This window comes from Lytechinus pictus, chromosome 17 (genome assembly GCF_037042905.1).
Source record: "Lytechinus pictus isolate F3 Inbred chromosome 17, Lp3.0, whole genome shotgun sequence".
Lineage (NCBI taxonomy): Eukaryota > Metazoa > Echinodermata > Echinoidea > Temnopleuroida > Toxopneustidae > Lytechinus > Lytechinus pictus.
The window spans coordinates 7,328,602-7,441,150 of record NC_087261.1 but is presented as its reverse complement, the minus strand read 5'-3'; the positions used below and the strand labels follow the sequence as shown (position 1 = coordinate 7,441,150).

The following is a 112,549-nucleotide window of genomic DNA, read 5'->3' as shown; positions in this document are numbered from 1 at the left end:
GTTCCGCGTCATGGTTGCGAAAACTTTGTATGATGGGACGCTATATAAACCGGTCTCCGCTCTTTATGCACATTAGGTGGAATAGATGGTTTTCATAGTTGGTTTTCATACTAGTCCAATGTGGACTGTCAAAATAGAAGACAACAAACGTAATTACCAATCTCGTTGGATTGGCTATCAAAATAATTCAAGTGAAATATTTATCTTGGCATCCATAATTGAGATAAATGGCATAAATGGGGGATTATCAGAAATCGATCAACCGATAATAAGGAAGCATGAACACATTTAATGAATCATATTTATCTTGATTATCTTTGACTACAACAAATATATAGTTATTAGATTAAGGACATACTTAGGAAATAATAATACCAACAATCAATCACCAGTGTCTTATTGAAAAGAAGAATAACGAGAATATAATCAAAAGGCAGATAACGTAGTATTAACAACAAGATGCCCTTGATATTCTATGCAGGGTTTCAAAACCGATACCAACAGACATGGTAGACGTGACAGAAATGGAATACATATTAATGAAAAACTCAAGTTGGTACATCATACCACTATGCTATACCAACTTCTCTTATTCCCATAAAATAAATTGATATGCCTTAGGAATATCTGGGTAATGTGGTAATGCAAATAGTAATCATTTATTGATAGGGTTTCGATTATCTATAACTAAAAAAAGAGCAGTAATTGTTAAGGCTTCCTTCTTCCCTTATCAAGGCAATTACATTTTATACTTCATTCTCTTAACTTGAATTCGGATAGATTTTGACATTATGATCCAACGTATGTAAAATTTTATTTTTACCGTACCCTTAATATGGAAGATAAATGTAATTAAATGCAATCAAATAAATAAAAAATGTTATTAAAATACTGTTTTTGTGTAATGCTATATAGTCATGATAGTCGTACCTACCGTACCTGCCCAAGTGCGATCAAAGCTTATTTCGAATTGCATATCAGCAACAACAAAAAATTGGGGGCAAAATAATAATGAAACGTAACAATTTTTTTTTGCAATGACCGTAAATACGCTCTGTTTTATCAAATGATCCAAAGATTCCATTTATTATAATAAATACGGATTGAAAAAATGTTTCAATGCTAAAAAAAAGGAGTATTAAAACAAAACGATATATTTGCTTGGTAAACATGTATGTTCTTGTCATCAAATGATGACTGTGTTCAAGAGGACTTGAGAGTATTGTTTGCCACCTTTTATAGGGATGTTAATCAAGTAAATATGAAAGCGAAACTATTGTGAGCCGCATACATGGTCGTAGAAGAATGGCAGTTGCAAATGATTTGTGTCACACTGTAAGAAAATGAAAACATTAGAGAGTCATTTCTTCTTGACAAATGACTTTTGGATTATCCGACTTAAGTCAATGAAAAGATTGGAAGTGGGCATTATATGTGTGATATATCACGAACCTATGTGTGTATCAAGGTGAGGGTAATTATGTTTCTTTTTCTTTTAACGTATCATTTTCTTTGTTGCAATGTAAGTCAATTGAAAGCTTTGAAATGGTGACAAATGACAATCAATTTTTTTTTTACTTTCAGTCATAATGCTATTAAATGTATGTTTTGATTAAAATTCGTGACAACTTGTATGTATGATATTTGGAGGAATATGTTCTGGCAGCAAGCAACACCGCTTAGACGAACCCCCCCCTTCCCTCCCCACGCAAACAAAGCATCTCTCGAAATAAATTTATCGGCTTATTCAGTCATGTAGGGCAACGAGAAACCAATTATGATTATTATGGAAATGGAAAGAAGTAAATGTGCACATATCTACTGTGAAAATATTCCAATTGCATTTTCATATTTTCTCCACCTTTTGCAGCTTGTTTTCTTCCTATTATGGTGTATTTGTTTCGTATATATCAACTGATTTACAATTTACTGTTGGCGAGGGGCCGCGTAATTTTTCTTCAAGTTTTGCTTCCTTGCTGGCGAGTATCGCGGTATTTCTTGTATTTTATTCAAGGCATTCCATTTATTGTTTGTATCACTGTTGAATAATAATATCTTGCTCGTATCTAAACTCTCATTCAATTGAACATTGATTTGTAAGTGACTGATTCTTGATTTGTTGGGTGACAAATTGCAAAACGAAATTAAATATATATATTCAAATTTAGTCTTTATCCATAATTTCCAAATGTTGTCAACCTTTGTCTCAAATTGAACGAAAAAAATCTGCTTTTGTACTGTGTGCTAATTTTAGCTTTGAGAACAACGAATTTAGGTGGCCTACCTTTCTTTTTCATTTCATTTATTTCACATTAAAACTTCAATTTTTTCATATTTATTTTTAAATACTTCACATTATCCTTACATTCCGAAGAAATTGACACAAATGTCTTATTTTTAACCAGAAATTTACAAAATCTGACTTCAACAGAGCATTGATGGTAGGCAATACTATCATAAATTTCGGTAAAAATACGGATCCTAGATGTAAATTGATATCATTTCTGTCACCATGTATACTAACAACTCCCTTTTGTTTCAAAATGCCTATTTTGCACTGAATGGAAATTGATGATACTTCCTCGTTATCTTGTCAAAATTAGAAAGAAATGCATACTGTACCTGGATTTATTTATATTGATAAAAACATATTTGTTGACTTTTCCTGTTTTAGTAGTAAGAAAGACGCACTTGACGGAGAAGATCCGTGAGAAAATTACTTTGTATGCATTTAAAATTTTCGGTTGTAACAATTATGTTTAACTCAAGGGGGAATCCCAGATAATACGTTGATATGAATTCATGAATGAATGGATGAATGTATGGATGGATTGATGGATGGATGGATGGGTGGATGGATGGACGCAGATGTTTGGATGAATTATGATTGAAAAAACAAATGAATGGATTAATGAATTATTGGATGGATAAATGGGTAGCATAATTAATGGATGTATGTATGAATGAATGGATGTGGATGGAGTGATGAATGGATGGAAATTGGATAAATAAATGGATAGATGAATGAAGTGATGAATAAATAAATTGAGGATGGAAGAAATTATATAAATGGCAATGAGTATAACAAGTAAACAAATGCAATAAACATATCCTCATATCAAATCGATTGTAAACTAACTCCATGCAAGTCACAAACCTTCGTGCACTCTCAAAAAAAGTTTTTATCAACATGAAAAGCTGTCGATTCCTTATACCTTATTCATTGTAAGTGCAAGTTTGTTTTAACCATCAGTAGAGGCACATACTCCAATTTGAGGGCATATTAGAGTGCTATACAGGTCGAGAAGCGTTAGAATTTGACCGCTGCTTCTTTGCATTAATAATTATGCAAATGAAAAAAAAACATTGATATGAACAATATTAAAATTAGGAGTGTGGCATTGTAATACTCTTACTATTTGCAAAACAATAAAATTGAAGATATTGATAGCATAAAGCTACCAAATCAAACTAATAAGCAAGTAGAACATGATTTTTAAAAGGTGTGTCGTGGGTGGACATTCTTGTTACGATAAGTTTTTTTTTTTTACAGTGCCTTGGTAAAAATTTCCCGGTCCAAATATATCCAACGTGTTTCAAAAACAGTTTAGGTATATCCATATTATTAAAAAAAAACATAAGAAAATACAACAAAGGATTTTTTTAGTTTTTAGTTTTCCTAAACAAGGATCCAACCATTGCCACAGACGGAACTCTCAACCATATTAAGGGGGGATTTAAAAATATTCACAATGACAATCGAAACCCACTCCCCCCCCCCCTCCCCCCCCCCCTCCCCCCCCCTCTCTCTCTCCCTTATTTCTGGGACGCATGATGTCAGGATGTCCAGATTCCCACGTGCATCCAAACCTGGTTAGATGTTGATGACATTCGAGTGTTTTATTTTAAAAATGTGGAATTCGAAAGTAACCAATGTTAGAATGGGTAAAAGATGAGCAATCCCACAACTAAAATGCAGTTATGGTGGTGGATATCTATCATCTTTACAATTATGATATTTTAAATTGGTCACGGCCTTTTTTTTATTTGATCTGTAGCCTTTCGAGCCAAATGCACATATTTTTGTCAGATTCCAACTGAACAGCGACATTAGCAAACTTCCACAGTGCAATCAAATTCGATATGACCATTGTAAATTTCAATGTTTAACCTTACATTGTATGACTTTTGCTCCCATTTATTTTATTATCGCTATTGATAATTTGTTTCAATTCCCTCAGTGGGCCCCCTAAGGGAGAAAAATAGGAATCACAAGGCATGAGAAGTCGAACTTAAATCCACGGTTCAACTGGTTCCTGATATCTGACTATGGCACTCACTGATTGTCGGTTGGAAAAACATAATAAAATCTTTTTGGGGAAAATAACCGTTATACAGCGCGTCCCCAAAAAAATGTCCCTCTGACATCGGACTGAATTAATTCTAAAATGTGGTAGTATTCTCAAATAAATGTTCATGAGTAGAAAGCTCATTTCATGATTTAAAGTGATAATTTCACTTTGTTCTGATTTAAAAAATTCTCATTTTGGTTCTTAAAAATGGGCTAAACATTAGGCTTATAGTGTAAAAATGCCATCCCAAAAGTTTCAAAGTATTATATCCACAGGATCAATTTTAAAACCTTAAAGATGTAAACCAAAGTTTGAAAATAATTGGGAGTTGGTTTCAATGACTATGTGTATACAGTGAACATGTGCACCACAACACACAAACTCTAGATTAACACAGCATGGCCTACATACAGTGTGTACAACAAGGTATACACTGAATGTACAGTGCAGCTGATAGCGTGTGTGTGTAAATAGGAGATACACACAACAGAAGGCAGTCAAAATAGCCAACTGACTTTTTGAATTGGAGTAAACTGGTCATAAGCTTAACCTGTCTACTAGACGGTTCTCAAAATCAAGCTAATAAATTGCTACTTGTATTTAAATTAGAGTTTTTCATTCTATATTGTGGTCTGTTTCAGGGTTTTTGAGGACAAATACATGCACTCATACACATGTTTCGTCTCAGTTTGAGAATTTTTTAAATCAGCTGCTCACAAAGTTAAACGATCCCTTTAACTTCTATGAAAATTTCATTGGTCTCGCTTCAGCGGTTTTGAATACACACTCTGTTACGTAACAGTGGTACATTTTAGCCCATTCCAAGTTTGCAGCATTGATGCATATCTGCATTGTCTATGGCATGTTAACCCCCATTTTACATCCAGGATCTGAGCAGGGACATTTCCCAAATCATATCCAGGCTCATCAAATTATAAACTTGGGCATGTTCAGAAGGGCAAGAAATAAAAAAAAATCAATCTTTTTTATGATTGATAAGGGGAATCAGTGCACCAACTTGAAAGAAAATGTGAATGATGGATGAGTAAAATAAGCTCAAAAATAAAGGGGAATCTGCAAGTTAAACACCCTTTTCGAATAAGGAACTTTACTAGAGAAAAAAATTGACTTTTTTTCTTTTAAAAAGTTACATTGAATTAACTTGACCACAGTAGCTTATTAACTAAAAAAACATTAATAAAAACAAAAATGCAGTATTAGGCATGAATTAGGAATTAAACAGACATGACCCGTTGTCTTAATCATTGTGCATCTCCCATTTTCAAACATGAAATGAGCTGTCAAATATTGTTTTTGCCCTTCTAAACATGCTCAAGGTTGTGATTTGATGAGCCTGGTTAGATCATGGAGATTTCCCTGGTCAGATCAGGGAATTCCTTGGTCAGAATGGTCAAAAGGGGGTTTAGTCCAGGATAGGCCCCATAGACAAGGGGTCGAACCTTGTTTTTTTAGATATACAATGTTTTTTTATGGTTTCTTGTCAATTCGAGGGTGCTGATTCCGAATCTGAATGATGCCACTCTTGTAACCTTGAGCATTTTCCGCAAATTGGCAAAATACAATATGGCCGCCAAAATATGCAAATTTCCCATGAAAATCATAAAATTGCCAACACATTAGCTATAAAATGCATGTAGTTGTTGTGCAGAAGTGAAATACCAATTGGAAAAGCGATATTTGACAAAATATTTATTTTATTGATATTCAAAATGGCCGCCATAACCCCTGTATACTTTATTATGTAGAATATGAATGGGGAAAATATTTTTTAAACAAGAGCACTATTATTGCATGTGATTGTGACCTGCGAGTGGACTACTGTCTGAAAACATGACTATTAACAAAACTATGTCATTTGTATACTATCTAATGTGATAAATGCTGTATTATGATATTCAAAATGGCTCTCATAGACCCCTTATACTGTGTACAATATATAAAAGGGGACAAATAATTTTCACAACCTATGAATTTGTTTGACTTTAAAATGCCAATAACTGCGAAATATTGGTGTAACACTGTCTGACAACAAGGATTTCTTACGAAACATATCATTTCCCTTGCAATTTCGGTAATTATGCTGCATGTTGACATTCAAAATGGCTGCCATAGGCCCTATCTGTATAATGAACAAAGCCAATGAAGAAACTAATTTTCACAAAAAATGAATGTAATTGTAATCTATACGGGTGAAATATTGTCTGAACACATGATTTCTGGCGAAACATATCATTTCATTTTTCATGCATGAGATAAATGCTGTATTGTAAAATTCAAAATGGCCCCTATGGGCCCTAACAGTATTATCTACAATGTAAATGGGGACAAATACTTTTGAAAGAATTAGGATTTGCCTGACTATGAAATCCATATAATTCTGTTGTATAAGGAAAATATTGTTTGAAAACGTGATTTTTTTAATGAAATATAACATTTCCTCTCCCATAGGTGATAAATACTGTATTTTCACTTTCAAAACGGCTGCACAAGCCCCTACAAATTCTGTAACATGCGTATAGGGAAACTAATCATCACCAGAATGAGAACCAAAAACGCACGTAACTATGTGATGTATAGGTAAAATTTGGTCTTGAACATGATTTCTGACTAAATACATCACATAATGGTTGAGAAGGTAATAAAGGCCTTACTTTGAAATTCAAAATTGCTGCCATATCCCAAAGTAGTATGTACATTGTAACTGGGGACAGATAATTTTGACAAAATTTTTACTATGAAAATGGCTTAATTTTGATGTAAGTGTTAAGTATTGTCTAAACCCAATGATTTCTAACGAAATATATCATAGCTTGTGTCATAAAGGTGATGAATGCAGCCTTTTAAAAATGAAAAATGGCCGCCATAGTCCCTTATCTTAATATGTAAAATTTGAATGGGGAAAGATAATTTCCACAAAGAAACATATTGCAGCCATTTTGAAATTTAAATATAGCATTTATCACCTAAATAACATAAGAAATGATCTATTTGGTTACAAAATCATATTTTCAGACGATATTTCACTCATACATGCAACACCATTTAGTCAAGCAAAGCCAAATTCTGTTAAAATTATATGTTCCATTCACAAAGTACATAATAGGCCTACCGTTAGGGCTTGTAGCGGCCATTTTGACTTTCAAAATACATTATTTATCACCTACCTGGCAGAATGAATGATACATCTTGTTAGGAATCATGTTTTCAGACAATATTTTACTCTTAAATCACAATTATATGCATGTTATGGTGCTGACTCATGTGAAAATTGGTTTCCCAGATCGATTGTACATAATACAGTCAATGTCTTTTGGCGGCCATTTTGAAAGTCAAAATACAATATTTAACACAAATATGAAACCCGAATAATATATTTCGTTGCAAATTATATTTGAAGACAGTATTCCACTAATTTACCACAAAAAAATACGTTTTAGTGCTCACCTTGTGATTGTTTTTGTCCTCTCTCACATCGTAGATCATAATTTTAGGGCCTTTGGCGGTCATATTAAATATCAAAATACAGGGTTTATCACATACATGGCATGTTAAATAATAAATTTCGTTAACAATAATGTTTTTAGTCAGTATTCCACTCGTTTATCTCAACAAAATGCATTTTAGTGCTCACTCTTGTGATTTTTTCGTGTCACCATTCACACTGTACATGATAGTGTTAAGGCGTTTGAAGGCCATTTTGAATATCAAAATACAGGATTTATCACATAACTGACATAACAAATGATATATATCGTTAGCAATCATGTTTACAGACATTGCTTCACTCATAGATCATAATTACTTGCATTTCAGTGCTCAATTTTGTAAAAATTAATTTTCCCCATTCATATTGTACAGGGGTCTATGATGGCGGCCATTTTGATATCAAGAAAACAAATATTTTGACAAAAATCATTTTTTCAGCTATTATTTCACTCCGGCAGCACAATTGCATGTACTTTAAAGCCAATGTGTGGACAATTTTATGATTTTCATGGGTAATTTGAATATTTTGGCGGCCATATTGGATTTTGCCAATTTGCAGAAAATGCTCAAGGTTACACGAGTGGCATCATTCAGATTCGGAATCAGCACCCTCGAATTGACAAGAAACCATAAAAAAACATTGTATATATAAAAAAACAAGGTTCGACCCCTTCTATCCTGGACTAGTTGATATGCTAGAAAGTGCAGAACACACAGTAGTGCTGCATGCATGCAAACTTGGAATGGGCTGAAAAGCACCACTTTTACATAATAGACTGTGTATTCAAAACCACTAAAGCGAGACCAATGAAATTTTTATAGAAGTTAGAACATGAGATGAGCTTCCTACTTAAATACATTTCATTGAGAATATTGTTTATTTTTTGAAGTAATTTAGCCCCATATAAGAGGGACATTTTTTTGGGACGTGCTGTATCTCTATGGCGGCTGTACGGCGAGTCGAAAACAGGTATTTTATTCATTTTTATTCCAACCAACGGCTGTTTTTGACTCGCCGTACAGCCGCCGTAGAGCAAATGTGACTGAGGTATTACTTATAACACTCTCATCTGTTTCTTTCTCTCTTTCAAATGTTGTGTATCTGCCCCCCCCCCTCTCCATCCTCTCTGTTTCTCTTTCTCCTTCTACCACTTTCCCAAAGTTGTATAATAATAATACATGAGATTTGTACAGCGCACTTTCCATTTTGATTAGATGCTCAAGGCGCTTCAGAGCAGAACAACAAAACTATTTACATATAATACATGTCTGAACAATAATTCAATATCTCATTTTATCAAAAAGCACTCTTAAACAGGTATGTTTTCAGGTTGCCCTTGGAAGTGGCCGCTGAAGTCTGGGTTTCCAAACTCTGTAGAAGAGAATTCCACATGTTAGGCCCTGCGTGGGCAAAAATCAGTTTCCCCGCATGATTTCTTAGCAACTGGAATTTGTAAGATATTATGAGGACCGTAAGGTTATGGAGGGTTGGTAATTATGCATCAAAGACTTATTCTAACTATTGTATAGTCGCCCCTATCTCTTTACTCCCCCCCCCCCCTTCCCCCGCTTGGTTCTCTGCTCAACGCTCATAAAACTGTTTAATTATGGCGATTCGATATCAGTTGAGCATTTGTTTAACACTGACAATATCAAAACAGATTTCCATGACGCACAGGGTGGGGGTATTGTGAAAACGAGAGCAATTGTTTTTTGGAATAATCTTTTATTAGAACATGTAGGTATACAAAATAATTTCATTACTACATTTGACAATGTGATATTTCCTACAATCAAATAATCATCTGGGCGCCGAAACACAAAGGTTAGCGATTAATCGCCAAATGAAATGACCAATCAAGACGATCGTTGCATGCGCATTTGTTTAGTAGACTGAATATGAACCAATCAGAATTGTTCTTTAAAATTAACGATCAATCGCTGACATTTGTGTTATGGGACCCTGGATAAAAAAGGGTGGCAACAAGCTTGTTGTTTTCTTTTAATACCTAAGAAGTGACGTCATTTGCTTCAATTGCATAAAATTGGTAATTATATAAAGTCTCTGACCCATACCCGAGACCTCTCTCTTTTTTTAAACACTTTTCTTTCTCCTTTGGTAACTTTCTTCCCTTTCACATTATTTCACTTCTACCTCACTATTGAAAATTATAGAGGGCGCCACTGCCCATACCTCCATGTAGCACCGTCCCTAAAACAATATTTATGAGATAAAAAAATAAAGTTTGTAAAAAAACGACGCTAGAGGAGCGTTTCATCAACATTTGTCATCCGTCAGATCTGACACCTTTCCTTGGTTATGATTGGCCGAGAGGCATCATATATCTGAGCGTAATACTATGATAACTATTGAATAAAATGTCCGACAAATCCTATAAAACGATTCCTAAGCTGGTGTAGTTACACAGTCATGACAGTGCATACGCTGGCAATGCTGTTTTAGATGAACTTTACAGTAATTTGTTAACAGTCTAAACAACCACGCATAATTTATTGAGAATGAAATATTAACATCAAACTTTGTGCTTAAAGATATTAAACTCTCATTTAAACTGTTTAAACAACTAATGTAAGATTCATAAACAGCATTGTGTAAAATATCGCTTTACTGTTTAGATGGGGGGGGGGGGGTAAACGCCTTCATAAAGGCCACATGCCAGCGTTTGTGCGCAAGAACATGGAGAAACGAAAATAAGTCGCGATACAGATCACAACTTAAATACTCCTTTTTATGGACAATGTCTATTCTAACTGCAATTGAACTGGATTTTAAGAATTTGCTGTTTAGATTGATAATATGCAGATTATCTGTATTAAAATCTATAACACATTCAGATTGCGTAAAATTCCAATGTAAAACTGCTGTCATGACATGAACAGAAGATGGCGCTACAAATGAATTCAATTATGACGATTTACATGACAATTACCAAGGCGTACTTGTCAACGACTGATGCGAGTCATCCAGCACCATGCACGAACTGGTTACTGGAACCCAATGGAAATTTGAGCAAAAGGTTAAACAGTCAAACAAGCATTATGGTGACGATTTCATTGACATTGGATGTGAAATAGTAAAGTTATAACATTTTTATTTTTTCACAAACCAGTTGTATGCAAGTGAGAGAGAGACAATAGCGTAACTCACTAACCATTTCTTTTGTATTTTATTGTATAGAGTATATAATATTTTTATTTCAAATTTGACTATAAGGAAATATCTTCATGAATTATAATATCTTGCGACCATTGCATTCCTACATATTCAAGGAGGAATCCAACCCTATTTGACATCATAATGGGGGTTAAACAAGATATGTCCAACATTCCAAATGATATAAAATACTAAAGAAACAGTGAATGGGTGTCGTCACCGGTTTCCCCATTAGCACATCGGCCTGAACAACATACTCGTGTGAAATCGAGCGAAACTTTCAAGTATTATTGTTTGTTTTACTTACGATTTTGATGAACTTTTAAGCGTTATGCTAAATGGGTTTATCACCATCAATTCAAATCATTTTTTGCAAGGGCCTGGACAGTGTCAATATATTTCAAATTTCATGTCTGGTCATTTTTGTTGACTGTTCTATTCACCCAAGACTCTAACTCGTCATTAATCATTGCTTTCTTCATGAAACAAATAGCCTTATGCCCTTGTCGTCATGACTGTCATGATTGTTGGCTATGGGCTATATCAAAATAATTATGCAATATTGTTGATTTGATTTACAGTATATTATGTCATTTTATATTTCCTGGAAGCTGGTGTCATGTTACATTTAGTAAACATGCTCACCTGTCACATGATATTGAATAAAACAATGCGAAGGGTTAACACTTAATATCGTTATACAACACTTATGCTTTGACCGTATTGATTAGATGGTAGACACAAGTGGCACTGAGGTATATTGATAATGGACAGGGCCACAGGGGTGTAGACATGATGACCTAAGTATAAGGTGGCATCATTACACTTTTACGACCCAACCGTGTCTTTCAAATACTGCATTTCATTGTTGTTTTATTTCGAGCGTTTTTCTTCTTTTTCGTTTCCCCTTTTCTCATCTCCTTCATTCATTTTTTTGTGTTCAACCATTTGAAGAAAAAAATAAATCATGGGGAGTGGGAGACCGCCCCCTTCCCTTCCCCTCCCCCAGATGCCCCTGGGGTCCGTTTCATACTGAGTACAATTAAAACATTGCAATAAACAGTTTAAAGCTACTGAAAACATTCGATTTGACTGGCTGATAGTAAACTTGTAAAACAATTGTGCATTAAGAAGTCCTTATGAAACGGGACTCAGATCCGAGACTGCTGATTATAATGGCAAAAGTTACATTTTTCTTTCTAAACCTAGTAGCATTCAATACCATGTTATTTCGATTCTCGAATCATCAAGTACATGATCGCATAAAGTCTTCCAAATTGAAATAAATACTTAAAAAATGAAATCAAATTGTCTCTCCTTTGTTAATGTTGTCAAAAGCTTATACAAGGTTGACTCATTCGCGTGCATCTTGTATATCGGCCAAACCTTGTACAACAGTTTCACTACACATCCTGAAGTGATTTAGTCGAAACTTCGAATGAAAAGTCAATCCTCCATCTCCAGACTTCAGCAAGGACCTCATCCTCTTGATGATATTTCGGCACATTCTTCTTTCAAGATATACTTGGTCCTTCCCTACAAAATTATGTCCGAAAAGCATTTCAAATAAGACACTCCAATCTCTCGTAATATTAAGCTGGAACCTTAATTCGTATAAGCCACTGAAGATCAAGTAGAGACCTCGTTTGTGGAAGACAAACAATTTTAATAAAAATATAAAGTTTCTTTGTTCTTTTATAAAAAGTACTTCACCCTGCTTTTTCGCACCATTCATTCTCAAGTTCGTTCCAATGAAACTTGTTCAAGCTGGATAAGAATGCATTCAATATAAATGAAAAATATAATAATTATATAAAATATATGATTGCAGGTTCAAAGTTCAAAGTTCAACAGCTTCCTCATTGGCCGCTCTATTGGCACCAAATGAATTAAAAAGAACATCTCGGATCGGAGCATCATCAACAGGTTCATTGCCTTCGCTTATGGTGTCCGAATCGCCTCCGATATAGCTGTGATCCCTGACCTCACTTCCGGTGCCAATCGATGTCCCAGCATGACCCAGGGCTTTGTAAAGGGGACTCAACTCGAGCTCTATATCTTCCTCGAGGCTGGGCGAGAGCCCGAGCGCCGAATCCTCCGCCGTGATGGACCCGCCATGGCCGGAGTCGGGAATCCCATTTTGGTCCTCAACTGGGGAAACTTTGAGAAGTGGTGTAGCGACCGCTAGCGGTGAGATGGAGCGCAATGCGACGTTTTGGGCGGTCTCGTCTTCGTATTCACCATGGTAACCACTCAAATTGAAAACCCAGCCTCCGCCTATGGGTGTGTTACCGTCTGCATGATCTCGGCGGGCTAGCGAGTTCCTCTGCTCCACTTTTTCATATTTCGAGCTGAAGTCTCTGCGCACAATACATGAAGAAATGAGAAACGAAATTGAAAGATCGAAATTAATAGTCCTATTTCATTTTTATTATTTTTTACATAATAGATCATGAATATCTCTCACAAATTCAGAGTAAATGTGGAATAAATAGACCATGAGAGATCGTATGTATTTGTATTCAACATCAGAAATTTTCCCTCCAAAATGATGTCATGAATAATATCCCCTACGAAAAACTAAAAGAGCTGATATGGCGTTCCACCCCACGAGTGGTATATACTAAAATAAATAAATAGAAAATATTCATGCCTAAAATACAGTGCGAAAATGCCAAGAATTAGGAGCCTACACAGCGTAAGAAGGGGTGGATAATGAACAGAAGAAGTGAAATGTTATAAATACACATTACGTACTTCTTTTTGAATTCGTAGTATCTTGAATTCTTTTTCCGTTGTCGTCGTCTATGGCAACAGGCGACAATGATGAAGACTACGATGAGGAGAACGAGACACGAACCCGCTGTTGCACCAGCGATGATTAGAAGGCGAAGGAAAGATTCTGAAAAAAGACAAAGAATACATTTAATTACCATCATGTAATTCATGTAATTTAATTACATAACCAATCACGCAGCTATGACTGCAATCTCCTTTAAAATAGAGCACAGAAAATTGGGTGTAGGCCTATTTCTTTTTGTGAATTAATCAATATTGAAATTACAGATAAAGAAACGAATAATTACCAAACTATATCCCTCGGCATTCTGATATTTTACATTCATGACAAGCAAGGACTTACTTGGAAGTGGACCATATACTTTTAAGCAATTAATCAAAATTTATTCTCCAACCTAAATAAAAAAATTATTTTTATAAGAAAAAGAAAAATCAGACAAGTTGATAGGTGAAAGTTTGAACAATATTGGACAAATAACAAGAAAGTTATGAATTTTTAAAAGTTGTAAATATTGGTAATCACTATACCCATGGAGACTTCAAATTGGCCGCATATGGGATGTCATATGATGTAAGGCAAGGACTACTCTTCCATGTACTCCAATACATATTATGGCTAAAACGTCATTTTTCCCAAAAGTTTTATTTCAAATTATATTTTTCTTTCATGAGGACATAAAACAATATATTACCTGGGTTATATTTAAATTACTGCCCCAGGGGAACTTAAGAGAAAACCACAAATCCCTGATAATAAAGTACATTGGCCTATGGGAAAGTTGTCCTTGCCCCTTGTCATAATTTACTTACCATGCAATACCCAGTTGCAAATTTTGAAATCTACATAGTATGAGTGATCTCAATTTTAAGGCAGCTATAACTTTCTTATTGCTTGTCCGATTTCTTTCAAACTTTCACCATTCTGTTTAATTTATTTTTCTCCTTCCCAACACAACATTTAATGGCCAAGGCTGGATTCCCCTTTAACTTAAAAATTACGAAGAATATCGAGGTGTGAATGTTAGAGCCTTTAGAAATTTTTGCTCATGGGCAATTTCATAAAACGATAAAATCTTTTTGTACGTCCGACCCTCATTTTTCTAAAGTTTTACTTCACTTCATAAACTGACCAAGTCATGGTCCTTTGAGAACATTACAAAAGAACAGGAAATCAGAGACAGAAAAATTCATGAAGGTCCCACATATAGGGGGTCCGACGTAATATGTATATTTGCTTTAAAGTACATGTTTTCCTTCATCTATTTTAATCCTTCAAAAAGGATCCTGGAATTTTTCATTCCCCTTGTAATCGTTATTACCAACAAAATATGCAACAACTCCCGACTAATAAGTTAAAAGAACGGCCACGTTGTAATTTCCATACGTTCGAATGAACGCAATGGTAATTCTATCAGTTACAAATAGCTAGAAAATAATCCCCCAAATTAAAAGAGTGAAAATATCGTTAGTTCTTGGTTATAGGGTCCTAAATTATATTCATTCATATTTTTTATGGCATGGACCGCGATGGACGTCCATGGTAACTTAAAGTGATCAGAACGTCTGATACTCGAGAGTCACAAACTCGTCATCCCTTTAAAATGAAAGCGATCTATTTTTCCACGCGACCTTACTGCACTTGACAGTATTTATATGACCCCTGACCCCGCTTGTCAAGTTCACCTTCCAAATTAACGTACCAAGGTTAGTCTTGATATCACCCACATGAACATAAAAAAATTACTTACACCTATATAGGCCTAATACTACATCATTATCAAACGATGTCGTGCGATAATAACGTCAGCGTTTAGTTACATTTATAGTGACAAACCCCTTGAAATTATACGAAGTTGAAACCTTCTGTTTCATTATAATAATCGATTATAACAGACTGAACTATATATAAAGAAAATCTTTTAGAGAGTGGGGCACCTGTAAGGCTACGTTTTGGAACAGATCCCAATTTATAATTAGCGAGGTACATGTACTTTGACATTTAAAGACACCTGCTTGTTCTGACTTTCTTGTTTCTTGCAACAACGATAACAATAAAAATAAAAGTAACAAACATTTGGGCATAATAATTTATTTTCGCCTTGTAAAACGGCGGGATTGGCTTTTTATCAAATTACAATTCACACTGAAGTAATATCCTTTGAAGAGGCTCTAAATTGCTAACGAAATGCTGATTTACCACCCCCCCCCCTCCCTCGAAAAAGGAGAAACACTTGGGTATATTAAGGTAGGAAAAGATTTAGCGAAGGGACCCACACAGCAAGATTTACTTCTTGAATGAAAAATGAATTTTCTGCTGAGGATTACTCCATTTCGATTTCTTACTTTGCTTTTTCTCAATGAAAACAGATAACTCAACAAGTACCCCCATCCCATAAAAAACAACAACCAACGAAAATGAGAAACGGATTCATTAATGTGTAACTTGTGTATAAAGAATACTGTACTTGAATTAAAAAGGCATGTTGATATCTCAGTAGTCCACAAGAAAAGTAAAGCAATGGTCTAATTAACGGATCAAAATGCTATCACATAATAATGACAATCATAGTCCAAACGCATTTTATGTGTTAAAGGACAAGTCCACCCCAACAAAAGTTGGTAAAAAAAGAGAAAATCAAACAAGCATAACACTCGAAATTTCATCAAAATCGGAGGTAAAATAAGAAAGTTATATTTTACAGTTTTGCTTAATTTCACGAATTAGTTATATTCACATCCTGTTCGGTATGCAAATGAGGAAACTAATGACATCACCCACTCACTATTTCTTTTGTATTTCATCACATGGAATATGAAATATTCTAATTTTCTCCTCCTATCATGTGAAGCGAAGTTTGATTCGGCCCTGATTTCCCTGAACACCTGCAATTGTCATTGTTTTAACATTATTTATTGTGGTTGAAACAAGTTAGAGGGTCCTTATCGTCAAATCTGTCAAAATTGAAATATTGTACAATTCAAACAATAACAAACAAAAGAAATAGTGAATGAGGGATATCATCAATTCTCTCATTTGCATATCACCGAGTTGTGCATATAACTGTTTTGTGAAAAATTAGCGAAACTTTAAAATGTCATAACTTTCCTATTTTACATCCGATTTTGATGAAATTTTCAGTGTTATGCTTTTTCATTTTTTCTTTTTATTTCAATCAACTTTTATATGGGGGTAGACTTGACCTTTAAGGACCCTTGTGCAGTGAGATGGAAGTTAACTTTGCTTTTCTATTCTCTTGTCTGGTTCAAAGACTGACCTTTTGGCATTCCATACGCAAACTATTTCCTTACCATCCCTATAAAGATGATATTTTGACGACTGAAATCAAAGATGACTGTTATTGAAAATGATCTGATGGTGTTATTACAACAGTCCCGTCAGTTTGGTGTAACAGTGTAATGCATTGCCCGAATTACAATCAATGCATTAGAGCGGACTTGATTTTGGTGAGCATGGTGAGAGCATTTAACTGACAAAATAATAGTGAATTATTTATCAATAGGTAATGGAAATAACGGTTAATTAAATATTGTGTCGATAGGTGTAATGGGGCATTTTGTTTTTAAAATATGACATAGGCCTATATTTTAGATACCCGGTTAAAAATATATCACTGAGTAAAATAATACCAAACGTTGATGGCCATTTAAATGATTTAGATCATTTCGGCAAGTGACATGATTGCCACGACGACTATCATTATTATGGAGTATAACATGTTTCAAAGTTATCTCATATTTTCCACCAATCTACCTGTTAAATATTACATTACACTTGCAAAATAGATATCGAGTCAAGAAAATTCAAGAATAAAATCCCCTTCAAATATTCAGGATTTAGTTAAGACTATAATTTTGAGAGCTTGGTAAAATTGGTTGTTCTAAATTGATGTGAGCTCGATGGGTGTAGAAGATAAAATATTTCAAAGGCAATTAAGAAAGATGGGTAAAATGAAGAAGATGGTACATGTAGCATCGCACTAGGATTCATTTGCAAGCATTCACTTCGTATTCAATCTTCGAACCAATTTGCCGTGTTTCCCTGTAAAACAACACCGTGTAAGCTAATATATGGAAAGCCAAGATGGACAATAATCGTTACTCAGCGACTGATTGGACAACGTGCAGACGGGTGGAATGTGCGCGTTGAATGCGTACGTCTTCACAAACGATTGACCAGCTTGGCTTTCTATAAAGATGGTGTCGAGTGACGCTGCCATGAAATATACCCCCGACTCTCACACAATATCCACCGACCCACCCCACCCCCATTTCACATTGCTCAGCTTGGGCAATTCATCATCGCTGCAAAATATTGGTTTGTGACAGTCGGCTTTAATAGCAAGCACCCTCAAGACGCCCTTCCCGCGTAAAATGCGCAATAAATCATACATGGAATGGTAGATAGACTTGTGTTGCTTGGGTTTGGGTGTTATCGAAATTATGGAGTCAGTGAAGGAGAACATGAACATGATAAAGGGTCCACTGTTTGTCACTGCAATGAGCTCTCTCCTCAAGTCAAAGTCGAGTTTTTCATAGAGTTATGATTCACATTTCCAAAGAATTTACCGTATGTTGACATTTGATTAATTAATGTCCATTTTATACCATAGGTATCGATGCATTCTTATTTTACTCACTGATTCATTTATTTTGGCTATTTATCATTTATTCATTATAAATACATGTATAAACTTAATAACTAAATTTTGTTCATCAGTTTTGTAGTTATTATTCATCACATATTACATCAATTCGCAATCCTTTTTCTGGCGATTACCAAGTTCATTGGTAGGTCGGGATAATATGGAATCTAAAGCAAGTTGAGTTGCAGTCAAGGACAAACTTTATAGGTCGGGAACTAGAACTGTCAGTAGTACTTCACTGGATGCCTACCCAAACGGAGGTGTTGGGTTATAAATGAAGGTGTTGCAGAGGCGGTCCCAAGGTAGGATCATGGTCCATAGTAGAATTAGGGTCAGACAAGGTTTCGGACCAGGGATACATCATTAATGCATGGGATTAGGAGTGGTAAGCGTATGATTGGGTATGGGTACGGTTGTCGTTGGTGTCCATATACGTTTTTAAGTGGAATGATTAACAATATTTATTAAGGTTTGAGGAAAATCCATCAAAGAATGAGAAAGTTATTAGAATATGTTAAGTTTTTTATTTGTGACGTCGTATATAGCATGAATACTTTCCAATTTTTTATGGGTTTTTCTCAAAACCTTCACAGATATTTGATTATTTTTTCTACCATTTTCCTATGATCTTTTGCCAGGGTGAACTTCCCCTTTAATCGCTTATTACACAGGATGTAATTGAGAGCGACCTTTCCACTACGAGAAGCCTATCCACTTCAAGAGGAAATGCAGTCTTTCCGATTAGTAGCCGATTACGGTGTTCTTTTTAATTTTCAGAAATTTTTAGGGGCAGTTATCTGTCAAGATAACTGCCCCGTTGACCAGCCCGGGTTGACCAGTCGCCACCCTAGCTGCTTAACACACACATTTGCGTTAAGTCTGCTACGGCCATTATCATACTCATACATTGATGTATTTTTGGCGTCCCGATCAGCTGTCACATTGGGCATAGCGTAGATTCCATACGTCATAATTCCCGGAGCATACCCCCTTCACCAACATAGCCAACGGTACATCCGCCGATTTGAATTTCACCTTGACAGGCGAGGGAATGGGAGCGGGGAAGTTGAATTGATTGCCCAATGAAAAGTGATGGTGCTTCGAGGGTGGATGGAGTTCTGAGAAGGTGTCCTGTTAGAATCATATTGATCGTAAAAAAATAGATGAGTGGAAGTGGTCAAGATCGATTTTGAAATAGTAGAATTAAGTAGAAGAGGGAAATAAGGAAGGAAAGTGGAAATTAAAATAAAATTCGAGGATGGGTTGGGATGGGAAGTGAGCTGACAATATAGTAAATAAAGAGGGGATAAAGAAGTCGGTATAAGTAAAAGGCGAGCAATACAGTGTGTGTAAAGATGGAATATGAGAATTAAAGTTAGAAAGTGCGACGAGATTAAAGAAGGAATTGAAAACAAAAAATAAAAAGAAGTAGTAAATGAAGAATAAGAAGAAGGAGAAGAAGAAAAAGAGGAAGAAGAAAAATAAGAAGAAGGAGAAGAAAAAGAAGGAGGAGGAGAAGAAGAAGAAGAAGAACAGGAGGAGGAGGAAGAAGAAGAAGAAAAAGAAGAAAAAGAAGAAGAAGGAGAGAGTCAGAGAGGATGGAGGGAGTCCCCAGATGAAAACAAAAAAAGTGAGGTGCTACAAATATGAAGATGGCCAGATAGCGCTCATGCTATAGCATGCTAGTAGATAAACTTCGATGGCAGATGTTGACGGGTAGGTATTTCATTGATTATATATTTGCTTTCATCTTGGCAATCCTCAATCTTTGTTATGACATCGTTGGCACCCGAAGCTAATTTGGAGAACAGATCCCCTCCCCATTACCCTGGCAAACGGGAAGGGTGTTTATAACATTGGTATTTTATTTGAATCATTATTTATTTCATTGAGTTCAATAATGAACAATTTGAGTGTGAACGTTAACATAGCCCTATGAAATCGAATATTAATATTGATAACTTTTGGTCTACAATTTGATAAATCAATTGCCATTCTTTGGCAATTTTGAATACGAATACATGGTGGGATGGTGTGTTGACTTTAATTAATATCATGGTCAATACCAATTTTCCGTAATTTGTTAAATCAATACTACAAACGATATCGTTATGACACTCCCTCTATTGTTCCAGCTATATCCATTTCCTTTCTAATGACATTCTTTCAAATATTTCATAATTTATCTAATGTAGTCAATAATCAAATCATGTAGGGATAAAGAGTGACCATGATGACAGACTGATGTAAATAAGTTTGAAAATATCAACGAATTGGCGGGACGTATTCTTTACACATTACAAGAACAGAGAGTAGAAAAAAGCACCCAAAAAATCGGAAAAGATGTAATTTCAGTTTGTTTTAGGGTTTAAGGGGGGTTGAAAAAAAGACAATAAAAATGTGATAGTACCCCCACCACTGTGCTGAAATTAACATAATGTCACGTCTGAAGGAAGGTTGTTGGTGTAGTTTTGTAACTTAACTCTGGAAATATAACTTCAAATTGAGTAAACTAGGACATGAATACGGTATAATAATCTGATATTTTCATAGGAAAACAGGGACGGAAGGAATATTATAGGAAGATATTTCTAAAGTGCATAGAAAACTAATCGTTAGAACATGCTCACCTGTGAATATGCCCTCGTCACCACTCGCTGCCGTGGTCATGTCTTCGTAGATTGGGTTCGTGCGCTCAGTGACGAGTTCGTACGTAACTAAATCATCCGCAGTCGTCGTCGTCATCGACATCGTATCATTGTCTGTTACACCAATACTATTCAATAAAGTCGGTTGAGTAGTCGTCATCCCATCTGACGAGTTTGAAAACGATGGCAGAGATGACGACGTCGTTGAATCTTGTCCTAACAGCGACGTGGAGAGTGTCGTCGTTGAGTTGGATTCGTCGATCATGAGCTCGGTCGTTGGGATATCAGTACTAAATTTCTGCTCAGTGATGGATTCGTTTCCCGGTTGATTCGTTGATAAATCCGCGACAGACACTTCCGTTGAAATGTTCAAGTTATTGATGACATCGGGTATCGAGGACGTTGCACCAGATGACGATGTCGAAGGCGTAGACGTGTTTGAAAATGGGGGAGATTCCTGTGGTGGGGGTGGTGTTACTGTGGACAACTCGGTAACGAGGACGGTTGATATCGATGTGAACGACACTGGTGGCTGCGTTCCACTGTCTGCTGTGGTGATGGCATCTGTGTTAAGGTCCACTCCTCCCCCGTCTGCGAATGGGACTGACTGCTGTGCGTGACTCGGTGATGAAAGCACTGCAGATATGAAATAAAAAAATCATAAATATTAAGTTACGAAGGCTGCTCGAAAATGATTAAATAAATCTAGACAATACAGCCACTGGCGGATCCACGGGCCCGCTGTGCCCCCCCCCTGAGAGAAGCAAAATAAAAATTTGTATTGTAATAATGCCGCTAAAACAGAAGTGTGCCCCCTCTTTTGAAAGTGGAGACCTTTTTTGTGCTTTTTTTTTGTTTGTCAATTTTTTTCGAGGACGAAATATCCTTAATTCTTGGTTAAGAACCATTTTTGTTTTCTTTTCAAAATTTTCCTCAGAAAAACGTGCCCCCCCCCCTTGGAAAATCCTGGATCCGCCCCTGAATACAGCAAAGTGACAAATTGAACAAAACTCTACATGCGAGAGAATCGTCTTGTTACAGAACTAGAAATTAACCTATGTAGCAATATCCGTTAAGAATCCTAAGAATTAATCCTACGCCTAATTAATTATGAATCTTCTTCTTCTAAACAATCGATCAATTCTTAAACTTTCCTCAACGAACTGAATTAAATTCTGCAAACAAACAAGATGAACATAAGTCATACAGTGATATTGCCCCCAAATCCTTTCAAATACCATGATAGACCCACACTTTTTTTCTGTCTTCATTGAGCATCACCTGTAAGGCAACAAATCTTTCCAGTTGTTTCTGTCAACATCCAATTTTTCCCAATCCTGAAAGTTCGGCTAAAGTTTCAGATGATCGGATCTCCGCAAATAACTTCTTCCATACCACCCGCAAATAAACTAAACTTGACCGATGACCGCTAATACGTGTAAATATCCCTTTAGGCTTTGATCTATCATCACCCTGTTACCATAGCAACAGGCAACAAAAAATGGGCTAAGGTCGTCTGTCAAATAGTTTGTGAATTTCGTGTTGAGGAAACGTGTCCTCAAATCCCACAGATCCACGCTTTACATCGCTATTGGGATATTCTGTGTGATTTAATATATCGATTATAGGCATTATGCCCCCCCCCAAAAAAAAAAAATTATACGAATATACAAATAGATAAATAAATAAACAAATAAATAAAATGATGAATAAATAAAACAAATAAAATAAAAATTCACCCCAAATCAACTAAATGTCAGGGTACGTCCCTACAAATAAAATCTCTGGCAACAATGGCAAATTCGAACAAAGATTAATAATTGGTCAAATTTTGACTAGATCGCATCCAAAACTTCCCCAATACCGTCTCTATTAAATCTACAAGGATTCTATACGACAAGAGTACAAATATAATATAAATGTGTATGAGTACAGCCAAATATCCAACAGTCACTGAGTGTAATCACAAGTGACATATCCATTTTTACCCGACGGATAAAAAAAACTTTTCTTTTTCATTTTTGATTTTTTTTTTCTTCAGCACGTATCTTCTCTTCTTTTCTGTATACCCATATTATTCTGTCTGTTGTTTTTCTCTTGGGAAATAATATTGTCTGATTGGGAATGAAAAAGGGAGAGTGGAAGTTTGAGAAAGGAATTTCCCATTAAGTGTATATGAAGAATTGGTAAGGCAGCATAAAAAATGGGACCCTAAATCGCGATAAAAGATAGTAGACATGGTAGAAGGGAGACGAAAGTTAAAATACGTTTTATTTCATATCATGTAAGAATGTCATGGAAACGATTTGATTGGGAGAGCAGAGTTGTCTGTCATGCCTGTGTGACTTCTTTTTTCTTTTTAAAACACAAGCGAAGTGCAGAATCTGAGCATTTTGTGAAATCTGAAGTCGGTTGGAATATGCCAAATCATCGTTGGCTATCCGTTGCGAATTTGCTTTCGCAATGTTGTGCAAACGTTGTGCAGACTTGTCAGAAAAGGGTTCAAAGAGGTGTATAGTGTATTTAGGGCAAATAGTGGATGAATTGAAAAACGTATACAATCAATGTTTAAACATTAATGATAAAAATCCAAATTTGCCTCCGACACATGTTATTTCTACCATTACGAATACAACGTACAACGAACGTGCCACAAACGATTGCCATCTTTTACGAACGTAATGAAAACGGTATGTACAAGTTTATTGGTTTAGAAGATAGTTACGGAACGTTTGTGCGCGTACGGCGCGGAGGCCAATTAGTTATGGAATATCCATGACTATGTAAGACTCTTTAATTTGGCACTGTACGGACTATACAGGCCTAAATATTTCGAGCATCAAATAACTCTTTGAAAAATGGTAGATGTCGTGTAATATATAATGTCGATGATGTAGGCCTATAAAAAAAGAACTATAAAATGATATTGTATGATCAAACTGCTTCCTTGTAAATATTAAAAACTGATTCTGGCTTAGTATGAACTATTTTTAGTGTATGAAAATAGGGAAACAGGAGAAGGGGTTTTCCAGAATGTTCACATATTTTTATTTCCCTCATTTTGCCTCTATAATTGAAGGATTTAATCATATCCCATCTTCAGTCTCTCGAAGGTGCTAGAAAAGTGGCATGTCATATATAGTTTCCCTCATATGAAATAGCGTCACTTAACAACGTAATGATGCAAGAGTTGAAACTTCATGAATATATAAATATATTGACAAGAGTCCTTAATTCGAAGGCCCTCAGATGAACACTTCACATGGATACAAGACGATACTTCCTTCCGCGGCTAATATTTCTTAATTAGTAATATGTCTTGGCATTGTAAGGTCAACCATTTCCTTAAAAAAAACATATATATGAATATTGTCGACGGTATATAAGCTCGTGGTTTGTGTAAGGTGAGGGGATGGGATGGAGGGGGGGGGGGGGCTTTTATTGGGCAAGGCACTTCAAATTGAAATAAAAACAATAAAGGTGATGCTTGCAAGTGATACTGCTAATGAGTGGACTGTCGCTATCATGTTACCCCATCAGCCATCACGACTCTTTGAGAATGGTACTGTGACAGCAGGAGAGGAGTATGCTTACGGGACAACGCCCTCAGAACACCACAGGATGAAAAGAGACAATCGGATGATGTTACAACCAAAGGGATTTCACTGTATTACAACCAATGATAAACCTATCCACAGCAGGCCGTTTGGGAATTTTATCACGTACAGCTAAATGGGTCATCATCTGCAGTGATATGGGCAATTATTTCTTGAGTTAAACGTGATTCCTCATTTTCGAGAAATCGAATCGAAAGAAATAACGACAAACTTAAGTATTACCATTATATCATGAATATAATTATTACAACAATCATTATCTTCATTAGTAGTAGTGGTAGAAGTAGCAGCAGCAGGCATAAAATAATTTTATTTTCAGTGTGTATTTTCACAACTTACTGCCTAAATCTACAACATTGCAATGAATGGGGATTTCCAGTGCTCTTTTTTACAAAGTTTCTAGAGCCCTCTTATGTGAGCGATTCGGGCGCTAGATCACGCCAGCCCCCATGTATCCCCCCCCCCGAGTAGTACAAGAAATAGTAGTAGGAGTAGTACTAGTTTAGTAGTATAGAGTATAGAAAAATTGTTTATTCGGAAAATGAAGGCGTTTATGTCACCCATATTACACGATACCGAAACGAAATTTAAAAAGCGAATATGTGATATCAACGTTTTCCTCATTTTACATACCCCGCCTGACTTTTTATTTCACATCGAATCATAACGAATTTTCAGTGAGGGTTGACTTGCACTGCAAAAACTCTGGTGCCGATTTAACATCAGCCCGGAATCTATATATGTCCACACCAGAGAAGTGTTAAACAACACCAGTTTCGTTTTGGTCAAACACCAGATAGGTGTTTAAAGAAAATGATTGATCATATTAACAATACCAACGCCAATTAGTATTAAAACAGCATCGGTTTTAATTCCAAACTGGTGTTGTTTCAATGCTTCTCTGGTGTGGACATATATAGATTCCGGGTTGGTGTTAAATCAACACCGGAGTTTTTGCAGTGTGGCCTTTAAACAGCAATGTCAATGACTGCCAGGACAACGCCGATATGATCAAGATTCTACACCAAATCAAAAGGGGGCAACGGACCCTAGCATATAATGAATAACCGCCCATTGTGTCAGTCTATCTCGCTTTACCTGTTCATCAAACCTTGAAATCGCAGGAATGCATGGTATTTCACCCAAATATTTCGTCATAATATTTCGCATTATGAAAAATAAATATTTCATCGAAAAGCGGAAAACGAAATTGTGGCTTTTCTGTGGCTGCTCGATGAAAGGATGCATGTATTGGAGATTCATATTTTCTTTCCTTCCGGGAGGAAGGCATACATTTGTAACAAAAAACAACTAAAATACAATTATAAAAAAAAAAAAAAAATCGAAAGTAGTAGAGAAAACTCAAGGTCATTTTCTTTATAAAAATTAATAGTCCTGATGCACTGCAAAATCTACACTAGCCATGCCAGTTGGTGTTGGAGAAGACCACGTCAATCATTTGACACTAGTGGTAGTTCATGCCATGGTGTCAGCTAAACACCCATTGGTTTTTGGTTAACACATACACTTTAGTGTTAGTGCAACACATTTTGATCGTTAGATTTAATCTCCTTTGTGCATTTTGACACCTTATGGTATGGTGCTCTTATAACACCGATCGGTGTTATATTTAACACCATATTGTTTTTATACTGTGCCGTGCATACCATGGTTGTAAATCAACTCTGGTATTCAAGGGAAAATGTACGACTGTCGAGCTTATTTTAAAATCGTGATATCAGGTTACAATGTATATCGTTTTAAAAACTACAATATTTTGTATATTGTTTTTTTTTTACTTATGTTATTCGCAAGTATATTCAAATAAAACAATAACATCATGAAGTCTTCATCTCCGTGATTGAGTTATCTTAATCACACACTTGCCGCATGTACTTGGACTAATAAAATATACTTGAACTCAGGAAAGGATATAATGTACTACAAGTGAAATTTTAACTTAAGTCGAATCTTTGAAAAGTGATTGGTTAATGTAGTTTATTATTTTTACCTCCAAAGAGCTTTAATTTAGTTTCGATGAAAACAGAAATCCGATTCAAGGATCTCGAGTATTGTGTGGAGTCACATTGCCCTTTTTTTCTTAAGTTTAAAATAAGATATGTACTGAATGGGCAGTAAACCACACCCGAATTAGCACATTGCTCGTTATGTGACATTCGGAGAAGGCTATGAGAAAGTATAATTAACAAATCAAGGATCGATTGAGGCCTCATGTAAAACGCAAGTGAGGAGAATAAGGGGGATCGTTGAGAGGGGGGGGGGTGGGGAGGGAGAGAGGAGTAGAGGGAAGGTGGGGGGCGTGAGACAGAGAAGAGGAACGGAAACTTCGCAAACTGTCTAAAGTGTTTACAACAAGTTGTTAAAATGAATAGAAAAAAATGAAATGAACGCAGAAACTTTCATCAAAATCCGATTAAAAATAAGAAAGCAACAGCATTTTAAAAATTTCACTGATTTTCACAACAGTGAAGAGTTTATGCTCCACCTGTAATATAAATTAGAAAGTCGATGATGTCACCCACCCACGTTTTTTATTACGATCATAAGTTTGAAAGATAAATAAGTTATTTCTTGGTTCACAATAAATTATAATAGTGATGATGTTGATAAAGATAAAAGGGTTTGATATTTATGCAGATTCATAGCTATATATGCTCACAGAGTAGTTGAGAACAAAATGTGACGACCCACCCCCCCCCCCCAAAAAAAAGAGGAAAATCTGATTTTATTTTTTGGCTCGCCATCACTTATTGCGAAGGGGCATAGTAACTGTACAAGAAAACCTCGATGTTTGTTTTATATTTCACTGAGTAGAAGGGGTAGTGATGTATTCTATCACACAAACTTCTTTTTTTATTTCGGCTGTCAACACGGAATGTGGACATAGCCCCCTTAGATAGCGCAAGTGACAGCTCATACCTAAAATAATAACTCTGTTAAGCCTATGATGGTTAACCAAAATTAGTAACTAACAAATATATCCGGACTTCTGCTTCTAGACTGCATATAATCAAATTATCGGCTAGAGAAACAGCCGGAAACAGTCTTATAAAAAAGTTTGCATGTAATAAGGAAACCATATTATTTCCTTCTAAGACATCAATATCTTAGCCTTTTTGGGTGAATAGAATAATCTCAACTTTGGCAATGAGTTTTCGGGATCGGATCGGTGTCAAAACCATTGCACTCAAATTTGTACCCTTCAGCATGTTGCCATGGTAACTATTGTTGCTAGATTTATGGCGTACGAAAGTTTAGGGGACACGGAGTGAGCAGAACAATCGGACACTGGTTCAGTTCTCACGGCTGTCTAGTCTCATTCGAATGTGATTTCTTTAAATATTTTGGGCTGAAACAGTGGCGAATCCAGGGAAGGGGGGGGGGGTATTTCTGGCCCTTGCCCCCCTTGAGTGTCCTAGTCAATATTTCTAATATGAATATGTCGTTCATACACAAATATGACCCCCCCCCCCTTTTGAGAGTCACACCAAACATTTTCATTAGGAATATGTCTTTTTTATTGAAAACTTGTTTTGTCTGTCAAATTTTCCTTAGGCAATAATTAAATATGCCCCTCTATAGGAAAATCCTGGATCCGCCCTAGCTGGGCTGAAAATACGAGGTTCATGCAGGTGGCTATTTCCGACATACCTGTGATAACACAAAATATCAAATCAATTATCACGATGGCAAATATAACAAAGGATAACCCGACTAAACTAATTCATTATGGGGCTAATAAATGTGTGTGCGTGTGAGTTTGTGTGTAAGAGAAGAAGAAGAAGACAGAGTGGGGGAGAGCTAAATGTTTCAAAGACGCGTTTCAATTCTTGATCATAATTATAAAAATTGCGTCTCGAACCGACATTTGACATTAACCCAAACACCCAACCTCGAACCCCCGACATCAACTAATTTTAAGTCATGCAATAAGCTTGAAATTCCCTCTTATATCTTACTGCACTCCAAGAGAAGAACAAGAAAATTATAAAGATTTTAAGCAAGACTAACGTCTGAGTCTGTTTCTCCAGCTGCAACCGATTCGGATCAGAATACATACACTCTTTGTGAAGAAATGGCGCTAAAATTATTTCTATTTCTAACGATTCAAAACCTTTCTACCGGTCTATGTAAATATTGAAAATTGATCTATCAGGCATGCTCATGCTTAATACGCGACCTTTGAATGAAATATAAACCTTGGAAACGTAATAAAATGTTACCTTGGCTTAATTTAATAGCTAGATGAAATAACATAATAATATGAATCGAAGGAAGATCGTTCCTCATTGGGAAAATTACCCCAACGGAAGACGAATTTTCTGATATATTAGTAAGCAAGGGGTGGGTTAAGCAGTATCTGCAGTAATACTTGAAATAAAAGTTTTCATTGATTGGCGCATAAAAGAAATAGTGTTTATTACATAGTTGCTCATTTTAAACGGACTGCTCTGTAATACCTGCAGGGAAGTAAATGTGGATGAAGTTTATGTAACTTCATGAACTTGTAGGTTTATAAACGATTTATCAATAATTTTAAGGCACGATTAAAAATATTTTCTTGGTATTCTCCTCGTTTGAGATATAAAATAAAGGCCTATGCATGCATGACATTTGTATAAAATGACCTTTTAGACACGAGGGAAAAAGGAATGATAATATCATGGAAGCCTTTTTACCTCCATGATCTATGCCAGTGCCTTTCTTGTTACATTTTAATAGGTAGGGCCTCTTAATCGAATTATGTAGCCGTTCAATAATTAAAAAAAAAACTTTTCCCGTCTGTCGAGGTTTCGAAATTCGAAAAGATATATGGACCGTTATTGACGACTGAAGATTAAAAGACATTTCCATCATATTATCTCAACAAATCGGATTATTCCAGAAACGACAAAATGACAATAAAAAAGGGTTGTTTAACAGCTTATAAAATCTCAAGGTTTGATCCATTCATTTGTACTCAGAACGATGAATATCCTGTGATAGTGCATCAATAATATCTTGTGGACCGTGTCAAAAGATAAAAATGTATAGGGGTTGTAGAAATAATTTCAATTAAATAGGGCTATTTAACTGCTTATACTTCGACCCGAAGTAAGGACAAAACTTATTTGAAACTCCAGACCCAATTACTTGCATTTTCCAAAGGATGTTTGTACAAAGGTAGCGGGGTTCTGAAGGTGGCATTTATTATCATGTTGACTTGATGCTCACTTTTCAGACCAGAATCAGCCTTGTTCGTACGCGTTTATAGTTCAAAACACGCTTGCATCCTTTCAGAAAAACACTTCAAATAACTTTAGATAAATTGATATTACATATATATACTCAAATGATGGAAGAAATGCAGAAATTCATGAACATGATAAATATAAGAATATTGGCACATTGACCACATTCACCAGCATTGACATTCATCCACTTTCTTCTTTTGTTATTTGCCACAACAAATTTGTTGCTAGGCAAACTGAATTAGGTGCTTTGAAACTCAAGCCTGGACCGTGGGTTGTCGAGTAAGATTTTTTTTTCTTGTCTGGTTCCAGCATACAGAGCTATGCAGTTGATACTCGGTCTAGTTTACCCTAATGACTTTGAAATTACACTAAACAAAACGTATAACGAGGGGAAAGTGGGTGGAAGTTATCTGTTGATTCACCTGGATGTGTAACAAAGTACCCTGGTTACCCGAGAGCTGGATCAAAATAAATATAAATTTACACGACCCAGAGAGTTTTGTAAAAGTAATTATTTTAAACTGAACTTCCAAAACAAACGATATTCCATTTGTCAACAACCATGGCAACCAGACGACGTCATAGAATCAACCGTGATAATTATCACACCCCTTTCCCTTCCTTCCTTCCCTAGCTGGCATTGTAACTGGTATTGCTAACGTACCATCAACACTCCTACTTTGGTCATGTTGATCCAATGCAAAAAGGGCACCCTTCCCCCCCCCCCCCCCATGCAGTTAGTCCCAAATGACCCGGAAAAATTGGCAGACAAAATCAACACCAACAATGACCAAAAAAATCTCTAATAATGGTATGGATTAAAACAAGTAGTATTCATATCATTTCGCCCCGGCATTTCGCTGACTGATTTTTTCGTGACATCACTACAGATTCACTCCCGATATTCCGTGCAAGAAGGGCGTCGCCTCATACATCGAACTCTCAACGAATATGCTAACTCCATGAGTCCATGACAATTCCTTATCCATGTTATACCTTCGAGTGTTGCAAACGTGGGCCAAAAGCTCGGCAAACTTGAAAACGTATACAAATAAAGGGAAAAGAGAGTATAGGGGTATGGGGGAGACTATATACCTATTCAAAAAAAATTATCGAATATGACTACTTACGATGGCGTCAAGTGCTACATCCGATGACCATATAACATCGTATTGGATGATAGTGACTACGAAACACAATCATAGAGACAGAAGTTATCCTCGAGGATGTTGCGTTGGTGTTGGATCAAGATGAAGCAAGGAGATGGAGTTGGGAAGGAGAAGAATGTTCACCGTGCCTGGAATAACCGCACGTCTCTTCTTCCCGATACGATACAAACAAATGAAAAGACGACGTGCCACCGGCTCCCGTAGGAGTCGGGTCTGTGAGGTCAGAAAGGTCCTCGGCGGGTGGATTAAATCACCCCTATTTGGGCAGAATATTGGTTTATTCACCTTGGGAATCCCTTGACCTAATATCTCTCTATGATGGAATGTATATTGTATGTGGTATGTGTAAATATGATGGCGATATTTCAGCAAATACAATAACATTGATAAAAGAAAAAAGTCTCGTTCTCATTCCCACTTCAATGATGATAGCCTTGACGCACAGAATAGAAATAAACAGAAAAGAATGTGCAGTATGGGATTATTTCCCAAATATAATATCAATAACACAAAGTTAGATTTATCATAAGTAGATTCACGCTGGCTCGCTTAGTTAACTCGCGATTTTCCCCATATTTTCCCCACACGTTCTGACCCCTTGCTTTATTGGGGCGGGGGCTGATTACACCAATATTGAAAGTCAAGTTTCATTGTTTTATCAACTTCCACGATTTACTGAAGACGTGTCGTTTTGAAAATCCAATGGAAACACAACGATAAAAAACCGACTGAAGGTCGAGAGATACGGACATGGGAGAAGTTGTGAATTTGACGATATTTCTAGGTCAAAATGTGAATTGGGGTCCCGGGATCACAAAAAGACATGAATAGACTACATGGGTTTTGTTAAAACAGAGTACGAAATCACACCTGAACAATGCACAGCAAACGATATACTCGACATGTCATAACACTATGGATATTGTTCCAATTGAATATGTGTTTTCATTCAGCCATTCATTGATTTAGGTGGGCCTTGAGCCTTTAATAGTTTCCTTTTTTTAAGCCGGAATATTGGGGGTTACCAGGCATGCTGGGTAGACGGCGAAAATAGACAATAACAATAAGGAGAGGCAAGATAGGGACGAGTGATAATCAGAGGGGGCAGCAAGTAAAACCAAAGACCAAAAACTGATTTGTTATTGTTTTGTTTTCCATAGTGTATCTATCTAAAGAATTAGAATATGTCTGGGCGGTCTGGCATGTCTGATTACAAGTATGTCTATTACCCTGGTAATTGATTATTTGCATCCTTCAATGCCAATCATAAAAAATATATTCATATTTGAGGGGCTCTCACAGAAGATAGTAAGATTCTTATCAAAAGTGAAGAATTCCACAAATTTCATAATATTTGATTAGAATAATTTATATATATATATATATATATGAATATATGAATTTTGATAAATGCCCTTCTGATGTGTTATCTAGTTTAAGAGTAGTAACTTTTTTATTCATTTTGAGCGAATTCACTATCGGATCTTATACCGCATAGAATATGCATCTGAATGATAGAATAATGATTGACCCATTATTTTCTCCAGTCACAGATCACGGTCGCAGATCAGTGAATATGGATCCCTGCTAAGATAGGTCATACAAATACCCATTCCGTTTAAAAATATAGCATGAGAAAATTGAGAAAATATTTTTCGTTGAGATTCAACCCGATTGCCATGGTAATACACGGTTTCACCATAGAGCTATAGCTCCATGGTTTCACTGATATATAGGAAAAGGTCTGTCACTTATTGTAAGGTGGAATTACCATGTGACATCTATGAAGCCCGTGTAAAACGAATAGAAGAGGTACGGGCGCCACAGAAGGGGGGCTGCCGCACTGGGTGGACGCCCCTATTATCTTTCAAGTAGTAGGGGAACACGAATACAAACAAGATGGGGAGCGGGAGAAAAGTAAAGATAAAATAAATGTGTACAAAGTAATAAAGTAGAGGTACCCGTGGGACACTATACTATTCCTGTATTTCATTTAGATCTAAAAAATAAAACTGACGTAATATCATCTTCTACTTTCAGTCGTCTTGCCCGCCCCATATAGACAATGTTACAATCGATTTTATTTTCAGTTACAAGTCAACAAAATCTATATATTAACTTGTACCTTTTATGTTATAGGGAGAATGATAATATTAACAATAATAACAATAATAATGATGATAATAATAATAATAAAAATAATAATATAATAATAATAATAAAATAATGATAAGTATTTCTAATGCACACTTTAAGTAAGGCGCTACATCTAAATTAACAAAAAACATGGGACATAATCATAACATAAATAAAAAAAAAAGAATATTGAGGACTTGTATGCTTGTCAGAATAGGTGACGGATGTATGACACTTGATTGGAATGAAGTGATAGACAAGGTAAAAGGATATAATAAACACATTTATCATTCGGGTTATGATATCCGAACCCCATTCATGCACACCTATCGGGTGCAACAGGTGTCATGGTCATCACCCTCCTGGCATCATGGCTATATTCTGGTAAGTTTTTTTCACCGACTGACTGCAAATCAATCCCTGTTAACGGATATCAGCATTGATAGCTTGCTATATTTAGATGATCACATTTTTAAAGAGGGCTTAAAGAATATCGGAAATTATGACCGAAAAGGTATGAATGAGAAGGAGTTGCGTTTGTTGATATTGGGGACGGTGGTGGGTGGGGGATGATAGGTGTAAACCAGGCCCGAGGTTCCGGCGAGAGGGATCGGTCAACCCCCTTTAATCATGGACTGAAAGGGATTGACGGTAACAGTTGGGAAAGTTATTTTTGAAAAGTGGTTGGCTAATTATGAGTGCAAGAAATGCGAATGTCCAAGTACACTTTACCGTATACGATGAGGCGTTTATAACTATTGCGATTTCCACATATTTTCGTTATGAACAAGCAACAGCGTATTGGACCAAAATTCAGGGTGGGGGGGGGGGGGGGTAGGGGCACAATACGAAGTCTCACTGTGTAATACATTTATCATATTAAATTTCATCAATTTTTTTCTAAAAGCCATTTTTGCTTGGTCCGTCATTAGGCATGGCGCGCACAGGTAGGGACTTGCGTTGACAGGACGAGAACGTTCCCACAGAACACATGCTAAATATTTTTAATTCAGTCGAGTGTGATAATGTTACGAAGCCTTTAAAATGCCATCGACTTAAAGACATGGGGAGTTATTTTCATTTTGCCATGACGACTTCATAACCCAATTCCGTACTTTTTACATTTACTACGGGGAAACTCTTTACAACGCACCAATTCCTTTGAAAAATGCAAGCCAAATCACAATAGAGAGCTGACGAGAGGCTATTATCGAAAGTTGGTGGACAGGGACAGCATCGGAATCTCTTGACTCTGGATAACGGAGCAAATCTTCGAATGGCCTGCTGTCCTAGTCCACCAACTTTCGACAAAGCCTCTTAGCTCTCCATTGTCGTGAGTGTGATTTTAATTGCATTTCCAAAGGAATCAATGCGTTGTAGAGAGTTTCCCCGTAGTAAATGCGAAAACTCGACACGGTGAAATACGTTATCTTGCCTAGTCGGCAGCTCCCCCCCCCCCCTACAGAAAAAAAATTAATACTGAAAATGTTCACAAATTCAACAAAGGTGTGTGGAAAAGTGCAAACCAGACAAGCTTTGTTTCCTCGCTTTTGTGTTTATTCTTATAACATGTACATGATGTATGAAGCCATTAATACGCAGAAGACGGAGAAACGTATATTTGCCGTCTTGAAACGTCAAGTCCCCATGACGTTTTTTACTTCGGTCAGTCAAAATCATTTATTTAGTCCAGAACTAGACTAGCCTCTGCACTGCCCTTGATACTTCTGCTATTAACTCATCTCGGCCTGGAACTAGACTAGGAACATTTTATTAACCATTAATCAATATAATTGGCATGCCAAACTATTTTGTCTAACAACTTAGCGACAAAAGTGTGAGGCCGCTGTTGTGTTTTGCCTTTGAATACCGATCGATATTAATCGATACTGATACTCACTTTTCCTCCCTGTTAGTACTAATTAACGCTGTTAAATACAGTCCATGCATGATTGTAGTGTACTGTGATTACTTTCTTTAAAATTTAATTTACCGAAAGTAATTTACTTATAAACTGCATGCATTTTTTTGTTCTAGTTATGATTCATAAATAAAAGGAAATGAAACGAGAAATTTATTAGAAAAGAAGAGTGAGGCTTAGAGTTTAGCATTAGTCTCGACACTGTTAATCAGTATCAGTTAATCAGTTCATGAGAAAATAGGGTTAACAAAGTTAAAGACGTGACTCTCCCGTGAATTACGAAAATTATTTTGAAAAGCAAAACAGTCTCAAAAGTCCTCCAAATGCGAGGGAGGGGGAAGCGTCTCCTACGTTTTGATTAACATGATTAAACCTTGCAAGAACACTTATAAAAATATACAAAGTTGGTCAAAACACATCTGATATTACATGGACTAGAGTAAATATATCTAATATATATTTTCTTACGAAAAATGAATTTTAAGAACCCCCCCCCGAAAAAAATAAATTATTCTAATAGAACCAAATGAAAATGATCGCTTAGTGTTAAAATTTTGTTAAAAAAGCAAATATTTGAAAATGTTTAGCTCGTAATAAAAAAAATATTCAATCGACCATGTAGTTTTAAAAAAACATTTTAATTTGGTTAGCACTTCATCTGCGTGTGGTCCTTACCGTTTAAATTGTTTAATTATCATGGAACGTATTAGGCTGAACGTGCTAATTAATGGCAATCATGGCAATAGCCGCTTGCACGTCAATCAGTTAAGAAGAAGCAGATGAAAACGATGATGAAGACGGAGTAGACGAAGAAGAAGAAGAAGAAAAAGAAGATTGAAAAAGAAGAAGAACAACAAGAACAATAACTTGGCGTTAGAAGACTACTAGAAGATACAAAATTCCAAAACAATATTTTCTTTAAGTTTTGCCCCCCCCCCCTCCGATCCGCAACATGGGTCGACGTCTTTGACAACATGACTTACAGTATAACTAGGAAACCAAAAACCAGAGACACCGGTGGTTATCAGTGGCGTAATGATTTCAACAATTTTGCAGGGGCTAGATATGACGTATCGGGTTATTCAAAAAAGATTTGCGAGCAAGCGAAGCGAACGAGCAAAAAATCTATATTTCAATTACAAATATCCAATTTTGTGATAGATTTTGACATAATATATAGAAAATAATGTCGTATCTCACCCTCCTCTCTTTCCTTTTAAGTTAGTCGTGATTTTTTTTTTTTTTTTTTTTTTTTTTTTTTTGGGGGGGGGGGTGGGGGCAAACGCCCCTAAGCCCCCCCCCCCTCTGTACGCCACTGCAGTGGTAATCTTGCCGTAAGTTGTAGCCACATCCTCTTTTCTGACGATTCGCAATTTCAAATTATATAGCAAAATATACGATTATAAAATATTAGACACTTCCAAGTACGTCTGTATAACGAACATAATTATCATGATTATCAGCGCGGTGCAGATATCACTAATTTTGTCAACTAATGAAAACTAATAGATGTATATCCATGGAGCGTGATAATCCTTTCGCTTTAAATGGGACACGGATATTTTCTCGCTGTATTTCCAACATGTCCAATTGGTCTAATGCAAATTCGTCAAATTACCAACTCATCTACTACCATTTGGTCTACCATCAGTTCGTTCACTATCCACATTGTCCAATTGCCATTTCGTTCACTCACCATTTTGTCTAATAACCAGTTGGTCCAATAGCCATTTAGTCCACATACCAGTTGTTCTAACTGGACTAAGTGTTAAATGGGAGAAATAAATGAAAATAAAATGGGTAGGCCAATTAGTTATGAGACGAAATGGTCACAGACGATACCGGTGATTAGACGAAGTGATTATTGAACCAAATGATTATTGGACCAAATGGCTGTTAGACGAAGTATTAAAGGACAGAACGTCATTAGACTAAATGAAGGTAAACCGTGTGATGAGTACACAAGTTGGCAATGGAAGGATTGGCGGTTTACCTTCTCGCTTTCCCCTGGACAGTTGCCATTCCCGTGTCTTCCTTTTGGATACAGGGGGAAAAAGGACAGAGCATAATTCGATGATTCCGGTGTTAATAGTGTGATATGTGAATCTCATTATGCCATTACTGACACATCGGACAGCCAGAAGGACTGTTGAAAGCAATCAACTGGCTAGGTGCCTGACCACAACATTCACTGACAGTGACAAACTACAAACTGGTTCAGCAAGCGAGAGGCATGGGAGGTGAATATATCAAGATTCTCAAAAAGTTCTTGAAAAGGCGGCCAAGGCGGGCAAAGCGTAGTCTGCAGGCACAGACCCTGATTGAAACTTTGATCAACAAGTGTGTCTCCACGCAAAGACTAGCACATACAAAAGTTGCTATGAGGGCATTCAGTACACAAGGCATGAGTAGGCTGCAATTCAGACCCTTTACTCGAGTGAAGGATTTGCCAAGCAGACTAGACATAGCTACACCAAAATACGGCTGAAGCTAAAATTACTGATGGAACTCAAATATTGCTTATACCAGACATAGCAACATGTAATATTAGGCATTAACCCTTTGGGTTTTATGCAACTAAGGCCTATACTTTACACCTTGAAAATAACTCCAGTTCATTACTGCAATAAAATTGTATTTTGAGGGAACGGAGAAGGTGCTTTCAAAGTAAACAGGGTGCATCAGGCCTGATCAGAAATTGTTCGTCTGTGAAATGAAGCTTATTATCATTTAAATTTCATCTGTAAACCGTATACTGTTATCCAAATCCAGGCTTTCTCTTTGAACATCATGTTGAACGTGGTACATTCGTTTTACGTAGCCAGCAAACTCCCATTTATGGCCATGTTGGTGATAAGACAGCGATAGCGTGTAAGCTTGGGAAACCCCCAAACTGTTTCTTATTTGATGGATCAGGGGGTCGCGACAATATTCCCGATCATGGTAAAGAAGTTTGCATCATAATATGGCCAAATAATGCTATGCACACTAAGAATTATTTGCACCAAAAATGAAACACGGGTAGCACCTTTGTGGTATAATCTTGCACTGAGAGTGGAAAAAAAGTGTAAAAACGCATTTTTATTATTATTTGCACCAAGAAAGGCTCGTTTGCACCCTAAAAGATGCAACTTTTCACCTTTCATGGTGCACAATACTCGACGTTAAAAAGGTTCAAATGTGCACCTTTATTACATGGTTAAACTTTGTACTGTGTTAGGGTGCATAGCAGCCTCACGTCGCTAACTAGGAAAATTGCCAATTCGTCTCCTGCCAACTCGTCCACTCACCACATGGTCTACTTTCATTCAGTCTAATGCCATTCCGTCCATCAACATTTCGTCTAACAACCATTTGGTCCATTGACCATTTGGCTCAATCATCACTTCGTCTAATCACCATTTCATCTATGACCATTTCGTCTCATAACCAGTTTGTCTAATATCCATTTCATTTTCATTGATTTTGCACAATTTAACACTTAGTCCAATTAGACCGAAATGGTATGTGAACTAAATAGCTATTGGACCAACTGGTTATTAGACGGAATGGCATTAGACTAAATGATAATAGACGAGTTGGCAATTGGACGAATTGGCATTAGACGGACTGGCACTCTTAAAGGTTCACAAATGAGTATTATTACACTCGTTAAGCACCCCTTTGGCAGTTGTGGTGCTGCTACTGTACCAACCCCTATGGTTCAAATGCGAACCCCTATTTCTTAGTGGGCATAGGGTGATAGGCAGACCAGGGCCGTAACACAAAGGTTAGCGATTAATCGTAAGCTTGATTTTTACGATAAATTGAATATTGTAGCCATTGCAATCAATCGTAAGAAATGTACGAAGATTGCTAAGCTTTGTGTAAAGGGCCCCCAGGAAAGTATTGGTTAGTTTAACATCAGCATGTGCAGGATAGTCTTCTTCTCTGACACATGATATTGTTGTTCATGCAGAAGGGTTAGACCAAGTTCATGTGTGATGATTAATTAGGGTAATAACAATCAGAGTCTCATTTCTGAAGTGAAAACAGTACGAGTTATGATACACGTGAACAGGTGACCAAGTTGACATCTAAAAATAGTTGAGCGACCTTCGTTAGAGGAAGAATATGAACATTGTTGGTTGTATACATATACAGATTAAACATGAACTGCATTGGCATACAGTTGGGGGGGGGGCTTGTAGGCCATGGTGCCCCCCCCCCCTGATTCAAGACCAGCAGAAAAGGGAGAAGAAATGAAAGGAAAGGAAAACATAAGGTAAGAGTGGAATATTATATAATTTTCTGAATATTACACCAAAATCCATTTAGAATTCAGATTTATATATATTGCTCCATCCGTCATGTCAGGCCCTTCAAAATGTTTGGCTCATATTTCCTTCCATTATAATACTTTAATATAAGATTTGCTACATAAGAGTGGACCAAGGCCTACGTATAACAGTCTTATAAGATCATAGATGACCATGTTGATTTGTCACTGGTCAAGCATGGTCCAGGACGATAAAACTTCGGAAACTTCACTTCTAGTTGAATATTTCACCCAAAATGAAGTCACATGCTGAACAAGTCTAACTTTTTAATGCGCATAGTAGAAACAAATACGAATACAAATTACATGAATTAATGATTTCAAGGTTTTTCAGAGACCAGCTAGTTCTTTGCCAAAAGTCATCATCTGAACGACCTGTCTCTCTGCCAAAAAAGGATAAAATTATAAACAATAGAAATATCATGAATGCGATCCAAATTTAGCACCATTGTAAGAGTAGATCCTGGATATCCGACGAAATAAGGGAAAATCTAGAAGCAGTTGGAAGAATCCCAACGGTGTCGCCAAAATGAACCTTGCTGCTAAATATATATCTATATGGTTTCTGAAAGAAGTTCGTCCCTGGAATTTCATGAAAAGGTTAGAGACAACGGTTATTTCAAGATTACCATGTATCAGTACCCCTCAATTGGCAAGTTTGTCAAATAAATTGGAGTTCATGTTCCAGCTTAATCTTGGTGATATTAAAAACTGAGATCTTATTTCAAAACATCTTTATCAAATATGAATACTGCTAAATATAGGATGAATCGGAGAAAGAAAATGAAAAGACAAGGGCAGTAAAATACAGAGAGGGAATGCAAGAGGGGAGAGAGGGGGAGGGGAGGGGTAAGCACGCGTCAAAGAAAGAACAGCCTGGGTGAGTGAGCTGGGTCAAAGACAACTAAAAAAAATAATAACAAATAACGAGTTTCCAAAAAGTCTTAAGCCAAACTGCCGGTCCAATCTCCATCTTTCAATATTCAATTAGATCACGGACACAATCTAACACGTATTAATGAGACTGGGTCAATCTTTTAATCTTATCTTCGTCCTCCTTTGAGAGTTTCTCAAGAAAAAAATAAGAAAAAAGTAGATATACGTCATTAAATTGAACAGGAACGAACAAGGATATTGCATTGTAATTACGTAACGACTGCCATGACAGACCACAGATCGTGCTGATGAAATAACTGGCAAGCAACAGGGACTTCTGCGTGATTACGGAGATATGTGACCAAGAATCTGGTTTAAGATTGAGAGGATCAGTATGGTGTTTATTAATCAATAAACGGGAAACTTTGTTTTGTGAATCTCTTGTCTGTTTAAAATATCAAGCTCGCGATGTTTAACATCTGCACTCAAACGACTATTGTTTAAAGCTTTAAACAAGTTGTTCAAGGATTTAAACGGGTTGTTTAAAAACGTTTAAACAATTTCAAAAAAAGTTCAAACGGCTTGTGATTAGAGTGTAAGGCTTAAACAACGAGCTAACTTTTTACGGCGTAGCCTCGCTCTACTCACGCCAGGAGAGTTGTTAATAATTATCTTGAATTTTATCCACCCTATACGATGTCTGACAGTTCTTTCCGTTCTTCATTTATCTACAAAGCGCAAGGTTTTTTTGCATTAATCATAGACCAGGGAACACAACAAACAACCCATTGGATATAATTGTTATAATCTGTGCGAAAAAAGTGGCTTTATTGTTTCGCATTCCCCGCCGTATTTAGAGCAAGCCTATGTTCAACATGATATGTATAATTATGTTGCGCGGGAGGCATTGATGTCCCACCATTTGAGTTAATGCCTAAACTAGTATTAGACGTTATGAACTTGCATAACGACCATAGAATTACATTCAGATGATTCAGTTGTTTTATTTGAAATTTTGGGGTCTTTATTTCTAAATATCTACCATCGCGAAACCAGATTCTAGAAATTCCCAAAATACCCGGCCCCGAGGTTAAAATAAAAAAAAATTGGATTAGCTTTTATATATCGTTTCGTTTGGTGTTAACTACTAACCGGAATTAACTGAACTTACACTTTATTGGACACGTTCACCTTCCAATTAACTATACATATTTGTGGTCATTTCTATAGTTATGATTCATATTTGACGATGGTTTGCCAATGAGTTCATTTCATTTCCTTAGAACTGGGTACAATTTCATAACCAGGGAGGTTCATATTAAATTTGCATAAACACTCGTCCGATAAATAATCCATTTATCGTTATTTTATCAGTTGCAGTTGCCATGTTATCATTGTAAAAGCATTTTTAGTTAATTCATGATTTGCCTCTGACAGATACCTTAATAATTAGGATATTTCTGCAAACTACCTGTGTGATGTTGTTTGTAGCATATTTAATTCAATTCAATATTGAACCAGGGACCCTGATTGAGACATACTATATATATGTGAAATTATTTTTTTTGGAGGGGGGTGCGTTTTGACCCTAGTCTCACAAGGGATGGTGATTCCATTCTATCATCGTCAGTGAAACGGACTCCGAAAAGCTAGAGCAAGCATTTAACATCAATAAAACATTCATTGTGAACATAATCGACCGCAATGATGAGTACCAAAGCCATTAGGACACTAATTAGTTGTCTAATTACAGTGAGTAATCTGTGTACTGTTTTCACACACGCGAGAGATGCAAGACATGGCACACACGGTCAGGCGCAGTCTACTGCTGCAAGCAGGGTGGTTTATTTCTGCCTCTCGCTGTCATCAACTGACTATTATGTCATTAAAAATAAGAAATAGTTTTTTTTTCGGACTGGAGTCTGTTTCGTTTGTGTGTCTGTGGCCTGACACATATCAATAAAGGCAAAAACAAATAAATAAAAACAAACAACAGAATCAACAACAAAAATACTACCAAAACCCTAATTAGGTTAAATATGTCTGTTCATCAGATATGCAAGATAAGATTAAGTCAAACATAGTATCCGCCTTTCTCTGTATGGTATCGGATAAATGGATATAGTGGATCTCGACAATGAATTGTTATCCATGGTTACAGCTATCATGTAGGCATATGTATTTATTTGTTTTCATTAAAATGAGATGTCTGTAGACAAACACAATGTAATGTCAATATCTTTAACCCTATGTGACCCGATCAAAACCGTTTCGACATCGTGATATTAGACTTCGTGTGAACGGTCAATTTAAGATTTCTAGATTTTTTTTCTTCCAAAATACCAGGTCATATAAAAGACTATAGACCTAGTATATATTCTGAAATGACATGATGCTATGGAATTCTGCTATTTAGTACATGATCCGGTATGATGTGTTTCTTCTACTCCGTGCTTGTAAACATCTAACCAAGGACGAGCACAAAGCAGAAATTATACAAACATTGGTCATTGGAATGTCATTCCTATTGTCAATTTTGGGTTTATTTGGGTATTAACTGATCGTATTACATAACATTGAATTTTGCACATCGGCATGTAGTAGATCCATGGTTAGATGACCAACAAGGTTAAACCCATTACAAGTGTCATCTTGAAGACGAAATCTTTTCATTTTTTTAAAGAAATTATACTTATCAATTATTGTATTAGGAAAATATTCGTAATTGTTCGTAATTGTTCAATTATCTGCATAATCATGATGATAAATGATGTAAGTGTATTATCAATAAAACATATCCTCATGCAGGACCCTTGGAACGATTTATGACTGGGGGTGCTGATGTCAATTTGAAAAGCAAAAAAAAGGGGGTTTTCACTACAAAAATTAGGTCAAGTTGGTTCCAAGAAATTTGAAAAGCAAAAAAGGGGGATTTCACTACAAAATGAAGGTAATTTTTATTACATTTATTTTTCATTTTTACACATCTTCCAAAATACCTGGGGTGCTGCCTATGGAAAATGATCCACGCAGCACTCCCAAATAAAATTTGTGGGTGCTTCAGCATCCCCGCAGCACCCCTCTTACCAGGGCCATGTCCCCGTGGTTCAAATATGAAATTGAATGCCCATGCATACACTTCTGATAAATTGCCTGCACATGTCACTTGAATTCAATTTGTTTATCATTTGAAATATACAATTGCATGCACAAGGATGAGACGATACAACCTCCCCCCCCCCAAAAAAAAAAAAAAAAAAAAAAAAAATTATAATGATAATAATGAAATAATTAAATAAACAAACAATAAACAAATAAATAAATAAATGAATAATAATTAATGAACAATATGAACAGCAAAGAAAAGAGTGAAAATGTAAAAGAAACAAAAAGAAAACTTAGCGGATGTAGGGAGTCAGAAAGGCAATTTTCCTAGCTGCTGCATAATCGTACAATTAAAAAATAAATCAGTAAACAAACGACAGGCAGGAATACATGTAGCATAGGAAAAAAAACACCCCCTTCATGGTAAAACAGTCAGTTATAATTATATTTCAAGTGTCAGTTGGTTTTGTTAGTTTGTTTGTTATTTGTTTTTAGTGGTGATAATGTTTTGATGAGCTGGTGATGAACATGCGCATTATGTCCCTACACCAGAGTACACACACACTATTACAAGTTCCTTTTGAAGGTATGGATAATCCTCTTTTATCTGACGTTCTTTTTTTTTACAATGTTTGAGTTGGAGGTGATGGGCCGACGTGGTCCATGCGGGCGCAGACAGGGAAATTCCCCTTCGTCTTGCATGTCTTGTAAGTCCTTGTATTGATGTAAACTATTTTATGAAACCAGCATTGCAAAATACACAAAATGCCTAATGAAATACAGATATTCTTGAAATTCTGTTCGTATTTTCGGTTAAATCATTATCGATAATAATAATTACAAATCATTCATCAATGTTCGAATTTTTGTCAATTATTATTTTTTGAGTTTGTTTCATTTATTATCAATGAGCGCCTATATTATAAACGGATAATTATCACAATGACACAATCGGGAAATAAGTACGAAATAATTTTATATCAAAACCAAACAAACATAACGTGCCAGAACGGGTTGATGACGTTCAATGGCATTTTTACTCATTTAACAGTCGAGCGATAATTTGAATTTCATCACGAACAACTGAATATATGATATTTACTCTGACTCATATTTGTATGATGATTACGATTATAGATATGTTGTAATCATCATGGTCTGTCATTGGTATATGAAGCATACAGGGATGGGTTAATTTGTAATTACTGTACATACATGAATTACATATAAATGAAATTTTAAAAAAGTCGACGTTTTGAAAAGAAAAATGTGCGAACCGTGTCAATAGGCCTCTATTAAATGTACAAATATGATATTTTAAATTACATTAATCACAGTAAATTACTTTACCATGCATTAAGCTATAAAATCTCTAGCAGGTGTCCAACTTGGTTGTCTTGTGCATCCAGAGGTAACCTTTTTTTTTTTGTATTTAGAAGTAGCTTTACTGCGCGATGATTGATAAGCATAAGGCGCCGATATCCCAGATTTTAATTATCAATCAATGGCAACGAAGGTGACTGTCTTCATGGTCTTTACGCAAACATTGTACGAGGGCGATATTACATCTTACAGGTCCTATATCTATCATCAATTCATCACGAAAATCAGGAGATGAATATTTACAGTAGTTGCCAACATTTTATCGATAAATGTTTTCGTTGACCTGAAATTGATACTAGTGCACGTCTCCCATTGCAACATAGCACATGAAGAAATAGATCTTTCTTTCATCGTTAATGCCCCCGGGAGGAGATGAGTCCAAAAAACAGAAGTCGAGATGATGCTACCGTTCAATGCCCCGTTCATAGTGCATTGGGTAAAAAGGAATCAATGATCACTCCCGAACAAACATTTAAAAAACAAATCATGAAAATTGTTGAAAAAAAGGTGTATTTGTATAATGTGCATAACTCTATATAATTCAAAATATATTTCATGCATGTTGGAAAGCGACGATAAGCATGGTTCATATGTGAAAATTTTTGTTTTTAAACAACATTGACGAAGATTAATTTAAAGGCATAAGCCTGAGAACATTGATTTGACGAGTAAAAATCTGAGCTGCAAGCTCCCACTTTTATGATCATGATGATGTCTATGACTAGTTACAATAATGAAGCCCAGAAAAAATCGCGTCCGAAAATCATTATTCAGTGATTCAAAAATGTGTATTACTATTTTCAAGTGACCGGAAACAACATCTTAATTTCATGACATACACTACATGTGTTTTATAAACGACTCGAAGACGCGAAATAATAAAATCATGGTCTGCATCGTACTTACAACTTTTCATCTCAATAATGGTTGTTTTCATGGATGTTTTAAGTTCTAATACGTGACACTCATACACATGTTTCGTCTTCATGAACCTAATTTGAGAATTTATTGTAAATCGGCTAGTCGCAAAGCTATATAGCAAATGCCTTCAGGGGATACAACAGAAGTCAAATCGCCCTCGGGATGTAATAATATTTATTGTTTTTCTTTAGGAGCCACGGCCGGGGAATAAATATTTCGGCAGTACACCCATTATGACTCAAAACGGAGACACAACCATGACAAAGGAAGAAATTCATTTGGTTATTCAGTTCATTTCCATAGCTGTCATCGCGTAATTGTTGGGGACCACGTGAGTGACTCTTCTCAAATCCTAATAAATGAACTGGAACAATCGTTGATGTTGCATTTTAAAACATTCGTTTTTTCTGCAAGGCGTTATTATCATGTAGACATCAGGATATATACCCATCATGTCCATGATGGTCCAAGCCTCCTGCCATTTAGTTTTGACCAGGGACATGTGAGTCATGTCAGTAGTTGTTGTTTTTGTTTGTTTTTTGTAGCCATGTTCTTGTTGTTTATGATTTAGTTATATAAAGTTTTTATACATGTTATAAGGATATTGCGAAGTCCATATTTGAGTAAGAACTTTTTCTGCGCGTAAAAAAAAACTACAAAACACCTCCCGTCCCAAATCTAACAACTTTCCGGCGTGCGCCCCCCCCCCCCCCCCCCCGTTCAAGAATACTTACACGTAAACTGCTCATCTCTGAAACCCCCTGTAAAAACTCTTACATTTATTTTTCTACGTTTGCAACGATATTACGCGGTGTCATGGAAAGTATATGGCCCGTATTCTGAAGTCAGGTTTAACTTAGACCATGGTCTAACTCTGTGCTAAAATTATGTGAGGCCAAAAGTTTCAAAAAATTTTAGTTGTATGTTTTTTATATTTGCTGTGCTCTTTCCTGATTCATCGATGGTGAAGAAAATCATCTGTTTATATTTCCCAGACAATTATGAATGATTTGAGAGCCAAATGAGCTGAAATATGGTATCTTTACTGTAAGTGATTTATGTAACAATTGGCTGTCCATACTTAAACCACAACCTTAAACCTGAGTTTAAGCTAAACCCGACTTCAGAATACGGGCCTGTGTGTCTAATATGTGCGTTTTTTATTCACTGACTGTAAATAAAATCATCCGAATAAACAAACTTTTTATCTTATTTGTTTGCTTTTCTGTAATTACAATGTATACAGTATCTGCTACCTCATGACTGAGTATATTTATTCAATATCAACAATGCTGTGCATTATTAGTCATCTGAATAATGCAATAAATTGAAAATTGTTGGAAAGAAAGGCATCAAATGCAGTAATAACCATTCTCAGTTATTTTGTCTAATTATTTATACAACATAATAGGAAAATGAATAAACAACGTTTTAATAGTTAAAATAGTTCGTGGTTCACTATTTGATTTTACGTTTATGATTGCTCAACAATGACCTTGCATATTTAATGAAAATTGTAAAGGCCTTCATAACAAATGTGGATTTATGAGATACAAAGAAGCAAGATGAATCTTCACTTTCGTTTCAGAAAATGAGCAATATTATTTTTTTTTCTAAATTAATGATTGTTGATGAGTCTTGGGGAATCGTAAGGACATGAAGGAGAGGGCATGGGGGAGGAGGGGTGAAGAGAAAAAAAATGGAGGTGAAGAAAAAGACGAAGAAGAAGAAGAAGAAAAAGAAATCGAAGGAGGAGGAAAAGGAGGAGGAAAAGAAGAAGAAGAAGAAGAAAGCAGAAAGAAAAGAAGAAGGAGAAGAAAGAGAACAAGTAGAAGAAGGAGAAGAAGAAGACGAAGAAGAAGAGGAGGAGGAGAAGAAGGAGGAGGAGAAGAAGAAGAAGAATGAGTAGGAGGAGGAGAATTAGAGGAGGAGGAATAAGAAGAAAAAGAAGAAGAAGAAGAAGAAGGAGAAGAAGAAGAAGAAGAAGAAGAAGAAGAAGAAGAGAAAGAAGGAGAAGTAGAGAACAAGATGGACAAGAATATGAAAGAGAAGGAGAAGAACAAGATGAACAAGAATATGAAAGAGAAGGAGAAGAACAAAAAGAAGAAGATGGGGAGGAGGAAGAAGACAACGTAAAAGAAGAAGACCTACACTTAACTGAATCGGTGGTGTGCATGCGTTTGAATTTGTCGGCTTGTGTTAATTAAATAGTCATCAACAGTTTAGATTTATGATTAGTTTAACATGTGTAGTTTTAATGAGGTGGAGGTCAGCTGGTTACATTAGTAACAGTACAGGAATCTAATTCAACAACATTATGTCTGTGATTGCTCATCAAGAGCCCCCCCCCCCCCCGCGCACACAACCACACCCTCACACAGTATCATCATTACTACTCCAGCCAAGGCGGTTCCTAAAAAAATGCTTGCTACAGCGAAACGACTTTCTGTTTATGTAATTTCCCGCTCAAAAATATTGACAAATTAACTTCTTCTCAGTAGACGGGTCAATATATGGTTTGACCCGGAACAAATTGCAACAAATGATTTTTCAACGGTATTTTGTACTATTTGACCTCAGGAATAACATACTAAAAATCTACCAAAATCCGCATCTGGGAAAATGGTTATTTTCAAGATGGCGTCCAAGATGGCCGCCATTCACCAAAAATGGATATAACTCACTCACTATCAACCCTAGAATCCTATTTGGGTTCATGTTCCATGGTCCAATGGGTAAAAGAATTTATTTATACAAGTTAGAGTGAATATTAGCACTCAAGGGTACCAGGAAAATCCAAGATGGCGCCCAAAATGGCTGCCGTAGTTTAAAAAATCCACAATTCATCTATTACTTAAGTGGCTTTAATTTGGTTTCCATTCGATTGTTTTAATGATGAAGTAGTACATCGGGACAAATTACAAGGACAGCCAGTGGGTCTGGTGTGTCTAAAAATAAAAGATGGTTTCCAAAAAATGAGTTTAAAATGGCTATTAATCCTTAAATTGGACATTGCTCATATCACATCCACTTGAGAGATGTGATTTGGTGTCTAGACCATGGTTTCAATGGTCAAATAATACATTGGGACAAGTTACAAGAACAGTCAGTGGTCCGGTATGTTCAAAAATCCAAGATGGCTTCCAAAAATGGAGTAAAAATGCTGTTGCTACTAAAAAAAAAACCCAACATAGTTTGTTCAATATCCTGGAATATGATTTTTTGCCTATACCATGGTTAAATGTGTCAAATAATAAATTGGGATCTTTTACAAGGACGATTGGTGGTCAAGTATGTCCAAAAGTCTACGGTGGCTAAAAAAATAGTATCAATCAGCCGCGATGGTATTTAAAAATGGACATAATTCATGTTTTATTCGTCAAGGGCATATTATTTTGTTGCCTATATCATGGTTTCAAAAGGCAGAAAATTAGTTACAAGGACAGTCAGTGGTCCAGTATGTCGAAAATCTAAGAAAGCTTCCAAGAAATCGGAGTCTAAAATGACTGTTGTTACTTAAAAAATTGACATAGTTCATTTAAAATCCACCTAGGAGATATGATTTCGGTGTCCACACTATGGTTTCATGGTTAAAATAATACGTTTGGACTGGTTACATTGATATGCAGTTGTCCAATTTGCCTAAAACACAAGAGGGTTTTTAAAAAAGGAATCTAAAACGACTCATATCATTCAATAGTGGTCAGAGTTCTACAATATTCATCTGCAAGAAATAATGTTGGTGTCCAAATTGTGGTATGAAGGGTCAAATAATACACTCGGACAAGTAACAGGATGGTTAGTACTCCATTTTGTCAAAGAATCCATGATAGATTCTAAAATTTCATCAAAATGGGTGCTGTTACTAACTCATGAAGCAATATGATAACTTGTCCCCATGCATTTAAGTGTAGACACCAATATTATTCCTAACAGGTAGATATTTTATGGAGCAGTAGTCACTTTACATGCTTTAGAACCCATTTTTAAGCCAACTTTGATTTTAAGGCAAAATGGATAGCTGCATATCTTGGTAACCAGTCCCAAAGTATTGTTTGACCCTTGAAAGCCTAGTGTAGACACCAAAATAATATCCCCAAGGTGTATTTATAATGTTCTACATCCACTTTTACGTAACAGCAGTCATTTAAGACCCCCATTTTTAAAGCCATCTTTGATTTTTGGACATACCTGACACCTGACTGTCTGTTCAACTTAACCCAATGTATTGCTTGACCCTGTAAACTCTAGTATAGACAGTAAAATCATACCTCCAAGGTGTATTTATAATAAACTATGCATACTTTTAGGTAGCAACAGTCAATCTACACCCCATTTTTTGAAGTAATCTTCGATTTTTTAACATACAGACAACTGACTGGTCTTGTAACTTACCCTAGTGTATTACTTGACCCTTTTAAACCATGCTTTAAACACCAAACTCATATTCCCCAGACAGATATTAAACAAACTATGTCCTTTTATAAGTAACATCAGACATTTCTTACTCCATTTCTGGAAGCCATCTTGTAATTTTGGACATACTAGACCACTGACTGCCATTGTCTTGTCCTAATATATAATTTGACCCTTGAAACCATAGTTTAGACACCGAAATCATATCTCACAGGAGGATTTAAGATGAGCTATGCCAATTTTAAGTATCAACAGCCATTTATGAATCTAGTTTTGGAAGCCATATTGGATTTTTGGTCATACCAGACCACTGACTGGCCTTAAAACGTGTCCTAATGTATTATTTTGGCCCTTAAACCAGCGGTTTAGACACCAAAATCGCATCTCTCATGCCAATATAAAATAAGCTATGTCCGCTTTAAGTAGCAGCAGTCAATTTAGAATCAATTTTTGGAAGCCAACTTAGATTTTTTGACCGACCAGGCAACTGATTGTCCTTGTAACTTGCCCTAATGTATAAATTGATCCTTGAAACTAGTGGTTTAGACACCAAAATCACATTTCCAGGCCGATATAAAATGAGCTTTGTCCGTATCAGCAGCATATTTTTAAGACCAATTTTTGGACGCCATATTCGATTTTTGGACAAACCAGACCATTGACTGTCCTTTTAACTTATCTTAAGATATTATTTGACCCTTGAAACCAGTGGTTTAGACATCAAAATCACATATCCCAGGCCAAAATGAAATGAGCTACGTCCGCTTTAAGTATTAGCAGCCATTTCAGAATCAATTTCTAGAATCCATCGAGGATTTTTGCACATACCAGACCACTGACTTTCCTTGTAACTTGTCCCAATGTATTATTCGACCCATTTAACCATGGTATAAGACACAAAAATCATATTTCTGGACATTGAGCAAACTATGACGGATTTTTTGAAGTTGCAACAGCAATTTTCGATTCCATTCTTGGAGGCCATCTTGGATTTTTTTACATACTAGACCACTGACTGTGTTTGTAACTTGTCCCAATGTCTTATTTGACCATTGAAATCATGGTCTTCGCACCAAATCATTATGTCCCACGCGGATATGAAATGAACTATGTCCATTTTAATTATCAACAGCCATTTTAAACTCCATTTTTGGAAGCCATCTTGGATTTTTGGACACACCAGACCACTGGCTGTCCTTATAACTTGTTTCGACGTAATATTTTACCCTTAAAACCATTGAATAAAAAAAAATTTAGATGAATTGTTGATTTTCAGCCTATATGGCAGCCATTTTGGGCGCCATCTTGGATTTGCCTGGTACACTGGATGGCTTATAATTCATTCTAGCCTAAATCAGTTTTTGTAACCCCAGAACATGGAATATGAACCGAAATAGGATTCTAGAGTGGATAATGTGTCAGTTGTATCAATTTTCAGTGAATGGCGGCCATCTTGGACGCCATCTTGAAAATAACCACTTTCCCGGGTTCGGATTTTGGTAGATTTTTAATATGTTATTCCTGAGGTCAAATAGTACAAAATACCGTTGAAAAATCATTTATTGCAATTTGTTCCGGGTAAGGCTATTTTTGGTCGTATATTGACCCGTCTACAGAGTAAGAGTTCTGACATAAACATTCAAAGAGATGTCTGCCTCTGGTCAGATATTATGAGCAGACACAGTGCTAACTTTCATGGGATTAAGCAAAAATAAATTTGCAATATTTATTGAAACATGATTTGAAATTTCGCGACTAGCCACGTGTGGCCACAACTGTGACACATAACTTCACAAATGGATAAATTCACTGAAACTACTTTTTTGTTATGTGGAAGTGTGTGGAAATTTGTAAAATGTTTACTTAAAAATTGACAAATTCTGAGGATAATCACACTTTGAAAATATTAGCATATTATACAATATTTCGCCCAATATCAGGATATAATAATGCTTTGGGATATATTTCGTCATGTGTTCAATATCCACATTTATTTTGCGATCAAATGAAATTGGAAATATTCGCAAAAATCTATTTTCAACACGACTCACTTTTCAATTTTCCCATGAACATAATCATGATGGAACTGGCGGCATCACAAGTCGCCACCAAAGGCTATACAGTGCACCTTTGTATTCGCTTGTACTTCCTTAGAAATCAGAAGCGACGTAAAATAATTAGTATTTCGTTGCCACTCCAAGTTTTTACCTATTTTCATGACAATTTGCTAATTGACAGCAAAGTTGGATCATGCACATTCTACGAATGAGTTCGAAGAAAAATACGACAGCAAGAGAGCTATTCAATCTAGGATAATGAATAATTGTCTTTCAAATCCGTTTGAAAAGCGAAACCATAACAAGGATTCATTGGCATTTTAATCAGAAACCATGTGAATGCAAATAGAATGTTTAACAAAAGGGTTGTGCGTTACGAAGATCATTAATAGGATCTTATACCAAATAGGGTTATGAAATTACTTTCAAAACTTTCAAACAAGTAATAATAATGGAATTTTCGAAACAGTGTTCGCCGGAAAACTATTCAATATGGAGCATTGTGATTAATATATGGTATTTTGAATTTAATTATAATTTGTATTACTTGTCATTATATCCATAATGTCGTTAGTTGGAGGGGTTTCAAATCAAATTTATCCCGTGATTGCTTTCATTATTGTCATGATTGCGTGTACATTCAATTAAGAAATATCAGATATGAATTGAGCCTTGACATCAATCTTGGTTTGAGCAGAGGTTGAATCAATTGTAATTTGTTTCGTAAGACGGGGCTATAATCATATCAATAATAACGTTTCGTGTATCATTATCCATCTTCAGTAACATTGTTTGTAGAAATATATATATTATGAAAAAAACTAAATGGTTTATTTAATCAAGATTGAGCTTCCGTATACACTTTCCTTGGATTCAGATTTTTTTTAAAGGGTGACAAAGAATAAAAAAAAATGTAGATTAAACTAGTGTTCATTTTCTTCCTACCCCCATAATACATGCTACATATTCTAAAGAAATCACAAAAAATCCAGTAGATTTTTGTTTTCATCAGCAGAATGCAAATGAACAATAAGATACACTATTTAGTTGGAAAGTCATCGTATTTTATTTCTTTAGTTTTGATAACATATTGAAGAGGTAGGCGAAACTAAATTAACATCAATACGTTCAAGGGTAATACAAAACAAATAATGAGTTGTACTTACGTAATAATTGCACCCCTATGCCGATAGTCAGCGGTATCCACTGTACAGCTTTTGGCCTCTCCATGGCGCCTCGTTTAAGAGTCATGGTATTCCTTAATTCCTGAGAGGCTTTAGTTGTGGATAGTGCACGCTTTTTTGTCAAGTCGTGTCCTTAGGGGATAGTGGGTTCAGCGATGGAATCAGCAACCTGCTCCCTACCTGGAGTACCTGCGATTCAATAAATACCTGTATATTCCTTCCAACAAGTAGATTAGTGAAGACTGATCAACATCTTAAACTAACGTGACAAATGCACGCCGCTCAAATCAATTTGCATAGGAGCAATGCAAACTCAAAGTCCATAACTTCTGCATGACAATGCATTGAATGAATTGTTCCCCTAAAAGTGCGGTAGCGCGTGTTCATTTACGGGACATCGGCACGCTTTACTTTACCTGTGCTGTGACATGACTTCACGCAGAGCGCAAAAGCGTGCGTTATTTTGTACTATTCCCCGGTGACAGATGCCGAATTGTATTGAATACATGTGTATTGACATTTCAATGAGACCCTTTCGCTCTTATTGATGTTTTTATATGTTGTGTTCGGTATGGGAAATTTCAAAGTTTTGTCAACAAAAGATCAACGTGTGCCTGAGCGATGACAAAAGAGAATCGAACGACTAGTCATCTTTGGATTACAATAGACCAATTCAACTCGAACAGATGTCAATATAATAGGGCGTGGCCTGGGTGTTAGATATGTTTTAGCGGGTGCGTAGCCAGGGGCGGTGGGGTTGTCGCCCCTAGTGGCGTAGGGAGCCAAACAAAATTGAGGGGGTGAGATATTGCATATCGAGCAAAATGTATAAAAAGTTACGAGCGAGCGAAGCAAGTGGGCAAACATTTCGTTATCTTTATTACAAAAATCCAATTCTGATATAGATTTTGATGATAGATTCTGATATAATATTCAGAAAGTAATATCATATTTCACCCTTCTCTCTTTCTTTTTCTTTCCTTTTTTTCTTTCTTTTATTCTTGGTCGTGAAAAAAAATGGGGGTGGGGGGCAAGCATTTCAAGTCATCCCCATCTATACGCCAATGGTCGCCCCTCCAGGTCGCCCCTCCCAGAAGAAGAAAAGGGGAAAGGAGGACAAAACGAAAGGCGAGGGAGAACAGTGAAGAAATGTTTTTTAATCTGAAATGGCTCCCGCTGCATAATTCTGATATATTTTTTTCGTATGAAAGGGTTAAAAGTATAGAGATAAGAAACATTTCAGGTTGTTTGTAGGATTATCATAGGCTGATTATCAATGTTTTTTACATTTATTTTTTTCAGAAATGTTTAGATTTCCGTCTAAACTCTAACACCACCATTTTTCCCATGTCTAAGCTAAAAACAAAGTTTAGATTTCTGTTGATTTTTCGATTATAACATCATGATTTCCCCTAATGCCTTTAGTTTTGGTAAAGGGTCAATGATTGAACATGCTGAATAAGGTGTAATATAAATGAGTATCCTAAAAAAAACATGAAGTAGCCGTTAGATTTTTTTTCGACCGCCAATTGTCTGTGAATATTCAAATGTGCAATCAACCATACATTATGTAGCGCCCTCTATAAGTGATGTTTAAGCGTGGGGAAGGGGTATTTTGCTTACAAGTGTTGGCTTAATTGCGATACATTATGATAACTTAGGGGCATTACGCATTCATCATGTTCATATCTAATTGTTCATGTGAGTTGTGAGGGCAAATCGTGCACCCCCTAATTCTCCTCGATCACCAAATAAATACGCCACCTATATTAGCAGGCAGATGTGATATATTATAAACACCTATGAATAATATCATTCATAACCAGTCATGAATGATATCATTCTTCTCTTCATGTTGACATTCTACAGATCAAACTATTGGACGTGTTTGAGAAATGAATGGCATATTCAAATAATCAAACTTCAGTAATGCATACATGGCTTTAAAAAGCATAAAAATGTCTTGTTATTCACTCGTGTTAGGTCAAAATCTCCTGCACATTATTCTTTGCTTCTATTATAAAAAACAACAACAGCTGTTTGCTATAAATTTAACAGTAGTTGTTTAATTAAACAAGTATTTACAATCTTAGATGTTAAATGCTATTTTTTTTTCAATTAAAGCATGATTGTTTGAACTGTTAAACAACTACTTTATAGTTGTAATTTGTATAAAGTGATAATATGATCATAAATTATTCTTCTATTATGTAATTGTCACAATTTGTAATTCTTTCATTTATTTGTGTATCTGTTTATATGCATTATGATTACTGTGATTCGTGTATTGAATTATCAATAAATGCAGAAACACCTGCAAAAAAATGTATTAATTAAATCACTTTTTTTCATTTGAATTACAGGGGTAATAATCTCATGTGCACGCCCTCCGCTCGAATTATGCGGTCTGAATACGAAGCCTATAATAACCTGTGTATTGAAGGCCCTCCTGAATTGAAACAGCAAGTTTAATAATGTGCTAGTCGCTGTGTGAAGACCCACTTGTTGATCAAAGTTTCAATCAGGGTTTGTGCCTGCAGACTATATATAGAGGAAATATGTACAGTATTAAGTTCACACGACCTACCTTTTCTTTCTTTCTTTCGGTTTCTACGTCTTTTTATTCGTTTTTTTTCTCTCGAATTGAAAAGGGTCATGGAGGGATGGCCGCCCGCTGCCACCTGTAGCGCGGCCTGTGATTTTTATTATTGGTATAAAATGATACAGTCCAATTTTTCTTTAACCTCGACAACGCATAGGCGAACCGCGCTTTATATTGTTCACGTACTGAGACTTTGAATGGTACCAAAATAATGATAATTTCTACATTTTTGGGACACCCAAAGAAGTTAATTTTTGTATAGTTTTAATGATTTTTGTTTTTATTAGAAGTAGGCCTACATCGCATAATTTGTAATATAAACACATTAATCTGCATAATTATATACATGTACATGAATTACCTACAGCAAAACAGACCGCTAACATAATGATTATTAATTATGATGTATACAAATCTTTTAAAAAAGTTCAAAGTGGTTTAGAGCAGGGGAAGAAAGGTAGCCCCCCCCAAAAAAAAAGGGGGGGGGGAGAGTGAAAATCGAGACAGAAAAGAGGTATAGACGGGGAAATGGTTTAGATAGATGGAGAGAGAAAGAGTGCTGCATTGACGTAGTCATATGAGGTATAGTGTTGAAGGCGTATTCAGACACAAGCCCCTGCTTTCTGGCGTCACGCGCGTAAACATTCCTCATAGACTTGTGTGTTAATTGGCACTTTTGAAATATTTATAAAAAATAAACGTGAAATTAGAGGGTCGCATGTTTACTACCATTGGATAGGATATATATCTGACATTCCATATCGGACCAGAGAAGGGTATCGTAACCAGCTCATTTTAAAAATAAATCGCAATTTATGAAGATAACTATGATGGGATCAAATTTATCAACTGAAACAGTAAAATAGCCCTAATTCTTCCCCCAGCTAAAAAAAATGTCCAAAGTCATTTTATATCTTCCCAATTTGGGCAAAGGAAGTTTAGTATATAGTTACCATTTCTAGAATCAGTGTTGGATTTTCAATTATATTCATACACATTTGTCAACCAGCAATATCAAATTGAAAAAAAATCGAATGGGTTGGGTCGAACGACTATCTTTAGCCCTCCTGTTGTAATTAGGTTCATTTATTTATTTATTCACACATATTTAAACAGGTTCACAAGATCAGAGATGAAATTACTGTTTTGCATCTTGGTGCTGGTGTATAAAAAACATGATAAAATGGTAATTACAATAATAGGCATATAATTATAGGCATATATCGAAAAAAACAGGGTAAGACATAAAAATATTAGCGTAATACAAAGACATGGAAACACTATTGATCACCTTATTATTAATGGTAAAAAAAAATTGAAAGGCCTACATGAAAGAAGGGTAGGTATACGTATAACCTTATCAACTACAGTATATAAACAATTGCAAAAAAAAGTAGGGGCTGAAAGTTGTGAATAATGATAGACAGAATAAAATTGTGATGTAAATTACTGAAAATATATAAGTTCAGAGATGGGATTATTATGACATATTAGATTTAGATTTTTTGTATAGAGACTGAAATACATCTAAGGATTGAGCATTTTTTAAATTTATTTATTCCATACTTTGGCATCGGCATATTTAAAAGATTGACAAAAGAGTTGAATATTAGGTTTTGGTGGTACAATATTAAAGGAGTTGCATTACGAGTGTTCAATCCATGCCTGTCGAAGTACATTTCGATTTCATTGCACAATCGGGATGGGGCAAGACCGTGAACACATTAGGGTTGATAACAAGTAATCACGGCGATCATCAATCGGTTGCCAGGAAAGTTTGTTCATTAAGTGAAGACCTGAATTTGTATTGTAATCATAGTTAGGTGTTACATGACGGGCCGCTCTTTTTTGGAGTCTCAATAAGGGTAATTTCAGTTTGTTGGGGCAGTTGCCCCATACTGAGACACCATAATCAAGACATGGTTGTATAGACGATATATATAAAGTAAAGTAAAGTTTTGTTTAAAAATTTTGCTAATTTGCCAAGGTAGTAAATCTTGTAAGCAGTTGATTTGCATAAGTGTCTTAAATAGTCATTCCACTTTAAATTTTCATGTATAATAATGCCCAAATACCTGATAGAATGAACCTGCTCTTATGAGTTCATTATCAATATAGATATTAAGACATTCTCTTGACTTTGTAGAAATTAACATTGTCTTCGTTTTACTAACATTTATCTTAAGACGATTTCTCTTATACCAGTTGTTTAGTGTGTTTACCGTATTTTGTAAATTTAGAGTAACATTATGTATATTATCGCCAGTAACATAGATAACTACATCATCAGCATAAATAGAACATACAGCATTATTAAGGCCTTCTGATATATCGTTAATAAATAATTAAAATAGAACATGAGCAAGTACACTGCCCTGTGGTACCCCTACTGGTAATTCATTTATAGAGGAGTTTTTACCTTTTGAAGAAACAAGTTGTTTTCTTTCAGTAATATAGTTAGAAAACCGTTTTAATTCTTTGTCATATATACCATATTTCTCTAGTTTAAGCAAGAGTAATTCATGATTAACACAGTCGAAACATTTGGAAATGTCAAGAAAGCATGAGCCAATTAATTCTTTATTGTTAAGAGCCTCGTGAAAATCATCAATTACCCTGTGAAGGCAGGTGATAGAAGAATGGTGAGGGAGAAATGCATATTGATCGACATTGATCATATCGTTCTCTTTAAGATAGTTAATTAATTGCAATTGAACTTCTTTTTCTATCATTTAAGATACGTGGCATACTACAGATATAGGGCGATAGTTTGTAATGTCATCTTTGTTCACCTTGCCCTTGTATACAGGGGTAGTGCGGGCAATCTTCCAATCACAGGGTATGTCACCTGTAAACAAACTAGCATTAAAAATAGAACATAGAGATTCATATATATAGGGAGCAGCAAGTCTTAGTAACTTAGTATCGAAATCCAGTATGTCGAGATGACTGCTAGTATCAAGAAAACTCAAATAGTTTAATTTATTTTTTTAAGATTTAATTTGTTCAATTTCAAAAGTTCGAATACATTTGGGGTGTTTCCAATCTAGAATGTATGAATTATCAAAACTCTTAGATATTTCTTTGCCTATATAATAGTGAAATAATTATTTGTAACATTGCAGTCAATATTACAACTTTCTGAGTTAACATTTTTATTTGTAAACTTTTTGCAATTCTTTCCAAAGTGTTTTTTAGTCTGACTTATATTTATGAGTGATATCATTAAAATGTTTCTGTTTATTTTTTTCTAATGAGATCAGTAATATGATTTCTCATTATACGATATTCTTTATCAATTTCATTAGAATATTGTAAATTATATTTATTTTTTAAGTAATCTCTTTTGTATATAACAGGTCACATTTTCCCCAAATTCAATGATGAGATTGAAAAAAAGATAACAAAAAAGACATGGAACCTTCTGGCCGGTTTTACGCCTTTTGTTCAAATTTGTTCTTAGCCAATCAGATGCGAGTATTTTACTAGCTTAAAACGATTCTTCAGCGGAAATCACACGTCACGTGATAAAGGTGCCTCGGAAATAAAAACGTTTCATCAGAAGCCTGGACGAAGATGCCACTCTTTTTTTTTCCCATGACGTACGTCGAAAAGAATGTCATATAATTTTTTTTTCACATGTCATGTTACCGTTACCATGGTAATATGGCTAAGTGTCCCAATACCCTTCAACCCTTCGCATAAAGACGAACATACGCATCGATTCAAATTGCTTGAATTGAAAACATCAGACAAGGTGAAAAGGCACTGGGGTAACAGATGGGGCGGGACGTTGGGGGCCATGGCCCTAGAGAGTTATATGACCAAGAACATGAAAAGAAGAGAAATGGAAATAAAACTTTAAAAAAGGTGAAACATGATATCATTCTCGGAATATTATGCCAAAATATGTCACAAAGTTATATTTTTTTATAAAAAAGACAAAAGATTTAGCTCGCTGGAAATGTTGATTTATACGCCATATATGGCCTCCTCATTTTTTTTACTCGTTTTACTCACCACTTCAAGGCTTTATACATCCCCAAAGAAAGTTGATTTATAATAAAACGAGAAAATCAAACAAGCATATCGCTGAAGATATTATCGTATTATTGGATTAATCAAAAAGCGAACATTTCATAATTTCGCTTATTTTCGCATGACAGTTTTATGCCTACCCATTGCAGGAATCCAAATGAGGTAACTGATGACGTCATCTACTTACTTTTTCTTTTGTATTTTACTATGGCCTGTATGAAATGTGAAATGCTTAATGTTTTCATCATTATAATTGGAAACAAGGTTTGATTCATCTGTACACATGTGGAATTCACTTGACCCAACCTAGAAAAGCTGGACCTATATTATTGTCAAATCTTTAAAAAAATGTTATAAACAATAATTTAGATATAGGCCTGCAAAAACAGTGAGTGTGTGATATTAACAGCTCTCCCAACTGCATTATCATATGTGATGTGTATCTACGAAAATATGGGAATTTTCAAAATGTCATAACTTTCTTATTCCACCATGTCCACATCCGATTTTGAAGAAATTTTCAGCATGAGGTTTGTATGATCCTTCAAATCATTTTATTTGCTAGGTTGGACTTAACCTGTTAGGAAAGTAACAACAAAGCCAAATACCATTCAATTCACATAATATACAGATTATATGAGTATGATGAACCGAGCAATGGAAAACATTGTCTAAAGAGGGCGACATTCACCAGAATATGGAAACTATCACTGATGACTATCGTGAACAAATAAATAATATCAAATAAAAAACATCCTGGATTGAATATCATGTAGGCTTGTATGCGGACATGTGTCAAAAGTATCACCTACATGAGATGTCTCTTTTATTTTTTTCTGTAACGAAAAAAAAGGATCATATTGCAACTTAATCAGTGTTAATGTAAAATTGGGAAAAGCTCCAGTATCTCTGGTAGCATTTCTACTGAAAATCATATTTCTTCTTCTCGACACCAAACACATTTGGAGATCTTTGTATCAATTGGATATATTCATTTGTTTTCAGACTAGAATATCGTAAAAATAAATTCCATTTCAATCAGTTGATTTCCTTCTCAGGGCATGACCTCGTTGGTCAATTTGTCTGATTTCCCCGGATATACTTAATTTGTAGAAATATATTACTAAGGATTATATGTTTTTACAATATTATTTGCACATTTAGAGCGCAAAACCTATGCCGGAACGTGGCAAAACAACCGGTAGTCTTTTTTCTATGATTTTTTTTCTGGGTGGGTATTTGTTTTTGTTTTTGTAAATGTTGTTGTTGTTGTTGTTGTTGTGTCCCCCCCCCCCTTTCCGTCTTCTTCTTTTTACTTAGGCTTCGTGGGATGGGGGAGGGGGTTGGGTATGTGATGTGTGGCTGAGTGTTGTTTATTCATTTATTTTTTGTCATAACTTTCTCAAATTAATTTGATTTAATGATATTGTACATGTTCAACTTGAGATTTATCTATATAATATGAGTGTGTTTGCGTTTTTATAATTCTATATTCGTCGGAGATTTGTAGAAGATTCTGTTTAGTAATATTTCACTATTACCTTTTTGAAAATAAATTGTTAGAAGAAACGTGTACAGATTGACACTAAGTTAACTTTTGGAATAATCAAGTTAATAAGTTCATTGAATTCTGAATCAATTATGTTGGCTTGTGCGATCGCGGGGCAATCGCGAAACCCGACCATTAGATAAAAGGGTCCCCTAAATTCCCGAAACATCTGGCCCAGTTTACCCGACATTTTTTGTATATTTGGCTTTAATGTTCACAAAACAACGGGTAAATTGCATCCGACCATTCGGAAATTTAGGAGGCCGTTTTCTCAAATATAATGGTCTGGTAAACTGGACCCAACTTTTTTGGCATGTTAGGGGGCCCTTTTCCCAATGGTCGGTTTACGCGACAACCCGATATGATAGCACAAGCAATGATTTCATGTTATTCATAATGAGGAAGAAATAAAATATGATTATAAAACAAAAAAGAAATTTCTTTTCACAAAATATTGTGAGTGTAACAAAAAGGGTGGACTTCCACCTAGGAAAGCCCATTCAACGTTGATATATTTAGATCTGGAGTACAGATTCGGGCGTGGGGTTATGTCCCCCCCCCCCCAAAAAAAAAAAAAAAAAAAAAAAAAAAATGTTTCACGCCCTAGTCTATATAAGAAGGTCAGAAAAAAAAAAGGAAGAAAAAAGGGTAAAGATTTTAAGATGATATGATATGCCAGTCTAACGTTATATTATTAAAAAAAGTCTTTGTTTGCACCTTCATGACCTTTTTAGAACTTTTGCTCCATCCGCCATATCTGGTATCATCAAAATATTTTTCTACTTACACGACTGATTCAGACGCCATCTATATTGTAACTCATATTGAATTGAATTGATTTTATTTCATTCTTCATAAAAAAAAACACATATAAAGGTCAATACATACAAGTAAAAACAATGATGAACATATAAATACATGGTTATAGAAAAATAACATAAGAGAACAACAAAGAAAACAATTTATGTCGAATGAGGGGTCAACAAAAAAGAGCAATTTGCCTTGTTGAGCGTTGACCCCAAAATAAATACGTGATATTCAATCATCTTGTATGCCCATGAGTTCCCAAAATAACGGCAATTTCAATATCAATCAAGCATCAACTGAAAAGCGATCGTTTATTCAGTTTCCAGAAATATCAATAGACAGACAAATACTATAAAAAAAAAACAATAAGAAAACCCCCAAAGCGATTTAAAACATGTATTCATATTACAAAATGCAACAAATCACGGGCCAGAAAACAAGGTTAAAGGGGCAATGAAACAGTCCTTTGAAACAAGTTGGCTTGTGTGGAAACAGAAAAGTCAAAGAATAAGATCAAAGAAAGTCTGAGAAAAATCGGACAAATAATGAGAAAAGCTATGAGCATTTGAATGATGCGATCTCTATTAAATGCTATAGAGATCCTTTTATTGGCAATGCGACAAAGACTTGAATCTTGAATCTTGACTTGTAATGACACATGTGAACAACTTTCCCTTTGATGGACTATAAAATACCCCCCAAATGTCTCTCTTTGCTTTTTCTTATTGTGATACAAACTCTTCATCCCTCATGCATTCTTTGAAAATCTACATAACGTGCCCTCTTAAAGAAAGAATCCATAATCCACTAATAGATGTAATAAAGAGGCATATTAATTGAACTATATACAAAATTAATGGGAACGTTGTACATAATCGCATACATTCGTAATTCCGAAGCGTCGTTATTCCGAAGGTTCGGATATTCCGAAGGTTCGTTATTCCGAAGGTTCGTATTTCCGAAGGTTCGTAATTCCGAAGGTTCGTTAGTCCGAGAACGAAATGAGGTTCGTAATTCCGAAGGTTCGTTAGTCCGAAAACGAAGTGAGGTTCGTAATTCCGAAGGTTCGTTAATCCGAAAACGAAATGAGGTTCGTAATTCCGAAGGTACGTTAGTCCGAAAACGAAGTGAGGTTCGTAATTCCGAAGGTTCGTTAATCCGAAAACGAAATGAGGTTCGTAATTCCGAAGGTTCGTTAGTCCGATAAATAATGATTAGCGAACCTTATTTCCTTTTCGGACTAACGAACCTTCGGAACAACGAACCTTATTTCGTTTTCGGATTGACGAACCTTCGGAACATCGAACCTTATTTCGTTTTCGGATTATCGAACCTTCTGAATAACGAACCTTCGGAATAACGCCACAAATGTTCGGATTAACGAACCTTTTTACGTTTTCGGATTAACGAACATCGAGGTATAGGCAATCTACGTGTATCGGAATTACGAACCGTCGGAATAAAGAACCTTCGGAATTACGAACCTTCGGAATTACGAAGTGTAACCGTACATAATTATGTGACATAACACATCTTTGTCGCATTGCCAATGGGAGGATGACATATATTACACTAATGATCTAAATCTTAACTTCAAATGCTCATAACTTTCTTATTATTTATTCATTTTTTCTCAAACTTTCGTTGATCTGTTTCTTTTATTTTTCTGTTTTCGCACAAGCTATCTTGTTCCAACGGTTTCATTTCCTATAGTTTCAGACTCGGTGCTTCACCAAAGCTGGTTTAAAGAGGGCGATATTTCACAATGTATTTTACCCAGGCCTGGTTATGGCAACACACTAGAATCATAATGGTATCAAAACAGGTTGTCTCTAGATTGACAGAAAAAAGGGAAGTTGAAGTAAAATATACATATATAAGGAAATATGGCCAATTAGGCGTTTCTAAATTAGCTCAAGTTTCATTTTGGCTCATTGACAGGAGACTTTCCTTCCTTGTTCATAATTTTACAAACCAATGAACTTCAAAAAGGAATCCAACCTTGGTTCACTCAAATGCAATGTAAGATTACATGTATTCCAATGTCCATAAAATACACACGGAAAATTACATCATCGTCTCTATTTTACATACTGTTCACTTTTCTTAGGATTAGCAAGTTAGCTGACAGCCAAGTATACATTTATTATTCACTCTTAAAAAAAATCAACATTTGAAAGGTTAAAGGAGTAACAACCTGTTCCAAACGTTATATCCAACCTTGCATAAATCTGAATCCAACATTTTAAGCATTGGGTCGAACTATTCAAAATGGTAAATGCAACATTTTGAAAAGGTTGTCACTCCTATAACATCTAGAATCATGATTTCATATTTATTCTTTTAGAGTGTTGAACCTTTAAAGAAACTGCTAAACTTGAGAGTCAATTCATAAAAAAAATATATGGCTGTATATCAATAAGATATTCTAGACCTACATGTTTGTTAAAAAAATAATGAGACCCTTTGTCAAACTACAAAATACCGCCACACAAACATTATTTACAACACCTTTCACGTAATCAGATACACTGTAAAACCGGCCATGCTCAGTCATGCGAATATTTATTTTTAAGTTAATTAAAAAAGAAATGAATGACAAACCCCAATCGGATTAAAAAGTGCTATTTACATTGTTAAAGGTCAAGTTCACATATATGAAAGATGATTTGATTAAACAGATTTAAAAATGAATCAAGCATAACTCTGATCGTAAAGTCATTTAAAGGGATATATCATACAATAAGAAAGATATGGCATGTTTAAAATTTGTTTAATTTCACAAACCCGTTATACGCACAGGATAAATGTATGCAAATGAGAATATCCGTTGAAGCCATCCACTCATAATTTCTTTTGTAGTTTTGTATAAATATAGATCATTTTCCTCATAAAATGCAAAACAAAGTTTGATTCCTGTCTGAACATGTGAAATATTTATCGTTGCAACGTGATATTATTCAAAGACGATCTTCCTTATCACACTTCTGGTAAAATCTGCCGAAATCAATTTTATTATATAATTAATTAAATAGAATACAATATTAATAGTAGGTGGAGTGATGGCAACATTGACTCTCTCATGTGCATATCGCACGTGTTGTGAGTATATACGTACATTGAAATGTTTTGTGAAATTAAAGGGATGGTCCGGGCTGAAAATAATTATATATATATAGAGTAGAATTTACTGAGCAAAATGCCGAAAATTTCATCAAAATCGGATAACAAATAATAAAGTTATTGAAGTTTAGAGTTTAGCAATATTTTGTGAAAACAGTCGTCATGAATATTCATTAGGTGGGCTGATGATGTCACATCCCCACTTCCCGTTTTCTTATGTTATTACATAAAATCATATATTTTTCATTATTTCATACTTGTGTGAATAATATGTCTCCCTTATAATGAAATAAGTTGCAGCAATAAATATCTAATGCACGAAATCAGTTGTCAATCCAATTTTTCTAGTTCTTGGAGGTAAAAATTTGAATAAACCTAATTTCATACAATAAAATACAAAAGAACAAGTGGAGATATGACATCATCAGCCCACCTAATGAATATTCATGACGACTGTTTTCACAAATTATTGCTAAACTTTATAATTCAATATCTTTGTAATTTGTTATCCGATTTTGATGAAATTTTCGGCATTTAGCTCAGTGATTCTACTCTACTTATTAATACTTTCAGTCCGGACCATCCCTTTAAGTGAAATTTTAGAATACCGTAGCTCTGTTTATCTGACCATTCTGCATTTTTTTTCTCTATTCAAATCACCTTCTGCAGGGGTGCATGGATTTTGTATAGGCCTATGAATATATAAAACAATTTCAGTAGACATAGTCACTGTTACATCCAGATGCCATAAGCTAACATTTAGAAACTTATGTACAAAACAGATTTCAGAAAACGTGAAAGAAAAATAGCATTTACAGTCATCCTCGATCATTTTACATTTTTTAAAGGCAATTCTGGGATACAAAATGAAGTACTCAACATGCTCAAGGCTAATAACATTTAACATTTTTTTTTTATCAAGGATCGGTTTGAGTTTCACTCCCGCCCTCTATGGTCACTTCGACAACAGTTTCATTCGTCTTCTCGACATCATTGTCGGTGCTCTTTTCAGCGACATCAGCGTCTGATGCTGCATTAGAATCGTTGACGTCCGCATTCCCATTTGGCTTGTTGGCATCTTCGACATCGCCCTCGATCTCAACCTTGACATGCACTTCAACCTTCGGCTCGGCTCCCTGATCGGTAGAACTTTCTTTATTCAATGATCTCGACGAGCTGGACTTCTTCTCGACGTCAACGTCGTCTTTGAAGTTATCTTCGACGTCATCATCGTCGTCGTCGTCGCCTTCGTTGTTCTTCTGCAGGCTAGACATCTGCAGGACGTGGAAGATACCCTTCTTTGTAGTGCATGACCTAAAACAGAAGTTTGCAAGTTTGGAAAATATCTGTCCTTAAAATATGGTATTCTTTCGCCTTTTTGTACATCATTATTTTGTTGTGTATGGATAAACAGAGATCTAAATGTACAAAAACCACTAAAACAATATTATACACAGATTTGCGAAAGATGCCTATACAAAATTAATCATATTAAACGTAATTTTACCACAAACAACAAAATCAGATTCTTCTGGCAATTGAATATTTTCATCCCTAACTTTGTTTCGTGTTGTCTCATTTTCTTGTATTTCTATATCACGTTATTTTCCAGTGTCATTAGTCGATACATCTAAAAGATATTTACATTTCATTTTCATATAACGTCAGCCACTATGACTGATTAACCTAGACGTAAAATGTTTCCTAGGTAATTGGTTATATACCAGCTTAGCGTTTACCAGCAAAAATGCTGTCCTGCCGAGTTCCTATGGGAGTTACCATAAACAGAAACAGAAACAAATAAATCAAGATATGATTGATTTGAATACATAACGTTTGGAAATATTCTAAATTCTGCATCAGTATGTCTCGTGCATTTTTTTCCAAGAGGTTCTAAAGCTTATATCCTTTCATTATTTTTTTTTCTATTTCGACTTTCTTTGTAATAGATGAAATAGATGTTGAACTTTGAAGTGAATAAACTCTTCATAAATCAAGCACATGGTAAGCCTAATTATGGTCATTATCATAATGAAACAAATTATGAGGATAATAATAATGATGATGACGAGACGACAACGTTGAGAACAAAAAATAATAATGGACAATTCCATGAAATATGTACGTCCGACCCCCTATATGAGGGACCTTCATGAAATTTTCCGTCTCTGATTTCTTGTTATTTTGAAAGTCTGTAATGCTCTCAAATGACCATGACTTGGTCAGTTTATGGAGTGAAGTAAAACTTGAGAAAAATGGGGGTCGGACATACAAAAAGTTTGATTATTTTTATGGAATTACCTTAATAATAATCATCATCATCATCATCACCATCATAATGAGGATGATGATGATAATAATAATAAAAATGATAATAATAATAATAACAATAATAACAAGATCATTTCATATTTCAAGCAGGGGAGCCCCTTTTTATTACCATAAACCTAGACTCATGCAAAGGTGCAAGTAATGGAACTGCGCATTTTGTTGAGGTTAAATATAAAATGATAATACAACGACTAAATGATTGTTATGTATTGACGATGCTGTGTCTTTATGTTGAGCTTAAATTATGAAAATCATAAAATATTGCAATTACCAATTCTTAAAAGGTAAAAGCGATGCGCATACACTTGTCTATTTGGGTAGTGATTAAAAATAAATTGAATAACAATATTAATAATAATAATATAGGAATTGCATAACGCACGTATCCACCTTGTTAGGCGCTCATAAACTATATTACCCCGGCTAAGCTATAGTCTACAGCTTTTTGAGGAACTACTTCCTGCCGGTACCCATTTACCTCACCTGGGTTGAGTGCAGCACAATGTGGGTAAATTTTTTGCTGAAGGAAAATACGACATATCTGGGAATCGAACCCACGTCCCTCAGATTGATAGACGAGAGTCCTAACCACTAGACCAAGACGCCCCCCCCCCGAAAAAAAATGAACAAATGAATGAATAAATACTGTAAAACATACAATTCTAGACCTCACCCTTTTTTCGATTTGAAGAACACATATCCGTTGACTGCAATAAGAAGAAGACCAAAGATGAGCAGAATTAACCCTGCGACCGCCATTGATCCTTCAAATATTAGAAAATAAACAAAAATATAAATCTATATATGGGCTTATGAATAAGTTCGTAAGGCGCTTTAGTTCACACCTAATCCATTTTTATAAAGATTTACAGGTCCCTGGGAACGATTTTCTACAGGGGGTGCTGATGAAAATTTGACAAGCGAAAAAAGGGGTTTCATTACAAAAAAAGATATCATTTGGTCCCCAGAAATTTGACAAGTAAAAAAAAAAGAGTTTCACTACAAAATGTAGGCCATTTTTGTTACATTTCTCCATTGTGCCACACCTACCAGAATTCCAGGGGGTGCTGCCTATGGTGAAAAACACACGCAGTACCCCTAGGGAAATCTTGGGGGTTATGAAGTACCCCCAAGCACCCCCGCTTCCCAGGGCAATGATGCTAGTCACGCCAACGAACCCGACTCCAGACAAATCGAAGCTAGTACGTTATTTCGAATGTTCGGTCGATTTTGTTGGTGTGAAAGTACAGCATACACTGCAAAAAATCCGGTGTTGATTTAAAACCAGCCCGGAATCTATTTATGTCCACACCAGAGAAGTATTGAAACAACACCAGTTTGGAAACAAACCGATGCTGTTTTGATACTAATTGGTGTTGTATAAACACATATCTGGTGTAAGACTAATACAAACTGGGCGTTGTGGCGTGCGCCTGTAATCCAAGCTGTGGGGGAAGTTACAAATTGAGGCAGAGGTTCGAGCCCTGGTCACGTCTTTCGGATGATGACGTTAAAGGTCGGTCCCAGACGTAAATAATCATATCTGATTGATACACGTCTGACAAAACTCAAATACACACACACACACTAATACACAAACCGGTGTTGTTTAACACTTCTCTGGTGTGGACATATATAGATTCCGGACTGGTGTTAAATCAACACCGGAGTTTTTGCAGTGTAGAAGATTGTCGATTTGGTACAGTCAAGTGCAGAAAGAGTATAATCCATGGTGATAAGATCCGAAATATCATTAGATTTGTTGTTTTCATTTTGTTTTTGTTCATTGTAATAACAAATTGGGTATTTTTTCCCTCAGCGGTATAATTTTTGGTATTACGATTAATTCGACAATGACTAGTATTCATCGAGGACTGAGAGATAGATACATAAGTAGTGTTTATTAGATTTCTCCGTGTGAATTACAAAAATAAAAACACACTTATATATTTTATTAATAACATTTCATGGTACAATGTCCTAATCTATAAATAAATAGTATATTACTGTATATTTAGATACCATGGATCTTATGATATACTTGAATCAATGAGAATTGAGAAAAGTTAATATCTTACTGAAAAAGATATTAGAAACATATCTGTCACAAACCTGTTTTCTGAGTAGGGGTCTCTTTGTTTGGGTCAGACTTCTTATCCTCCTTCTCGGTTGAATTGGATTTCTCCCCATCAGTTGTTGTCTTGGCTGTTGGTATTGTTGATGGGGTAGTGGCGGATTGATCCACTATTGTTGTCGCATTGCTTGTCGAAGAGTGGGCTGGAGTTGTGTCTGTGGTGTTTGTCTGATTCGGTGACGTCGTAGTATGGTTTGTGTCTGTGGTCAAGTTTGTCGCGAACTCTGTTTCAACGAGCTCCCCTGTCACGGTTGTAGTAACAGTGGTAACACTTGTTGTTGACGTACACAATAGAGAAATTGCAAGCAGCATGGAGCAAATGAAGTATGATAACCCATGCCTATATTCGTTTTGAAAACAAAGGGGGGGGGGGAGAGAAAAATAAAGCATATTAGGATATTTTATCACAAATACCTTTCAGAATATGCTTACTATTTTGTATTATGATAATAGGCCCTATATTGATAAAACAAAAAATTGTCCCTTTTGGATGACACGTGCACGGAGCAGACTTATATGAAATGAATGATATATATTTTTTTTTTTGCCAAACTGGAAATGGTAATAAAATAAACCCATTTATATCAATAAACTTATTTTTTATTACTAGTTTTACCACTCTTGTTGTTCTTGCTATTTTTATTATTGTTATCATTATCAGTATTGTTATCGTCGTCATTATTTCATTATCAATACTTTGATATTCTTAATCACCATTATTATCATTATTGTTCTCACCATCATCATCAAAATGATTATGATTATGGCTATTATCATCATCATTGTAATAAGTCTTAATCAACACTACAAACATTTATATGATTTTTTATTAACTGTTATTATTAATCTTGCAGTGAGAGTTGGCATGATCCTTACTGTTTGCTTACTAGTTTCATTTGTACTTCTTCCATGCATTCATCGCAAGTGGGTAATATCACATGAATAATGAGTTTCTATGTTAATACATTCATATATAATTATATACACACACAACTCTGCACTACGTGAGCTCCTTTATAAGGTCGGGCGCTTTCAGCCATTGCAGTTAAATACAGTCATAATCTACATTTACATACATATATGTACACACATACACCCGTACACACATAAACCCTCCCTTACATACATGCATACGTACATCTTACATGATAAATATTTTGTGTAATGACATACCTCTGGGTGGTACCTGCTGCCATCGTGTACATGAATTCCGGAATGACTTAGGAGCCCTTAGGAGTCCATGAAATTATGATAAATGCAGCTGAAAGTAAGTAAACCACTGTCTGATGGACTAGATAAACGAAGGACTTCTAAGGTTCAGGTACGTAGGTAAAATACCTCTTGGAGAAAAAACAATAATGTATATTCGTTTGCAAAGTATACTGCATATTGATCACAAATGGCATTGGATTTCGATCAGGATATTGCACTTGGAAATGTTTCAACTTGAAGATGATATTTTGATTACTTATGAGAGTTCTTCCTGGTGTAGGCTATATTGAAAGCACTTAGCTTTAGCCACGCGAGAGTCGTCAAAGCGTTTTTTTTTTTTAATGATCGTCTGGGGAATTAAAGGTAGTTATTATCTAAAGGTGTCATAAAATTAATACTTGATGAGGCACTCATCGGCTCTCAAATACGAGGTTGTGGTTTCGAATAGCAACCCAACGCGAGCGAGTTTTTTTTTTGGTACCACACCCATACTTCCAGGGGTAAATAGAACACAAATTGAAAGAATTGGAGGAGGAGAAGAAGAAGAAGAAAAAGAAGAAGTGAAAGAGGAAGGAGAAGAAGACAAAGAAGAAGAAGGAGAAGAAGACAAAGAGGAAGAAGGAGAAGAAGAAGAAGAAGAAGAAGAAGAAGGAAGAAGAAGAAGACAAAGAAGAAGACCAAGAAGAAGGTGACGACGCCGATAGAAGAAATGTAAGGAAAAGGAAAAGATCGTGAAGTTTGAAAAAGCACGATAATTATTATCGAAGGAAAGGAGAGGAGAAATGAATAGATGAGAAAATATATTTGTAAATAATGTCATTTAATCATCATAATATTATGCCAATGATATCTTTACTTTATCACGATTATGATAATAAGATGTGTGAGATGCTCGTTCATCATACACAAGCCGCCATCGTCTACGTCTAATGTGCATGCACGCCTACAATTAGCAAGCTTAGTGCCAATTGAAAAACGTTATTATGATTATCAGTCATGATCATGTCGTTGGCTTGCTCATTTGACTCGACTGGGAATTGAACCTATAACTCTCCCGTTCACGTGTAGCATGCTAGTCCAGTGTACTTCTCGTACACTCCATGTTTTTTAAGAGCAATATATATATATATATATATATATATAAATATTTCAAGGTGAAAACTTTAGAAAATAGATGGAAAATGAAGAAAACGAGATGTAAGATAAAGTGAATAATAATCATGACAATATGGAGAACGAAGGAGAAATGAAAACGTCAAAGTTGAATAAGGGAAAGGACGAGAAGGATATAAAGAATGACTGTGATGATGTTGATGGCGGAGAGGAAAGGAAACCAAAAAGCAACACGTATAGAAGAAACAGTACGATAGTACAAGGAGGAAATGATAGAATTATCATCATTTCAATGTTATTCTGCATTCCCATGATATGTTGTGTAGAACTTGAACATCACACTCAAGAAAGGTACTTGAATTCAAATAACGCATTGTGTTTGAAAGTAAGCCATTCCAATCACACGAAGGCCAGCACTGCAGAAGGAAAACTCCGGGACATGTTTGTTGGGTGTGATAATTTATTTTTCATGGTAGGGGCGTTTCACAGTATTTTCGTCTTGATTTAACTCCCTTATCATAAGCTATTGAAGTGGAATTCGAGCATGTTTTCAAATTAATTTTCAAGAGAACAAGAATATCGAGGCAAAATTCAATGGTATGAAGGGGGGGGGGGGTTGTAACCGTAACCTGAAAGTCATTTAAGAGTATGCCCCGAGTCTCCCAATGTTAAATGGCCGATAATTCTGGTCTCTAACATGGCTAATATGAACTGTGCATCCTTACATAGATCAAATTTAAACTATGGGTCTTTTAACACTTTCACTCCAAAAAAGGTAAATTCCACTCATTCCAAAAGGACCCCGGTAAATGCTAGTTTTGGTAACGATATCAAAATGAGTTCGTACAGAATCCAATGAAATGACCACCAAAGTGTCTGTTTGTATAAATAAAACGCATGTGCCAAAGGATTCTGGAAGAAATTGTGTAATTGCTGAGAAATCAGCAAATAAGCACAGGATTCGGGTAGAGCGTCGGGCCCGACGCTCAAAGCAATAATTATACACTGTCCCACGTGCGCTTATCTGTGTTGGGGAAGTTCAGTCTGAACATTTTTCAGCGTAGATTTCAAGATTTCACAAAGTTCAGTTTATGTAACTGTACCAGATCTAGATCCTCGATGATATACTGACAATTAAACCTGGTTTTACAGACTTTCTCATGAAATCAGTGTTTACTGCAACTACCGGAATTTCTCTAAACCAGATTTAGCTCTTTTAAATTTAGAGAGGAAAATGTTATTAAACGAATTGCAAAATTAGATCCCCAAGCTTTCAATTTCGTTCACTTATCAAACAGATTAAAGGGAAATAACAAAATATACAACATGTAATTTTTAAGCATCATTTGATTCGTATGCTTTTTTTTTGTCTTTGAAAAAAGCAAACTCGAAATAAATGTATATAGGTACAAAATCTATGATCGTAAGATGCTTTTGTACCATTGTTACAAATTTCCCCAAAAGTGTGCTTTTGTTAATTGGGCGCTCGTCAGTCCTTCTTGCTTTCACAAATATACATATACACACACACGCATATATATATATATATATATTGTGTGAAAGAAATGGATGAAGAGAACAATGGTAGGTGTAGCTTAAATCAAGGTTCCCCAGAGCTATCTACCCTTTTTGGAAAAATTGGTGATGCCGAAAAAATGGATCTGCCGGGAATCGAACCCGGGCCCCCAGCTTTGAACGCCGGTGCCTTAACCACTAGACCACAGAGACGGGTTAGTGGCTAGGGCGACCCCGATCCGATTGACCGTCAGATAGACAGATTTTCGACACCATATATATATATATATATATTCAAATGAACATAATCGACCATTAAAAAAGGTGTGACTATAACATCATGTGCATGACCAATTTAGCAAAGAATCGAATGTCCTTCATGCAACCTTATAATTGCTGAGACGAAACTTGGTAACGCTTATTGGGATAATGATACTTCCGTTCGTTTAAGTATTAATGTAATTTAATGATGATATGAATGTGACAAAAGAAGTTAAATTCCTAACCATTTTCATAGGGTGTCCATTTTTTTCTAAAAAGGTTTGGGGAGAAATAATATCAGCAGTTCAATTTCCCCAATCTTTTGACGAGCTTAACACTCATTAAAATGAAATTATCACACCATGTTTTGAATAATAATTAAACCATAACATTCTACTACAATTACATTTGTTCAATGCAATAATATTATAATACAAAAGTCATTTATTTATAATCGACTAGGCCGATTTATCTTATTGTGTGAAACTCTCCCCCCCCCCCTAAAAAAATCACAGTCTTTTGATTACATTGACAAATGGAGAAAAAAATAAATACTATTTAAGATGGAATTATTCAGGCGACCCAGCCAAAAAAAAAAAAACGAAACCGATATTTATCGATGATTTTTTTTTCATAACTTGATCACAAATAATATACAAATGACTTATCATTGTAAAGCTTGAAATATTATTGTTCGCCTGATAATTCCCCCATTTAAAAGAAAATTCTTATTAGTAGATGGTGATCCCCATTCACTATGAACAAAATAATTCATGACTTTGTGCATAACTAAAACGTTTCTTTTCCTTCTGATTAGATACAACCACCAAAAGCAAGATCAGGGACCGCACTATCATCCTTGCTCTATTTCTCAATATTTGGTTTTCAAAAGGGCTAGGTCCAAAAAGGTAAATTCTTGGAAAATTACTTTAAAGATATGAAGATTGCATGGTATAGATTATTTTTAATCTCAATTTTACAAGCATCTTCGAATGGTCACAATGAATCTAACCCCTTTTGCAAGCTAAAATGGATCTAACCCTGTTTGCAAATAAGGATAAGTTATTTTGCCATTTCTAACGGTTGATGTGAATTTCAACATTTTATTGGAATCATCCTGTAGAGCTATACTAAAATTAAAAAATGAATAAATAAATTTGCTGGAATGGATCGGACCCTATTGCAAATTAACTCTTTCAATTTGGTAAATATCTACAATTTTCGTGCATAACTTTGAAAATAATATGTATTCGCTTGCGGATGGGTTGCGTGTTTTTTTCCAATTATATACACATCCCTCCCGAATGATTTTGAAATGCTACTCTGATTCGCACTAAAATCTCACTTAGGAATCAACGTTGCAATGTTTATCAAGTTTCACTGGCACCCTCTACGATGACTACATCATGTTCAGTCGCACCAGCATTGTCCTCCTTTCCTTCGTCCTGTTTGCTGATATCATTTGGTACATTGACGCCTTCAGCTTCGCCATTCTCTCCAGGTGTCTCAGCATCTCCGTCACCGTCCTTATTCTCCGATGACCCTGCTTTACTTTCGATGTCGACCTTAACGTGCACATCACCGTTAGGCTCAACAGCCTGATCTCCGGTAGTCTCTTCGGGCAACGGTGTCGACTGGTTGTCGTTGATCTCGACGCCGTCGTGTTCTTGGTAATTAGCTTCGACGTCGTCCTCGACGACGCGTTCCTTCTTGACTGGAGACATTTGGAGGACGTCGAAAACCTCACTACGAGAGCTACATAGGCTGCAAAATGACGATAATAACATAAAAAAACTATGACGACGACCATAATGATTATGATGTTCATGAAAAAATGTCAAAATAGCAACAGGCCTTTTATCGATTATGACGATAATAATGATAATCATCATCATCATCATCATCACGACTGCCACCACCATCATCGCCATTTTTTTTTGTAATGGTATTGATTAAAATCATTCAGTTCAAAATCATACAAGTAACACTGCCCACAAAGTCAAATAAATAATTATTCATAATAACACAAAAAATTGTACTAAAAAATAGAGAATATAACATTCAAATCATCTAGAACAAAATAGATGCTTATACTGTAAAAAAAAATACAAATATGACAAAAAGAATGTATAGCGACGCAATTGAACTGAATGAGTGACAGAAGTAAAACACCCTCCCATCCCAACTGCCCCGCCCCCACATCCCATCCAAGCCCAGGAAGCGCGGCCTGCTTCCCTCTCCTAAACCCCAACTACCCACCATTTCAATATGCATTCTGTGCCGCAACCAAGATCTAACTTGCGCACCTAAATCTTCACTCCAAATGCAAAAGAGCCACTCCGGCCCCCAATCACACCCCCCCCCCCAGAGAGAGACAAGAGACTAGTCTCTTAAGAAGCGGGATCCATATCCCCGAGAGTGCGCCTTAGCTCCCTCTGGAGCGAAGAGCGTATTTTTATTTTTGATATATATTATTATTTTTTCTATTTTCACTCCAGAAGAAACCACAATGCACCCCAAAGACACAAAGCCCACCCCAAAATGACTGCCCCGACCCACTCCAGGAGGGGTGCCATTACTATAATCATTACGATCACCACCACACCACCATCATCATCTTCATAATCATCTTCAAGTACCATAATCTTCGAAAGATCTCCATGAGCGAAATTTTGATAATAAGCTTAGGTTAAATTCTTACTCTTTCATAGTCTTTCTTTAGGTCTTTGCATTTTCACATCACTTATATATTTTAGCTTTATATACATAGCTTCATATACCTACATTATATTTAAGATGTACTTATATACATATCCGACTCTTAAAATAAGTAAAGGTTGGTGATTCGGTCAACCGGTTAGTACACATAAGCGGGGAGATAATTTTTCAAATATGTAATTCAAACTTACTTAAGTTTCGTGTGGAAGAATATTATTCCATTCAGTGCTATGATTAAAAGAATCAGAACAGCTAGGCACAATCCAGCCACGACCATTGACTGGACCCCATTTGAACCTAAAAATTAAACAATATGAATTAATTAAATCCCATACTTGTGAAAATAAGATCTCTGACAAAGATCATCAGTCATCATCTTCATCATCATCAGCATCTTCATCACCATCAACACCATCATCATCATCACCATCATCATCATCACAATCTTCATCATCATCATCATCACAATCATCATCATCATCAACACCATCGTCATCATCACCATCATCACCATCATCATCACAATCTTCATCATCATCATCATCATCACAATCATCATCATCATCATCACAATCATCACCATCATCATCATCACCATCATCATCATCATCATCATCATCATCATCATCATCATCATCACCATCATCATCATCATCACCATCATCATCATCATCACCATCTTCATCATCATCATCACCATCATCATCCCATCATCATCATACCGTTATTATCAATATTATTATTATCATCATCATCATCATTATTATCAATTTATTAGCACAATTACTACATTATATTTAGGATTTATAACGTTGCCATTATCTTAACCACTAAGAAATTCAGTTGTAAGCAAAATGACTTCCATTACGTCTATGAATGATCGTTGGAAATGGAAATAAAACGAAATGAATTGGATCCATCTATATTTCCCAAGCGGAACTAAGGAATAATCATAGCAGTATTTATTCACATCGCAGAGTGATAGTTGATCATTTGATAGAAAGCTAATTTCTCATCACCCAAACCCAAAGGCAATCATGCATGTTACAGGTCATTCATGAGGGAGAAAGTGGGTGAGAACAAATTAGCTCATATGGTATTTATGGCAAAATTATATCTATTTTATGAGTATTAGTTTGGTCTAACCCTAACTTGGCAGGGGGCACCTCGGACCCCCCCCCCTCCCTCTCGACGTTTCGTGCAATATTTTGGCAACGCGAAAAGCTTTCGCCGCGATGTGACTTAATGTCTCCCAAAGATGTGCATCCCCCCATACCACTTTAGTTCCACCTCCCCAGGATGTGCACCTCCCCATGCGCAAACCAGCCTACGCCCTTGCAAATTGCGTTCTCATTCAAATATTAAAAAAAAATTGAGTATTTTTTTTGTGCTTTTACAAATTCAAATTACTTGACTCTATGCTGCTTATGATGTAATAAGTGTCATTTAATCGAAAAACTTTGAAAAACGAAAGGTAACAAATAAAAGGTAAAAACAAAAGGTAAAAAAGGAAATACATAATAAATTACAAAAACAATACAATACATAAGAAATTAATATGATATCGCGATTTTTTCCAAATCCATTTGATGAGAACCTCCACAAATAATTTCACACCGCATAAGCACATTATGCGGTGAATATGAATTGAATCGAATTTAAAATTTTATACAGTGTTGTAAAGAAAAAAAATATATTCACGACCAAGACAAAAAAAAGAGAAAAGGAAAAAAGGTGAGAGTGAAGGGTGAAAATTATATCATTTTCTTAATACTATGTCAAAATCTACCGAAAATTGATATTTGTAATAAAATTGTAGAAATATTTGCTCGTTCGATTCGCTCGATCGCAACTTTGTAACAATTTGTACCCGATGCGCCATAACAAGCCCCCTATTTTTTATTTCATTTTTTTTATTTTTTGGGGGGTGCTTCTTACGCCACTGGTAAAGTGCATACCCTCTCCTGCCCTTGTCCCATTGATTAATTGACTTTCTTTGTAGTCGTGGCGTATTGTTGTGGATCGTTTATGTGGCCGAAATTCTGGCGGAAATTTCAGTATAAAAGGAAAGTTGACACTGCCCACTATCTCATATCGTGTGCCTTTAAACCAGTAACAAATCACTTCTTTAAATATCATAAATTGTGTTAATGGGACAATAGTGTGAATAAATTCATAGAAACTTTAAATTTACCCACATTTTGCCTCACTCAACCCAGGTGAGGTAAATGGGTACCGACAGGAAGTAATTCCTCAAAAAGCTTTGATCAACGAAATTGGCAGCCGGCCCAGGGTAATATAGGAGCACCTAACAAGGTGGATGGATACATGCGCTATACAAATCCAATATACTTTGTTTTATATCGTTTGCTCTCCATTGCTGTTCGTCTATCATGTCTATGATATTTCATTTGACACGAGAGATAAGTGAATCACAGATTACCAAAATGACAGCCTTGTGTTGATACTAGTCTAAACTAAAGTAACAGAAGACAAAATTACCTTGCACAGTGTACCATCCTACCTAGCGCATTCAGATATTTACCACTGTAGCCTGACCTGCTTTCTTTCTTGGAATATATCATTTCCGAATTCGTAAGACAAAATCAATAAATTGCAAATTTTCGGTTTCAGTGGATGAGACAAGCGATGATTTCTTCGGATGAATACATCTTTGTTTTAGTCAAATGCACGTTTTTCTTATACATCAAAATAGCATCGGGATTGGTCATTGTATCAAGGGGGTAGTTTAAATTGTCATTTCAATGGGTTCTATCACTCACCTTCTGACTCCCTGCTCTCAGCGCTCTCTCTACCTCCTTTAGATGCTGGAGTAGATATACCTAAGTTTGAGCCTGTAGTTGAACTTGTGGGAGTCTGTGTGGTTGATTTGATATCTGAGACTGCAGATGAGCTTTGTGCTGGGTTACTCGTTGAGCCTTTAGTTGGACTTGTGGTCGACTGTATGGTTGATTGGATAGTTGAGACTCCGGGTGAGCCTTGTGATACGGCACTCGTTGAACCTGTAGTTGAACTTGTGGTCGACTGTGTGATTGATTGGCTAGTTGAGTCTGCCGCAGTGGACGATCGTTCAGTTGAGCCTGTGGTTGAACTTGTGGTCGGCTCTGTGGATGTTCGGCTAGTTGAACTCGAGTCAGCCGCAGTGGACGAGCTTTCAGTCGAGACTATGGTTGGACTTGTGGTCGACTGTGTGGTTGTTTGGGTAGTTGGGTTAGTGGAAACACTTGCCATTGAGTAACTCATAAAGATTGTAGTCGAACTTGGATCATCCCCGCTTGCTACTTGCGCACGAACTTCGTATGAAATTATCCCAGACATGCAGATAATTCCAATTAAAATCTCACTCATAGAAAACGCAGATCTGTAAGAAAAGATATTATTTTTTTTAAATTAATTTTCATTTATCACAGAGAAGTCTTCTCCCCCCCAAAAAAAAAAAAGTTAATAAAGTAGTAGAACCCAGCGCCGTGAATTGGAATGTTCACCAAAATTACTTCAAATAACCATTTAACGGTGTTAAAAGTTTAAACGTCAATATATTACCTGTGCATTTCATGCTCATATCGCCTCCTATAAAACCACGTTGAGATCATTTTCAACATAATAAAAATATAGATTGTTAGTTGCTTGCATTTTTAATGACCGAAAACATTTCAAATATTCTTTTGCTTTAGAGCAAATTGTAAATACAAGTCTGCGAAACCCACTAAAGATATTTGCTGGCCAACATTCATTCTACATAGTAAAAGATCCAATCAATCAGATTAAAACGTAAGAAATCAACTTTACAGAAATCCCAATAAGCATTGTATATTATAAAGTGAAATAAAAATACAAACAGTTATTGTCCAGTTAGGCTATTTGCCCAGACTGAATGTCTTCAAAATTAATTCAATTTTTTTAATTCACTCCATTTTATCCAATTACCAACAACCCCATTCAACTGTGCCCATGGTAATGCTTTTGGTATATCTTTTGTCGATCTTTTTTTCTGTCAGGTTAATATTATTGTTTTTCAAGCTGCTTAATCAACCGCACACCGTACCGCCGATCAAATATTTCAATTTTTCCGGTTATCTTTGTAAGGTTGAATGGAGTTCGCCCTTTTCTGTGTACACGTCAATTAATCATATTTTAATTATATAATTTTTGTATGCTTTTCTGTTAAATTTATATGTGAATCTTTTTACCTTGTCAAACATTTGTAATTCAGCTATTGGCTGCCATGGATGTTTTAATGCTTAATTAATAACGACCATTATTTTTTATTATAATCATTTGATGCGAGCATGTTGCGGTTTGTCAACCTACTTTTAAAAACAAAACACCATGTTTGCATAACGAACGGTACGTTGTGGAGCCTTATTGATCATAACTTAAAGCATTGTAACATCTTTTGTTCTTAAACAAAATTGTTACAATTTAAACAGCAATGTTAATGTTTTATTGTTTATACCCTAAAATTGAACATTTTGTTCTAATTATAGATCAAATATTTAAACTTACTTAAAATTCTTTACTGCTCAAAAACAACCTTAAGTTCACTGAGAGAATTGGGTTATATGAATTTATACAGGATATTAATATTGTTTTTACTCGGGTGTCTTTACTGTCTATAGAAGTTGAGTAGTAATTATAGAATGTCATATATATCTCAACAGAATGATAATTTGAATATTGATTGAAAATTAACAATGTCACTAAGTTTTCACAAATAAATTTAACATTGACTGTATGAACATGTATGGTATCAAGCTGATTACAGCTCACAGAATATTAAAGGTCAAGTCCACCCCAGGAAAATGCTGATCTGAATAAATAGAGAAAAATCAAACTGGCATAGTGCTGAAAATTTCATCAAAATCGGATTTGAATAAGAAAGTTATGGCATTTTTAAGTTTCACTTATTTTTCACAAAACAGTGATATGCACAACTCAGTGACATGCAAATTAGTCGCTCGATGATGTCCATCACTCACTATTGATTTTTTTGTTTTATTGTTTGAATTATACAATATTTCATTTTTTATAGATTTGACAATAAGGACCAACTTGACTGAAGCATATAGTATTTAACAAAGCTAATTCCACATGTTAAATGAAGAATTAATTGTTGTTTCACTTGACAATGAGGAGAAAATTAGAATATTTCAATTTTCTTATAATAAAATACAAAAGAAATAGTGAGTGGATGACGTCATAGTCTCCTCATTTGAATACCAGGAAGGATGTGCATATAACTGTTTTGTGAAATTAATCGAAACATTTAAAATGTCATAACTTTCTTATTTTACATCCGATTTTGATGATTTTTTCAGTGTTATGCTTGTTAGATTTTTCTCTACATATTCTAATCAATTTTTTGTTGGGGTGGACTTGTCCTTATAAAGAACATTCAGAAGAATCTCGAAAGATCATTAGTAGTAATACACGTAACAACCCCTATGTGATGCATCCTCTTTCTTAGATTGGAAATCAAAGAAATTAGATCGAGAAACAAAAATTTGATACCTAAATTTCCTTGATCAGTTAATCGGGATTTCTATCTAATTTGGGAGTACAGAGTTAAGGAACCTTTTATTCAACATTTCCGCACCTTGAGTGGTGTACAATTTGAGCAAAATAGAAGCTGAAATCTTAAATTCATACATACCTTACGAAACATCCCATTTTGAAGAAGATTCTCGTTTAATTCAATGGGAGCACAAAACGGAGGGATCTGACTTCAAAATCGAGGAGAGAAGACGCAGACCTGAAGGTTCGTATCGCAAACCTCCAAGATTTATAATGAAAATGATCAGTCATAATATTATATTAGAGTTTTTCTTCGTTCGGAGTATAGAACTAGGAAGAGGTTCAATTAAAATAATATATTGTATATTTTTTCAGACAACTTCCTTGAAGGTGTACGTGGTTTTTGCGTGTTTGATATGAAAACATCAATACATGCGTTGATAAACCTAGGCCAAGATGCTTTCTATAATTATCGTCATTTCAAATCATCTTAAAACTGTTCCTCATTTTTCCCTCCCTTAACCATGTTAATTTTTTTCAATCAAAATACAGAGAGCAAACTTCCACCTATCGTACGCATGCGGAAAAGGGGCATCAAGACTGAATCTGTACAGTTACGACCGAATAATACCGAACGGGATGGGTTTGACAATCATTTTACTTACATAACCAAACCTGAAATAAGTAGATGCTGCCTGGTATTCTTAAAGTAATGTTATGCCCCCCCCCCCCTGCACTAAGCAAAGGGCGTGCAGGGGCGAGGTCTGGGTGGAGGTGCCAGACGACCTGGAAGTGACGTCACTTTACATGTTTTCTCAAACCACCTAGTCTGCAGGCACAGACCCTGACTGAAACTTGGAACAACATGTGTCTCCAGGCAAAGACTAGCACATGGGCCTTCACTACACAAGGCAGGAGCAGGCTGCACATTCAGACCCTAAAGTCGAGTGAAGGGTTTGCACAGCAGACTAAGCACCACAAGTGACTGCATGTCAGCCAGAAAGAAAAAAAATATCCATTTAATTCAAATACCCAAAACTCTTCGGCTTGCATCATTTACAATGTGTTACTTCATATTTCAGTCGCTGAACAAGAATCATGCAATGCATCTTCACTGACAGATTTGCGACAACGCCTCGTGAAGGGCCTCGTAACAGGACATTTTCAAACAAACATTAATTGCCTCAATTCATCGGTACTTCTTTCATAGAAATCCAGATAGTTCAAATGAAATATTAAACAAATCAACTTTTCTATTGGCATATTAAACTTGTTAAAAAAAAAAAAATCTTTTTTTAGATGTTCTTTGAACCCCAGGGGCCCGTTTCATAAAGGACTTGCAACTGTTGTAACTTTGCCATAATAGCAACTACCATGGTAACAGGGCTCAGCAGCCAATCACAATCAAGGTTACCATGGTAGTTGTCATAACAACAGTTGCAAGTCCTTTATGAAACGGGCCATCCTTTATGAAATGTTGCCATCATAAAATGATGAAAAGTGGCACATGACTACCACATAAAAACCATCATAATTAAGGTTTTACATCAAGCTAATTAAATATGAATTTTATTGTAATTGATAAAACATGAAAAAGCGAGTCGCCTTGGGGGGGGGGTAAAATTGCCACGTATTTGTTAGTCTCTTGACAAGTCATTCAGAAGGCGAACACAGTGTTCAGTAAACTTAAGAGTATATCACGCAGCAAAAGCATATATCATCTTTAGAGCTTTACCATTATATCTAATAATAAGGCTTCAATTTCAGAATGCCCATACTCTACCTACCACTATAGGGTATACATGTAAGTCTCTCATTCTTTCTTTCTCTCTTTCACTATATCTTTCTTTTCCCTATTCGTCTTCACCTCCATGTTCTTGATTTTGCTTCGGAAACTCTGACAAAATGAACAAAAAAGCTCTAGTGATTTATCCGCATTAACATATTGCATTAGTTTTATTATTATGTCAACGCATATATTATAATATTGATACAATTTAGGGTACAATTCACAAGCATTTTAACTAGCATTTGAACGGCATTATTAAGTTCAACAATATTTGCTTTCAAATTATCTAATTTCAGCAACCAAAAAAAATGCGGGAAATCTCAAATATAAAACTGTAAGACGCTGCGTTTCATCCCTGCTGAAAGAAATGTCTCACTAAAAGAGCCTTTAAAATTTTTTTTTTTAAGAAGATGATGAAGAAGAAGAAGAAGAAAAAGAAGAAGAAGAAGGAGGAGGAGGAGAAGAAGAAGAAGAGGAAGAGGAAGAAGAAGAAGAAGAAGAAGAAAAAGAAGAAGAATAAGAAGAAGACGAAGAAGAAGAAGGAGGAAAAGAAGAAGAAGGAGGAGGAAGGGGACTATAACAAAGAGCATGTAATCAAAATGTGTACATAAATACATTGATGATTTTAAAGCTGTCATGTTGGTCACTGCGAAAGATACTGGGTAAACGGTTCATCAGTTCATGGAAGAAATGCGAACCAAATAGCTAACAGAAATCTTCAAACAGTTTGAAAGATATTCCCTCCACCTGATCATCTTGTATAATGCAACGAATCATACAATAGGCAATATGAAATAAGGTCAACAGACATCGTATATTTAAACAGGGAACCTTCCTTAAATTAGTTAAATAGATAACATTCATTTTCCTCAATGAAACCCATTCTGGAAAGAATAGGGGTAAATTCTTAACATGCTTAAAGGTCAAGTCCACCCCAGTAAAATGCTGACTTGAATAAATAAAGAAAAATCAAACTAGCATAGTGCTGAAAATTTCATCAAAATTGGATGTAAAATAAGAAAGTTATGACATTTTAAAGTTTTGCTTATTTTTCACAAAACCGTGATATGCACAACTAGGTGAGTCAGTCGATGATGTCCATCACTCACTATTTCTTTTGTTTTTTATTGTTTGAATTATACAATATTTCATTTTTTATAGATTTGACAATAAGGATCAACTTGACTGAACCATATAGTATTAAACAATGCTAATCCCACATGTTCAGGGAGGAATTATTCGTCGTATCACTTTACAATGAGGAGAAAATGAGAATATTTCATATTTCCTATAATAAAATACAAAAGAAATAGTGAGTGGATGACGTCATCAGTCTCCTTATTTGCATACAGACCAGGATGTGCATATTACTGTTTTGTGAAATTAAGCGAAACTTCAAAATGTCATAACTTTCTTATTTTACATCCGATTTAGATGAAATTTTCAGTGTTATGCTTGTTGGATTTTTCTCTTTTTATATTCAAATCAACTTTTTGTTGGGGTGGACTTGAACTTTAATAAAAAGTAGTAAAAATCCACGAAAGGTACTTTCCCCTATGATCGGCGACTTTACTTTTATGAGAAAGAAACTGACGACGCTTTTCCAACGATTATTATCCGCACTCATCCCATTTTACTGGTTGTCGTTAGCCTCTAAGGTGACGTGATATGTTTTCCTTTTTTTCCTTACTCGCTCCTATGATTTATATACTAGTTCCCTCGACTTCTAACTTGTTCCATCAACTCAATAACCCGCTTCCATTCCTAATTCCTCACTACTTCCCATGACTTGTATATCGTTCACTCGACTTATGACTTGTTCTCCCTACTTGATAACCCGTTTCCCCGAGAGACATTTCGAGTCGAGGGAATGAGTTATATGGTTTTATAAGTCGTGGGAACGAGTAAATAAGTTATGGGAACGCCCTACAGTCGAGGGAACAAGTCAATAATTTGTGGGAAAATTGGCAAAAAAAACAAAATCAAAACAAGTCATATAGGGCTCTCCATATAGGCCTATACATCATGTACATGTAGACATGGTATAGAGTATAGACCGACCTCGAAACCTGTGAGGAAATGCATGCTTGAAAATATCGGTGGGCTATATTTGCGCCTTATTTATTTATACATGTATTATTCATTACAAATGATAAATAAGGTAGAGGGTAGTCAGGTTCAGTTATAAAACTGCTTGTCTCACGTCTCATTTATCTTGTGAGTCCAAAATCGAATGAAACCACCGACATGACAGACTGGACTGATTAGAAGCAAAGGCACTCCACCGAGAAATAATTAAAATGATTTCGGAATTCTAATTTGCTAATATGGTACGATCAGTCGTGTGTGTTCTAGAGTGGTTATAATATCCATGCAGTGATACAGTGAATGATTTTCTAATCAAAGATGAGTACTGCCCATCATATATATCTCCCAAACAAAGTACTACTAGAACCATACGAAGTGGTGAAGTTCATAGGTCGTGACCCTAGGTCAAGGTGACTTTGGTTTTAAGATGTTAGCTAGCAATCCTGCTGCCGAGTTCTGTGGAGGGAGCACGTTCTTCTTTCTTGGTCTAGATAGTGAAAATAAATAAAGCTAATGTAAGTGTTGATACAATTTAAAAAAAAATTGCATGAAAATATTGTGTAAAATACGTTGCAAGCCAAGAAATGGACGTTTCCTCTTCATCTGTATCAGTGTACTGTTTTATGTGCTTTTAATGACACTTCAATGATTCAATAATTGCATGTTATTGCATGGAATATATCTGGTACAACAACAAACAGTACAAAAGGATATTAATGGGTTCCAGCATTTTTTGACTTACAGACTATTGTCTTAATCATTTTCATTATTTTGATCAGTCAACCCATAGTAGGTCCATGGTCAACCTAATAAGCTGTAGAGCGATCATTTTAAGAATAACCCATGATTTGACGCTTGAAACAATGATAATTTTCAGTTCTTATGATCAAATAATTTATCAGGGAAAACCCAAAGCTTACTTGCTACCAAAATTAATTTCAAATCCTTTTGACCAAATATAAGGAAGATTTTTTTTTTTTGGGGGGGGGCAGCTCTTTGGTATTTCATGTTACAAATTTTGGTCGTTCGTAGGGCCGTGTGTACCATTAGCGACCCCCCCCCCGAAAGTAGATTATCTAATTCACTATTAAAAATTGACAGTTATATGACTTCAGAATTGTTGTCAGTCAACAATTAATATTGCATTCTGCATGGTAATTTCGAAGGGGGCGCGGAACCGGGGGGGGGGGGGGGGGGGGGCTTTCCACTTTTTTCCAAAACCTTTTATGAAAACGTAAAAATTACCATCCGATTGCTTTATTTTGCAGCCCCACCCCCCCCCCCTCCACACACACACTTTCAAAACCGTTCAGCGGTCCCTTATTCCGTCCCCTAGACAGATAGAGCTCCATACTCATTCTTTTTTTAACAATCTTTTCTTCTCTTCTCTCATCAAACAAATTTGAACATTATAGTAAAATATTACATTCATGATCATGAATTCAAAACGGTATTAAATCGTTATTTAAATGACATTCTCGTTTACAACTTACGATACAGCTGGTCTGTACGCCGGTGCTGGAGCATCATTGCTTGGAGACGTTCCTTGTTCGTCTTCCTTGTCCACATCGCCCTCGTCACCCTTCTCAGATGTCGAATTCCCATCAGGGACGGTGATCATGGTGATAGGTTCGGGCTTTGGCTTCGGTTTTGGCTTAGGCTTTGGCTTAGCTTTAGCATCGTCGCCTTGTTTGGGATCCTGGTTATCGGCTGGTTCAGTCTGTCCGGACCTGGTCGAGAGGAAGAGAAGTTCCAATGTTTTAAGCAGTACACTTTACTTTGCACAGAGATCACTAAAATGTTGACGATGCCGCGCCACCGCCGTCGGAAAAGCCGCACCTATTGTCTCGCTCTGCTGGGCAGGGGAGACAAATGAAGAGTTTGATTACAAAAGGGGCTAGGTCCACTGTGGACCATTCCGATAAAAATCACGTTTTTTACTCTCACTAATTGCAGTATTCTTATGAGAAACTATAATTGTCATGGTGTACTACCCTATCATGTAATCATAAAATTGGCTATAAAAGAAATCTACCTGTCTTCAATTTGTTTCTATTTATCTGGCTGTCTCACCTGCATAGCAGCAGTGCTGACTTTTAAAACTACTATAAAATAATTATTCACAAAAAACACCATTCATACAATGATACAATACTACGTTCATTGACATTTGACCTTGATCATGCGACCTAAAACTTGTCAGTGATACTTGATTACCCCTATATCCACATTTTATACACTATATCTATAAACTTTGAAAGATATGACAGCAATCTCTAAAATGGCCAAAGTTCAATGACCTTAAGTGACCTCTGGCCTTGGTCATGTGACCCGAAACTCGGACGGGATGTTTAAAGATACTTGATTACTCTTATGGCCAAGTTTCATGAATCAGATTCATAAACTTTCAAAGTTAAGATGGTAATTCAACAGAAACCCCATTATGGCCAAAGTTCATTGACCTTTGACGTTGTTCATGTGACCTGAAATTCGCACAGAATGTTCTGTGATACTTGATTACTCTTATGTTCACGTTTTATGAACTAGACCAATACACTTATAGAGATATGATGGTAATTCAACAAATACCTCCAACATGGCCAAAGTTTATTGACCTTAAATGACCTTTAAAGGTCAAGTCCACCCCAGAAAAATGTTGATTTGAATAAATAGAGAAAAATCAAACTAGCTTAACACTGAAAATTTCATCAAAATCGGATGTAAAATAAGAAATTTATGACATTTTAAAGTTTCGCTTATTTTTCACAAAACAGTGATATGCACAACTAGGTGAGTCAGTCGATGATGTCCATCACTCACTATTTCTTTTGTTTTTTATTGTTTGAATTATACAATATTTCATTTTTTATAGATTTGACAATAAGGACAGGACCACCTTGACTGAACCATATAGTATTAAACAATGCTAATTCCACATGTTCAGGGAGGAATTAATCGTTGTATCACTTGACAATGAGGAGAAAATGAGAATATTTCATATTTCATATAATAATATGCAAAAGAAATTGTGATTGGATGACGTCATAGTCTCCTCATTTGCATACCAGCCAGGATGTGCATATAACTGTTTTGTGAAATTAAGCGAAACTTTGAAATGTCTTAACATTCTTATTTTACAACCGATTTTGATAAAATTTTCAGTGTTATGCTTGTTGGATTTTTCTCTTTTTATTCAAATCAACATTTTGTTGGGGTGGACTTGTCCTTTAACCTTGATCATGTGACCTGAAACTTGAACGGGATGTTCAGTGATACTTGATTAGGTCCATTCCAAGAAAATGATTTTTTTTTTCTCATACTGCAATATTCTTATGCGAAACTAAATTTTCATGATTTCCATGTGAACATAAAATTTGGTATAAAATAAATCTACTTGTCTTCATATTTTTTAAAATATTCTTTTCCAAAAAATTCTTGGTGGACCTAACCCCTTTTGCAACCAAACTGAAATGGATCTAACCTCTTTTAAAAAACAGTGATTTTCTTTGCCATTTTGTTCACTTTTTAATGGGAAAATAAACTTTTCTTTGGTATCATCTTGGTATCACTGAGCTCTTCAAATACCAAAACAAAAAATATATTAAGAACGAAACAAAACATTGAAACACAATACACAAATAAGAAAATTATTGTAAACGTACTCTAGAGATATCCTTTTCGCTGGGACAGGTAAGTCCTTTTGGTCTGCCATCTGTTCCTGGTCTCCATCAGCGTGGTCCACCGCCTTCGTGGCACGGTCGTTGGTAGCCAAGTCTGCCACTGGAACAGACTTGGCTGTAGACTTTGGTGTAGGCTCAAGCGTGCTGTCACTGGACCAATCGGTAGGTGCAGTATCACCTTGTGGTGTGTGTGATGGCACTGGCCCAGATGGATCCAGTTGTGTCCTAAGTGATATAAAGAGGGTAGCTATCTTCGTTTTAACGCCTTGCGGAGACTACATGACTAAAACATGGGCCATGCACAAATTTAGTCGTAAATGCGTATCATTTTTGGAAACAAAAATGTTAGCATAGAGTATCAAGGCAATATTTTGGGGGGACTTTTGCATGATGAGGAGGAGGATGATGATGATGATTTCTTTTTTTAGGGGGAAGGTAACTGATATAAAATATTTTTTCTAAACATGAAAATAGATATACATGTATACAGTATATAATATTTTTTACAGTGGCGGATCAGGGGGCACAAAAATTACCGTCATTTTTCAGTAAAAATCTTTTTTTTGCCTGTCAAATTCAGCGTGGGAAAAAAGGCAAAATGACTTTTTTTGTGAAAACAAAATTTCATACGGAAAATGTGCCCCCCCCCCCCCCATTAGAAAATGCTGGATCCGCCCCTGGGTATAAACTTTTATGAAGTATGATTTGAATATAAAATTCACATTTATTTCAAATGTATCAGTCTCCTTTAATACACTTTTTCTGCTTATTTTTTACAGTGACAAAGAAGTATACGTACGGTTCATTTGAGAGTGCATTTACTGTTTCATCCTTCTGATCAGGATCCTTCTTAGCATTAGCATCACCCAACTCGTCTTTGGCTTTGTGTTCCTCTGTGCCATGTTCCTGTTTCTCAATCTCATCTTCGTTCTTGTCGATGGGGGCGCTATCATCTTTGTTCGCTGTGGACGGATCAACGTGCAAAGAAATTTCCAAGGGAATAGAAAAAAAGAAGAAGAAAGAAAGAAACATAAAACTCACTTCAGGGCTACGGATTTGTTTTAAATAAAAACATTTATTACGAAGACAGGGAGGGAGAGGAAGAATAAAGATTGTTGGGATTGTGAAAAAAAGATAGAAAATGAGTTTGAAAAAAGTAAAAAATGACAAAGTGGGAATTTCAAGACGAGAAAATAGGAGATGAAAGACAATAAAACAATATGCTGTGGCATTGGGTGAATTTTAATACCTGTTGTTGTCCCAGACTTCTGTTGTTCCTTTTCCAGAGACTTCTTCTCCTTTTCTTTATCGAGTTCGTCCGTGAACTCGATAGAGGACGGTCTATCAATGCCTATATCACCATTCCCGGGACTGTCCACTCCGTCATTGAGGTGGCCAAGAGGTATCGATGCGCTGGTTTCACTGTGGACTTCTTTAAAGGTTGGTACCTGATCTTTGGCGGGTCTGCAATTATAAGGAAGTCATAGACACCACTCTGATAATTCGTGTGTAAACGACCCCGAAAGAGACAGAGGAGGGGCAATCAACTATATGTATATTTGGTAAATTGCCAATTCGTCTATTGCCAACTCGTCCACTCATCACCTTCTTTTTAATAGTCCAATGCCATTCCATCCATCAACATTTCGGTCCAATAACCATTTCGTTCAATTATCACTTCGTCTAATCACCAGTTCGTCTATGACCATTTCGTCTCATAGTCAGTTGGTCTAATATCCATTTTATTTTCATTCATTTCGCCCAATTAACACTTAGTTTAATTAGACCAAATAGCATGTGGACTAAATGACTATTGGACAAACTGGTTATTGGGCAAAATGGTGAGTGGACGAAATGGCAATTAGACCATGTAGATAGTGGACGAACTGATGGTAGACCAAATGATAGTAGATGAGTTGGTAATTGGACGAATTGGGATCAGACCAATCGAAAATAAACCTCTTCACCATGTTCACGACAACAGGACAGAGTCTTGTTCAGAAAAGTTACAAAGCTTTAATAACTAAAAGGCATTGCTGTGATAACAACCCAAGATACAGTGTGTGACATACATGTATTGGGCAGCCAGCCGGCACCTTTGATTTTTGTTTTTTTACAGATAAATGGCGCTATACATTTTTTTTTTCATTATCATCATCATCATCATCATCATTTTACGATTGTGGAAGCAGGGTGGGGTGGGGGCGAAACAGGTTAGGGCTATGCCTTCGCCATTTTGTCTTCTCTTCTTTTACATGTTATAATGCTCTTCTTTCTATTTCTTTCCTCTTTTCACTAATTGAAAAATTATAGGGGCAGTCGCCCCTGCCACGAATCTTCACAGCTGCAGTAAAAAATGCTTTGCATTATTGAAAAAAAAAATATTACCCCACCTTGACATATGATAACATTCACACACAAAAAACAAAACAATAATCCCTTATCTTTGTTTTTAATCTAACAACTTGTAAACTTGTTTACCAAGCATTATAGAAATATAAATATAAATTGCTGTTGTACAATCATAATTATTCAATATTTAGAATAATAATGAGAACACAAAAAGAAATAAATATAAAGAACATTTGATGAGAGAAAGCATCACAGAGAATCAGTGATTGTGATTTAATATTCATTTGTGATCAGGATATCCCTGCAGGGTCGTACAACATGTTGAGTAAGGGGGTTCGAGGGCTTCGCGGGACCCCCTATAGGAACCCTTAAAAGGTCAATATACTTTCTGATGATTTTGGAAAGGAAAGTATAACATCTTTTGGGTGATTTTTCCCCCGTTATCCTTTTTTATTTCCATCTTTAATACTAACTTTTCTCATTTTCCCCCCAAAATTGAAACCATTTGATAATTATTATGAACTCACCCTTTGCAGCACACGCAGATAATTGCAATCAGTAGTATTAGAAGAAGCACGGCACCGCCGACCGATATACCTATGATAGCACCTAGACTCAAAGGACCTGCCCAAATTAATATACAGTCAATTGAATATTCATGATAAAAGGTTGGTATTTACATATATATGAATTAGGGGTAACCAACGATATATTTACAAAATTTGTTGCAATAATCATTGTTGCTATGGACATGAAAGGAGGACAGTATTGTGATGTCAACAAAACTGAATATGGTCTAGCCATTTTGTATTTTTATTGCTTTTATGCGGAAAATAAATACTACTAAATGGATATCACGTCTATGATCAAAGCTTAACCAGATAGTTTGTCGCTAAAGTGGTCCATTAATATTTTCGATCTTTAAGGATGTATAAGCATGACAAGAGTATAAAGTTAAAGGAAGGCCCGTGGCTTGCATTTTGCCCAGTTTACAAGTAGCGGTAAATTGACAGAAAAAATATAGGTTATAGGTGCTTTAAGAAAATCACAGAAAGCAAATAAAGGATACCTTAAAATGTAGATTTGTTGTTCTATTTTGGGGTTTCTCTTACTGATATTTCTTCTTCTCTCTTTTTACATTTTATTCGCTTCCGTCCTAACATTAGACCCGCCATAATCATGACAATTCCAGTGCAAGATTCCAATCTAAGGTGCATTTCTCTTTTCAACATATCCAGTGGAATGTTTTACCTGTCATTTTTTCATTTGATTAAAATGTAACATTTCCTACACACCTTCACAGGAGAAAACGGCGAATATTTGTCATTCAAAATCATTTTTCTTTTGGCTAATTTAAAATGTCATAGGGATGTTGAAGGGTTGCATCGACTATATCGATCTTGTACAAGCTTTATATAATCATGATGATAAAAGAAGAAAAAAAAATGAAATAAACAACGTTTCATTACGAAATTACCTCCTGGCGATTTCGTTGAACTTATATTAGGCTCAGTCGTTGACACTGTTGGTGGTGACGAAATGATATCTGAGTCATTTGTTATCATCTGCCCTTCTGTCGATATCATCATCGAAGTGTTTTCAGCGTCACTTGTCGTATCGGACACTGTTATCGTCGAAGTCGTAGATATCGTTGCATTGTCCGAGACATTGAACATGGTTGTTGGCAATGTCGTCGATGATGAGGTATTGTCTGTTGTAAAGACCATGGACGATGACGTCACATTCTCTGTAGTATTCGACATCGTTGCGGACACCGGGTCAGTAGTCGTTGAATTATCGGCAGTAACCATCGATGTTGTTGAATTCATCGTTGTTGAGCCCAATCCACTCGAAGAAGTTGGCGAACCAGTATCAGATTCTGAAGTTTTAAATATATATTCTTTCATTACGTACGATATTGGTATAACACATGAGAGTGTCGCTCGGAAGAAGGGGGTATGGGCGCTGCGGGGGGGGGCGGGCGGGCTTCTAAGTAAATAATTCAAAGGGACGTAAATAGATTTAAAATTGTGAGAATTCAACATAATTTAAAAAACGGGTTTCCTTCACCATTTTCGTAAAGAGTATGAGTGCGCTAGTGCCCTTTGGTAAGGTAGTTATCCTCATTACCATGTCCCTCGGAGAGGACCTTAAGCCGTTGGTCCCCTGGTTGCTTGCTCACAGGCATTCGTGCTTTCTTAGCAGTCAGGTAAAACAACCTCGGTATAACATGAGATGAGATAGAGTCACCCTTAGTTGTTGTTGTTGTTGTTTTTGTTGATGTGTGTGTGGGCGTTTCATGTGTGATAAGCATCATAGGTCATGCACCGCTTTCAAGCCGTTCACAGTAAGAAACTGAAAGTCATGCCCAGCTTTGGTCAACATCCACAATACCGAGTATCGAGGGTTTTTATTCATCGAAAGTTAAAGATCGATACGTTGCAAAAGTAACATCAAAATCGTATTAGGAATGTGTGCAATGGAGGGTACAAAATTGAAAATTCGATAAAGGCCACTGCAGACCCTACAGGGCGATTCCATACGTGTCGTAAGGGACATTTTGTCAACAATTTCTAGTCTCTTAGCTGATTGCTTGAGCAATAAAAAACTATTTTTGGTCAATAATAAAGTTATAGTGGGTATAGTCATGTGAAAAACGGATTACCAACAAAAAAATATTTGATTATGGCTGAATTAATATGGCATATCACTTAAAGACCTTAGCTGTCTTCAACTCCTTCAAAATAAAGCAGCAAAGCTTATACACTGTAAATCAAAGTATAACCATGTCTCTCCTCTTTGATCTCCATTGGCTCCATGTTAATGATCGTATCAAACATAAGACCTTAACTCTAACTTATAAATGTGTTAACAATCAAGCCCCAACCTATTCACCTGACCTTCTCTTTGCACACACATCCAAATACAACACTCGCTCGGTACCTCGTACTGCTAAACAATTAGGTGATAGGGCCTTTTCTACCGTTGCCCCTAAAACATGCACACACAGAAAATTTTACACAAGTTGTGTTAAATTTTACACAACTGTGATGTACGTATAGAACTCCACAACAATTGTGTGAAATTTTACCTAACCCCTATTTTGTAAAATATACAAAACTATTATGTAAGAATTTACATTTCTGCAAAGTAAATTTTTTACATAATTGCTGTGTAATTTTTTCATTTTGTAAAAAATACACATCTGCGATGTACGTATAGAACTCCACAACAATTGTGTAAAGTTTTACCTAACCCCTATTTTGTAAAATATACCAAACTATTATGTAAGAATTAGATTTCAGCTAGGTAAAATTTTTACATACTTGCTGACTAATTTTTTTTAATGCATCATTTTGTTGTAATTTTTCTTCAGTATTCTGTACCCTTTACTCTGTTATTGTGTTCACCCAATAGGTTCTCCATGTACTAGCAGAGTAAAGGGTACAGAATACAGAAGTAAAATTTACACCAAAATGATTCATTTAAAAAAATACACAGCAGTTATGTAAAGTTTTTACCTTGCTGAAATGTAAATTCTTAAATAATAGTTTGGTATATTTTACAAAATAAAACAATTATACAGAAAATCATGTAAAAAAAGAACATATATTGTAATATTATAATGACACAGACAAGAACACATCGATCATTATATACATGTAACAACTTTTTTTAACTTTATATGTTTATTTAGAAACAAAATTACATGAATTATTTATACACATAATTATAAGGGATTAGAAAAAATAACTATTAATTACAATATTTACAAATAATTAGGATGATTCTATAAAAACAACAACAAGGAATATAAAATGGTGGAAAAAAATTATATATGTACTTTAAGTCATGTTTTGAAAAACTAGTAGGCCTCCCATGTAAATTGCTGAAAGATGCGGTTGCAATATTTTGAGTAGGAAAAAAAAAGAAAAAAAATTAAGAGAAAAGAAGAAAAAGAGGAAGAAAAAGAAAGGGTGAAGGGTAGATAATTGTAAAAATAGCGTTTTTAATCATGTATAAGCCATTTTACCCTGATTTTACCCCTGTTGTTCAATTTTCAAAAAATATTATGATGTCACCCCCCCCCCCTGGAAAGTTCGCCCCTCCTACCAAAACACCCTGGCGCCTCCCCTGGCTATATGGCATGTTATTGCTTCTACATCCGAACTATTGGAAAAATGCAGGCACCCTACACTTTGGAATTCTCTTTTTGGTGACAAGCTAATGAGTCAAGTATAAAACACCTATTGAAAATATCAGGTCATTTAATTATTAACGATAATTAGGGCAAACAAACAATCATTATAGATGATGGAAATGAGAGAAGTGTTTTGAAATATACACAGAATAATTATATCACATACAGGTGCATTTCTACTCTAGTTTACATACAATTTAACTGCCTTTATAAGTTCACCACCCAGATCAGGCCTTAACCAACTGGGGGGGGGGTGGGGGTCTATTTGATGACCCCCTCCCCCTCAACGATTCACACAATATCTCCATAATGCATAGTGGTCTTGGCACAAGCTTTCATGAATTTTTTTTTAACAAGTATCGCACAACTTTCAACAGTGTCAACACCAAATTTATCGTGACTGCACATACAGATTTAAGGCCACGATCCTTTGAAAACTTTTCATCAAGTCAAAAAATGACTAAAAAACATGATTTTGGGTACAAATTCAATGCAATATTTCTATGTTTCAATAAATCAATATAAAAATTCACTTTTAAAATTCAAATGGCTGAAATGACTTAATTTTAGCATAATCATACTTCAATTCAATTATGCTTGCAGAGATCACTGCGCATTGTGGAGTTATCACGTGAATCGTTGAGGGAGGGGGCCAAATTGACCCGCCCCCATTGGAATAGGGTTAAACAGTCTACAAGTTGACATTTACTAAGTCAGGTTTGAACAGTCTACAGTTTGACATTTACTTTGTCAATTAAAAAACAAAAGCAGTTTAAAAAAAATGTTGACATCACTCAACATAGGAACTTCTTTAGAGCAAAAGTTCATTGGAAGAAAACAACTTAACAAAATATAAAATTACTTATAATTAAGACCATACTTCATACAACTAAAAACTTTCTGACTTAACCCTAAAAAGACTAGGTTATTTTGGGCCCTGTGAAAACTTTTTTTGGGGGGGGCATCAAGTGCCACCCCTCCCCATGCGCATTGTGGAGTTATCACGCAGATTGTTGAGGGAGGGGGGCCAAATTGACCCCCCGCTGCCCCCAAAGGAAAAGGGTTAAACAGTCTACAAGTTGACATTTACTAAGTCAGGTTTGAACAGTCTACAGTTTGACATTTACTTTGTCAATTAAAAAACAAAAGCAGTTGAAGAAAACAACTTAACAAAATATAATAATTAAGACCTTACTTCATACAACAAACAACTTTCTGACTTAACCCTAAAAAGACTACGTTATTTTTTTGGGGGGGGCATCAAGTGCCCCCCCCCCCCCCCCGAGATCTCGGCCCAGGATCACTGTGAAACTTTGCAGGTGCGTAAAGCATTGCGTACACTACAAAACAGTGTCATCACTACTGAAGTTGAAGCGAAACAAAGTATAGTTATTGAATGCGGGCTGCAAACTGGCTTCAGATATCAGATAACGAGTCGACTAAACAGTCTACAGTTTGACATTCACTTTGTCAATTAACCGCCCCCCCCCTCCAAAAAAAAGAGAAAGTTTAACAAAACATTTATCAACACAGGAACTTCTCTTAAGCAAAAGTATCTGGAAAGGCAATAAACTTGCTAGCTCACATGAGGACAGTTAGATGTTGGTATTCATTATTGACTCATAGGCTGTCTCGAAGATTCTGAACTCCCTGATCGCACTGCATTTTACAGCTCCTTTCATCTCATAAATGTATGTTTGTAGGAACTCCCACGCACCACAACACTGAGGCTGGTATTCTAGATCCAGGACATACACTGCTTTATAGCATGTATCTACGGCTTTCATTAGGCTACTTTGTTCCAATGCCCGCCTTTCCACAATGATGAAAATTTGCACTGGTTTAAGGAGAGACCCAATGACTAGTATGAACGGTTGAGGTCGACTTTCAGGTACAATATCTTCCAGGAACTTGTCTAGTGCAAGGTTTTCCTGAACAGAAGAATGAGAGAAAAAGAGAAAAATATTCATGCAAAAGAGGTTCAGAACTGGATTGGCAGGAAATATAATTTTGATAGATAATTCAAGCCAGGATTACCTTAAGTACAGATCTTCAAATGAAAAAAAATAAAAATCTGAATCAAAATTCATGGAACACACCGTTGACCAAGAGTTACTGACCCTGACCATTGGCTGGTCACATGACATGAGGAAATTTATCTGTTCATCATTGATTATCTAAAGAAAATGAATCTTGTCCTCAGATCTGCAGATTTATCTTTATTGCAATGCCTGGACTCATATAAAACTTTGGTGTTCGGGTGATGCAAATTAAGAGCGACCATTAATTTACAACCGCGCTGCAAATAAAGCAAGCGGGGCGAAGGTTCGCGGTTGGTCATCAACGCGACGCAACGACCGAACACGACAGAACACTACACTGATCTGTGGCTAAAGTCATTAAATTTTAAGTCACCACATTCACGTACATGCATATAATTTACCTCTACAAGAGCTATAACTAGCATCAATCATTTGTTCATGAAATAAAAAAGAAGTTTCTATTCTTACCTTCAAATTTGTCCACATAATCCCCAAGCCCCCATCCTCGCAGCACCGTTTCGACGTACGCCATGTTGCCAGAGTACGGTATTTTGTACTTCAAAATTAAGAACTTCTGAATTTTACACTGCGCGCACGTGTCAATAAAACAAAACACAATTATGTAGAAAAACTAAATACACAATCGCCGTGTATTTCGCACATCAATAAAACAAAACACGATATGTAAAAAATCTAAGTTCACAATCGCCGTGTATTTCGCTCATCAATAAAACAAAACACCATTGTGTAAAAAAAAATAATAAATCACAATCGCCATTTCGCATAACACGGATGTGGAAAAACTTTTCCCAATCATCATGTATTTTGGACTCCATTACTATGTAATATTTACCCAAACGAGGTTAAATACCCTTTTTACAATTCACATATGTATTTTAAATGCTTACAAACTGGCAAAGTAGAAATTTTTTACAAGATCTTACATAGATTGTGTATAATTTATTCTTACATGCTATTTTTTTACTTAACATTGGCAATATTTCTGTGAGTGTGGAACTCCTTGCCGCCTTCACTAAAGACTTCCCAACACTTTCCTCATTTAAGAAATGTCTAAAAACTTACCATTCTAATTTTTCTGTACGGTTTCCATAAAATGTTCATAATTTTGTAGTTATTATTCTTATATTTCGTACTCCCTATTTGTGTTCTGTTATTCTTTCTTTTTTTAATGCGCTTTGTATCTGATGAAAAGGCGCTATATAAATGAAGTGTATTATTATTATATTATTTAGGGCGAAAATATTGTGTGTCGTACGGGACTCAGAAATGCCCCGTACGACACGCAACATTTTCCCCTCTAATTCACCCATGGACAGCATATTTTTGTTGGTTGTCATTTTTTCATATGTCTTCCCAGTTACTCTATAATTACCACAAAACAAATTGAAATTCTTCGTTTGTTTGGACAATAGGTTGAAAAATGTTGCCATAGCTGATTTTTCTAGCATGGAATCGCCCTATTGTAATAGCTCGAATACGGGGGGGGGGGGGGGGGGGAGTAGTCATTGATCATGTAAATGCATTCCTGAAAAAAATGCAATTGTGTTCATTGTTGAATCAGGCAAACCCTGGTAAAAAAAGGCAACCTTTAACCAATTCAAAGGTGTCTCTTTTCCCCCTAGTGACATCACGTTTTGGAAAAATCCCACGACAGTGTAATATACATTATTCTCTCGTTATCGTACTTCCTCTTAGTAATCGTCGACATACTTGTATGGATCGCTATTGTTGACAAAACCATAATTTCAGAAGAAAATGCAAATAAGAGGTTGGAACATTTAATAATGTACCGTTTTGAGGCAAATGCTATGCTAAGGTAAAAAGAAATACTACCAAACATGATTTATTTAAATCGTTAAAAATATAGATTCCAGTCTTGTAATATTGCAAAAATGTTTTAGGGGGTTGAATTTGGATAAAATGCAATATTTTGCAGGCCCCGTTCCAGAAGTGTTTTTTTTAAGGTAGGGGGCATGGAAAAGGAGGAAAAGGGCAAACATCAGAAGTCATATGAAGTAGGAAGATACATTGTAAGTGCCAACTGCCAATGTGTTTTCACTAATACTTCCTTTCTACTGGAAATTGCACTCTTTTCAATATCTCGGGAGACAAATTATTATTTTTTTAGATATTAGGAGTGGTTTTTTTAATCGTCATAACATCTTTAAATCATAAGTAAAAAAAAAAAATTGAAAAAGATTATGTACATTTTGGTCACCAACTTGTTAAAGTTATATTTTTTCGGTATCACCTTAAAGGGGAAGTTCATTCTGACAAAAAAAATTATTGTAAAAATAAAAGAAAAAATAATAAAAAATATTGCCAAAGGTTTGAGAAAAATCCATGAAAGAATTTAAAACGTTTGTAGAATTTTAATTATTTGATTTGTGACGTCATATATGAGCAGTTTTGCTACACATCGAATAGTAAAAGAAATTAATGAAATGTCATTTTCTTAGAAAATTGTAAATTTTTTTTTGCTGTACCTTCAGTATATCAATAGACAAACCGTGACACCTGTTCCTAAAAAGAAACCAAAAATAGTCTCTACAAACCATTAAAGAATTGAAATGCATATGCATTTTATATTACATAACGCATCGGACAGCTGCTTGTTTATGACGTCACAAATCCAAAACTTGAAATTCTAATATTTATTTAACCTTTAATAGATTTTCCTTAAATCTTTTCCAATATTTTTTATTACCTTTTCTGCTATTTCTACAACAAACTGTTCTTCGGGGTGAACTTCCACTTTAATTCTGTCATAATCACAAACACGTTCAATTTATATAAGAGCTGACGCAGCAGGCAAAAAACATGATCATAGAAGATGTGACAACATTGTGATCAAAATACAAAATGGTTGAATAGACACATGGAATTATTTGAACCAGTGTTTCCACTTTGAAGGAAATTTCCCGAAATACGGATCATTTTCAGGTAATTTTCGGGAAATGAACAAATTCTAGGAAATTCCGGGAAATCAGAAAATTACAATTAAACTACAATTAAACGTAGCAACTTTCAATATTCATGTTAAAAAATATGTTTGCCTTATACGTAGCTCGAAATTTTCTGCTCGCACTCCGCGCTCACATTTTGTAATTTTGTTGCTATTTTTAATTAAAAAGTGCATTTAACAAAAAAAAGTTAAATTCCTTGATTTTGGTCACTTGGACCAAGTTTTGGCTCGCTTTGTTATTGCCAGATTTTTTTTTTTTTAAATAAAGTTTTAAAATTCCGGGAAATGTCTATGAATTTCAGGAAATTTGAGATTCTTTTTCGAGAAGTTTTTTTCGGATCTGTTGAAACACTGATTTGAACACGATATATTTGATCTTATCTCTTGCTGAATTCGTTGGACTTTATCATACTTTTTCATTTTGTCATTGTCTAATTATACATGCTACATGCAGGCGTAAAACATATGAAATTGCGTGTAAGATTTTTGTTTTATTATTATCATAAGCGTCTATCCAGATTCCAGCAAACCGAATTTATATTTTATTTAGAATCTAGGATTCGCTCTTATTTTATAAACGTTCACTTAGTTAAACATTGAGGTGTCCAGAAACCAATGAACAGGCCTACCCAGCAGTATGAAATAAATAAAATATCATAAATAATAGACAAAATAAAAATAAAGACAAACAAACCCAACTCTCCTCACACTTCTACAGATACATGCGTGATCAAAAGATAGCTAGTTTGTGTTACAAAAAAAAACAATACGAACATGTAACATGACTAGGGAGGATTTGCAAGAAAATATTTGCAATAATCTGCAAATTTTCCAATTATAAGTCAAATTTAACTGAAGCAAATCAATTAATAAAATAGTTATTGATGCAAGAAGCAGACCAGGGCCCCGTCTTACAAAAACTTACGATTGATCCGATCAATCTCAAATATATGGAAATCTATCATTGTTTTCTTTAGGAACTTCATTCTATTTACATTGAAAACAAGAAGAAGCATTCCGATTTGTCAAGAGAACAGTGAATGTGTGAATATACGTCATTTCTATAAAATATTTTGAACCAACAAATATTTTAGATATTGATGTTGTTGGCTTTCCATAGTTACGATTGGTCAAATCAATCCCAACTCTTTGTAAGACGGGATTCAGCATTTCAAGTGCAAATTTACAATTAACTGTAATTCTTATGGTTGATTTGAGGACCAATAATTGACCTGTAATCGATAGCAATTTTTTTGCGAAACCCCATATGAGTTAAAAATTAATTGGAATAAAAGAAACTGCACATTACCAGTTGTTGATGGCAACATCGTGGTAGCATTCATGTCCACTGTGGCCATGGTGGGGGATGTTGTATTGTCGGGTTCTGTAGTATTACTGTTTATTGTGGTCATGATGGTAGTAAGGTTTGTGACATTCATGGTAACACCTGTTGTAGAACTCCCTGAATCTGTGGTAGCGGTGGTATCGGAATCCGTTGCGTTATTTGTTGCGGTGAACTCTGCGTCAGTGGTTGATGTAGGAGTTGTATCATTCATGGTACCATCTGTTGTAGAACTCCCTGAATCTGTGGTAGTGGTGGTATATGTGGTAGTGGTATCCGTTGCGTTATATGTTGTGAAGGACCCAGCGTCAGTGGTATTCGATGTTGTCATGATTTGGGTAGATGTTGTCGAGGAGTCTGTGGATGAAGACTCCATGCCAGACGTTGGGCTAGGAGACATAGTCTCTGTTGTGTCGACAGTAGTGTTAGTACCATTTGTAGGCATGTCAGTTGTGGTTGTTGCCGCAACATCCAACGAAGAATATGATACGATTAAAACTAGGACAGCCACCCGCCTTGCAATCCGGCAGCTAACCATGGTGGTGGACTTTCCTCAATCTATAAAGCAATCAAAGATTTAAAAACAATGAACAAAGTTGTATTTTTTTTTATAACATAACGATTTAAGAAGGTTGCAAAGGTTGCCACTATAAGCTCAGCTTTACTGCGTGGCAACCCCGGAAAACAATATCAAATTATATTTAATAATGCTGTCTTAAAGTAAGAGTGCAGATGTATACAACCGCGTAGCCAGGATTTCATTTTGGAGGGGGGCGGTAAATGGACGCGAAGCGCGCTCCCTAGGGGGTGGGTGCAGGGAGGGGGAGTTTCCCCCTCCCGCGCGAAGCTTTTGGTGTTTTTGGTGTTTTGGTGTTTCATAAATTAAAATGAAAAGGAGCCGTCTCTCTTGTCTCTAGTACCAATATCAGCTCCAATTCAGTTGACTATATTGTGATTTTGAGCCTTGTTTTCATGAACCTTGTTTTCAAAAAAGATTGTGAACGCACAAAAAAGGAATACAATGGAGGAAATTAAAATAATAATAACCCCGCGCGAAGCGCGGAAGCTATAGCGTTTCATCAATTTTTTTGCCATGAAAAGGGTCCCGAGAAAAGGGTATTCTCAAACATTTATTGAATACTTCCCTTGGAAAGATCAGATTTGATTACAAACAATTTAGCGACAGTGCATATCTTTAACTCGCAAAACAGAGGAGAAGAAGTGTATATGCCGGGAGGAAGATATTCCTCCCCGCGCAGAGCAACGAAACTCTGAAACTTCAAAGGGCGGACGTTTCATCAAATGCAGATATCTCCAATACCCCATCAGCTCTAATTTAACTAATTTTCTAAGATTATTGAACTTCATTACAAGGAAAATAGTGCGCAAAAGTTGAAACTTCTGTGATTCATTGAAATTATATAAAAAAGTGTACCTTTAATTTCTTTGACTTATCCTGAAGCGCTTTATTTTGAATTATAAAGAAACTTAAAAGACATTCAAAATTTCAAACTGAGGGCGAAAAACAGGACATGAGATGAATGTGCAGGGAAATGACATGAAGTTTAATAGAATTTGATAAAAAAATATTGTACTTTTTTATTTAATACGACACAAATGTTATACCTTCCTCTTTTTAAATTAGGAACCTGTTTGCCCCAAAATTATGGTTGTTTAGTAATGAGCTGAAAAGCGGAAGAAGTTGCCTTTATGGAGGTGACGGCAGAAATTGATTTAAAGATTTTACCCGCCCGGAGCCGACCCGACCAGAAGTTGCGCGATCAATAAAAAAAAAAGATAACTTCATATATTTCGGCCTAACCTTACTCTAATTCCATGCCCTAATGTATACATTTGAACTTTAACTGGCAAGAAAAACATATTGCTGAGGTGGAAAAACAGGGTAAGAGAAAGGGTGGGGGAAACAATGGAGCAAGAGTGAAGGAGTTTCTCTTTTGAGAAAAAAAAATAAACAATAAAAAAAAAAAAAAAAAGCTACCTTTCTTCCCTTTCCTTCCTTCCCTTTTCCTTTTCTCCTCTCTTTTTTCCCTTCTTTTTTTTTCTTTTTGGGGACGTTTTGGGGGGGGGGCGACCGCCCCCCCTGGCTACGCGCCTGGATGTATAATGGGGGGGGGGGGCAATAACAATAATAATAACAATAACATCCAATAATAATAATAATAATAACGTTAGAAATTGATAATAATAACAGTGATGGTAATAATAATCTACCAAATCCACTCTGTAGTGTGCTAATGAAAAGACACATAGAATCGAAGTTCCTTTTTTTATTATTATTTTGAAACTAAGACCCATTATCTATTGCTCATGGATAGTTTCATATACAAAATAAGAAAATAAATTATATGGAGGCTTTGTCAACATGGTTTCCCAAGTTGTAAAATATAAGAACTACGTATATAAATATATCATTTGATAACAATTGATGGGGTTATGACTTTAAAAAGAATATAATAACAAAATGCAAGAATAGAGAGAAAAAAACATATCGCTTACTTACCTACTACGAATATTGTGTTGGCAGAATCATGCTAATCAACCTCTTAGTGTTAAACCTGCTTGAAAGTGAGATATTGGATTACTGATAAAGGGAAGAAGACAGTAGAAAAATAAACTTCAGAAACTGCCATTGATCTCAGAAACATGTGATCCCATAATGAGAAGATGAATTCAGCTTCCTCCTTGAAACAAGTCAATGATTTAAATTGCTGCAACAGGTAGCTAACGAAACCTTATGAGGAAATGGACAAGAATTTATTCAGCGCCAGTCTACCATAACAATTCTTTACAGAGTTACGATTTATTATTGTTGAAAACGGCTTTTTCTTTCAAAATTTTTCCTATTGAGTGTTTTCAATGGTTGACATTGTGGCGCTCTTTATGGCACACGATATGCAGTATTTGTCAAGTATGTGTTCCTTGTGCAGTTATTTTTTGTATGCATGCATGTTCCTTTACATGAACTTATTTTTACCCAAAATGGAATTTCAGAATTAGGGGGGGGGGTGATTTATTTTGAAAGCGCATCTATTTACCCCCCCCCCACACACACACACACACACACACACCAAACGCTATTCAAAGCACTCGAATTGTTGGCTTAGGGTTAATTTATTGAATTAAATCTTAAAGATTTTACCCGACGTTTTTAGAGGGATCTTTATTTTATTTTATTCATTTTTTTGCTATTCACGAATGAAAAGTGACAAAATTAATGCAGAAAAATGTCTTGCCAAAGAAAAATAGGTCCTCGGTGGGATTCGATCACACAAACCGACTCCATTATACACTCGGCAAAAAAAGTTCTTGGACACTTATAAAAGTTAAAATATTCCGTATAGATATTTGATTAAAGGTAAATTATTGTATGTCAACATGACCAGACAATATTCCTCTTCCAGTATGACTTGACATTTTCATGTGAACAGTCATGCATGGGTGGTTAAACGCTTTAAACAATAGCAATGTCAGAAAAAGAAAATTCCAAGAAATGCTCAGTCAGTGCATGGCTGGTTACAGGCATTGAACAATAGCAATGTCAGTAAAAGAAAATTGCAAGAAGACGATCAGTCATTCTTTCAGTTGTGAAAGTTTGTGTGGCATTAATATCCATTAAAGGGATCGTTTAACTTTGTGAGCAGCTGATTTAAAAAATTCTCAAATTGAGACGAAACACGTGTATGAGTGCCTGTATTTGTCCTCAAAAACCCTGAAACAGACTTCAATATAGGATGAAAAACTGTAATTTAGATACAAGTAGCAATGTATTAGCTTGATTTTGAGAACCGTCTAGTAGACAGGCTCAGCTTATGACCAGTTTTCTCCAATTCAAAAAGTCCGTTGGCTATGTTGACTGCCTTCTGCTGTGTGTATCTCCTATACACACGCTATTAGCTGCACTGTCCATTCAGTGTATACCTTGTACACACTGTATGTAGGTCATGCTGTGTTCATCTAGAATTAATGTGTTGTGTTGCACAGATTCGCTCTATACACATAGTCATTGAAACCAACTCCCAATTATTTTGAAACTTTGGTTTACATCTCCAATGTTTTAAATTGATCCTGTAGATATAATACTTTGAAACTTTTGAGATGGTATTTTTACAATATAAGCCTAATGTTTAGCCCATTTTCAAGAACCAAAATGAGAATTTTTTAAATCAGAACAAAGTGAAATGATCACTTTAAACGATAAAAGCAAACTTAAAGTCAAATACCACTCTAAAAGTGAAGAGAAAGCTATCCACCTTGGATGCATCACTATTCCACTGGAATTTTAAGTCAAAGTTAAGTCGATGAAAAAAATGTCAAATTTCAGTATCTTGGCATAAGCAAAAGAAAAGTATCCTTATCCTCCTATCTTCTGCAGGGGTGGTGGCCCTAGGTCGACCACTCCTAGGGCGGTCTGTAACTTCATCAGTAGCCAAATACCGCTGGTTCAAATTTAAAATTGGTGAAACCTGGAAATATCGAGCCACTTGTCTAAATGACTGCCCAGACTGCAACATTCCTATTGCTCTTGCACGCTCTTGGTTGGAAAGCTTCATCTTGAAAGTGAATGTCCAAAGGATCCATCTCATTATGCATCTCATGATGCATCCCTAAGCATTTAATTCAAATGATAACTACCTGTTGAAGTTGTTGAATGTATGCCTACAGGATGGCCATGATCATTAGCATTTGAATGGTCCATTTCATGCAATTTTCTTTTACTGACATTGCTATTGTTTAAAGCATTTAATCACCCATGCATGACTGTTCACATGAAAATGTCATGTCATAATGGAAGAGGAATATTGTTTGGTCATGTTGACATACAATAATTTGCCTTTAATCAAATATCTATATGGAATATTTAAACTTTTATAAGTGTCCAAGAATTTTGTTTGCCGAGTGTACAAAAAGATATATTTCTATTGGTAGGTTGGAGTCGGTTTTCTTTGAGGGACCGGAGCACACTTGTTTTGTTTACACCGCAACTGTAAAGACGTATACCAAGATGGCTGAGAAGGACACCAAGAAGGCTCCTAAGAAAAAAACCAGCGACCCATCCGCCTGCTGCTGAGATGGTTATGACAGCAATTAGCGAATTGAAGGAGCGGAATGGATCTTCGCTCCAGGCAATCAAGAAGTACATCGAGCAGAACTTCGATGTCCAGATGGACCGACAGCTCATTTTCATCAAGAGGGCTCTGAAGGCTGGTGTGGTGAAGGGCAAACTTACGCAGACGAAGGGTGAAGGTGCTCCGGGGTCATTCAAACTGAATGTGCAAGCAGCCAAGGCACAAGCAGCGGAGAAGGCCAAGAAGGAGAAAGAGAGGGCCAAGCAGCAAGCACAGCGGGAGAAGGCAAAGGCGAAATCTGCAGCCCAGAAGGAGAAGAAGGAGAAGGCAGCCGCCGCTAAGAAGGCAAAGGCAGCACCAAAGAAAGTGAAGAAGCCTGCAAAGAAGACTAAGACCACTGAGAAGAAAGAAAAGAAAAAGACACCAAAGAAGAAACTCCCTGCCAAGAAGTCGACACCCAAGAAGGCGACCAAGAAGGCAGTAACCAAGAAGCCAAAGGCTTCGAACCCCAAGAAACAAAATATACTTACAAAATCTAGAAAGTATTGCAACTTTCCCGATTGTTGTGAGACCTACCCCTGGGACCACTTATTTCACAGTTACTAGGATACAAATGGGGGTTGCATTGCATCCAAAAGTTCAATGACTGAAATAAAGAAAAAATAGAAAAATATCACAAAGGAAATGGAAGGGAAAGGGTAAAATGTAATATCATTTTTTTTTTCTTTGTTATGTTAGATTTTCGTTTTTAAGGTTGTATGCATTTTTTCTTGCATGCTCCACTAGCTCGCGGCAATTTGTTGGGGGTGTTTTGTTTTGTTTTGTTTTGTTTTTACCTGTACGCCATCTCTTTTTTTCTCATTATGCGACGATTAACAACTCTGGACTTAATCATTGACGAACAGGACATTATGACATGTTTATTGAATTCGTATATTTTTCAAGATGGGTTAAATAGAGTAAATAACAAAACTATAATTAATCAACCTCAATCGCGAAGGGAATGCTTCTTGGGTGATAGTACATGTTGCACGAAGAATACAATTATTCACGCCATCTACGTCAGTCTCGATTGTGAAAAAAGTTTCTGAAGCATAATTCACATTGTCTGAATAAAAACTTGAATGATTTATTATGAAAAATCAAGTGACGAATACTTATCTATAGTGTGATGCCATGGGATCGCTGATGTTAGCACGTAAATTTGTGCTACGATACGGAAGGGGGCAAATTAAGAGCATCGCGCTCTCTCTCCATTGTTCTCTCTTTTAATCACACACACTAACACATGCGCATCTTCACACATCCCCTCTAACACATACCCACCCTATCCTAACACACTTTTCTTTTAACAAACAAGTACACTAGTAAGCAATAATGCGTACGTACATCATTTTGATGCAATTGAATGCAGGATAAAAGAACATTAATTGTCGATTAAATGCTTTGCTCATAGGTGCCGCGGCCGAGGATCGAACCCCGGACTTTCAAAGTAAAATCAGGCGCCTTAGACCACTCGGCCACGACACCTACACAAACACCCTCTCTCACACACACCTGCACGCATGCGCCTGGCGATATATTTTCGTAGCGATGCAGGCCCGATGTCAATCCGAAGTAAAGAAATACAGTGTGGTCATAGGTTTTCATGGATATTCATATACACAGATACACATACAAGTTATAATAAACAAATTTGAAATCCATTGAATGCAATTGACGGGATGATAGGGAGAAAAAATCCTGAAAACAAACATACTCAATCATTGCCAAAACGCTCACCAGTATGCCTATTGTAAATCACATACCCTACTTTCACGTTATGTGTTTCCCAAATATTTTATTCAAGATTTCATCCAACCGCATCGACATAAACTTTGCATTCCATATCGAGGGCGTCGCAAGAAATTATGTTCAATTGTAAGTCAAGCGTAAGTCCGACTAAAATAGAATATATTGGGGCTGTTAGGAGAATCCTATGTTGAGATTGAACGCAAACCAACCACAAATTTGCATTTACTCAAAGAAAATACGCTTGACATTGGGACTTAATCTTGAATTTAAATGAGCGTAAGTTTCTTGCAAAGCTTTAAAGGACAAGTCCTCCCAAACAAAATATTGATTTGAATACAAAGAAAAAATCTAACAAGCAAAACACAAAATTGCATCTCAAATAAGAAAGTCATGACACTTTAAAGTTTCACAATACAGTTACATGCACACACAGAATCAATGGCAGTCTAGCATACCTAGCTAGCTAGCGCGCCTAGTCCACGCAGCCGATGCATGTAGTTAAGTTTTTACGGAGTACGGTGCTGCACGAACGAAGTTTGCTCTGGAAGAAATCTCCCACAGAACTGTCAAAATTCACATTTCTTACTAATGAAAATTCTTGTAGTGTCCATATTTCCTATAAATTGGGGGTAGCTCTGTCATTTGTAAGCAGTAAAAGGATTTTTTTTTTCACTTCTGCTATGCTTAAAAAAGATCGGGTTTCGAATGATCGTCTGTATCGCACACACTGAAATCCATTGTTTTACAGTCCCACATATGCATTTGTGTGTATGTTGATAAACGTGGTTTCGTTCGTAACTATTTTTTTTTGCCAAGGAAATTGATAAATTTTCTTCTTTATTTATGACTCGATAGTTTGAGCTTTCTTCCTCTCTATTTTCTTTCTTTCTGCCTATCTTTCCGTCTTTTGAATCTCTCTTTATTTCTTTAAATTTCCTTCCTTCTTTTGTTCATTTTTTCTGTTACTATAGCTGTCTTTCTTTTTGTCATTCTTTTCTTTCTATCTTTTTTCTTTCTTCCTTCCATCCAACCTTTGTATACCCATTTCTTTAATCCTTCCTCCTTTTTCCCCTTCCTTTCATTCTTTCTTACTGTCTATATTCCGTCCATCCATTCTTTACCTTTTCTTCCTGTCTTTTTTTCTTCCTGACTTTCTTCATCCCTTTCATTCTTTCTTTTCTTTCTTTATTTCTTTCCTTCATTCCTTCCTTTCTTTTTGTCTTTCATTCTTTCTTTCTCCTTCCTTCTTTTCTTTCCTTCTTTCTTTCTTTCTTTCTGTCTTTTGTTCTTTTAATCTTTTTTTCCCATCCATCCTTTCTTTTCTTCCTTATTTTTTCTTTCTGCCTTCCTTCATCTCTTTCCTTCATTCCTTCCTTCATTTCTTTCTGTCTTTCGTTGCATCTACCTTTTTTTTAATTCTTCCTTCAATCTATCCTTATACCTTTTCTTTCTTTCTTTCTTCCTTCTTTCCTTTCTCTCGTTTTCTTTCTTTCTTTCCCTTTTCCTTCCTTTCTGTTTACCTCTTTTCTTTCTTTTCTTCCTTTTATTCATTCCTTCCTTTCTTTCCTTCCTTTCTCTTCCTCTATTTTTTCTATTTTTGTTCTTTCTTTTTTTCTTTCCATCCTCCTTTCCCTTCTTTCTTCCTTTCTTTCCATCTTTCTTTTCCCCACAGCCATTCTCTCTCTCTCTCTCTCTCTTTTTTTCTTTCTTCCTTCCTTTATTTCTTCGTCCTTTCTGTCTTTCTTCTTACTTTTCTTTCTTTCATTCTCTCCCCCTCTCTTATTTTTTTTTCTCTGGTTATTTTCAGTGATTTCCCCTTTTTTTTATTGTGTGTCCTAGTCCCCTCCAAAATATATGGAAAATATATGAGATTAGGAAATTAATTAAAGAGCATATTTACCATATATTTTGTCATGATGTTCAAGATAAAAATCATTTAAAAAAAAGAAATACATCAGTAGTCATGTTGAAAAATGTATTTTTAAAGCCGTCAATGGTATGGTATGTAAAACTATAAGGCTGTAACTTGTTTTGACGCAATAAAACTTTGTTTGGAAGGATTTTTTTGGGCAAGTGAAATCTATATTCGGGCAAGTATTTTCCAACTATTTGAAAATTTACTAGCCCGACTGGGCAAGTGCTTCAAAAAAGTTATGTAGCACCCTGCTTAGAGGATCGGAATCTTGCAATGGAATTGTCATTATTATGGCGGGTCTAATGTTAGGACGGAAACGAATAAAATGTAAAAAAAGAGACGACGAAATATCAGTAAAAGAAACCCAAAAATACAACAACAAGTATACATTTGAAAGTATCTTTTTATGCCTTCTGTGATTTTCTAATTTTAAAAGCACCTATAACCTAATTTTGTCTGTCAATTTACCGCTACTTGTAAACAGGGCAAAATGCAAGCCACGGGCCTTCCTTTAACTTTATACTCTTGCCATGCTTATACATCCTTAAAGATCGAAAATATTAATGGACCACTTTAGCGACAAACTATCTGGTTAAGCTTTGATCATAGACGTGATATCCATTTAGTAGTATTTATTTTCCGCATAAAAGCAATAAAAATACAAAATGGCTAGTCCATATTCAGTTTTGTTGACATCACAATACTGTCCTATCATGTCCATAGCAACAATGATTATTGCAACAAATTTTGTAAATATATCGTTGGTTACCCCTAATTCATATACATGTAAATACCAACCTTTTATCATGAATATTCAATTGACTGTACATTA

The 112,549-nt window shown here is 35.8% G+C and overlaps 5 protein-coding genes across 5 annotated transcripts; all 5 read right to left on the bottom strand.

Annotated features, from left to right (window-relative positions):
- Window positions 1–9,565: 9,565 nt before the first annotated feature.
- Window positions 9,566–54,084, bottom strand: LOC129280394 (uncharacterized). The gene is made up of 4 exons (XM_064111839.1): window positions 53,486–54,084; window positions 21,128–21,781; window positions 13,792–13,936; window positions 9,566–13,394 (listed from the first exon to the last, which is right to left on the bottom strand). Exons 1-4 carry the CDS (start codon window positions 53,568–53,570, stop codon window positions 12,875–12,877), a joined length of 1,404 nt encoding a protein of 467 aa, XP_063967909.1. The 5' UTR covers window positions 53,571–54,084; the 3' UTR covers window positions 9,566–12,874.
- Window positions 54,085–66,169: 12,085 nt separating this feature from the next.
- On the bottom strand, window positions 66,170–71,392 carry LOC129280717 (uncharacterized). The gene is made up of 4 exons (XM_054916726.2): window positions 71,261–71,392; window positions 70,066–70,427; window positions 68,627–68,717; window positions 66,170–66,936 (listed from the first exon to the last, which is right to left on the bottom strand). Exons 1-4 carry the CDS (start codon window positions 71,290–71,292, stop codon window positions 66,540–66,542), a joined length of 882 nt encoding a protein of 293 aa, XP_054772701.2. The 5' UTR covers window positions 71,293–71,392; the 3' UTR covers window positions 66,170–66,539.
- Window positions 71,393–75,189: 3,797 nt separating this feature from the next.
- LOC129280395 (uncharacterized) lies at window positions 75,190–77,190 on the bottom strand. The gene is made up of 2 exons (XM_054916423.2): window positions 77,098–77,190; window positions 75,190–75,952 (listed from the first exon to the last, which is right to left on the bottom strand). The coding sequence occupies exons 1-2, from the start codon at window positions 77,181–77,183 to the stop codon at window positions 75,559–75,561; spliced, it is 480 nt and encodes a 159-aa protein (XP_054772398.2). The 5' UTR covers window positions 77,184–77,190; the 3' UTR covers window positions 75,190–75,558.
- Window positions 77,191–79,681: 2,491 nt separating this feature from the next.
- Window positions 79,682–80,158, bottom strand: LOC135157229 (uncharacterized protein DDB_G0271670-like). Its single transcript, XM_064112179.1, has one exon. The coding sequence runs from the start codon at window positions 80,156–80,158 to the stop codon at window positions 79,682–79,684; it is 477 nt and encodes a 158-aa protein (XP_063968249.1).
- A 4,208-nt stretch (window positions 80,159–84,366) lies between these two features.
- Window positions 84,367–105,759, bottom strand: LOC129280396 (mucin-2-like). The gene is made up of 9 exons (XM_064112418.1): window positions 105,443–105,759; window positions 102,889–103,479; window positions 93,828–94,229; window positions 92,878–92,974; window positions 91,248–91,462; window positions 90,798–90,960; window positions 89,981–90,223; window positions 87,812–88,048; window positions 84,367–86,805 (listed from the first exon to the last, which is right to left on the bottom strand). Exons 2-9 carry the CDS (start codon window positions 103,457–103,459, stop codon window positions 86,724–86,726), a joined length of 2,010 nt encoding a protein of 669 aa, XP_063968488.1. The 5' UTR covers window positions 103,460–103,479; window positions 105,443–105,759; the 3' UTR covers window positions 84,367–86,723.
- Window positions 105,760–112,549: the final 6,790 nt, after the last annotated feature.

What these genes read in the sequence shown, in the direction of transcription:
- LOC129280395 (XM_054916423.2), bottom strand. Translation starts at nt 77,183, where the DNA reads ATGGTCGTGGCTGGATTGTGCCTAGCTGTTCTGATTCTTTTAATCATA. An exon ending in TTCTTCCACACGAAACTTAA is followed by an intron (nt 75,953 to 77,097) that starts GTAAGTTTGAAT and finishes GTCATTTTGCAG; the next exon opens with CCTATGTAGCTCTCGTAGTG.
- LOC129280396 (XM_064112418.1), bottom strand. Translation starts at nt 103,459, where the DNA reads ATGGTTAGCTGCCGGATTGCAAGGCGGGTGGCTGTCCTAGTTTTAATC. An exon ending in GATGTTGCCATCAACAACTG is followed by an intron (nt 94,230 to 102,888) that starts GTAATGTGCAGT and finishes TTAAAACTTCAG; the next exon opens with AATCTGATACTGGTTCGCCA. An exon ending in GAAGTCTGGGACAACAACAG is followed by an intron (nt 90,961 to 91,247) that starts GTATTAAAATTC and finishes ATCCGTCCACAG; the next exon opens with CGAACAAAGATGATAGCGCC.
- LOC135157229 (XM_064112179.1), bottom strand. Translation starts at nt 80,158, where the DNA reads ATGGCAAGTGTTTCCACTAACCCAACTACCCAAACAACCACACAGTCG.
- LOC129280717 (XM_054916726.2), bottom strand. Translation starts at nt 71,292, where the DNA reads ATGTACACGATGGCAGCAGGTACCACCCAGAG. An exon ending in GCAGCAGGTACCACCCAGAG is followed by an intron (nt 70,428 to 71,260) that starts GTATGTCATTAC and finishes AAACGAATATAG; the next exon opens with GCATGGGTTATCATACTTCA. An exon ending in GACCCCTACTCAGAAAACAG is followed by an intron (nt 68,718 to 70,065) that starts GTTTGTGACAGA and finishes TAATATTTGAAG; the next exon opens with GATCAATGGCGGTCGCAGGG.
- LOC129280394 (XM_064111839.1), bottom strand. Translation starts at nt 53,570, where the DNA reads ATGACTCTTAAACGAGGCGCCATGGAGAGGCCAAAAGCTGTACAGTGG. An exon ending in TGACGAGGGCATATTCACAG is followed by an intron (nt 13,937 to 21,127) that starts GTGAGCATGTTC and finishes GTCTTTTTTCAG; the next exon opens with AATCTTTCCTTCGCCTTCTA. An exon ending in TACTACGAATTCAAAAAGAA is followed by an intron (nt 13,395 to 13,791) that starts GTACGTAATGTG and finishes TATTGTGCGCAG; the next exon opens with AGACTTCAGCTCGAAATATG.